Source organism: Diabrotica undecimpunctata, chromosome 1 (assembly GCF_040954645.1).
Source record: "Diabrotica undecimpunctata isolate CICGRU chromosome 1, icDiaUnde3, whole genome shotgun sequence".
Taxonomy (NCBI): Eukaryota; Metazoa; Arthropoda; class Insecta; order Coleoptera; family Chrysomelidae; genus Diabrotica; species Diabrotica undecimpunctata.
The window spans coordinates 160911234-161055412 of record NC_092803.1 but is presented as its reverse complement, the minus strand read 5'-3'; the positions used below and the strand labels follow the sequence as shown (position 1 = coordinate 161055412).

General features: G+C 33.2%; 3 protein-coding genes across 3 annotated transcripts; 1 reads left to right on the top strand and 2 right to left on the bottom strand.

Moving 5' to 3' along the window:
• Window positions 1-17353: 17353 nt before the first annotated feature.
• Window positions 17354-19314, bottom strand: LOC140436156 (uncharacterized). The gene is made up of 2 exons (XM_072524867.1): window positions 17774-19314; window positions 17354-17378 (listed from the first exon to the last, which is right to left on the bottom strand). The coding sequence occupies exons 1-2, from the start codon at window positions 19312-19314 to the stop codon at window positions 17354-17356; spliced, it is 1566 nt and encodes a 521-aa protein (XP_072380968.1).
• Window positions 19273-22076, top strand: LOC140441136 (uncharacterized). Its single transcript, XM_072531601.1, has 3 exons — window positions 19273-21272; window positions 21481-21953; window positions 22012-22076. The coding sequence occupies exons 1-2, from the start codon at window positions 21178-21180 to the stop codon at window positions 21947-21949; spliced, it is 564 nt and encodes a 187-aa protein (XP_072387702.1). The 5' UTR covers window positions 19273-21177; the 3' UTR covers window positions 21950-21953; window positions 22012-22076.
• Window positions 22077-68728: 46652 nt separating this feature from the next.
• LOC140432438 (putative glucosylceramidase 3) lies at window positions 68729-143448 on the bottom strand. The gene is made up of 10 exons (XM_072520342.1): window positions 143260-143448; window positions 121866-122163; window positions 112010-112174; window positions 107035-107206; window positions 98972-99253; window positions 94228-94341; window positions 92066-92210; window positions 85174-85247; window positions 79628-79905; window positions 68729-68868 (listed from the first exon to the last, which is right to left on the bottom strand). Exons 1-10 carry the CDS (start codon window positions 143312-143314, stop codon window positions 68769-68771), a joined length of 1683 nt encoding a protein of 560 aa, XP_072376443.1. The 5' UTR covers window positions 143315-143448; the 3' UTR covers window positions 68729-68768.
• Window positions 143449-144179: the final 731 nt, after the last annotated feature.

Here is a 144179-nt window from a genome sequence, read left to right as displayed (position 1 = left end):
TGGGGTTTTTTCTTAAAGAATGTATTCATTGCATATAGTTGCTTCTCCTCCAAGTAATACATCAATGTGTGTCTATCATTTCTTTTGCCGTATCCATGGTGTCCTACTTTGTCTTCTTCTTTATGTAGTTGATCTCCTATTTTGACATTGAAGTTCCCGATTATTAGCGTTAATTTTGATTTTCTTCCATAGCTGTTGTTATGTCTTCGTAGAAATATGTGGTTACTTTGCTGAACTATTGGGATATATATTCATATAGATATATATACATATAAGATATGTATATATATATATATATATATAAGAAATACAGGATATTATATTAGTGACTGTCGATATAAACAAAACCACCAGTTTATTAGGGATGCAGTCAGAAGGTTGGCCGAAATGTTAGAGAAACACTCTTTTGACTTTTTGTCGAGCTTTCGGAAAGGTTTTATTCCTTTTTCAATACACTGTAATATATATAAAAAAAATGTGTAAATATTTACAAAACATCACAAATTGTCAGTGCAACTTACTAGTCGTTGAGATTCTTTAAAATAAATTTTGACACTCAACATTAAAAACACAAATATAAAGTATAATAATGGACAATACCTTCTAAAAATTTTGGTCAGGATAGTAAAACTATCCTCCCTGGAGCAGAGGAGTTTAGCAGGAGTATTCTGGAGAAACTGAAAGGTACGAGCAAGGTGGACAAGGTACAATCAAAGGAGAGAGAGGTGAAGTCATCAATTTTGGGAACAAAAGGTTAGTTTCGTCATTTTTAAAAACAGAGACTTTCAATCACGACCACCTATTTAAATTAGAGTTATTCGTTTTTTTTGTTGGTTTTATTGAGAATTATAATACATGACAATTTATCGGGAGTCACTAAAATTAAGATATTTTAGATTTGCATATAAGCTTAATTAATTTGTATTGATAATTGTGGATGTATGATTTGATGGATGTTTGAGATTTTTATTCTAATCATTGTATATGGTATATTTATGTTTATACAAAATTTTTACTTTTAATATTTGATTGGTTTTTTATAACATTTGCTTTGTAAGTCATAATTGTGCTGTAATTTTATTTTTCTATTGTCTATCCTTTTTTCCTCAAAGGCAACTAGCAAAAAAATACTTTGAAGCCACGTTTTGTTTTTAATAAGTAAAAGAGCCCTGAGATATATTAATTTGTTAAAAAATAAATATTATAAACATAGAGTTTGAGCAAATCACAATATATATATATATATATATATATATATATATATATATATATATATATATATATATATATATATATACATATATATATAAATTTAGTATGAAAGTATAATATATAAAATGAAACTCTGAAATTGCGCATTTCTATGGCATTTAATAAATAGGTTTTGTTTTTACTTTTTTATTCGTAGATTTGGCATAAATAAAAAATATGTTAACGTATTATTCACTTGGAATTTTTATTATTAATTTTATATTTCTTACAGATTTTCCTAAAAATTTGTGTTTGGGCTTGTTTTCTTTCATTTATCATCAAAAATAATGTAGACCAAAACACGACCCCAACTGAAGCATCGCCGTAGATTCCCTTCCTCTTTATATTCGCGGTTTTCCCCAATTACCACACTAATCTTGATATTCATGTTCAGTGCATTTATTGGTTCAATTAACATCTTGAAAGTTTGCCACATTCACAAATTGCTCAGTGAAAACTTCGCCTAGTATCAATGATTGTTTGAATAGAAACGCCACAACAAACTTTGAGAACACAACCCAGTTTGGGTTGTTTGAAAATTCACAGGGAATTTACTACACGCAGGATTTAACTCGGGTTAATTTTTTGTTTTAATATGAAAATAGTATACAGTGTTATGTGTATTTCCTTTGAAGTTTGTCAAATACTTGTAGGTACTTTATAACTAGATTAACGAATGGAGCCGGCGGTGTAAATGATTGTTAATTCGCATTTTTTAAATAATGTTTTTTGTTTATATTTTTATATTAAAAGCTTTAAGATAAAATTGATTTATTAAAAAAAGAATAGCAGGAAATACAAAACAACTACGTAGCAAAATTCTTATTTTCAAACTACTATTTAACTAGACAACTGATAAAACGTCATAGCCACGCTACGTTTCCTAATGACAAAATTCTTTCCTGCCCGTGATTTCTCAGCGACAAAATTATAGCAGATCCGTCACGAAGGTGTCTGGTAATTCTATTGTTGTCAGTTTGATAAACGTCATTGAGGCGTAATCATTTTTGGACAGAGATAACGAATCCAGACTTTCGTCTGGATTCGTTATATCATCAATCAAGACTTGGATGCCAGGTGAAGAAATAAAAAAATTGGTTTGGGAAAATGTATTGAACACGCAGAGGTCCAGAAATTCTATTTGGACCCAATTTTCGGGTACTACCATAACAGAACTAGCAAAACTTATCGAGGATTATGCCTTTAACATGAAAAAAGGCAATGACGAAGACATTAAAAAAAGATAAAGGGTCGTCTGTAAAGTCAACGTGGAATACTACAGCAAAAATGGTACAAGAAAAATATTTTACGGATTACGGCATAAAAATCGACCCTTTCACCGATATATCTTTCAAATTTGCAAGATTGGCCAGAGATACCAATCGAAGGCATCTTCAAAGTGTTCAAGAGAAAACAAAACTCAGTTTAAAAGCATTATTCACCAAAAAACTATTAAAAATCATCCAAAGCTACGACGAAAAAACCCCCGATGGAGCACAAAAAAAGTTTTTTCACCTTTGCTCATTTGAACTTGCTTGGAGGGGCCACGAGGCGGTAAACTGCAATATTCACTTTTCCCAGAAGGACGTTATGGGAGAATTTACGGGCCGAATTGAATACAATAGCATTTTTCTAAAACAAATCAAGGCGGTTCGAAAAGTTTGGCAATCAGCAAATGGCTGGTAAGAAATTCATCAGTCTAAAATTTATGCCCAGTTAGATTATTTTTGAAATTAATGGGAAAAGAGGGACCAAAGATTTTATCAGACAGACTCTTTCTTATCGTTTACCCCAACTGAAGGATGAATCTTAGTTCAAAAATTGTCCACTTGGAATCAACACCGTATCTAAGTGGACAAAAATGTCAGCTGAAAAATTGGAATACACACAAAAAACCGTAAAATATCAAACCATTCTCATCGATCTTCAGCTGTGTCAGTCTTGTTTAAACAAGGTATTGCTGAACAGGAGTTAATTAAATTAACGGGTCACTCAAAAGCAAGCTCTCTAAAACCATATCTACAGCTGGATTTCAGTGACCACCAGAAGTTGATCAAAAATCTCAGAACAACAAATGAAGTAAAATCATGCTTTGGCAGAAACGAATGGACAAACTACTATAGCTTATAATAATTGAGTGGCTCAGAACCAGAGGTGACTATACAACAAATTCACTCTTTTGAGATAATTGAGGGTAAAGATAATCGGTTATATAAAGTTTTAAATAAAGTAACATAACTACATTTTGGGGTTTTTGTATAGGAGAAACTATAATAATTCAGGTAGAATAAAGCAAAAAAAATAATTATTCCAAAATTAGCTTTATTTTTAAAGAAAAAAGGAAAAAAATGTTGTATAGGCTTTTTTCGCACTAACAAAACTGAAAAATATTTTGAACTGGAAAAAAAGTATTACTTCGTCTCTTCTTCTTCCTCTTGAATCTGTGCTAGACCTGTATCCATCTCATTGGTACACTTGAGAGTTTTTAAATAGTCGTGGTGGATAGGAGGCACGTACTTTACCAATAATATTAGATCTTTCTTTTTCTCTACTGTTATCCCTCTTCCTTCGGGAAATAATAAATCCAACTTCATGTATAGATTTGTTGAAGGACGGCCACGTATCTTTTTCATGAAGTCTACTTCAGAAAAATAACTAATTTTTGGGTACTGCAAAAATCATTTTTTTCCATTTTACGATTACAAAATTTAGGCTCCTTTTTCTTTGAGATATTTATTAAGTTTATCCAGTTGTCTGGCACAAATATATTTTCGTGATATTTTTTTCCTTGTCAATGGCACCAAAATTTTGATCACAAATTGAAAAAATGTGTCCAGACACAAAAATTTTAAATTTATTTCCTTTACATTGCTTCTTTGCAATTCATAAAGGAGACCTAAAACGACTTTTATATTCCTATTCTGCCCATCACAACTATCAGAATATAAATTTAGGATGGATGTTGTTTCAGGCAAAAAAGAAATATACTTGATCAAACATGACACAATCTCTTGAGCACCACGCGAAGCAACACTTTCGTTCCATACAAGCATATGCCCAATGTTTTTAACTTCATTATGTACACACAAATTGAAAACCCACATCTGTCGTTTGTAATAAGCTACAGATGTAGACAGAACTGGCACTGGCAAGGTTCTCTGTAGATCAAAAACTGCAACATTTTTTTCTTTTCCTGCTGCTTCAGTTTCTTTCTTCTTTAATTGCTGCACAGAATTGCTTTTTTTTTGGTGTAGGTTCCTTTCTACTTCAATCTTAGTTTTCTCTTCCCCTTCATTTAATGTTTTGAGCAGAGTTTTAAAATAATCGCATTTTTGACATATGACCTGTGAAACGATAGATTAAAAGAATAATTAAAAGTATCTCTAAAGACAAAAAGGGACAATGGCTTCTTTTCCACAACTTCACAAGATTTTTATATTCATTATAGATTAAGGACATGTTTAAATTTGGTGGCAAATATTTTTTACTTGTGTGATGCATACAATAATGTGATTCATATACTGGAAATTTGTTAATAAACTCTATTAGGTACTCTGCATCATCTCTATTTCTCTTATTATGTGGTGCATGTTTACCACGTTCATCCGAAATGGGAGTTCCCGTACATACTTTTCTGTTTAGAGCATTTGTTATTTTGCCATCGCTAACATCTAAGACGTTTTTAAAAAATTTTTTACATACTTTGTAGTCATTTCCATTTTCATCTTGTAATCTGTAACTCCTCGTCTTTTGTTTTCTTGATGTTTCCTTCTTCGTATATTTTCTTTTTGCAGGTTCAGCAGTAATTTGACCAGAAAGAAAAGCATCTTACATGGCAAGTACTACAGCAACTTTCTGGTTTGCATACTTTTGAACGAACAGTCTTACCTTTATCTGAAACATGTTGTTTTCCCTTCATAACTTTTTGCTTTCTTACGAACTTTTTGGACAACTTAGGATTTGACTTACGTTTTCGAGTGTTGGACGGCGTTTTAGATGTCACATGGTCGTTGTCATTATCTGAAATAAAATAAAATAAAAAAATGGTATACAAAAATTAACATTAATAATTAAATTAAAGCCTATCGTAAACCATCTAATTTCTTCAAAAAATTCATGATAACGTAGAGCCAGAATAGCCTATACAACAATATATTATCATACAGTTTTTTAAAGAAATATCATTAAAAAATCATATTGTCTTATCGCGAATAATACAAAGTACATAGGTACCTGTTGTCTCACTATTACTTTCACTAGGCTTATACTCCTCTTCTTCTTCATGAAAATCGGAAAAAGAATCAACACCACTGAACAGCTCGGCCATCTTAAATGCTGTATAGGTACGTCTGGCAGTTAACAAAAGTAACATTCGTGTTTTGCAATATTTTTAATAGATGGCAATATGGGTTCTAAAGTTATTTGAAGTATAGGCATGTGTGGCTTTTGTTTAGAAAAAAATATAATTTGCAGAGGTGCACCGAACTTAAAAATTACAACTATGTTGGATAGGCACATCTGGCTCTGAGCCACTCAATTGTGCATTTAATATTGTTAACAAATAAATAAAGATTATAGTGAAATAGCCTTGTCGAATATCATACGAGAGAAAATTATTTACCAGCAAAATTTTCTTCTGCCTTTATTCAAACTTGTTGCCTTTTGGCAATTTTCGCTTATGAAATTTTCACAAAATCACTCGACTGAGTCTCGTAATTTAACTATCAAATTTTAATTCGCGAAAATTGCGAGGCAACAAACTTTCATACCAGTCGAAAATATTACTGGTAAAATTTTCTCTCTCATGATATTATATACGAAAAAAAAGTGTTTCCACGCGTTACACACAAGTCCTTTTAATTGTAGTTGTGTAGGAATTAGGAAACCCACATAGACTTGCGTGACTACCCAATTCGTAACTGCACAACTTTCTTAGTAATTTGCAAAATGGGTGCTGGATTTTTCCATAAAAGCACCAAAGAGCTCGGTACGGTTGGTACCGTCGTGCCACTATCACGGAAGTTAAAGCTATCAACTGTGTCGTAGTCCTTTCTAAGACATTCCAAGTTTGCTTATTGAGCAGGGCCTTTTGATTATGTAAGTATGATAATAAGGCAGTATACTGAACACAATCCAGTGCAATGCATTGCCTATCTAAAAAAGATATTCATTCAAGCAATAAAACACAGAAAACTTTTGTTTTCAACACTTTTACAAATTTTTAATATAATTAATTATCACTACAGCTATTTCGGCAGAGTACCTTTCTCAGGTGAGTTATTTTTGTTATGCGTTCAACCATTTTTCTTTTTTTTAGGTATCGTCTCCTCTAAGGAGGTTGGTAATCATTACAGCTATTTTCACTTATAAGATTGCAGCTCTGAACAAGTCGACGGAACTGCAATTATACCACTTTCTCAGATTGTTGAGCCAGGAGATGCATCTTCTTCCAATACCTCGTTTTCTCTGTATTTTTCCCTGCATTATGGTTTGTAGCAACAGATATTTATCCCCTCTCATAACGTGGCCGAGATATTGTAACTTTCTTATCTTAGTCGTATTCATGATTTCCATTTCCTTTGTCATCTTTCTGAGGACCTCAACATTTGTTATTCGGTCTACCCAACTTATTTTTAATATTCTTCGGTAGGTCCACATCTCGAATGCTTTAAGTCGATCGTTCACCTCTTTCCTTAAGGTCCAGGCCTCCACCCCATACAGCAGCACCGAAAACACATATAAACGTAATATACTTATTTTGAGTTGCAAACTAAGGTCTATACTGCATAATACTTTTCTCATATTATTAAATGTTGCTCTAGCTTGTCCAATTCTCATTTTTATTTCTTCTGTATACTCGTTATTTTCATTAATATTTGTACCGTATCTGTATTTTTTTACTTTTTCTATTGGAACCCCTCTTATGTTTAAAATGTCTTGTTGTTGTGTTTTGGAAATTGTCATAAATTTTGTTTTATTAGCATTAAGCGTTAGTCCGCTTTCCTCACTAGCATTTACTACAATATCTAAAAGTATCTGTATATCTTGTATATTCTCTGCAATTAGTATAGTATCATCGGCATGTCTGATATTGTTGATGGGTCTGCCGTTGACTTTTATTCCAATTGTTATATTTTCGAGTGATTTTTTAATTAGTTCTTCCGAATATAGATTGAACAATAAGGGGGAGAGTATGCAACCTTACCTTACGCCTCTTTTTATCTCTACTTCATCCGAAAGTTCTTTGCCTACTCTGACTTCTGCTGTTTGGTTAAAGTAGAGATGAGTTATAATTCTTAAGTTATTTTGTCAATGTGTTTATCTTTAAGTAACAGTATAAGATGGTTGTGTCGGACCTTATCGAACGCCTTATTGTAATCAATAAAACAAACATAGAGTGATTGGTTTACATCCATACATATTTGCATAAGGACGTTAAATCTGAATAATGCCTCTCGTGTACCCATGGCATTCCTAAATCCAAATTGGGTTTCAGTGATGTCTTGTTCCACTTTTCTGAAAATGCTTAAATGGATAATTTTTAAGAATATTTTTAGTGTGTGACTCATTAGACTAATTATACGGTGGTCATTACATTTTTTTGCATTAGGTTTTTTTAGTAATGTAATAAATGTTGATTTGAGCCAATCTCTCGAAATAATATCCGTATTATATATAGTATTATATAAGTCTACTAATACATTGATCTGATCTTCTGATATTAATTTAACTATTTCAGTTGGAATTGTGTCAGGCCCCGCAGTTTTATTAGATTTTGCCAGATGTATTGCATATATTATTTCTTCCTTAGTTATATTTGGACCTATATAATGTTCCTCGCAATCGTTTATGCTATCTTGTTGTGTCCTGTCATCCTCAAACAATTCTTGTACGTATTCTCTCCATCTGTTTAGTTTGCCTTTGATATCAGATATTAGTTTACCATTCGTATCAACCAGGGTGTTACTATTGTTGGACCGTCTTATACCTGCTAATTCTTAAATTTTTTTGTGCAATTTAAAACTGTCATGATTTCTCTGGAGTTCTTCTATCTCTAAACATTTGTCGTTGTACCACTTCTCTTTAGCTGCCCGTATTTTTATCCTGATCTCCTTGTGTGTGGCTTTGTATTCGTTTACATTTTTGTTTTTGTATGATCTTCTTTTGCCCATTAGTTGCCGGGTCTTAACTGTCATCCATGGAGTCTTAGCTTCATCGATTTTCTGACTACTCAGCATATCTTTAATTGGCATCATTAATGTGTTCTTAAATGTTTCCCATTTTTCGTTGGAATCTTCATTATCATTGATTATTGTTTTGCTTAACTCTTCGTTAATTTTCAACGTTAGTTCTGCTTTTATATTCGGGTGTTTTAGCAGAGTGCTTATTTGTTGTGTCTTTTGTTGATTTTTTATTTTTCTTAACTCTTAACCTTAACAATTTATAGTCTTTAATTAATAAGTTGTGCAGGGGAGAACTGTTTGTCTCAAGTTGGTCATTCCGAAGATATTAATTGTCTATAAGTTTTGGCAATTCCTGGCTAAGGTCATGTTTTAGTTCAAACTGGGTTCTGGTTTTTGCATCCATTTTATTAAGGAGCATGTTAAATAGCAGAAAATCCCAATAACCTATGGGTAACTTTATTACCCTGAGAGTATCAATAGATAGTTTTCACTAAACTCTACCTTTCGTTATCAACCACCAAAAAAAAAGCGGCTGTACTGACTTATTTATTATATTATTATTTAAACATATTTTAAATACATGAATGGAAACAACATTTATTATTTTTTATTAATTATTTTGTTTCGTTGACTATGCAGCATTATGATAAAATGTATGTATAGCTTAAATTTCATAAAATAAATTTTGATTGGTATCTGTTGCTAGATAAATTAATTTTCCGTGTAATCATATTTTATTAATTAGTTCGTTTAATTACTTTTGTTTAATTCAAGGCTATTTTCGAACTAATGAAAACAACAAATTCGATATACGCAATATTAAATGAGGTAGGAATAAGCTTTTTGCCTATGCAATTATACTCTACAATCATAATATTGGGTTATATTAAAATAATATATATATATATATATATATATATATATATATATATATATATATATATATATATATATATATATATATATATATATATATATATATATATTGTTATGTTTCTTCTTTCCCAACCAAAGAAAAATAAATAAAAAAATCCATCGAAATAAAATTTTAAGATATCAATAGAAACAAATTGTATATAGTAATTTAAGATAAGATTTAGTGTAGATAAGAATAGAAATTTGTTTGGCAAACGACCTTTTTCCGTTTCAAACAAAATTATCAAAAAACCTTTGTTTAGAATTAGAAGACATTTTACCTGTAAGTTAATCTTTTCATTGTTTGTATAGTCGAGTATTAAATGACCATATTCTAATCTTTTGAAATATGTATAAATGATGTATTGAAAAAACCAATTTTAAAGTAAGCTATTTAGTTTTCTCTGAAACCGAAATTAGGCTTTTCCAAAATCATGGTAAACACAATTTGAGCTTTTTGATTGGACGGTCATTTTTAAATGGGAATTTGGGAGTCGATCATGAGACAGGAGAAGTTAGTCATATTTTGGTAATCGAAAGGAAACAGTCGTTTTGTCTCAAGATAGGGTGTAGTTCGTGAGTTTGGATACCGGCGTAACGAAAAGAAGTGAATAATTTGAAGAAGGAGATAACAAGTAGATTAAAAGAGGTCCTTGTATCTACCGTGGGCATTTTATAAAGATATGTGAAAGTATTCTTACGGCATCAAGTTGACAAAAGGAGGTCCTGGTGTCATAAATAAGTAGCTGAGTTTGGAGAAGTAAATCAGGTGTTTTTTGTGTAGTCTGCAGGAGGTTTGCAGAGACGTTAAGAAAGAGCCGAGGTGCCAAAAAGGAGAGATCACATCGTTGAGGAGACTGGACTTTTCTGGGTATTTTCCAACATACAACTCAAGAAGAAAATAAGCTGTAAGTGTTTGTACAATTGAATTTTATATCTGTGAAGGATCGTTTCGACATCATGGTCATTAGCATTCAAATTTAAGAACTGAGGTTTTGTTAGGCTAATCAAAAGTTTAAAGTTCTGTTGTTTCTTGTTTCAAGTAAAGAAAAATTTAAGTAAAATTGGTTTTTCACGTAATATAAATGTATGTAGCTTTATAATCTTATTATTATAAAAGTTTGATTTATTTTCTTGTATGCTGATTGATAAGAGAACGACAGAATTTAATAATTAATTTATTCGTTGATATAAAATAAAGAAACGTAAATCTTTGTAATATAATATATTTGTATTCTTATCCTTTTTTTCTCCTCCTATAAGGAATATTTTACTTTTGATAACAAATAAATTATATTTCTTTTTTATTGGCTCAATAAACTAAGATTAAAGTCAAAATAAACAATCATAACAATATATATAATATATATATATATATATATATATATATATATATATATATATATATATATATATATATATATATATATATATATAATTGTACAAAAAAAAAACAGTAGATTCTACACTTTATTACAAATATTACGATTTAATGTATTAAAGTGTTAAAGTAGAAATTAAAATTTTATTTTTCGCTATAACTTTTGTTTGTAAACATTGACATATAAAAATTTACAACTGGGTGCTCATGAATATAAAAAATTATAATTTAATACACATCTATTTTTGTTAAAAAATTAAAAAATATTAAAGATATATTACGTTAACACAAAAAAGGTATACTTATTATTAACTTCATAACTCAATAGTTTTCGAGATAATTGCATTTTTTAAATTAACGGCATGATAGTTCTTGCAGTTGTAGTATTTCTGCGATAAATCACTGAATACCTGTGGATAAGCATAATTAATAGTTTACTCTTATAAAAGCCACTTAAAAAATGGTAATCTAACATCACAAAATTCTTTGTTATGGCTGCTAAATGTCTTATTGGAGAAAAGCTTCTGTCTTTTTCTTTAGGTGCCGTGTCCATATTCAGACGTTGGCTGTCATCATGTTAGAATTTCCTGAAACTTTTCTTTATCGCATCTATAAGCTTCTATACTGACGTATAATTTTTTCTCTATAGGAAAATGCTGAGGCGAGCGTCACGGAAGAAGCGCCACCAGACGGAGTCGCGAGTAGCGTCACAAAATAACGGTTTTCACAAGGATCCTTTAATTCATTTCTAGTCATCATATATTTTTTACGTATACGTATTTCGACCCCTTTAGATCTCTTCAGAGCGGTATAGCCACTGCTCTGAATCCAAACAACAATCTTTCCCGTCCTAGACAATAGTTATTAAAATAACTATATACGGACGTAACTACGCCATCTAAAAACAAAAAGAGAAATCAAACGATTTCTACCTGGCGAAACCGAATTTAAATTTTTACCATTGTGCCTTCTAAAACTTGCAAAGCAAACAGCTAGATAAATTACTCGGCAAGGTAATCTAAAATTTGCATTCCACATGCTGTTCATCATGATCAAAATTCGTAGTAAATTCAGTTTCTGGTACTCCAGAATTTATCATATATAAAGACTTATCTTATATAAAGACTATCAGTCTTTTTCTTCTTCCTACCATATAAATAGGCTTAATACCTGTTTTACTTCGGTTTTTAGCCTCAATTGACGTTGTCTGACCATCTTTTCCTCGGTCGTCTCAATGATCTTCCATTTGGCGATTTGTCTCTTGCTATTCGTGCTATTCTATTTTCTGTCATTCTTTCGATGTGTTGATTCCATTCCACTTTTCTTCTTTTGGTCCACGCGTTTATTTCCTCTATACCACATCTCGCTCGTATTTCCTCACTTCTTACTCTGTCTCTTAGAGTTTGGTTTGTTATTTTTCGTAAGACTTTCGTTTCTCTTGTTTCCAGTAGTCTTTGTGTTTTCGCCGTATCTGCTCTTGTTTCCGCTGTGTACGTCATTATCGGTCTTATTGTTGATTTATATATCCCGGTTTTCGTTTCCGTTGTGAGGTATTTGTTTCTCCAGATTGTGTTGTTAAGACATCCTGCTGCTGTGTTTGCCATGTTCACTTGTTTTTGTACTTCTTCTTCCACTTTTACGTAGCTTGACATTCCCAAGTATTCAGTTTCCATCACTTGTTCTATTATTTTGTTATTTACGACTAGTTTAAATAGTCTCGGTTCCGCTGATATCACTATCATTTTAGTTTTCTCTGTTGAGATCTTCATGTTGTATATGAGCGCCGTATCTTCGAATTCTTTAATTAATCTTTGTAGGTCATCTTCATTTTCATCTGTTATTATGGCGTCGTCGGCGTAGCATATTATCCTTATTTCCTTTTCTCCCATTCTATATCCTCTTCTTTTTTCAACTTTCTTTATGATTTCATCCATTATCAGATTAAATATTAATGGGCTAAGCGAATCTCCTTGTCTAATGCCAGTTTCATATTTGATAGGTTGCGATAGTTTTCCTTTACATCTTACCATAGCTATGTTATCTTTATATATATTCTTAATGGTTTTTACTAAATCCAGTGATATTCCCTTTTCATATAATAAATATATCGCGTCCCGAATTCTCACTCTATCAAACGCTTTCGTCAAATCTATCAGACACATATATGCTGGTTTGTTGTAGTCCAGCAACTTTTCTTTTATTTGTCTTATTACAAAAACTGCATCCGTGCATGATCTTCCTGTCCGAAATCCTTGCTGTTCCTCTTGCAGAGATATTCGTTTGTTTATTTTTGTCACTATTATTCTTGTTGTCAATTTGAGTGTAGTATTTAATAGATTTATTGCTCGATAATTATTGGGGTCTTTCTTATCTCCTTTTTTGAAGAACATCACTATGATCGCTCTCCTCCATTCATCTGGTATTCTGTTCGTGGTGATTATTTTATTAATAAGAAGTTGCAGATATTGTACAAGGCGATCACCTCCATATTTTAAGAGTTCATTTGGTATTTGATCTTCTCCTGGTGACTTTCTGTTTTTTAATTTGTTTATTCCTTCTTTCACATCGTTTTGGGAGATTTCGGTCTTTTCCTTAGTTATTATATTTTTCGTTTCTGGTAAAGGTTCTTCGTTTTCTTTTTTAAACATTTGTGTCAGGAAGGCCACCCTTGTATCCTCTTGTATGTGTTCTATTTCAACTAGTTCTTTCACTTCGCTTCTTTGTTGTCTTATGAAGCGCCATACTTGTTTCTGTTGTCCATAGAAATCCATCTCTAGTCCTTTTGTGAATCTTTCTCAGTAATCTATTTTTGTTTGTCTTACCAATTGATGAATTTCAATTCTTATTCTTTTATATTCTTCATATGATTCATTAGTTTTTTCTGACTTATATTTTAGGAAAGCTTTCTTTTTTTGGTGACATTTTTGTTTAACCTCTAGTGTAAACCATGATATTTTCGTTGACCACTTTTTGTTTAATATTTTCGTTCCAAGGGCTTCTCGGGCAGCATCCAGAATATTTTTCTTAAGTTTTCTCCAGCTAGTCTCTACATTGCTTTCATTTTTGATATTCTCCATTTGTATTTTCTGTTCTAGCCTTTTTTGATATAATGATTTTATGAAGTCATCTCTTAAATTTTCTATTTTTATTATTTCCTCTGCATTGCTTTGTTTAAGCTTCTCTTTCCATCTTTCATTGAATCTAATTTTACCAAGTACCAAATAGTGATCGCTTCCCACATTGGGTGACGTCAAACTTCTCACATCCACTATCTGTTTATGGTGAATATTTCTGTTTGTGACCACATTTTCTATCATTGATCTATGTTCTCTTGTATTTTCAAACGTGTATTTGTGTTGAATTTTATGATCAAAAAATGTGTTGGTTATTCTTAGTTCGTTTGATGTGCAGAATTCTACCATTCTTATTCCGTTTTCATTGATAACTCTTTCATTAAACCTTTGTTTTATTCCTGGTATTACTTCGTTTCCTATTCTGGCACTGAAATCTCCCAATAATATAAGTAATTCATTTTGCTTCACTTCTCTTTCCACTAATGTTTGTAGCTCATCATAGAATTCTTCTTTACCGCTGTCAGGTTTGCAGTCTTCTGGTGCATATATCCCTATTATGTTAATAATTTTGCTGTTCGCCCTAATTTTTACTAAAAGTATTCTCTGAGATATGTACTGGCACTCTTTAATTTGATCTTTATATTTTGTTTTGATCAATATTGCTAACCTTCCTTTGCTCTTTCTTGTTTTGGAACCCCACTATATATTAGTAAATATTCTCCAAGCCGCGTCTGTCCTTTACCTTTCCTTTTTGTTTCCTATAGGGCGCAGATATCTATTTAATATTCTATATAATCAGTCATAATACTAAATAACTAATTAAATAACACTTTTCTATGTAGCTTAAATAATTTTCTAGAACAACTGACCTACTTTGAACTTTTATTGTTATTTAAGGCGGTATTCTTAATGAATCCCTTAAGTAATGAACCACCTTTACATAATTCCGGTGTTATTATTTGCCTACACTTAAATTAAGTTTTCTTCCTTCCACCGCCTTCTTACCGCAAACAATATTTAATACCTTATATGAGAACGGAACAAGAACAGAGCAATAACCAACTACCTATTATTTTCCCGTGGTAAATTAACTTGCTAAAATAAATGGGTATTTGAATTGCACGACAGTGTAGATATAAATTCTTATTATGCAGGTCCGCAAGAGTTTATAACGTTCGGAACAGGGATTTAGAATGTAGCTGGAAGAACCTGTAGCTGGTGCAGTATTTGTTAAATTTAGTTATTAAGTGGTATACAGAAGAATAATATGAATATAAACAATTTATAAAAATACAAGAATAATGTATGCAAATCATAGATAAATCGTAATCATCGGTTTTATTTCAAGGACACATATATATAGTAATACAAAACTGTGGCGCTGATTTGCAAGAGTTGCCCTTTGTCCACTCAAAAATATGGAATATGCCCTTACTATATATATATATATATATATATATATATATATATATATATATATATATATATATATATATATATATATATATATATATAAGTAGATAAGGAAGCGGGGTCCTGAATCACTTTGGTAACCTGTCCATCAGGGTCTCCGATGCGAAGGTATCGATGCCATGATTTGACCTTGGGGGTGTACAAGAAGTACAAGAAGTGATCGACAATGACCAGAGGGTTGTAGGAACTGGTCGCTTATCGCTTGATCTCTTCTTCTTCTCTCCCGAAGAAGTGATCAACAATGACCAGAGGGTCGTAAGAACTAGTCGCTTATCTCTAGATCTCTTCTTCTCAGCCGAAGAATTGTCACCTACGTTACCTGTATGTTTTTACACTTGTCTCTTCTTTGTCTTACCTGTCCTGAAGAAGTAAAAGAATCGGTCGACAATGACCAGAGGGGGTGTCTTTGAGTGGAACGAACCACCTTGTATGTCGAGTGCAAAACTCATCGCTTATCGCTTCATCTCCTCTTCTTTTCGTTAAATTTGTACAGGGTGATCGAAAAAATAAATTTTGTATTGAGACTTGGAAATATTTTAGGTGTTGTTGCGTCAAAAATTTTTTTTGTGTACGATGCTTAGATATATCTGTATAGCCTGCCTAGCCTAGCCTGCCTAGTCTTATCTTTACAAACTTGTAGGAAAAGGAAAAATAACTATGTATCACATAAATGCTTTATTGTGTATATATATATATTTTAATGATATATGTGGGTAGATGTAAATAAAACAATATTGGATTGATACTATAAATTTTTTATTTGTTTTGAAACAAGTTATTTATCTGATTAAAAATATACACTCTACTGTTATAATGTATATTTTTCTTAACCTGTCGATAATAGTCCCTCGTCACAGAATCCATGTAACTCGCTCTCACCAAGTTATCATGATGTGAAGAATGACCCCGTAATATTTGGGAATCGTACCGGTCCTTGTACCTGACCACTTCATTGGATACGATTCCATCCCTGATCTTCTGGAGGGATTCGCGGTTCTTTGGAATTACATGGTCTAAAGGCTGAAACATAAAAATAATTAATTAAGAAATATTTGTTTTACAAATACTACTACCTTTGTGTGTTATGATTTAGGCATGGTTTCGAAACAATACAAGTCAGGTAATATGGCTCCATGCATCTCTAAAGAAGTTTGACAAAAACAAAAGAATTTTTTACAGTTTTCACACCATAACGTTCCATACATTTTGATGATAGAAGTAGTAGGTTGGGTGTATGGTATTATTTTTCTTCTTGTATTCGATTGTAATTTTATAAATCTTTTTTGGTCGGTAAAAACTTTTTCCCATGACAATTTACTTTTCTAAAGAAAAAAAAACAGCTTTAATTACCGATATATTTTTTAAGTTATATGTGAAATAACTTACCACACCATAGAGGACTCATTTTAATTTGTAGATTAATCGGTTAAAGAAAACCTGATGTACAAAAATAGAAAGATAATTTAAAAAACAAACTTTTATTTATTACCAAAATAATAAATAAAGAATAAGGAACTTTTTTACTATCAAACGTATTTAAGAATTATTTATCATTGAAACCCCATGGTAAAGTGTCAGTGCTTAAAAAATTAACCATTCTTTTATCATCATATGGACTAAGTGCAACTTTTCTTTGAGTTATTGTATAGACGTCATGTTTTTTGGAGACAATAGAATTTTGGGAAACCTCTACAATTGTTTTTTTAAATAAACTTTTATAATAATCTTCATAAGTTAGTTCCTTTAAAGCTGATTTCTTAATTCCTTTTGCTTTTTTAATTTCCTGATCCTGATTTAAAGTTTTTATCGTGTACATTTTTGAGCGCAATCCTATAAAATGTGTCATAATTTGACCTTTGTTTTCATCTTTCATCAAGCCCAATACTTTTTTATTCCTTAAGGGAATGTTATAGACATTATTTTCAGTGTACTCTGATGTGTCAAACTTATGAATATCCTCTTTAATATGAGCATATATATCATCAACAAAAAACTGATATATTAAACTATCTGTGTCCGTGTATAATAACTTGGCTTTATCTTGAAATTTTTTTTTAATATAATTATAATGGAAGTCATACAAAATTGTTTTCGAAATATCTAAAATACACATCCCAATGTAAATAGGTTTGTTAAAATTAATTTTCTGTTTTTGCATTTCAATTATTACCATATTTTCATCAAATATGGTACAACTATGAAAATTCGGTTGGGAAATGTAATAGTTAGCACCGTATGTACCACCCAGTTTGTTTACAATTTTTATATCCTTATATTTACGTACATTCTCTATACTTTTGCCATACGGAGCGTTTATAAAAAGTTTGAATAAATTTTTTTCAAATTCATTTTTGCTCTCCTTTCTCAATTCAATGTTTAAGTCAATATATTTCTTTAACCAAGGTGATTGTTTAAATTTTAGGCATCGATGAATCTTAGCAAGCTTCAGTCCCAAGCTAATAACTTGTTTTAAATACATATAATGAATAACATACTTCTTTTTATCATACAATGTCGTTAAGAGTTTTTTAATGGTAGAATTAGAAGTTGGTGGAGTTATGTGTTCTGGACACAATGGCAAATCTTTGTGTGAATTAAAAAGTTCTTTTGGATACTCAAGGTCCACTTCCAGCATGTATCCGTATTCACTATCATTGGGACAATTTAATATATTGTAATTGTAAATATCATTTAAGGGTATCCATTCAAATCCTCCATAAGGAAGGAAATAACTCATAGCTGAACCATATAGATTGTTCACATCAAAGTACATTGTATAAGAGGTCTCTTTACCAGGATTATATTTATCACCCATGTACTTATTGTTCGCTTCTGCATATCTGTTACTACATTGTGACACTCCCCCTCGTTTTGCTTTTTCAAAGAACAAAACCATTTCGATATCTGTTAAAAGCTCTAATTCTACATTTGTTACTTTTAACATGGCATCAAATGCTAACCCTGGTAAAGTAAAATAATGCAAACTATCTAAACCGTATGTTTTTAAACACATCAGTCTAAAGTTTTCAAAAATATCACTTAAAAGTAATACGTCAGTTTTTAAATATAATTCCGCGTACTCTTGCAAGTTTTTTATCTCAAACGTGTTCCAAACAGTGCATGCGTGTTGATAATCCTCATGAGTTATTCCTTCATTATTAATTTTACTAAAGAAACTATCAATAGGTGGCAAGCAAGTATCTTGCAACTTTTCCCAATTATCGAGGTATTCATATGGGAAAACACCTTTTCGTTTAACTAAATTAAATTTAAAATCATCTTCAAAGTACCTTCTCGTTATTTGTTTTTGATCATCATCTAGATTACAGGAAAGTTTATCTAATGAATCAGACATAAATCGAAACGAATCTATAAACCTAAAATTAATATTTGTATTTTGAATGTATTTGGTAAATGATATATACCTCTCTTTGTTTAGAGGAAGTAGTGATATATTACCTTTAACGTTATTATTAAGGCTTTTAATTAAAAAATGTGCGTCATAGCCAGAGAGATTATGAAATGCAATCGGAATTGTATGTGTATTTTGATAATTAGCATTACAAGATCTATGAGCAGCTCCTCGAAATTTTCCTGTAATATGACAATGATCTCTAACTTTATCCAATGGATCGACTATAGGTTTAGTGCAAATATGACAAACAAAACTCAAATTAAAATCATGTCTTTCTTTATCAGTTAATGGACCTAACTTGTTGAATTTTTGCAATAAATTTTCTCTAGTTATTCTCTTTGCTATCTTTTCAAGTTCTCTTACAAACCACACAAGACAGTCGTGACCGGTAAATGATTTATAGTATGATAAGGAATCATTATAAGAAGATTTAAAATAATAAGCTATACTAAAAGCTTCATGCTTTTCAGACAAATAAGTTTTTATATTAGGATCATTGTTATTGTCAATGCATTTTATAAGAATACTTTCTAGATCAGCATAAATAACAAAAGGAACAAGTTCTTTATGTTTAAAATTTTTAAATTTCATAATATTATTCTTTTCTGTTGGTAAAACCATCTTAACTGAATTTGAATTAATACAGTCCTCTAAATGATTTTGTAAGAGTGCATCATTACTAAAATGATTAAAACATCTTTCACAAAACCATTTTTTGTTTCTAACATTTTTAACTTGTTGATTTACTAATCTTGAAAAATTTTTAATATAAGCAAAATGAAATAGATCTTTTCTACACAAAGGACCATCATCCTCATCACTACTATTATTATTTGTACTATTATCTTGAGAATGAATTAAAAGTAAATTAATACGAGGAGAAAAACTAGTCTTACTTAATAGCAAAGGTAAAATTTCCTTTCCTGTTCCTTTTGTTGTAAAAACATTTATTGAAAGTTTATTTAAATTTTCAAATTTAGGGATATCTTTTATGTCAATGGGAAAACTGATATTATGATACTTTAATATCTTACTAAAATGAGGATAAGATGAGGTTCGTGTAACATTGATTTTAGCAGGATGTAACGCTGCAACAATTGACCAGAGAAAACAATAAGGATCAGAATTTTTAATGTTAATTACACTCTTTGTATTGCTTATATATTTAGGTAATTTAACATAGGTGGAAATACCACTCAGTATTGGATTATACCTATTTATATTAACTTTTAAATGTAGAATCTGTGATAGTGCCCAACCACTATCTCTTTCTTGAAATTCCTCAAATTTTTTTAAAATCACATTAATACAATTAATTTTATACCAATCCTTGAGGTCTGTATTTTGGTCAATTGTTACATTTTTGGTTGAAAAATGTTTAATAGAGGTTTCACCATTTTGTGGTTTGATAAAAACACCATATAAAATCAAATTAACTTTTAAAAGACACGACAACAAACTTTTTCTAATTTGAATTGAAAAACTCCTAAAAGCTTTTTCCAAAAATATTTTGGGTTCTTTATATTTTAAATTGACTATTAGCCCTGTTTTTATTCTACTATTAAAACAAGATTCCACATCCTGCCACAATAAACACCTTTTAAGAGTTTTTCTAGCATTTAGTCTGTTCTTAAAGTTTTCAAGATATGTTTTAAGAATAGTTAAATTTGCTTCTATACAGTGAAAATTTTTAACACAAGAAACCCTATTCTTTAAACATTTATTCAAAATAAAAATTTGTTTTTTCAAATATCTTATTACGTTTCGTAAATCAGATTTTCTCTTAATTAATCTACTTACCGATTCCATCTTCTCTACAATCTGGTTGGAAAGTTCATCGACTACTTGCTGACTCATTTTTTTTTTCACTAGTAACTGGTTCAACTTAACTTGGTAACTTTCGAATGCACAAATAAAACCCAAATATTAGGATGCTCTCCAATTTATACTTATCCAGTAAAAAAAAATCAATTGACGTATTTCTGTAACTTGTTATTCAACGTGATTATATTTTAGGATCAAAAAGTTTAAATTTATCAATAATTCTGCAAACTAGTTGTTATTAAACGTGATTGTATTTTTAGAGGTCAGAAAGATCAAATCTGATGCAGATAAGTTGTTATTCAATGTGACTGCATTTTTATGGGTCAAAAGATTAAATCTGACGCAAATAAGATGTTGTTCAACGTGACTGCATTTTTATGGGTCAAAAGGGTTAACTCTGATGTAAATAAGTTATTTGCAATGTATTAAAATTACAAAGTCAGGCAGATAAGCACATTTTATTTAGATAATGATAAATTAATTTTGGAATAATAAACGTTTTAATGATAAACATGTTTTGTACTATTTTCTGCATTGCAATAAAGATCAAATAGGTCAGTCAATTACGTTAATATATATTTTTTTATTCTTACTATTTAAATTCGGTTAATTTTAAATTGATCTATCAGTTAGTCAGTGAACAGTCAGTGAACTATCGAAATGGCCAATGTACCATGCCAGTTGGTTATTGTATCTGAGGATCCAATTAACCTACCAATAAAGGACGCCTTTGTAATTGTGAAGCAGTTATTTATGTAAGTATTTTACTTATTTTTGGTTGTTTTTCCATTTTCCTTTTTTGATTTGTTCTACATGATTTTATTTCGCTCTTACTGGTTTATTTTTTTTTTATTATAAATATTTCATGGGATTATTATAAGTTTTTCGAATCGGTCTTTTTTTATTTTGTTTTCTTTGTTTGATTCATGCTGCTGTTGGTTCATTATATTTTTTCTATTAAAGGTATGGCGTAAAGGACGTTTCCCTTAAGGGAGACAGAATATTTGTCCATCTTACATACTCGCCGAATAACAAAACATTAAAAAAAAAATTTGGATACCTTCCATTAAGATACATGAGAGTTAAAGTGGAAAATGATAAAGAGTTCCAGGTGCTGGAAAATATATGTAAGAAATACCGTTTTAACCTCCTAGATGATGAGGTGGAGGAGTTTGAAAAGTACCAACAACAAAGACAGTTGGTGGGGACAAAAAGGCCATATCTTCCTCCCCCTCCCCCTCATTTTGGCCACTCGTCTAAGTATTCAAATCCAACTTCTCCACCTGCCACATCAAATGACGACGACGACGACGATCCTCAGCCATCCCCAACAAAAAAAAGAAAGGTGACGACGAAGACGACAACGACTCAAAACCAAGACATAGTGGATCTGGAAGAGCTGAACATGGAAGATTTTCTTAGTCAGAAATAGAAAAGTAAGTGATTTATTTTTGTGTTTCGATATAATTCTAAATTTTACTATTTTTGTTTCAGATGCTTTAGGGAAATAAAAGTATGTACATAATTATATCTTATTATTTTATTAAATAAACTAATTTTCTAATTATTATCTCTGTATTTTATTTCATTTACACCTTTTACTTGATTAAAAAATATTGATCAATCTTTTTGCGATATCGACCATTATTTATGTCGCTATCTTTGAAAATGGATAAGAATCCATAATTCTCTTTCCAGCATATCGAACATATTTTTTTTAAATCTTCAAAAGTCATATCTGTTCCGACGTGGTCATTGTAAATGTGTTTTAGGTTTAAATCGTCTTGTTTGAATACAATTAAAATATTTGCATTGTCTCTTATAAGGTGTTTAGGTATTTTTGCATAACTCTGACTCAAATAAAATGGATCCACCTGAGAATGCCGAGACATGCTAAAGTATTCTCGAATAACATCTTGGTTGTCACAAGCAACATCATCAAAGATAAAAATTGAATTGGGCTTCGCTTCAGATGGGTGCATTATATCCGTACTTCCACTGTAAGTATAATATCCTATTCCTTTAATTGGTTCTAGCAAAGTTTCTAAATATTTGTACTTTGGTTGCATTAATGATTTTGAGTAAATATACACATTTTCAAATTTTAATCCATTAGCATGTTCCAATAGACTTATCATCACATTGGTCTTACCACAATTTGAAGGGCCAACTATAAGACATCGAATAGTTGAAGGGAACAAAACTCCATGCTTTTTAAACTTATTCTCAATTGGTTCCAATAAATTATTCTCCACATCAAGCGTAGTCTTTTGTTTTACAAGCTTCATGTCTGGTATCAATTTAAAAATAAATGTCTTGTGTGTATCTATTAATAAAAGACTATTTTTAATTTTTATTTTTTTATTGTCAACACTTTCTGCAATATTTATACCAATAATGAATATTAAATACATTGTTTAGAGCACATTGTAAATTTTCATTGTTATGTTGAAAACATGGATGTGATTTAAAAATATGATTCATAGTCGCATCGGAAAGTATATTAGGTTCATCTTCTACACAATCAATGCGATTTTCCATGAATTTTTCCAAATATTTTTTTGTTTCATGATTTCTTACCAATATTGTTTCGTCTAATACGTTGTCGTGTAAAAATTTTGAAATTTCTTCATATTTTAGATGAGTATCACAAAAATGCCAAGATTGCCAATTTAAACCATGGTTTTGAACACATTGTTGTTCGATACATTTTATATATGACTTATTTATCATTGCTTCTGTTACTGGTAAAACAACCATTCTGTGTATAATGTTTTCGGTAGTAGGATCTAAAATAGCAATTTCCCTACAAAGAAATACATCTTCCCCAGGAAAAGAGAAACCTTGGATATCCACAATGAACATGTTTTCACTCTCTCGATATTCTCTAACAACAAACAAAATCTTGCAAGTGGAACGTCTTTTACATATTTTTCTATCCCCTCTTTATTATATTGCGTCACTTTTATCTATCCATGAGTTGTGAGAACTATCAAAACCTAACCACTTGACAAAAATTTTATTTTTCTTTCTCTTTAATACCTTTTCAACTAAATAACTGTCTTTATGTTTAACTTTTTGTAACTGGTCCTTATAAAATCCCCCAAGAATTTCTTCACCTTTATAGTCTTTTAAATAATATGTAATAGGGTTTCCCAGTTTTATTTTATAAACAGTGAAAATTTCATTAGACCAATTTGGATTGTATTTTTTGTCAAAAACTCCTCGATGTTTTGAAATGCGTACATGATCACCAATATGAAATTTTTGACTTTCCAAATCGACAATTTTAATGTGATTGTATACGGTGTTTAACAATAGTTTTTCATGCTTCTTCTTAACATCCACTGGTTTCATTCCTATTGTTCTGTGAACTTTATTGTTGTATTCATTAACAACTTGTTGTAAATTATCAATCCATTTGTAGGTACCGTTGAAACTAAACTGTTTCCAAATCATTGATTTAATCGTGCGAATAACTCGCTCAGCAATCGCAGCCTTTTTCTCACTGTATACATTGTAATGATTAATATTATATTTTTTCATCAATTTTTTCATATGTGGATTAAAAAATTCAGTTCCCATATCTGTTTGAAGATTATTTGGTTTTTGCTGTTTAAACACATACTCCATACATTTGGCTACTTCAACACCTGATTTATTTTTTAGTGGTAAAGCCCATAAAAATTTTGAAAAACAATTTATTACAACCAAAATATATTTGAAATTTCTGTTTGTATTTGAATATTTTTGCATATCAATCAAGTCGGCTTGGAACAAATCATTAAGAGATTTTATAATAATTCTTCGTCTTTTAAAGTTAATTCTTGCAGGTTTGTGTAACTCATTAACGATATCTCTTTTAACATACATGATATTTATTCTATAATGTTTGCCTCTTTTAGTTCTTCAATAATTGAATTTATTTCATTTGTATGTCCTGTATGACCAGCTAGCTGTGAAGATAGTAATAAACGTAATCGCTCTACAAGTTCATTTGGATCATCCCAGTGGACGTAATCGATTTTATTGTTGTTTACTTTCATAACCAATCCTTTACCTTCTGTTATTGGTGCAATTATTTTTTTATATTTTTCTAATCTACTACCATCTATCTGTTTACTTGATCTGTAATGCCTTCTGTGAGCATTCGTCGCTACAACTATCTTTTTATAGTTATTCTCATCTTCATCTGTAAAACTAGCTGGATATTTCTTAAACAAAAGCTCATATAAACCTGGTGTTCCTCTGTACCTTTTCTTTTTTAAAAGAATATCAGCACCATCTAAATCTATTTCAGAATTCCCAATCAGTAGCTTTTCAGATGTTTCATCAAATCGAATTCCATATTTATGATCAAATTCTTTGTTTAGAACATCAGCGTGCATATTTGTAATATATTTCCTAGGCAATGGATCATATTGATCCCAGTAGTCTACACGCGCCTGGTTAGCAATATCTTCAAATCGATTTTCAGAGTGTTTATCATTTTTAATCTGTTCTTTTATATCATCCACTTCAATGTTGTCCAATATCGATTGTTTGATTTCACTTGTTTCAAAGTCAGTAGTTTCATTATCGTCATCATCGTTTTTAATGTACCTTAAAGGTTCATCGTTTTTTGTTTCATTTTCTGGACTGGAATTTTGTGAACTATTTAACTTGTTCTCGATATTTTTCAAGTGTTTTGTAATTGGATTAAATAAATCTTCTTGGATTATTTGTCCTTGTTTTAATTGTCTTAATTTACTTTGGATGTTTCTCCGTTTAGTTATAAGTTGTCTTTTCAAATCTTTATTCATCGTAAAATGTAGGTATTCGCTTAACTTCTGAACAGGTCTTGAACAGGTCTCGAACAGCTTTGAACAGGTCTCGAACAGGTCTCGAACAGGTCTTGAACAGGTCTTGAACAGGTCTTGAACAGCTTTGAACAGGTCTTGAACAGGTCTAGAACAGGTCTCGAACAGGTCTTGAACAGCTTTGAACAGGTCTTGAACAGGTCTAGAACAGGTCTCGAACAGGTCTTGAACAGCTTTGAACAGGTCTTGAACAGGTCTAGAACAGGTCTCGAACAGGTCTTGAACAGGTCTCGAACAGGTCTTGAACAGCTTTCAGATTTGGTACTAGTCTAGCCCCCAATTAGACACTTATGTCAACAAGGTTATGAAAATATTTATTGTGTACAGGGTGTTAAATAAGAGTAAACTTTTTTTTAACTTTTTATTTATACTTAAAAACCCAAAGATTTGCTTCATTAGATGAACTACAGTTAAAACATTTGAACTACATTGGTTAGAGGATTATATTTAACAATACGGTCATGTATAATTATACAATAAGCAGTTGTGTTAGCTGGTATATTCTTATTAGTTTCTATTTCTATTCTCATATCGACACTTCCTGATTTAATTGATTCATTTTGTCTGCTGCAATCAATAACAAATATCGGAGCAACAGCACAGAATTGTAACATAGTAAGGCATGGATCTCCTATGGATTTGTAATAGTACGACGGTTGAAATTGTGCATACATTTCATATGCAAGGGCATAATGTCTTTTACTAAAGTTCAAGTTCAAATTGTCATACGGGTACATTTCAGAATTTAGAAATAGCTTTAAGTTTGTAAGATTACAGTGATCAAAATAGCTGTTCTCTTCTTTTATTGCATTCTTTTTGGCAGTTTGTAATGCAAACAAAACAAATCGTGGTCTCTCCAATAGACTGGTAGTTTTTACATTCCAGTTAAATTTCATTGTCTGAGGCAGTAGAGGAATTTCATGATATTCCCAGCTTCTATATGCAAGCTCCAAACTGGACCCATTTTCAATAAATTTATATAAACGTAACTTTTCTGAATCGGACACTTGAATATGAGGCATTTTCCATATTAATTTAAATATTTCCACTTTTGGTTTCAGTTCAGTTTCTACTGTAGACATTACTGCATTTAAATCAGTTGAACTTCTTATCAATACGAGTTCTTGGCGTATGTTAATAAGAATTTTTGTAAAATCTTCAAAAAATCCAAGTACAAGTTTGAGTGGAATACAAACATTAAAATTTCCTGCTTTATCAGCAACTGTTGGTGTGTCATTAATACTCCAACCTATACAGTTGTATCGATTAGATTCAGTTTGTGTGAACGAAGCATAGTTTTTCATTGTCGTTGTTATACCTAAATTTCTCACTCTATCTATTACACAGCCTCCAATTTCATATCGTATTTCATCAAATAAATGCATCAAACCATTATTAATAAAGCGCAAAGTATTGCTTTCTTTCCCATCATTCGTTAAACGTCCTTCAATATACAGATAACTCTCAGAAGGTAGGGTGTATATATCTTGAGTCTGAATTGGTATTCTTATTTCATCACAATGATTAAAAGTTGCATTGGCATAGGGTAAATGACTGTGCATTTCTCGACTCACAACTGAATTGTCAACCAATACACGATCTCCAATATTTAAAATGTTAAAACTCATATTCACTCTTCTTACAAGTACACCTCAAGAAAATCCCTAGTATTCTAGTATTAATAAAAAACTTTATTCTACACCAAGTATTTCTTTTCTTTTTCCCTGTCACTGTCGTAGTTGTTGTGTTTTATTTTAAATCCTAGTGAGGTTAAAAAGACTTTGTTTTCTGTTGTCAACGGTTTGAGAGTCTGCTTGTCACTAATGTTTTTATCAACACTCTTAATATTATATACACTGTCCACACCTGGATTAAATTTGCTACAGTTGTAAATTAAAACCATTATTTATACTTTTTTTAAATGTAGTCTTAACGTAATAACTTCTCGTGTGAAATTAACAAGATTACCGTCCTGGTCAACTATTTTAATGAAAATTTCATCAATATATCTATTTGTGACAGGTAAATAAATTACCTTTTTTGGAATTTCCACAATTTTGTAACCCGGTAAGACATTTGGATAAAACATGTGGATGATATGACCTTGGTTTTCATTGACGTATGAATTAGTGATTAGATTACATTCCACACAAATAGAATTAACCTTTGTGATATGCACAGGATTCTCAGCTACATGAGTCTTTAAAGGTGAGAGCCGTTTTGGTGTAAATCCCAATAAGGGAGCAATGGTATTTGGTTTTTCAAAATGGATTACTTTGTTGCTTTTTATTTCACATTTGAGTGTATTGTTATTAATTCTCAATATCAAACTTGTAGGTTGATCTATATTATGATTTTTTCTAGGCACACCTTTACCAATTGTATTATTTTTTTCTTGACTCTTTCCTTTATTAATTTCTGTATCATCTTTATCTGGTGTTTGATCTACTTTTAATTCTAATTCAGTTATTTTTTCAGTTAAATAATTTGAAAGATCTTCGACTTCATAAGAACCATGTGGAATCGTTATATCGTAACCATCTATATAAAACTTGTTGTTTGTTTGGTCTACATTTGGAATTGTATTGTATGACATGAAATCTATTAAACCTAGTACATACTGTTCATTTTCGTTTAAAATAATTGGTGGGTAAATTTTTGTTGATAACACCGATTCTCTTCCAGATAACACAAAAGTGTACGACATGTTCAAACGATAATCATAGAGTAAATAAAAGAATATTCTTTTAAAAAGGGTATTTATTTAAAAAATCTAAACACAATTGTCCACAATTTACAGTGTTATAAGTTTGATAAATTTTATGATTATAAACAATTTGAGAATAACCATTTGAATTAAAGTATGATATAGCTTCCAACGGTGGTCTCAGATTACCAAAACTATCAAAATATACGACTTTGGATTTATTCTTCTTGTAAGCTGTCCAATGAGTTCCAGGACCGTCTTTATTGTCTAAATTAATAATTCCACTCTCATGTTGCCAAATTTTTTTCGGAAACCCATTTCTCATCATTACACCTCTAAAATGTGGGATTTTCATTAATTTTGCATATTTTTGTAACTCTACATTTGTCAAAGCATGTTTTGGAATTTTTATTTGATCCATTTTCTTATTCATAAAAAAATACCCATTCCACTTTTATATGGTTTCAAGTATAAACCTTTTCCAATTGCCAGTGCTTCCATTTTACGATTATGACGTTGTTTTTCGAGTAAATCTTCTTTAGCTGCTTTTGCTTCGTTAATAGTTTTAACGATAGCTGATGTACCCCCAGCAATAGTGCCCAATGCGCTCAACCCAGCAAATATCGGTATTAGAGGTAATATACCCCCAGTTTTTGGAACTTGGATTACTCGACCACGTGGTTTTTTAATGTTTTTGTAGGATTTCACAATTCGTAATGCTTGTTGAATAGCTTCCCTTAACGTTCTTGGTTTGCTTTCCAATAGTTTCTTTCTAATGTCTCGAATTACTCTCAATAAACTAAATGACTTTTGCTTTGAAATTTTTCTTTTAGAAGATGAGGAGGATGTGACCTTTCTTTTAGTGCTGTTTCTTGTCTTTTTCTTATTACCAACCATCTTGACTGTTTCCAACCAACTACCCATAATACACACAACAACAAGTCTTTATTAAAAAAAAAAAAAACGACAATAGAAAATGTAGCATATATTAATTATTATTAATTACATAAAAATTTTTTAAAATTACTGTCTTCGAACGTGGTTGATTCCTTCGATTGGAAATGGTAGCGGTCTCCTTCCCAATGGGTAATCGGCATCTCTATGGGGTTCTAAATGGTTAAGCCTCCCTAGTTGTTGTGCTTGAACACCCTCATCTCTTTGCCGATACCTACTAAATTCTCTCGTGAAGAGTCTTGTCCTGGCATTGTCTCTTTGCTTACCATGGAATTCAACAACACAACTCTTAACTCCCATTTCACTGTTATCTTTACTTTTTTTCTCTGTTGAACTGTTAACACACAGCTTATTAACAACGATACAGATCAGACTGAATTAGTTATTGGTATATGTGTGTATATATATAGTATCTACATATTTTTTTTATATTTTTTAATTTAATACAATTTACTTATTATATCTTAACTTTTTTCTTAACTGGATCATCATCATCCTCATCTTCATTGTTTATGTCTCGTTTTCTTTTTTGGGTATTGTTTAATAAGTAATTTAAGTTGATTTTTGCTTTTTTGACACCAACTACATTGTCATCAATTATTTTTCGTTTTTCTCTTCTTTTGGAAAGAAGGTCATCATCATCATCAACAAAATCATCTGTAATGTCCACATCCATATTATTTTCTAATTGTTTTGCTCTTTTATGATTTAAAAGCTTTTGTTGTATTTTTTGTTTATTTTTTTTTACATTTTGTTTGCGTTTACTTGATTTGGAAATAGTTAATCCTTGGAGTAATAAAGTACAATGGTCTATATTTTCAGTTAGTTTTTCTAAATTATTTTTAGCTTTGTTCAATTCTTTATTACAACTTTTTGTTACAGCTTTATATTTAGTAGAACCTAGACCCATACCTAATTTCACTTTTGCTTTCATTGCACCAGCTACACCAAGTGCTGCCAATTTTTCAGAAAATGCTGTATTTTTCGATCGAAACTGTTCAAGAGCTTTTTCACCTAGAATCTTATCAGCCTTATGTCGTTCGGATAGATCTTTATTTTGAGAATATGCAATATCATGTTCACGACACGCCTCGTCTAATCCATTTATTCCCCTATCTCCTCGTGCTAGTCGTTTCTGTAATTTGGTGCCGGGTCCACAAAACCTATAACCTCCAGGGATGTGCATTTCGAAAGGTAATTTATTAATGACAGCGTTTAACATATTGGTAGCGTACTCGTAGACGATTTACAAATTAATACATAGTTATTCTAAATATAAGTCTTTATATATTTTTTCTCTTCTTCAGACAACTGACCTCACATTTCACCAAACATACTACTTGGTATATTTTTAGCACCAGATCTGGATCTCAAATATTCTATGTAGTCACAGTTTATACAATTCCTATTAGATATTTCAGTCTCCCCACCACACTTTGGACATTTATACTTTACTGGTACAGGCATACTTATTTTTGGATAAATAGATGACTTGGGTTATTTTTGTCACCACCAAATTGTCTAAATATACTTTTTAAGTAACAATTTACACAAAGTGTATTTGGAATCTCAGTTTCACCACCACACTTTGTACATTTATATGTCACAGGTACAGGCATATTCAAAGGGCAAAATAAAAATGAGCTTTATGTTATATTTACAGCTATTTTATTATTCTAATTTTTTATCATGCGATTACATTATTTTTTATTGTTGCGGTCTCTGTCTCTTTACATACATTCTACTAGGTATATTTTTAGCACCACTCTCTTCCTTGTACACCTCTTCCAATTCACAATTTATACACAGGTCATTTCGTTCTTCAGTGTCACCCCCACACTTTGGACATTTATGTTTCACAGGAACAGGCATATTTATTGTTCTCACTCACAATTTATTTGTTGTTGTCGTTGATTCTCTGAAAAATGGGATAAACTCTTTCTACAAAGGCACAATCGGGACTAAATTTTTTGTGATCTTCGATTATATTGTCATTTGATTCCCATTTGTAAATCTCTACGCCACACTTGAAACACTTTACTATATCTTCCACTTGGAGAAAGTAAAATCCACAAGCAGCTAACTCTATTTCAGATTTATTCCCCTTCCAATTGTTAAAAGTTGAGAGCCTTGAATAAAACTCGTCTAGCATGTACACCTCAAGACACATCTTGATTACTGACAAAATTTTGCTGGATACATTTATTTAAAATAAATAACTTGTTTCAAAACAAATAAAATTTATAGTATCAATCCAATATTGTTTTATTTACATCTACCCACATATATCATTAAAATATATATATATACACAATAAAGCATTTATGTGATACATAGTTATTTTTCCTTTTCCTACAAGTTTGTAAAGATAAGACTAGGCAGGCTAGGCTAGGCAGGCTATACAGATATATCTAAGCATCGTACACAAAAAAAATTTTTGACGCAACAACACCTAAAATATTTCCAAGTCTCAATACAAAATTTATTTTTTCGATCACCCTGTACAAATTTAACGAAAAGAAGAGGAGATGAAGCGATAAGCGATGAGTTTTGCACTCGACATACAAGGTGGTTCGTTCCACTCAAAGACACCCCCTCTGGTCATTGTCGACCGATTCTTTTACTTCTTCAGGACAGGTAAGACAAAGAAGAGACAAGTGTAAAAACATACAGGTAACGTAGGTGACAATTCTTCGGCTGAGAAGAAGAGATCTAGAGATAAGCGACTAGTTCTTACGACCCTCTGGTCATTGTTGATCACTTCTTCGGGAGAGAAGAAGAAGAGATCAAGCGATAAGCGACCAGTTCCTACAACCCTCTGGTCATTGTCGATCACTTCTTGTACTTCTTGTACACCCCCAAGGTCAAATCATGGCATCGATACCTTCGCATCGGAGACCCTGATGGACAGGTTACCAAAGTGATTCAGGACCCCGCTTCCTTATCTACTTATATATATATATATATATATATATATATATATATATATATATATATATATATATATATACGTGTATTTGTTGGTCCAACTTGGAGATTCGCGATAGCCAATTCCGACAGGGGGCGCTCAAGATTTCAAAGATGGACGATAACTTCGGGAAAACAAATCATTTTGTCATTTGATCTCGCAGCTATAAAACGTTTAATATAAATCATTTACACGTGTGTTTTGCCAAAGTAAAAGTTGGAGTACGTTCTTCAAAGTTTATTTGTTTGTGATTCGAGTTTATACATGCGGTAATTGACTCCCAAACCTGAATAAAAATAAAATTATATGTTTGTTTTTTTACAGTATGTTTGAAACACGGAAATTAAAATTTACAATTATCTCAATTATTTTTGTGGTTGCAAGGTGGGCAGAGATATTTAGTTGAGGGCGAGGCAGTTTTTGGAGCTGGCCACGTTATATTTTGTAAATTACGTCTTACGTTTTCTACTAATAACTTCATGAGACTTTTGGGGCAATTTAGCTGATACATCATTTTTCACAATAGATATATTGATAGAAACTAATAGAAAGAGAGAGAAAATTGATAGAGCTGATAGAAACAATTCTAAATAAACTTAAATTTTAAAGTCTACCGAGTCTTAAAAGTGTTACAATATAATTGAGTAGGTATACTAAATCCATAAAATTTTCCATAAAATATTTTTATCGCATATTAACACAAAAATACTACAATTTGCAGATGACGTGGTACTCTATTCATCAGACAAATCAATTGATGTTTCTAAAAATAATTTAACAACAGCTATTTCAACAATACATGCATATTATGAATCAAATGGATTAACGTTATCAGAATCCAAAACAGAAATCTGCTTCTTTTCTAGAAAACATGGAATTCCAGAAGGGTATATAAACTGTGGTCAATTCAAATTTCCAATTAAAAACTGTATCAGATACCTGAAAACTTATTTAGACAAAAAACTTTTGTGGAAAGATCATATTTAATATATCATTAAAAAACCGAAAAAGCTATGAATATTGTTAGAGCTGTCTGTAAAACAAACGGGTGCAGATCCCAACATTAGTTTAATGTTTTATCGATCTATGATACGATCAGTTTTCGATTATAGTTGTTACTTGTATGGAAACGCATCAAACACCCATTTAACAAAAATTGAGGTACAGAAAAATAAGTGCCTACGCTTGTGCCTTTGGTATCTGAAATCTACACCAATTAATGTAATGGAAATTGAAGCTGTTGAACCGCCATTGAATTTACGGAGGTAGTGTTTTACAGACAAATATATAGCTCGTACCATTAGCAGAGACCAAGTATTTCTCAAAGATATACATAATCTGGCTGTTTTAGATTTGACTAAAAGGTATTGGTTTAAGAAAAAATCTTCACTCGTGGAGGTAAGCTACAGAAATCTGTCTAAATTCAAAGAGATACTTTATAAGGGTCATCTTCCACCAGTTTATACTAAAAAGACTCATGTGATGCTCTCAATAAAAACCAAGACAGAATTTCTCAATGATGTCCAAGGCCCCATGTTTAATGCAGAAATTCAAAAGAGATGGCCTAATTATTATTATATGTTTACTGATGGTTCAAAAAAAGGAAATAACACTGCTTGCGCAGTATACCAACATAATTCTGGACAGCAGCATAAATATAAGTTACCTGATAAAGCCACCATCTACACCTCCGAAATGCTGGGTTTAAAGTTTGCTTTTTCACGCTTTGACAAAGGAAATGAAGAACTGTGTAATATTTACAGACAGTAAAAGTGCAGAAGAAAGATTATGTGTAACAAATAAATCCAAACAATTTTTTTTAATGGCATAGACATTAGTCATTCAGCCAGACTCCAAGAAATTGACTCACCTTGATATAGAGATTTTAAAATTGTACTACGAGGTTTCAAACCTCGGAGGAGAAGTTATTATTGCATGGATCAAAGGCCATTCTGGGATAAAGGGTAATATAAAAGCGGATGCTTTGGCAAAAGCAGCATTATCAAGCGGAGAAACCATAGACAACAATATTCTACCGGTGTCAGATATAGATGTATGTAGTAAACATCGGGTTAAATTAAAATGGCAAGCCAATTATACGGAATCCGAAAGACAGTCATCCTTTAAATATAGGCAACCCACACTTCTTAAAAAAGTTGGTTTCATTTAGAGTCCAGCAGAAGTTTTATTAAAACTATTAATAGGCTAAGGTCAAATCATGCTCTACCACCTTCAAGAATGTACAAAATGAATCTAGCAGACACTCCAAACTGTAGTTGTGGTAAATATGGAGATTTAACACATATCCTATTAGAATGTGTAAATCAACAAGGAAATATTACATGTTTTTATGAAAACTTACGAAACCAAATGTCTGTTTCCCTTTTCACATAAATGAATTAATTTTCTCTGGAAACGTAGAAATCTTTAATTGTATTTATCAGTTAATAAGAAATTGTAAATATAAACTTTAAACAATATAATGTACTAACCATAGAATTAAGATGAAACTTGTAAGCAATTTGCGAACACACCAATCATGTAATAAACCTTTTAATACGAAAAAATGAAAAAAAAATAAATAAAAAAAATATATAAAACGAAATTATTATAAAAGATGACCAAAACAAAATAAACAATATATATACATATTACATAAAATATCAAAAAGTAATATAAGGAAATAAAAAAAAATAAAAAAAAATAAATAAAAATAAAAATAAAAAAAAATAAATAAAAATTAAAATTATAACACAAAATCAATTCTTTAATTTACTTTTAAACTACATTTAGTACTAACTCGAACTCTGATTGTTGATCAGTGAATACTAATTACAAAATATTCTGGTCAATTGGCTATGCCAAGGCCATTAAAAATATATATATATATATATATATATATATATATATATATATATATATATATATATATATATATATATATATATATATATATATATATATATATATATATATATATCGCATGTATAAAGAAAGTAAGTAAAAAGTATATTTTATAAAAAAAAATTATAATAATTTCCAGTCGTTGTGTTGCGCCAAATGTAGGCAGGTTCTAAGCAATGTAGAAAGCTGAGATATCATTTCACTTAATATTTTCTTAAAGTAAAGAATAAAATTCAATATTAATCAATATTAATATCTCAAATTCAAAGTAATGATTTTAAACGAATTTGATTATTTACTGAAAATCGAGCAACACTTTTTTATAATCGAACAACATTATAAAATTTCAAAAATATAAACATTAAACCTTTGATTTATTGTTTCACGCAATTTTATTTTGCATGTGATAGTAGTGAATAATTGGTAGTTTACAAGCAGGCAGGCATTACAGATTTTTTCTCTATATACGGATGAAATAAATGCATACTTACCACAATCAACAACATTTCTGTAATTTTGTTTAGACCAAACATAAATTAATAGTAAGTTTCTTTCCGGCTATACTAAAAATTTACTTGAATCATCGCAATTTTGGCAGCAAAATGTTGATGTTAACAAAATCAACTTCCAGATTCAAACGTTGTAACCAGGTGATCTGGTATCTTTTAAATCAATCGACAGTACTGTTAATGAAGACGAAATCGTAAATTATCCATAAGAATTTTTAAATTCTCTGGATATACCCGGGATGCCATCACGGGTTTCATGATATTTACTTAACTCTCTTAAAAAAATTAAACCATAATATTAGTCGTATAATAAAAAAGCCACAACGAAATATATATATATATATATATATATATATATATATATATATATATATATAAATATATATATATATATAAATATATATATATATAAATATATATATATATATATATATATATATATATATATATAAATATATATAGAAAAGAAATTTAATCTTTGCAGATTAGTTAAATAGTAAACTCTTAAATATTGGGGAAATCTGCAAGAAAGACTCTAATGTGTATCAATTGTTTCGCCGAACGTTTTCGCCAAAGAGAATTAATTTGGCTTCTTCAGGGCTGAAAGAGAATAAATTATAATTAGCTACCATATATTATCTATTAAAACATTATTGATCTTACCGTAACTTAGAATTGTAGAGTTAGAATATTAAAAAACTTTGCTAGTAACATAGTGGTGTTTTTTGTTACTATGTGCAAAAAAAGTTTTTTTAAGGTTTGAAATGTATGGTAACTTTGAACTTGACACGTAAAGGCTTACCCAAGGTTAATCGAAAAACCCAATGTAACTACATTTAAAAGGAGGTAATTCTTTGAATTGTCGGCAATAACTAAATTTTTGATTTTTAGAAAGTTTAAAAGTGAGGTTCTGTTTTAGCCAGAACGCAAGCGCTGACAACTTCAGTAGTTCTGAAAAACGAATGAAATTAAATCCCAGTATAAGGAAGTATTATTTTGATTTTCTTTATTTAATTATATTCTATTGTTCATGTATTATTGCATCTTATTGAGATGTATCTAAGAAAAGCAAGGGAATGTTATATATTTTTTTGTTAATTTAATTTCATTCGTTTTTACCAATGAACCTTAACGACATAAAGATTCATAAGAACTACTGAAGTTATCAGCGCTTGCGTTCTGGCTAAAACAGAACCTCACTTTTAAACTTTCTAAAAATCAAAAATTTAGTTATTGCCGACAATTCAAAAAATTACCTCCTTTTAAATGTAGTTACATTGGGTTTTTCGATTAACCTTGGGTAAGCCTTTACGTGTCAAGTTCAAAGCTACCATACATTTCAAACCTTAAAAAAACTTTTTTTGCACATAGTAACAAAAAACACCACTATGTTACTAGCAAAGTTTTTTAATATTCTAACTCTACAATTCTAAGTTACGGTAAGATCAATAATGTTTTAATAGATAATATATGGTAGCTAATTATAATTTATTCTCTTTCAGCCCTGAAGAAGCCAAATTAATTCTCTTTGGCGAAAACGTTCGGCGAAACAATTGATACACATTAGAGTCTTTCTTGCAGATTTCCCCAATATTTAAGAGTTTACTAAATATATATATATATATTACGTTGTTTTGGATTAGATATTGCAAACTATACATAAAGCGTTAAACCGGCAACAATGCCTCGTACGAGGTAATGGTGATTCTCCGATCCCCTCTGACACCTTAGACTCCTAGATAGAAAACAAGAAAAACAACGTCGAAAACCATTTAGTAACACATAAGGCAAGAAATATGTATCTCCGTTCGTCGATTTTTGTTGTGCTTACGTATACCCGGTTCATTTCTTATAATATAAACTTGATTAAAATACACTGACCATTATAACTGAACCAAACTTTCTTCACATTTACATCAGGAAGATTGATCATAGCGAAAAGAACATAATTCTGTAACAAATTGAAGTATACTCTACTATTAAAGTTGCCCTCAATAAAAAATGGATCTATTATGTGGTCTTTTAAAATGCCAGCCCAGACGTTCACTTTTTGAGGATGTTGAGTTCGGTAAACAACACTTCTGTGCTGATTTTCTCACGCCCAATACCTCGTAATGGAAGAATTGTGTCTCCCTACTAACGAAACAGAAGATTCGTCAGTAAATAAAATGTTTTTAATAAAATTGGGTTCATCATTAGCCTTCGTTATTAGAATAATATAAAACCCCATTCTTCGAAAGTAGTCGTCTGGATAAAGCTGCTGTGTTTTCGAATATTTAAAATTCTTGTAAACGTGCTTTTTCCATACTTTCGTTACAGTAACATTGCTAACATCTAACTCTTCATCAACACTTCCACTTGAACGCGTTGAATCCACCTCGATTTTTGCACAAATTTGTGTGTCCCGGTATTCTCTTTCCTCAACTTTTTCTGGTGACACTTTTTGAGCTAGACTTTTTCTGCATTTTTTGAGGCAATAACAATTCTAAAAATGTTTAACAATATTATGAACTGACAATACGCAAGGAATTGGTCTCCCCTCAAAAAACACAGAAAATAAATCTACTGTTGTCCAGAGTTACCAGCATAAAACTATTTTATTATTTGAACCTTTTCGTAGGCGTATAAACAGACGTGTTGTTTCTTCTTCTTCTTCTGGTTCCTATCCGTTTCGCATGTTGGAAATCATATTGGCAATCATGACTTTGCTCGCTGCGGCTCGAAACAGCTCCGTTGAGGTTTTCTTAAACCATGTTCTTAAATTCCGCAGCCATGATATTCTCCTTCTACCGGGTCCTAGCTTACCTTTGACTTTACCTTGCAATATAGACTGCAGCAGGGAGTAACGGTGCTGATTTCTCATAACGTGTCTCAGATATTGCAATTTTATGCGTTTGATCGTAAACACAATCTCTGGTTCCTGCTTCATTGTTCCTTCACGTGTTGTTTACAAAAATAAATTAAAAATCTACGCTCCTATTGCTTTAAATAACCACTGTATAATGAGGAATTATTGGCAATGGAGCGACGGGGCAACGGAGGTTCGTGGAGAGTCGACGGCGCACAGTGTTGCCATTTATAGTAGTGTGTATATCTAATTTAAAACTTAACGTACTATATATATATATATAATATATATATATATATATATATATATATATATATATACATATATAAGAAAAAAGAAGTACTTGTGACTCGTTTGGAACATATATATATATATATATATATATATATATATATATATATATTCTTACATCAACGTTTTTTGTTCACAAGGTCATTTCACATGGCTAAAATAATTCGTAAAGTTTTGTACTGATGTTTTGAAATGTATCGCCATATTTTTCAATCCAACATCTTTTACCTGCATTTTTTCATACTCTAAAGAAAAATTCAATAACTGGAAAACATTTTCACGCGTATTTCATATCTACTTAAATTTTTAGATCCGCAGATATTAAACATATGCGAATACATATTTCTTTCTCGCTAACGAAGTAGGTAGGAGATTGCTGTATGGCTTGAGTATACTGGTATATACCGGCAAAATCAATATCATAACGTTTGCGTGCATGAAAACGTTATTTGCTAGATAATAAGCTTTTAGATCTACAGGTAGCTTGTTACGATTTCCATAATTTAAGTATTTAGTCACCTTTTTGTAAGTTTGTAATTTATTACTGTAATTTTAAAGATTAATTATATTTGAGTTATTAGACGAAGAAAAGCGTAAGTCTAGTATAGCGAGATTTATTTGTAAAAACACTTTTATTAAAAATGCGGGAAGAGAAAATGGCAACTTAAAAATTTAATATTGTTCTGAAACTGTTTTCTGGTAGAATCTTATTAGATATTTATTAAATATCTCCTTCATAGAGGAGACTTGCCCAGTACCGGATACCTAAAGCTTTTTGAAAATATTTTTTTTGGAAACACAATATAAAAAATAAAATTAATATTCGCAAAATTCCGTGGTTAAAAATATTAACCCTACAGTGCATGATTTTTTAAAATTATCTGGAAAAAAATACCAAACGTCAATTTTTGTGTAGAATACTATAAAAATATCGAAAAAAATTTTGTACTTTGTAAATATTATTTTTATAAGAAAAAAAATTTGAGTCATATATGGGACACTGTGTACGTAGTACGGATATAAAATAATACACCAAAAAATATTTATTTTAGTTTATTATACAAAAACTAACAAATAAACGACCATTAAACAAACTATGATACTTAATGTTTATGAAAATGTAGAAAACAAGTGACCAAATACCAAGTTCCGCTGAGAGGTACGCTAGCAATGGTAAGCTGGTATAATAATTATCCAAATATACCTTATGATTAACATGCTGTGGAATATCTCTGCACAATCTTACCACCACATTACTACTGGCTCCTAAGTCACATTCATTTGGTAGGCGTTTAATATCGTTACTTTCACTTCCACTATATATTTCAATTTTATATGCGAAATTCCACACAAAACAAAAATTTTAAATCCCCACTTGTGTGGCTTTAAAGGCATATATTGCTTCAAATGATGCCGAGTCTTGGTGGCACATATTTGTTCGTCATTTGACAAACATTCTTTCATGGGTATAGTTTGAAATCTTTCTTGCAAAGAATTATAAAACTGACGAATTTTATGTAACTTGTCAAATTCCGGGGATTTTTTATCCAACACATGTTTTTCATTATTATTAAAATGAAGATATTGTCTGAGTTCGACTCGAGCGGTCAAACAGTACGGGTCTCGCGACGGCCAGCGTTGAGAGAGGTACAGACGAGAAGTAGCTAAAGCGAAAATCGTCCCGTGTATTATCGATACGTAGATGAATAGTAAATCAGAATATAACTAAACCGAGGGGTGTTATTTTTACCGACTCCTCTCGGAGGTTAGACCTCTGAGGAACCGTTAAAGAAAAAAATCGGGTTAAACACAGCGTCCGTTCAGGGATGACACTGTGAACGTTGAATAATTGCATTTAACGTTGGCAGAAACGGCCCCTGTGCCTGTGTTTAGAGAACAGCAAGAGGAACCCTGCCTTAATAGGGTAGTGAACAACCGTGTAAGGACCTGGGAGACACCCAGAATCCAATCGACAGCGGTCGATTGAAAAAACAAAAAACAGAGTCCTTTAAATAGTAAATCCAAAATTTCCGTCGATTGCAACATGCAATCACCAAGCGCTTCCGCTTACGAAGTCGAAAGCCTTCCACCCCTTTTCCCCGATCCACCAACGGATTCAGAGCTAGTGTCCTTAGATGATACGGCTTTTGACTCCGCTCCCTGCAGTCCAGAGCCCACATCTGAATCGGAGGCAGATGCGGGCGAACAACAATACCCTGACGTCACGGAATCTTTCGTAAAGCGTCAACAAGACAATAAAACCGAACCGCTAACGGTAATTTATTCCGGATTACAGGCCTCTCAGGCAATAGAAACAAATTTTAACACAAGTAGAAATGAAAAACAGACCCCTCAGGTACTAGAAAATAACTATAACATTAAAATAAATTCCCTTCAGGATAACGAAATATTTATAACTCCGATTGTAAACACTTTGACTAACTTAAAAGAAAATGTAACGTACCAAGCAATTATAAATGTCCCTCAGGCACTTAATTTTGTAGAGAAAATTAACCATAATGACAATCTAGGAACTGCTCAGGACGCCGTAGATGAGTTTGTTACAAATAAGCAAAGAAACAAAAGGCAGCACGCTATAAGAGATATCTACTCCGAGGAAGGAAAAACCAAAAAATCGAAAGAAATGGAAGATAATGCAATGGCACAGTCGATTAAAACGCTAACAAAAGAAATAGAACAACTAAGAAAAGAAATACAATATCTCCACACATCCTACGGAGACCAAATACGGGGATTAAGTGGTCAGATAAATCAGTTACAAAAAACCATTGACTTCAAAGACAAACAAAATAGCGAATTAACAACGCAGATACTAAAAATATCTAGTGACATAAACTCCAAACACGATAAAAAACAGCCAAGCCAAAAGCAAACAGCCACCCGTAGTGAGGAGCCTGAAGACCAGGGAAAAGACTCTGAAATAGAGACAATAATGGACATAGAAGAAAACCAACCAAGCTCAGATTGGAAAATACAACAAAACAGAAAATCAAAAAAGGCGAAAAAAGCCGATAAACCTGTCGAAAAGACAGACGAAACCGTAAAAACAAAAACAGTGAAGAACAACAGCACTAAAAAAGTAGAAAAAACTGACAAAGTCACTCCAAAAAACAACTGCGAACCAGCAGAAATAACAAAAGAAAATAAGTCAACTGAAACAGGGACAAAACCAAAACCAAAGCCCAAAAAAATCGAAAAGCCGGAAACTGTTTCTGAAACAGAAACAGTACAAGAGACTGAAATACCAAAAAAAGCAGAGCCTAAACCTCCAGCTATAATCCTTAAGTCTGTGGATTACAGCCAGCAAATCTTGAAAGTAGCAGCAAACAGAGGTATCGGTTCCTCAAACAAATTTGCGAAATCAGGAAGAAGCATTATTATGCAAACGAAGGATAGAGTTAACTACCTGAAAATGGTCAAAATTCTGGAAGAATTTGACGAAGAACTAAAAAGAAAAGAAAATAAAAATATAGAATACATCGCGTATCCTATAGACCTGGAAAGGACAAAAAGGGTAGTGCTCAGAGGTTTAGGAGCCAAAACTGACGTCGAAACCATCCACCAAGCATTGGAGGATCAAGATATAGACGTCATAAGAGTGACTAGCATGATCTCGAAAAGAGACAAAAAGCCAGTGCCGATGTTCTACGTCACGATCAAAGAATCAGATGACCAGAAAATAAAGAACATAAACAACCTATGTTACATGAAAGTGTACATAGAAGACGAGTATAAAAACAAAAAAGAGATCATGCAGTGCTACAACTGCCAGGGTTTCTTCCATGGTTCGAAGGCTTGTCACTGCGGTTCGAAATGTGTAAAATGTGGAGAAAACCACAAGTCAGGAGACTGCGAAAAGGATAGAAACACTCCCCCAAAGTGCGCTAATTGCAACGAGGCTCACACGGCAAACTACAGAGGGTGCAAAAAAGTACCTAAAAGAAAGCCAACACAACAACAACAGGCAACAAATAGGAATACACAAAGTATTCCTACAAAACAAAACGTAAGTTACGCCCAAATGGCCAAAAAGAATAATAATGTGGAACAGGAGGCAAATATAAACACAAACGTGCTGAATGAAAAACTAATTGCTACCTTCCAGGAGCAAATAAACCACGTCTCAACAATGTTTGAGAAATTAACAACCGTTATGAGCGCCTTGAGCAGTTTCGGGACAAACCAATAATGCCAGTACAATTGGACGATCTACAAATAGGATCATGGAATTCTGGCGGATTGAGACAAAAAATTAACGATCTGGATGAGTTTACCAACAGACTCAATCTAGACGTTGTAGCCTTACAAGAGACTCATCTTACGGAAAGGGTGAAAACCAAATTTCCGGGTTACAGCGTCTACAGGAATGACCATAGATCACGTTCTGGAGGCACGGCCATTATGGTGAAAAAAGGAATAGAACACCAATCAATACCTACACCAGGTGGTCTGGTCACTATGGAAGCCACCATAGTTCGGATCATTACGGCCAACGACACGCTGAAGATTGTCTCAGCTTATGTCCAACCGAATGAACCGATCCAGGGCGAGGATCTGGACGCCATTCTTGATACAGAAGAACCAACCGTCATAATTGGTGACCTAAATGCGAGATCGCCCAATTGGTTTGACAGAACTAGTAATAGAAACGGGAGACTCTTGTGTGAATATCTGGAAAACCAAATAAATACAGTTGTCACAGGTCCTATGGAGCCCACATGCTTCCATGGAGGGGACAGACTACCTACCTATTTGGACATTGCAATTCTTCACAACGTGGGACAACAACACGATATAATCTCACTCAATGAAGGAGACTCCAACCACAACCTAATCGTGCTAACTCTAGGCGCCGTAGAAACAAACTACGTGCAGCCATACAAGAAAAAGAGGACAAGCTGGCCCAACTTCAAACGTATCGTCTCTGAAACAATAGGAATAGTTCCTGACATCAACAACAAACGGGAACTAGAAGAGTATGTGTTGAAATTCGAAAGAACCATACAAAATGCGCTGGAAACCAGCACAAAAGAAGAAACCTCAACAACACCCAGAGGAAGGTTCAGAGACATCAGCAACGAATTAAAAACTCTTATAAGAGAGAAAAACAGACAGCGAAGAAGGGCAAACAGGACTAGGAACATAGAAGATAAAAGAATTGCCAATGAACTAAATAGGGAGGTTAAAAAACAGCTGGAAATCCACAGAAATAACAGCTGGGACGACTTCCAGCTAGACCCTAATAAATCAGATTTCTGGAAGCTTTCTAAAGTCTTGCGAAAGGATAAAAAGCCAATACCCACCTTACATGGGGAAAACGGCCTAGTTTATTCTGAACAAGACAAAGCGGAGGTCATGAAAGATACACTAGAAAGAGGATGCAGAAACAACTACCATCCCGATGAAGATCCAGACTTCGAAGACGAAGTAGAAAGAAGGAGCAGACGTCTAAAGAGAAGTAGAGGCGACATAGCTCTCAGGCATACCACCCCCGAGGAAATCCAGCAGTTTATCAAAATGACCAACGCTAAGAAGGCTCCAGGCCCAGATAACATCACAAACAGGGCCTTAAAAAATCTGCCACTGAAAGCAATCGTTCATCTAACGAACATAATCAATCATATCATAAGATTAAGATACTTTCCTGACAGGTGGAAGGAGGCCCATGTTATAATGATAGAGAAACCGGGTAAAGACGGAACTTTTCCACAGAACTACCGACCCATTAGCCTACTATCATCAGTAAGCAAAATTGCTGAGCGAGTCATCTTGGCAAGATTAAGAGAAGAATCTGAGGCAACGGATGCAATCCCTGAAGCGCAGTTTGGATTTAGGAGCAATCACTCCTGCGAACTGCAAATACTAAGATTGACAGAGTACATCACTAAGGGGTATAATGAAAGAAAATATACAGCAACCGCCTTCTTAGATGTCAGTAAAGCCTTTGACAGAGTATGGCACGACGGATTGCTGTATAAAATGAACGAAATGGGGTACAGTGAAGCGATGACATGTCTCCTCTCCTCGTACCTAGCCAACAGAAGATTCAGAGTTCGAATAGGGCCCACCCTATCCGAAGTCGGAATCATGGAGGCTGGAGTGCCACAGGGAGCCGTGCTGTCGCCTTACCTGTACACCATATACACTTCAGATACCCCTGGTGGTGATCAACATACTATGCTCAGCCTTTACGCCGATGACACTGCTATAGCTGCTAGCAGCATAAATCCTGATCTGGCCACTAGATACTTGCAAACAGCACTAGACCATTTGCAATCTTGGTGTGTTACGTGGAAAATTTCCGTCAACCCGGACAAAACTCAGGCAGTCATGTACAAAAGACGGCACGGAATCCCCAACAGGGAACTATCTATCTTCGATACTCCGGTCGAATGGCAAGACGACGCCAAATATCTCGGAGTAACGCTAGATAAACGTCTCACCTTTACTAAACACATAAACAGAACAGTTCAAAAGGCAAAAATCCTTAAAAGTCAACTCTCCTCGCTTATAGGGAGGAAAAGTAATCTGAGGTTCAAAACGAAAATAAGAATGGCAAATGCCATCATTCTGCCAACCCTCACATACGCCTCAGCAGCGTGGGGGCATGCATGTGAAACAAACAGAAAGAAAATCCAAACTGTACAGAACTACATGATCAGAGAGGCTCTTAAAATTCCTAAATATGTGCCACTAAGGTACGTATATAGGGATTCGCAGCAAAAGAGCGTCCTGAAAATGATGGTCGAACATGCATATGAGCTTTTTGAAAACCTCAGAAACCATCCGAACCGTTCGCTAAGAGAGTTGACAAACTACGATCCTAATATAAGGACAGTACATAGACGGCCAAAACAACAGCTGGCTGGATACAGGGGAAACCCTAATTGAACGTAAAGAAAGATATTCACATGAGAAGCCCTAATCTATGGCTTAGCAGATTTGGCCCATAAAAACACAAAAACACCCAAAAAAAAAAAAAAAAAAAATCAAAAAACAAAAAAGAGCTTAGCTCACCAAAAAAAAAACCCTAAATCCCATCCCAATCCCCCAAATTTTTCTTTTTTTTTTTTTATTTCAGTTATATTTATTTCACTAACCAGTTAAAAACAAAACCAAAAAACCCAAAAACATATACACGGGATGTGTGAGAGCATTATACACTTGGGAATGCACATCCCACCCACCCATTAAAACCCCTACCCCTATTATTATTTCACCCAAAAACCCACTAACAAAAATCTGTATAGGCCAATAAAGTAAAATCAATAAACAGGACAAAATCCTAATAAGTAAAGCCACAAGGCTGAGGCCCCTCAGGCACGCCCCTAAGGAAAAAGACCCTTCAGGAATAGCCCTTCAGGACTAAGTTGCCACAGGCAACTCGCGAAAACTGAGCATCGAGGTCGTGTGCGACAAGCACGGGTTCGATGGCCAGGCCTATCGATCGCCCAGTCGGCAAGGAGACCAAAACTTGTTTTGCCAAATTGACGACTGTGTGACCGAGCACACAACAACCGAACAGGGGGCCGACAGTTTGCTGTCGACCCCCTGATCGGACACACATTTTTTTTTAGGGTCACAGAGCCCAAAGTAAAGCCATAGTAAACTCAGTAAAGTAAATAGGGAGAAAAGCTACACTAAGCTACCCCTACAGATAGGTGGCCTAACCACAAGTCATGGAAAACGGAGGGTGTTTCTTTTCCCAAATCGCCCGACGTAACAGTTCAAGCCTCCTCTGCGTATGTCAGACGTAGAGGAGGGGTGGTGGAAAAACCTGGGGGTCAGATAGGTACCGAGCCAAAATGACTTGCTCTTTTGGAACGAGACCGGTCTGATCTTCGGACATGGGGGTCCCACTGTCTAGCAGTGGTACACTCATGTTCCATAGGGGTTGGGATGAACTCATGTGTGTGTGTGTGTGATATTGTCTAATTTTTCCGAACTTATTCAAGGGCATTGTGTCTCTAACAGTTTTATTTCTTGTAACGCTTTTTCAAAGCATTCTTATATTTGGAACGTTAATAATTAAGGAAAATGTCAAGATATTTCTAAATGTCAACAGAAGTGACAGTAAATAACTGATTAGGATTCGAAAATCTAATAAAAAGATTTGTTTCATCTACAATGTTCTTTATCATAGCGTCTGTAATAAAATACTTGAAAAACTGGTAAGGCGTTTCCAGCTTACAAGCATTCGGTAATTTTTCCTGTCCTAGAAATTGGGTACTTACTGAAGGTAATTTATTTTTTCTTCAATACCACTTTTCGTACATCATCTCTGTAATTAACGGTAGCAATATGTTGATTGACATGTGAATCCTCCTCTTCAAATTGGTCGTCGTTTTGTCCTAAATTCTCAACATTCACTTCAATAAGTTCTTCCTCTCCAAGAAGGGCACCAATAGTACTATATGTGACAGGTACACATTTACCTTCAGCCATTCTTATCGTTGAAGTGGACTGTACATCCTCGTCTTCATCTGAATTGCTTTCACTAATTTCACTATCTGACAGTATTTCGTCCAGAATAGCCATGACTTCATCCGCCGTAGATACTTCCCTTTTGCGCCCGGTATCATCGCAAAACATAAATGATGATGACATCTAAAAAATTACAGCTTTGAATTACAAATATTTAACCACTAAAGACGTTTAAATATTTTTGGACATAATGTTGACAAATACTATTACTATATATTATTTTTCATTTATATAATAACAAAACACGTGATTTATACATACCTTGTTATAAAATAAATTTTATAACTGTTAAAAATAATGATGAGGATGAATCAAAATTAAGGAATTCAAGACCGGTATGTCCCAGATCTGTTACAAGCCTTAAAATAACTATCCGTCAGAACAAATGTATATTTAATAGAATTTTAATGGTTTGTATCATTTATGGTACAGTATGCACTGTAGGGTTAAATTAGCAAATAAAAAAAGTTTATTTAATTATAAATACATAAAAACACGTTAATTGCATGGGTAGCATAATGAGTTATATAAATATTTTTGAATTTTATTTTGCTTACAAATGTTCATGTTGCGCAACTTTCACACCTATAAAAAAATAGATTCTTTTGATCCGTGCACATCACGTCCGCCCACCCCTTGTAGGTAGCGTACTGTACCCAATCTTCATTTTTTGTAGTTTTTCCGTAGATCCGGTCAAAATCTCACTCTTTTCACTTCGTCTCTTTCTTTGAATAAATTTCTTCCTTGGTCTCGTTTGTTACAGGTGAAACTTTGTCCGACATAATTTGAACTAAGGAAGGCTTCGGGCTCTTAGTATATCGCAGAATTTAGAAGTGCTGGAAGTAGCTAAATGTACAGCTGACACAGTAGAGCTACTTGATACTGGAGATGTGCAGAGCGGAAAAATTGCAACTATGGCATACGATTTTCAGAAGAAGTAGATAAAGCTGCATCAATCCTGTCTGTTACATATAATGATAGTCCAGATAAAGGCGTCGTTGTGTAGGAGACTGTCACTATGGGCTTCATTCTATTGAGAACATAAACGTGAGCAAGATAGTCTAGATTTGTGAAAATGGTCTTCTGCAATGGATACAAACCAGTACAGACCCCAAACTTTGTTCCATCCTACAAATAGTTTGGAAAGCTATTTTAACTAATCTCGCAATGTCTTTTTGTGTTATTAATAGCGGACGATATTGGTTCATTCACTTTGCGCAATCCTTATTGTACGCAGCCTTAAAGGGTCTCATTATTGCTCGGTCAAGTTGCTAAAGATTGTAAGAGGGGGTCGACTGTGAACATTGTGGTGTTTCGCATATATAATAACTCGTAGTTTCTTGTGAGAACTGTGGCCATCAAGTATCAAAAGAGCCGGACTTTCCTTAGTAAGACTCACTCAAGCAATAAACATTTTTAGCCAAAGCAAAAATGAATTGGCAGTAATCCACCGACTTTTTTCCCAAGCAAAAATACTTCCCTTCAGAGCATCCTTCTTCAACTCTTCTACAAATAATACAGGTAAACACACATCACCTGTCGCGTTGATAGATAGTAGCACAGCTACACTTTTGCCTCTCTCACCCGACGTGACTTTACTAACTTGCTTTTTTCCTTTCTGTCACAGAACTATTAAGCCATTATCATGGACGACATGAACTCCCATCTCATCACAGTTAAAGACCTTTGAGGAAGGAATATTAAATTTTGAGAGCAGTGCTTTAAATTTGTTGAAGAAAAAGTCCACTTGTCACACAAAGAAAGTCAGGGATATTGAGGATTCAATTTTTTTCCTTTATTAACACTTTAAACCCCACATGTAATAAATGAGATACACAAAAACACTTCATATGAACAAGTGCGTATATACCTGATACACACTAATATCCAACGTTTGAAAATCTGTGTTCGTCAGCTAAGCGCGCTAACTGTGCATTTATATGGATGTTTTAGTAGACTTGGGCTGTGGCGAATACAAGTTCAGTTCAAAATTTGGGGAAATAATTTGTCAACAGTGATAAATAATTTGAATTTGAAGACGATGACGATTCTATCAATGATTTCTAGTATTCGGAGAGTTCAGATAATTCTGATGAACAAGTATATAAAAAACGAAAACTTTTAGATCGTGAAACGTCAAATTATTTTGGGGTGTGTCAGATACTACATATTTTTCTTATGATTTTTATCCGAAGAAATAAACAATCAAAATGTGAAAGGACATAATTCTACAAGTTGAGAGGTATGCTGAATTTGAAGTTTAAGAAAAAATTAAAATTGAGCTTTGGACTTTTTTAGGTCAGTGGAAAGGCAGATTTAGATTCTGAAGAAGTCATTGACCAAATTAAGCAATTGACAAGAAATTTACAGACACGTATTGTATGGGATGATGTTGTTGGTAATGGGAATGCTTTTCCGCTTCAGCAAAATAGTTCTCCAACTTTGAATGTTATACATCGACAAGGTGATAGTCCACTCTCATTTTATAAACTTCTACTGACGGAAGATATGCTACATTTTTTGGTAACCGAAACCAACATTTATGCCGAACAATAAATTATTAATGGTATCATCAATGAATCAGTAACACAAAATTGTTTTCTAACTAATTCTTCCTCTTTATGTACCATGTCCTTGCAGAACGTTGGTTACCATCATAGCTATCTTAATTTTATTCATTGCCACCCTAAATAGCATGCTTTTATCAATACCATACCAATCTCGTAAGTTCTTCAATCATGAGGTTCTTCTTCGTCCTGGACTACGTTTGCCTGCTATATTTCCTTGCATGATATTTTGTAGCAACCTATATTTGGGACCTCTCATTACATGTCCGAAATACTCCAGCTTTCTCTGCTTGATGCTTTTTATAATCTCAGTAGTCTTGCTGAGACGTTCTAGTATTGTGGAGTTTCGAATCTTCTTCACCCAGGAAACTTTTAAAATTCTTCTATAGCACCACATTTCGAAAGTCTCAAGGCGATTTAGATCGATTTTATTCACCGTCCAGGACTCGACACCATAAAGTTAGACAGAGAACACGTAGCAGCGAAGTAGGCGGATCCTCAATGCTAATTTTAGGTCTTTGTTACATAACACCTTGGACATCCTTCTAAACGCCACTCTAGCCTGCTCTATCCTAGTATAAGTGTATACCTATATTTTATTCTTCCTTTCTGTATTTTTGTATACTCCTTATTCTGGTCACTTTAACTAGATTTATATTTATTGCTAATGTTTGCTTTTATTATTACTATAACTAAATTTAATCCTATTACTATTGTTCATATTACTTATTCGACCTATATCTACTTCGAAGATGTTTTCTTCCTCTGTTGCTACACCATGGTTCTTCCATACTCCTTCTTTAAAGATTATTTTATGGTCATTACTTCATGTGTTCAGGTCTTTGCATTGTGTTTTTTGCTTCTTTGTTTCTCTTTTTTTGGTTTGATTCGGAACTCGTGATGACACATGGTCATCGAATAGACGCGTTTTCAAAATAAAAACACGTAATTAGTGCGGGGGTACTTTAATATACATTTTGGAGAATGTATAGGCAGGCAGAGGAATCATTGAATGGCCTGCATGGTCATGTGACCTGACATCTGTGATTTCTTCCTGTTGAGCTTTCTCAAGCGCCGAGTTTTTGCAAGAGTTGCCTCCGAACTGCAGTTGAAGAAAAATTTTAAAATCTTCGCGGACAGCTTGACGTGCTTCGCGGACCTGCCATTGCGAAACGATGCAGTAAGTGCATTAATCAAGATTGATTAAATTTGAACACTTACAGTAACTTTGGAATCCGTTTTGTAATTTTTTTGAATAAATTTATTGTGACGCTGCATATTTTCTCTTAATGCAAATTTGTTGCCTGATTTATACCGACCCCATCAATTTCCAAAGCTCTTGGTTTATCATCAGTTTGTTGAATTTGATTATTACATCATTTTCTTTGTCTTTTTCGGCTCTTGCTAGCTGTCTTACTTTAGATTGTATTTTAAGTATTCTTTAATGAGATCGTGGTTGATAAATATTTGGTGTTACTTTTACTGATTTTAGTTTATATCTATCTTATACCAGTCTTGTACCATTTCTGTCTTGTTTATTCTTTAGTTTTACTAGGCACGGTTTATTACCTAGTTTTATGTCATCCCCTATTCTCCTTAACTCTAACTTCTTTTCTATGAAGTTTTCCATACCTTCTTTCATGACCTTTGGGTCACTTACCCCATTAGCTGCTCCTTGACCATCCCAAGGAGCTGCACACGATTTTTTCAATAAAAACTTTCTGTAACGATTTTACCCATTTGATGTATTTGTATTATAAGTATACTAAGGTGTCAATGTCATAAATGATAGTTTTTATAACAAACGCCAAAAGACGTCCTACGCACATACTGTAATGTTTGTGGAATTGTGCGTATGACGCTAAATGGCGTTGCGTTAAATAAATTCCGTTTTTAGCTAAAAATGAGTGATAGACCAATAAAAAAGCACTAAACCAACATTTTATTTTTTTACTGCGTAATTCACAAAAAATTACGAACAGTAAGTAACACAGAAAACCATATTTAAAATAAGCAAAAATTAAACAATGTTCTCATGAAATAAACTAAAGCAAGGATCGTTGCACAATCCAGGCTTATCTTGACAAGCTTGGCATTCTCAAACCGTATCCTTCCTTAATTTGTTTTCACTGCATACACGACATCTCTTTCGATGTCTTCGGCTTCCAGTGTCATTTGTTTTTATTTTGGTTGGGATGTGCTTTGTTACTTGTCGTTTGTTAGAGTCTTCAGAAAGCACCGGTAATAATTTTTCAATAACTGCTAACCGAAAATCATAAAAGTTCTGTTTTGAGCCAGAGTACTTTTGATGCAATATATATGAGTTGAATAGGAGGAGTTGAAATACATGAACAGCTAACCTTTTATACCAAAATAGTGTCTTCCCAAGGGATGAGTAATAGGATATCATTTGGTCTTGCTTGTCTATCCCACCCATGGTCTTGTTATACTTATCAATTGGTAAAGGTTTCACCTTTATCACGGAAAATCCACACGAAGTTGTTTCTCGAAAATAAAAAGAAAATGACCTGGTGAGTGCTTATAATAATAAAGGGATATGTGTGTGTAAATGGAAAAATCAGCGAGATATTTTAATAATCTCTTCCGAATTTGGTCATAAAATGATTCCAACAATATCTAGGAAAGGAATTAATAAAGAAAAGCTCCATTTAGTCGCTGAATATAACAAAAACAAAGGTGGCATTGGGTTAGGCGACCAGATGTTAAATTATTATAGTTGCGAACACAAAACTATGAGGCGGTACAAAAAAATAGGCATACATATTTTTCAAATTATTCTAATCAACGCATACTATTTCTATAATAATTCTAATACAAAAATTTCATTGTACGACTTTCGACTGTTGGTGATTGATTGTCTTTTGGGACCAAACCCAAAAATCCCCCAAGTCAAGAAAAATTTTACGTTTCATTTGCCAGTCCAGGGTCCTAAATCAGCTAATGGTATTACAAAACTACGACGGTGTAAATATTTCTGGCAAACTAAAAAAGAAACAAAGGACTCATTGTTTTATTGTGCAGAGTGCCCTGAATATCCGAGATTGTGCTTAGAAAATTGTTTTAGACGTTTTCATGAAGAAATTAAAAATTAGTTTGTTTTCTTAACGTTGTTGCCATTTAATAATTACTTATATTAGTTATGTAGGTTCATATTTATTTTTTTTTCAATCAGATTATTATTTCTTTTAAGTTCAGCCGACACATTTTCTTCCCTGTGGCCACCAACGCGACTCACGCGGTGAGTTTTTGAAAGTGTACCTTAAAAATTAATTAGTTTACACGAATACATCAATGACCCCAAGTTTTTTCTTAAAAAAAGTGATGGAGCTGAATGTGTTAATATTAGCGACAATATTTGACGTATTCGCCAAATATTTGCTTACTCCCAAATAATTCACCTTTTTTACTAGTAGTATTCTTTCTCCTTCAAGCGTGAAGAAAATTCCCTGTCCTTCGAACTTTTAAGTATGACTGCCTTTATTTTTTGTAAATGTAATTTTAAATATCTATTTTCGAGCCAATTTTTAAATCTTTTTAGTGAAGTATTTCAAAAAATTACAAGACAATGTGGTAGGAAGATATGGTGAAGACAAAATAAACAACAACGGAGAGCGACTCATTGATCTTTGTGAAACATTACAGCTTAAAATAATGAATGGATTTTATCAGCACAAAGATATACATAAATTTACCTGGGAACAACCAAAGAAAAAGATAAAATCTATAATCGACTATCTCATCCAACCAGAAAACAAAAGGCTCCAAACAAATGACGTAAGGGTGTATCGTGGTGCCGAATGCGGATCTGACCACTATATGGTGGTCGCAAAAATAACCATACACTACAGGAAAGTAAACAAGAACAAAATTGAACAGGAGAAGGTAGCAGCTTGCACAAAGATAAGATATAATATTGATAGCCTCAAACAAGAATCAGTACAATTCCTCTACAAACTTAGACTAGCCTCAAAACTAACTCACTTAACTCGAAGAGAAACAGCCGAAAAAGAATATCAAGATATAAAAAATTGCATTCATCAGGCGGCCAAAGAGGCATTGGGGTACGAAGAAGCTGACAAAAGAAAAAATCCTGAGTGGTGGAACGAAGAAGTAGGAAAATTAATTAAAGACAAAAAAAAAGCTTATCAAACATGGCTATCCACGGAAGACTCAGAAGACCACAGAATTTACAGCAGACTCAACAGGGAAGCAAAGAGGGAAGTCACTAAAAGAAAAAACGAAATGTGGGAAGAGAAATGCGAAGAGATGGACCGATGCTTAGGAGGAACCAAAGTGACACAAGCTTGGAAATTCATAAAAAGTATTAGAAAAGAAAGAAAAGATGAGGGAAATATAAACCTGATTCAAAATAAAAAGTGGGAAAAATATTACGAAACGCTATTAACAGAAAGTAGGCACGAATTTATGGAAAGACCTGACCATATCTCAATGACAGAAAACTCAGAGGTGCATAAGATAAACAAAGAAGAACTGAAAAAAGAATTGAAACAAATGAAAAATGGAAAAACACGCGGGCCTGGAGACATTCCCATCGAGTTGGTGAAACATGGACCAGATGCTCTTTTGGAAAGCTTAGTGAATATTTTTAATAAATGCTTAATTGAAGGCCAAACGATTCCAGACGATTGGAATTTGGCCCACATTAGCCCCATTTATAAAAAGGGAGACAGAAAAGAATGCGGAAATTATAGAGGCATTAGCGTAACTAGCTTGCTGGGAAGGTTATATAATCGTATATTGAAAAGAAGAATAGAAGAGGAGTATAAAGAAATTGAAGAACAAAGCGGCTTCAGAGCAGGAAGATCGTGCGTGGACAACACATTTACCCTTCAACAAGTAATTGAAAAACGAACAGCTCGAAACCTCCCTACGCATCTGGTATTTATAGATCTGGAGAAGGCTTATGATACAGTTCCTTTAAAACTCTTATTTAGTGTCTTGACGAAAACGGACCTTAGTAAAACATATCTAAAAGCAATACTGAACATCTATAAATGTCCTCAAAGCACTGTAAAAACAGGAAATACTTTCTCAAGGGTATTTACAGTAACGAAAGGCTTGAGACAAGGATGTTGTCTTTCCCCCACCCTATTCAAAATATATATCCAAGAAGCACTGCACCAGTGGAGACAAAAATGTGCGGGAATGGGGTTGAAGCTTAACAACCATTATCTGACAACGCTGTTCTTTGCAGATGATCAAGTACTAATTGCAAGCTGTGAAGAAGATGCAGATTATATGCTTAGAAAGCTCAAAGATGAATACGAAAAATGGGGGATGAGTATGAATATGTCTAAAACAGAATATATGCGAATAGGCAGTGAAGACGAAGACCCGGATTTGGAAATTAGACAAATGAAAAGGTGCTACGAATACAAATATTTGGGAAGTATTATCTGCAGTAAAGGAACAATGAAACGAGATATAGACTATAGAGTGCAACAAGGCAGGAAGAGTGTTCAAATTCTGAATTCGATACTTTGGTCCAACAAAGCTACTATGAAAACTAAAATGACTATCTACAAAGTAATTGTAGAGCCCATTCTTACATATGGAGCAGAATGTTGGCAAATGACAGTAAAAGGAAAGAAAAAAGTTGACACGGTTGAAATGGACTACCTAAGAAGAGCTTGCCGTATATCAAGAGTAGAACGTATACCTAATTCTGAAATTAGAAGAAAAACAGATATAGTACATACAACTTCTGAAAGAATAGAAACTAGACAGTTAATATGGTATGGACACGTACAGAGGATGGACGACAACAGATGGCCAAAAAGAGCTATGGAATACAATCCAAGTAATAGAAGGAAACGAGGAAGACCAGCCAAGTCTTGGATACAAGGTGTTATGGAAACCATGAAAGACAGAGCCATTGATGAAGACACCTGGAGAGATAGAAAAAGATGGCGATCGAAATGCGGGAAGCGGCAGAAGCTGTAGGATCCCCGCTTATATATATATATATATATATATATATATATATATATATATATATATATATATATATATATATATATATATATATATTTGCCGAGTCCATAATCAACCAATTTTATTATTGTGTTCTACAAGTACTACTAAGTACTACTAAGAGAAAAAGTTCGCTAGCCATTCATTGATTATATGTAATGTAAATGGACTCATATAACTCTTAATTCTTTTGTTTGCTTTGAAACCTACTTCATTGTTGCCAGTACTTCCTTTACCGCAATCTTTGTACCGCAATGCGTTTTCTGATTTTGATTTTTTTTAAAGATTTTTGCCTAAAAGATTTTTTATCACAGTATAAATTTTCTTCAGATACTTTATTAAGCCGTAGTCTTCTTAAAAGCTCTTTCTGTTATCATTTTCAGACATTTATTCTTTTTTCTGATGAATTTCGTTTAATTACTTTCTTCTTCTTGCGTTCAGCGTCTTCCTCCTGTGAAGGTTACTGATCAATATGGCAATTTTCACTTTAAGAAACTGCTTCATCCAACATTGTTTCTTTGAATTATAAGCTTTAATAACGCATATTATATTGTGCCTCTAGAGATGTTGCTAAGAAACTCAAATTTTCTCGTCTTTATAGCAAGTATAATTTCAGGTTCAATATTCAGTCCAGCACTGCCCGAGCTCTATTTATCCAGGAGGCTCCGAGAACGCGCCTGTAGTGCCACATTTAAAAAATCTCTATATTTTTACGCAGTTCATTATTTAGTGTCGTATTCACTATCTTGTGGGGGCGAAATTGCGGCAGAAAATCGCGACAGTGGCAAAAGGGAAATATGGCCAAATTGAAAAATGGAATGTCGAAGGATTTAATTATTAAAACCAAAAGGCAAAGAAATGCGGAATTATATGATTATGAATGCAGAACTGCAGTAGGAACTGCAGTATGAACTGCATTAGGAACTGCAGTAGAACTGCAGAGGAAAAAAGGAAAGCTAGGCTTAACCAGCTTCAAAGAAACACAAGAAATAGCAAAGAAATTTATAACGAAAAGAGAATACAAGCGACTAGATTATGCAGAAGAAAAAAAGAAATGCTTTGAAAAAACAAGTACAAGAAATCCTAGAACATAACAACAGACACGAGAACAGAAGATTATATAAAAGAATAAAAGAAAGCAGACAGTCATTTAGACCAAAATTGACAATACGCAAAGACAAGGACGGAGAACTACTCACAAAGAAAAAAATTAAAATGAGATGGAAAGAATACTTTGAAAAAACCTAAATGCACACAATGGAAATGATCAAAACGAGACAATATATTTTACGGCGGAGGAGCACATTGAAAACCCGAGTTAAGAAGAAGTAGTTAAAATAATAAAGAAACTAAAAAACAGTAAAGCGCCAGAAACGGACGGAGTTTCGGCAGAATTGTTGAAATATGGAAGACACGAACTCTGGGAAAAATTCATTGCCTGATAAAGTTAGTATGGACCAAGGAGCAAATGCCGGAGGAATATGCAGTTGGTCTTATATAGCCAATATATAAAAAAGGAGATAAGAGGGAATGCCAGAATTACAGACCAATTACATTGCTAAAAGTAATATACAAAATCCTTTCTGGCATTATCTACACTAGATTGTCAGAATAGCCCGAAAATATAATTGGAGATTATCAAAATGGATTGAGACCAAATATAACCACTACAGACAACATATTCATACTTAGAACAATACAAGCGAAATATGAATACGACATATAACGATATAATATGTATATAGACTTTAAATAAGCATTTAATAGTGTGAAAAGAAACAAAATGCCGGAAGACCTCCGAAATCTAGGTGTACCAAAAAACTATATCAGCCTCATAAAAATGACGTTGCAGGGTTCAAAATCCGCAGTTAGAGTAGAAAGAAATGTCTCCCCTGTTTGACATCAACATGGGGATGAGACAGGGAGACACTTTCAACCATGCTGTTCAACCTAGTTCTCGAAGCAGTCATCCGACAACCAATGTAACCGGCCATATAAACACCAAAACAGTACAAATTAATGCATATGCAGACGATGTCACCAGTATTAGTAGAAGCAAGACACGCCTGGTGGAAACGTTCAAGAAAATTGATCCTGAAGCACAACAAAAAGGGCTTAAAATAAACGAAACAAAAACTAAGTACATGTCCATCAAAAGAACACCTAAATAAAAATAATATAGCAATAGACAACTATACTATTGAAAGTGTGGATGCCTTCACATATCTGGCGACAGAAATCAATCAGAAGAATTCCGTAAGTAGCGAAATTAATGCACGTATTTTCAGTGTAAATCGTACATACTATGCTAATAAAAGATTGATGGACATTCGAGAGAAAGATGCTGAGAAAAGTATATGGCCCGGTGCAAGAGGAAGACGGCACATGGAGAATCAGGAGAAATGAAGAGGTTAATGAACTGAATGATAGGTATGACATTGTAAGATTTGTGAAAATTCAAAGACTGTCATGGCTGGGACATGTTCAGCGACAAGAAGACACGAAAACGACAAAGAAAATCTTGCAGTGGAAGCCGGTAGGAAGGCGGAAAAAAGGAAGTCCCAGGACGAGATGATTGGATGACGTAGAAGACGACCTGAAAACCATGAATATAAGACAATTGAGAAGAAGGGCCAAAGAGAGATCTGAATGGAAGGACATGGCCAGACAAGCAAAGACCTATCCAGGTTTATGATGCCAAAAGAAGAAGCAGAAGATTATTTAGTGTCCAGCTTTAAACACTGTATGAGAGAATGAAAAACACAGAACACCTAAACATTCTAATTCTTAGAGCCATAAAAGGTGCTGTCAACAGTTTTTTCATTTTTAAAACTCAGCTTATGCTTGTTCAATGCGTGAACGAATTTCTTCTAAATAATGGTTAGTCTTGTTAATAATAGTTCCAAGATAATTGTACCGCGAAACACGCTCAGTCCATTAAAAACCAATTGTCTACAATTGTTGTTAATTTTTTTTAACGACCATCATTTTGGTTTTCTTTATATTGATATATAACCTGTGCGCCATACCAACTCGAGATATTTGATGAAAGAGTATCTAGAGGAAATACTTCCCTGTCGTACACCTCTTAAATACTTTTACAATACATTTTCTCTGACGTGGAGTCTTAGAGTTTTATTTTTGCCGTTTAATCACAGTATAATCTTGATAATATGTGAACATCCTAATAATCAACGTTTAATTTTGGCAAGATTTCTACTAGCTTCTCATGCTTAACATTATCAAAGGCCTAAGTATAGTCAATGAAGCAGAGATACATATCTTGCATCTGTGCATCTCTGTGCCAGTACATTCAAGGCAAACAGGTTTTCTCTGGTTCCCAAACCATTGCGGATTCCCATTTCACAGTTCGATGTAATGTTTCACTATCACATTTATTTCTGGGATGTATAATTCGTAGAAATATTTTTAAAACATGACTCATTATGGTAATCATCACAGTTGGTAGGATGGTACTTCTTTGGAATAGTGACAAAGGTCAAGATGAGCTAGTCTTTTGGAATTATTCCATTTTTATACACCAAAACAGATATAGATTTGTCTTTCAGTATTCTTCAGAGTTCACAATCAATCTCGTCTGGTCGTACTGCTTTGCAACTTTTTGCTATTTTTATGACTTGTTTTACCTCATCAGATGTTATTGGAGGTGCATCTTACGAAAGGGTTAAGACGCAATTCCTTCATCTATTATCATTGAAGAACTGAGAGGCCTACTCATTTTTTTTAAGTTCGTGATTATTGTACCGTGTTTATTTCTCAATAGATTTGTTTCTTGACTGAATCCAAAACCGAAAAATTTCTGAATTTTTTTGTAAACATTAAAGCTGTCGTATTAACTATCTAGTTCTTGCCCTTTCCTTTGCTTCCTTTATTCCTTTTGTTTCTAATGAAATTGTGAATTTTCTTATATTCTACACCATTCTTGTGTTTATGATTCCTACTTTTATCCATCAGTGTCACACGTCTAATGAGTCATACATTTTTGTTTTGTCTGGTAATCATTTTTATTTAAAGTTTTGTTTTGAGTGTTTACTATTATTTCTTTAAGTTTTGACCATTGAAATTATTACTTTGTGCTTCAATTATTGTCTTTTGTAAACAAAATTCTTCGAAGTTTATCTTCGAAGTTTGTTAATTAAACTACCATGACTACTGTTCTATGTCTTTTTTCACCGTTATAATAATTTTACTGTAAGTTACTTGATTTTTATGTGCTCTTCTCACTGACAGTTTCAAAAGTTTGAAATTTATAATTTTTAAGAATTATTTTATATCATATTAATGCTGAAAGATTTTTATACATTTAAAATATGTTTATAACAGCTTTAAAAAAGCACTTCTTATAACACTAGTCAAAACGTTACTTCAGACATACAAAAGTTCACTAATTTGTTTGTAACGAAGTCGCCTTCAGAGCTTACTAACAAATGACCCTCTCTCTTTGTGTACTTGCACTCCCACCAACAACCTTCCAGTACCATCGATGCGCCCTGGAGATGAAACACCGCTAAAAATATAAAACACCGTGGACAATTGACAGAGAATTGAATGGGTAAGAGCTTCTACTTCCGGGTCTCTGAGTATATTAGAGGCCAATGTCCTCTGTCCACTGCGATTACGTGATTCGGTTAATTGTACGTCTCTACTTCTCGTCCGTATCGAATATTGATCCCATCCCACCTCTAGCCTAGGTTGAGTACCGATCAGTTAGCCTACGATTTTTGGGTATTGACCAAAGATCGTCTCTTGCCTCACCCATCAGAGTGCCGCTTATATTTATTTTTCATCGGTATCTACGCCAGACCTCAGCCACAGCGATTTTATTTACGTATTTTTTATTATGTCTTTTTAATTTTATTGCACATATATAGAAATTAATTTTATTTTTATTATTTATCTGAATATATTTTTATTTACATTCAACTTGCCTTTTACTGAGTCTGCTGTTTTATAGAGCCACCCGTCATAAATTTTATACTTTTTTTTTCCAAAACCCCGTACAACCACTACTGACCCGATATTGTTTCCACTTACTTTCTCCCGCTTGCTATTGATTTTCTTTAGGAATATTCTCCGTCACGGGACGGGATAATCATTAATTGAGTCTTTTTTGGTAAAGTTTTTTGAATAAATAATTTTTTCGCTGTTTTAAAACTCGTTTTCTTGATAAAAATCCTATTGAGGCCTGTCTCTGAATAATCAACACCGTGGCCCTAAGACAACGGGGCTTATATTAAGCTTATAATGAAAACAATTTTTGTTGTGTTAGTAAAATATAATGAAAGAAAGCAGAACAAATGCAATGATAAATTTGAAGAAGGCTCTTTTTAGTTGTAGGAGATAGAGGAATTATAATTTTTTGGTAGGACACTCGGAAAATGCAACAACTTTAATAGATTTATTAAAAAATGTAACTAGAGTAGGCTGTAGAATTAAATAACTTCTTCTTCTTCTCCCTCAGATTTTCTTTTTTTTTCAGGAGTCTCTATTCTTTATTCTACTTTGCCACTCATTTCTGTCCATCGTTTCTTAATCACCTAAACTTTTCTCTAACCCTCCTCTGCCACACAGTCCTTTAATTTTTTCCTCGGTTTTCCTCTACTTCTCTTTCCATCAACTTCTAACAGCTCTATCGTTCGTCCTACATAGTTTTTATTTCTACACTTGACATGACCAGATCATTGCAATCGTTGTTTTTGGATATATTTTGAGATTATAGTGAACCCGGCTCTTTCTCTAATTAAGTCGTTTCTGTTCCTATCTCTTCTAGTCTTACTTAACATCCACCGCAAAATTTTCATTTCAGCTACCTTCATCTTCTTTTTTTGAAATGTCTTTATATGCCACACTTCACCACCGTACACCAACGTAGGCCTCACCAAACTCTTATATATCTTTCCTTTCAGCCCTTCTCCGATTTTTGCCCCAATCAGCCTATATTCTGTGGGAAATTTCTCGATCCAGTGTCCCATTTTCTGTAATATAGGAGCCAAGGTATTTAAATTCTTCTACTCAGCCTAGTTTTTCTCCAAGCAATTTGACCTTCCCAATTATTTCTGCTCCTACGAACCACATATACTCTGTATTCGAAATGCTAACATTAAGTCCTTCCTCTTTAATAGCGTTTCTCCACCTCTCCAACTTCTCCTCCAACATTTCTTTGCTCTTCTTTACTAACACGATATCATCAGCAAAGAACATTGACCAATGAGCCCTCTCTCTTACCTTCACTTCCAGTACATCCATAACAAGATTAACCAGGTAGGGACTTACTAAATAACTTACTACTACTTAAATACTCCTTAAATTCCTAAATACCTTATACTACTACTTAAATAAATGCTCTGATTACAGAATTATAAGCTTAATAAGCCATGCACTCAAGATCCTGTTCTGTTATTTACTCTCGCGTATATAGAAAACTTGAAGAAAACATTAACAATGTTCAGTTTGGGCTTAGACGCGGACTGAAAACGCGAGGGGCCCTATTATCAATACAAGTATCGATACAAAGAGCTCGAGACGTAAATTGCGAAGTCTACGCATGCTTTATAGACTTAGAAAAACCATTTGACAAGGTGCAACATCAAAAATTATTTCAGATACTGAAAGAATCTAGTATTGATGACAAAGATTTACGCCTAATTTAAAATTTATACTTACAGCAAAGGGCAACTGTACAAGTAGACAACGAATCCTCATAAGAATTCACGATAAAACGGCTAGTACGTCAGGGCTGCATTTTATCTCCGACGTTGTTCAATACTTACTTTTAAATGCTGTTCAGGGAAGCTATTGATGGTTTAAGAGAATGTATAAAAATCAATGGTGAAATCATAAACAATTTAAGATATGAGGACGATACGCTTTTGATTGTTGATAATACATTAATAGACCGTGTAGTGGAAGCCTGTGATAGATACGGCATGAAAATAAACTGTAAGAAGACCAAAATTCTTGTAGTAAGTAAAAACGACGTAATACAGCACAAATTCACAGCTAATAATAAACCCTTGAAAATAATCGACAAAATTACATACCTTGGATGCAGCCTAAATAAGGAATGGGACTACTTACAGGAAATAAGATGTCGTATAGAAAAGGCGAGAGCTGTCTTTAATCGCCTCAGGAAGATTTTATGTAATATGCACCTGAACATTGATACAAGAACACGAGTCTTGAGATGCTATGAATTTTCTACCCTTTTGTATGGACTCGAAGCCTGGACCTTGACAAAGGCAACATCCAACCGATAAGAAGCCTTCGAAATGTGGTGCTACCGCCGCCTGCTCAGAATTTCGTATATCCATCATGTTACAAACAACATCGTGATCCAACGTATGAATAAAGATCTGGAAATTATGCGTATCGTGAAAATCAGAAAGATGACATACTTAGGGCATGTGATGCAAATGATAGAAGGCAAAAGATCTCAAGGGGACAGAAGGATATCGTGGTTGAAGAACATCAGACAGTGGTCAGGAATGACTACCATAAATCTATTTAGAGGTTAACAAAGTTGTATGGACCAACGTGATTGTCAACATCCACAGAGGATAGGCACCAAAAGAAGAGAATTGACTTACAAGTTGATCATTTACACGATTGTCTGGCCGTATCATAAGTAGGCTAGAGACCAATGTAATCACTCTTAATATCTTTTGAAAGTATTACAGTTGCAGATTTTCTTTTTATTTCTTGCAAACATTTCTCAATGTTTTGATCAGAATTTCATTCTCGTTTCGTTAAAAAAAAAATAGTACCTTTAAGCTAAGTAAAAAATATTTTATTTTGAAGTACACAACATTTTCTACAGAGAAGACAACTGTTGATAATAGTCTTATCTAAGAGGTGATAATATAATCATCGATATCATTTTTTAGTCCGAATCTTTATCTTATAACGACCAACTTACCTCACATCATCATGATCATCATCATCATCAATGGCGCTACAGCTCGTCGTGAGTCTTTGCCGCGTTTACTATTGCCTTCCATGTTTGTCGGTCCTGTGCCAGTAATTCCCACTGTCATGTCGCACTACCATTTCTCTAAATGTTCTTTTAATTGAATTGATAAATTGGTAGTTAACCTTAACTACAGGTGAAGAAATGGTTGACGCAGATTCGTCCAGGATTAAGTAATATGATTATAATATTATTCGCCCAGATAATTAAAAGTAATATGATTACGATAACTTACAATCAATCTCGATGACTGTTGTACTATTTCACTGATTTTACTATACTTTACTAGTATCAAGCACTAAAGTTAATCAAAACGAAGGTACTTTATAACAATATTTAATCTAATATGGTATTATATTAAGATATTTCAGATATTTAAGTGTATACACACTTAAAGAAAAAATTCACAGAGAACGGTAAGATAAGCAAACGTTTTTACTCGAAGACTGTCCTGCCCAGAGTCCTTTATCTTTCTCTCAAAATTCAACAAGCTTCAAAAAAAAAGTGGGATATCTCCCACTCAAAAATGACAACATGCCTAAAAGAACGTCAGGTTGTTTCCATCTCTAGGAAGATACTCGAACATAGAACGGTTCTAGGTAAGTAACGGGACTCTTGTAGTTGGAAACCGTGAGAAAAAATAGGACCTTTTGAATTAGGTTCTTTCAGAAAGATACTATAAAGAACGTTTACCACTGTGTTTACCAAAATTATCAAAAAGGACCCGGACCTGAAACCGAGAAAGGTTAACAAAGTTCTACCATAAAATATTCTACTTCGTCTTCTTTTGATGAGTACGACCATCCGTACTTTGAGAACTCCGTGATAGTCGGTATGTTCCAATAAAATTTGCTAAGGATGAGCGAACTCCACACGCATATCTATTTGCGCATACGGCCATGGAAGTACCAGCAACAGGGGTAAAGGTATAAAAAATTATTTACTATTTTAATTATAAAAAAAATGTTACAAGAACAAGCTGAATTTTGTTGAGAATGTCAATTTTGGGACCCAAAAAATATGCACAAAAGTTTACCTTTTCTACTCCCTCTTCTCCCTAACACACCACCTCGTATGGAAAGAAAAAATCGAGTTACCAATAATCTGTACGTCGTAGAAACAATGTTTCAAAAAAAATTTAGGGTAGATAATTTTGAACAATAATAATTATTACCACTTTTGTGTAGAATGAATAATTTTCTCAGAAACAACGCTTAAAGCGACGGGCGATTTTGAATCTCAGTTACACGAGAGAAATCAATATAAAAAAATTGTATCAATACGATGATGGTAAAAATTTGATATTTTTGATCAGAGGGCACTATCGACAAAAATCAAAATACGTTTAGAAAGCGAAGAGTGCAGATTTTGTAAGAAATTGTTGTATTTTGCTGCAAATAAAGTCAGTTTTTGTAAAGGTGTTAAATAAATAAATGTTGCGTGATTTTCGCCATATTTTGCGATTTTCATAAGATAATAAAATTTATTACTTTCACTGATCGGCCACTATAAAATTTCCGTTGTTAGATCCTAATCTTTAAAACATTGAACGTGAAATTTCGGTCTTTAGTTTTGGCAACAAATGTGAGGCATTCGAAATGTGCCCAAAAAACACTGAATTTAAACTTACAGATTACAATCGATCTAAAACACTTAGAACGATTTCTTTTCGATTACACAATTAAGTTTTTTGAAACTACACAATACAAATTTCATCCAATACCGCCTTCGTGAAGGCATTTGTTCGCACACGTGCGAACCTTTCGGTTGCAGAGTTGCATCCAAAAGTTCTATTTTAAAGTCGCCGAAACAGTACAAGCGATATATTATTTAACGCACCCTGGCACGACGTGAACAAATATTTACTTCCGCTTTTTATATCACTTCCGGTTAAAAAGTTCTGACCAGATATTTAGAAAAAATGACTCTAAATTAGTTAAATCGTATACCAATCGACACAATACACGAAAAGTTTAAAATTTTGAAAGTCGAAATTTTAAACTCTTCTATTTGCAGTTACGTTGACTGAAAACCAAGGCTTAAAAATTCCAATTGCTTGTTATTATTAGAATCTTAGCATAAATATTAAACAAAATTTGTAGTTGTAACTATAAAATTATACTAGAAATATGCTATGATGTACATTTGTATTCACCTCGTCAAACTGCAGTCCTTTTCCATTAATTCCGTCGCTTAGTTTTCCACTTTAAACTCAACTCAACTCGTAAGCCCAACTCGGTTTCATTTATTTCGATCCGCACGCTCAACGTTGCACATCGGTGTCCTAAAAGTCGTTAGGTTTCCTTAATTTCTAGCAGGATCACGTACTACATCGATCTTCCCACATGCTTCCTACTTTATTTCAGAAAAATGTGGTATGTGTTACCTTTTTTCGCCTCTAGTTACGGGTTATTTATGACGAGAATGTATAAAATATTTGTTTGAAAAATTCTTAATCTCCAGATACGAGGTCTCTGAAAGTATTAATCATATTATGCAACAAAACTATTTAAAACTTGAGAATTTGAAAACGTGTATTGAAACAGCCGCTTATGAAATCGTCGGTAAAAAAAAGAAAATAAGGAGTAGAAACGGATACTCACTTGGTATTCGTAATGACACACGAGCAGTTCTACCAAAAATAATATATAAAATTTAATATTATCGCTTCCTACACTTCGTATTCCATCGTTTTTGTTTTGTTTGAGTCACGTTCTTTAGCTCTACTTTTCATTTACATGTGAATGTTTAAGATCAACCTATTCATGAATTTCTTGCTCTATTTCTTTATATTTGTTTCCCGTTCGCAACTTTTTATTGTATTAATTCTTTTTTCATTTACTGTAGGTGTACGTATCATTTTAACTCTTTTTCGTACATTTGTATTGAGTATTTTTTTATCAAATTATTGCAAGTAATTGTTTATACTCTAGACCATGGGTGGCCAATATTTTCAGCAGGCGGGCCAAATTTTAGTGACGAGATTTACTAGCGGAAAATAAACGAACGTCCTATGGAGTTCTATAAAAGTGGCGTGAAGATCCATTCCAATAACCTTACTGATATATCAAATTAGGTACACAATTTTTAACGAAACAATAAACATTACCTATTGTTTAAAAACAGAGGCAGAGGTCGATCACCCGTTCGATGGTGAAATAAAGTGCAGAAAGTCAGTGGAAAGATATTCTCTGAGTCCATAAGAGCAGCTCAGGTTATAAGCCGATGGTAAGAGATAGTTGCTCGTATGGTAGACAATCACGACACTTTCTTTCTTCTTCAAAGTTCATTTGATGTACATCCGTACCACTCTCTCAGGTTACGCAGTCATGACATTCTATACCTCCTATGCTTCTCTTTACTTGGATCTTTCCCTGCATAATCAGTTGGAGCAAAGTGTATTTTTCTCCACGTTTAATATGTCGAACATATTCCAATTTTCTTGTTTAAATTGTATTTAAAATTTCTATTTCTTTATTCATCTTTCTCAGAACCTCTTTTATAGAAACAAATAATATACCGATTGCGAGAGGGGTCAGGCAAGGATGCGTCTTGTCTCCGACGCTTTTCAACGTGTACTCACAGGTCATATTCAGAAAAGCCTTATGGGAAAGAAAAGAGGGAATAAGAATTGGTGGAAAAATCGTAAACACCATGAGATTTGTAGATGATACGCTAATTATGGCTGAGAGTATAGAAGAACTACAAACTTTACTATATGCAATAAATAGTAAATGCATTCAAATGGAACTTGACATCAACACAGATAAGACCAAATTTATGATAGTCTCAAGGAGTCCAATAAATAATGAACAACTAACCCTTGGTGGACAGCAAATAGAGAGAGTAACAAAATATAAATATCTGGGACCTTACATCAAGACAGAATTAAATCCAGACCAAGAGATCAGGGTACGAATAGAAATGACAAAAATCTGAATACTGCGCTGAGACTAAGGTTTGTTGAATGTTACGTCTGGTCCCAACTATTGTACGGAGTAGAAACATGGGCGTTAACAGCGCAAATAGTTAAGAAGATTAAATCCTTTGAACTTTGGATATACCGGAGAATGTTGAGAATTCCATGGACTGCCAGGGTCACCAACAAGTAAGTGCTTAGAAGGATGGGTCGAGACAAAAAATTGTTGAGAACAATAAAAGCAGGCAAGACTGCATACCTTGGACACATACTGAGGAATGATAAATAATATAGTCTTTTGCAGGTCATCATGCAGGGTAGAGCCGATAGCAAAAAGGTGAATAGGTAGAAAGAGGAAGTCATGGCTGCGGAATATTCTAAATTAGACAAACATGACTGTAGACGAATTATTCCACGTTGCAAAAGACAGAGAAACTTTAAGAAATGTGGTCGCCAACCTCCGTTAATGGAGACAACATAGGAAGAAAAAGAAGAACCTATTTGCGACGTGTTCTGTTCACGATATTTTCAGAAATCTTCTATACACCCAGAGCTCGAATTTTTCCAGCTTTTTCATTGATGTCGCATTCAAGGTCCAAGTCGAAAAAATATAGCACCTCGCCAACCTAACTCTTAGTTCCAATTTTAAATCCCTTGTAAATAGCAATCTTCTCATTTTGTTGAAATTTGCTCTAGCCTTTTCTATTCTGATTTTGATCTCCTGAATGTAATCATTTGTGGAGATAATCATTGTTCCCAGATATGCTTATTTGTTCACTTGTTCGACGTTGGTTCCGTTTATTAGAAGATTCTCGTTATTTCTTTGAGTTTTTTATATTCTCATTAATTATGTCTTCTTAACGTTCATTGTTAGACCGTACTCTTGTCCATACTCCGCTATTCTGGTTACCAGTCTCTGAAGATCTTCAATATTTTCGGCTAAGATCACAGTGTCGTCCGCATATCTAATGTTGTTAATGGGAACTCCATTTACCTTTATTCCAGCTGTTTCACCATCAAGAGCGTTTTTCAAGATCTCTTCGGAGTAGGCATTAAAAAGAATTGGCGACAATACGCATCCGTCTCACTCCACGTCTAATTTCAATTTTTTCTGACAGCTGTTTGTTAACATATACTTTTTCTCGACACTTAGTAATGATGAAATGACTAGAGAGAAATATATTCTTAACAAAACTTTAATAAATATAACTATTTACATTATTTGTACAAAAATGTAGTTATTGAACGAGGTGACAAATTCAATACTAGTTCTCCTTTGATTGTGTCATAAAAGCTTCTTTGTTGGGTACTGTTTGTCCTAAAACAAAACAAATTAAAACGTATTACTATTATATATTCACAGAAACATTTTCTAAATAATAAGAGAATCAAATCAATTTGATGTCATCCAATTAAAAGTATCTGAATCAAAATCGATAGATTTAAATGGCATCAAATATAGAACATTACCAATTAATGACTACAGAGGCTTTATTATGCATCTTAAAAAATCAGCATTAAAAAATAGTAGAAGCACACTGTTAAAAACTTACGAACGTGAGTGTAGAAATTTATACGATTATAAATCAGACAACAAACGACAGAATTTAATTTACAGAAAGGTGTTTGTAGAGCATTGTGTTTGTATTTGCAAAACCGTACTATGTTTAGATAGTTCTTGCGTTTTGGATCTATTCCGTGATATATCAGTGATGGATAAACTTTTTCAGAATCTGTCCAAAAACTAAAAGAAAAGTTATTGATAGACTATAATAATTTTTCTATTTAAAAAATAAAATACATGAGTATTTTTGTAATGGCATAAACGTTAGTCATTTAACCAGTTGCAATAGATTCTCTAACTAAACAAATACACAATTCTATCTTCAATATAAAATTGACGAATAATTAATAGAATAAAATACAATAAGGCGAAAGATGAAATAGAAACAGAAATTTGTGTCCGTAAAATCATTGGTTTGACGATGAATGTAAGAATGCAACTAAAGAAAAAAATAAGGCCTACAGAAAGATGCTTACCCGATAAACTAGAATAACTGTAAAAAATTATCAGACAAAGAAAAGAAAAGAAGATACATAAAAGAAAAAACCAAACCAGTTAAATAAGAAACATAAATATATAAAAAAAACCTCAGCAGAAAAAAAGTATTCAAGGCACACACAAGTCAATGCCGAAGTCAGAATGACGACCTATTACCAACAAGGAAAGATGTATTGAATATATGAGTGAAATACTTTAACCAGACACAAGAAGAAAATCTGGAAGACAAAAGAGATGAGGTAAGGGGAACATACGAGAAGAAGGATAAACCACCAATGATTCTTGAAGTTAAAGATGCAGTTAAAAAACTAGCCAGAAACAAATCACTCGGAATAGATAATCTCCCAGTTGAACTATATAAAGAAGACCATAACATTATGAAATTACGGCAGCTTATAAAAGAAATATAAACACAAAAATCCCTCCCGGATATTCGAATACTTTGCACTATACACAAAAAAGGAGGTATCTTTGAATGTTCTAACCACAAAGGAATTACGCTTCTAAATGCAGCGTATAAAATATTTTCCACAGTACTATGTCACCGTATGGCACTATATGCAGAACGGGTAGAAGAAAAATACCAGGCTCTGTTCAGAGATGGTAAATCGACAACTCATCAGACTGCAACCCTGAGACACATTTAAGAAAAAACACTGGAATAAGGCATGAATACCCATCACATATTTATAGACTACAAAACAGCCTACGACTTTGTAAATAAAAGGAAAATGTTCAAAGGAATGAAAGAGCTAGGAATACCTAATCAGTTGGTAATTTTAACAAAACTAACTCTTGAAAAAGTTGAATGTAGAGTACGAATTCAAGGGGAACTGTCTGAGCCTTTTAAAACAAATACCGGGCTGCGCTAGGGAGACCATCTCTTTTGTATACCGTTTTACCTGGCTCTGGAAAAAGTAATACGTATGTCACAAATCACAGCCATTGGTTCAATATAAAATAAATCAGAGTAAATCCTTGCCTATGCTGATGAAATCAATATTGTTGGGAAAATAAAAAACGCTGCACGAGAGGCATTAAAAGAATCAACTACAAATATGGGTTTAATACTAAACACCAACAAAACGAAGTATATAAAAATAAGCACATAACCACAAATCCTACGGCCACTTATTATAGAAAACGACGTCATCAAAACAGTGAACGAATTTGTATACCTGGGAGCGCTCCTTAACATTGAAAATAATACTACCGCAAAGATAAACCGCAGAATTTGCACGGCCAACAGATGCTATTTTGGGCTCAATCTCTAAATCCACAATTCAAAATACTCAAATATTGAAAAATACAATGAAACTGTACAAAACAATAATACGCACAGTCCTAACATATGGGTCAGAGATCTGGATTCTAACAAAAAGTAATGAAAACATGTTAGGATGTTTCGAAAGAAAAGTACTAAGGCGAATCTATGGAGCAGTGAATGACACAAGAATGACAATGTAGTGTAGAGAAAAAGATACAACTTCGAACTTTATAGAATATTTCCGGAAACAAGATATCTTAAAATATATTAGAATAGGTCGTTTGAGGTAAATAGGGCATGTAATGCGGATGGAACAAAATGATCCAGCTAGAAAACCGCTCCTTGATAGACCCATTGGTCGGAGAAGAAGAGGAAGACTTAGAACAAGGTTCCTTAACAAGATCTATAAAAACCTGAGAAATATGGGATTACGTGCTTGACAGAGGAAGGCGATGAATAGGGACGACTGGAGAGAAATTCTTGGGAAGACTAGGACCCAGGGTTGTATAGCCAGAATGTTGATGATGAAATATAATAAATATCACACGGAGTCACTTAATTCTCGTATAGGGGCCATAAAAAAATTTTTAGTAGACAAACAAAACAGAACCACGGATAAGGTGTTCTAACATTTAGGTTAAACGAAGAATTCAAATTTAAACTTCTGCATGGTCAGGCAAAATTCCATGTTTCTGACAAGCAATCTATATGATATTTTATTTTATTATGAGCCTGTAGCCAGCATAGATTGAATATTAAATGGTGCATACATATTAAATTTATTTAAATTTTTAATTTGAAATATGATTGAAATTGAAATTTGAAACATAGGACATTCAAAAAAGATATTATAAAGATCACCCAGTTTCTTACAATACTTGCGATTATGGTCGTCAATCACATTTATTTTAAATAAACGACTTGGTTAGTACGCATGTTCAAAGTGTAGTCGATTTAACGATTAACGATTCCATTGACCTTTCCATGTCAATAGATTGTTTTTTTTAAATTGTAACGGAATCCGATACACATAAAGAATATGACAATTAAGTGCCTGATGTTACACTGGTCTTAGCTAAGTAGTCTACATATATTCATCATCTATGAGTCCAATATGTACCTTAACCTAAATAAATTTTGTGTTAAAGCCAGATGCTTTAACTAATCCTTTATTAAAAATATAGAAGGATTACTAAATGTTTTGCGCAAAACAGTATTTTTTATCTTCTTTGGACTGAAAGAACTAACGTTTTTTTAATATAAGGATTTTTAACATATTACAACGCCTCGAGCATGGCCAATCCTTCCGCCGATAACATTAAAACTCGTTGGAAAGTTTCTTGAAGGTTCGGAACCTATTAAGGGTAAAAATAAGCACAGACAGTCCCTTCTATCAATTTAGATGCATCTGTGTATATAAATTCATTCACTCATTCATAAAGATGTCTTTTAATGAACCATGCGTCGCCTATGCAATGCGTTCTTATTATTATAACATACGGAGTATGTCATAATAATGTCATCACTCTCATAAAAACAACAGCACTAAAAATGCGAGTGGTACAAAGGCGCATGGAAAGATTAATTCTCGGCGTGACAAAAAAGATAAAATAAGGAACCAAGACCTACGGAAAAGAACCGGTACCACTGATGTAGTCGAACGTATAGCCAAGCTGAAATGTAATTGGGAGGTCACATAGCGAGACTAAAAGACTCAAGATGAACCAGAAAACTAATTGACTCGCACCCAAGAGAACACAAACGCAGCAGAGGACGACCATTAACACGCTGGATGGACGCCATTAGACGAATATCCTAGAAATGGCAACAAGACGCACAGAACCGTAAAGTGACGAAAAATGGGAGAGACCTATGTCCAGCAGTCGACAGAAGAGGTAGCATGACGATGTGTATATAAATGTGGCATCACTGTAGCAGTTCAAAACAGATCTAATAATATTGTTGCTGATTTTGTTGTTATAAATATATATGGGTATTATTACTTTAGTTTTATGAGAGTTAAGTAGTCTAAGTTTTTGTCTACTGCAGTCAATTTACATATTTATATAAACATCTCACAAAGGCATCTGTCCATTTTTTCTGTTTCACAGTTCATTGTTTAACTTTCACAGCCATAAATCAAGACCGAGAAAACGTAACATATGCTCATTTAGATTCTGATCTTCAGAATAAGGTCTAGTTTTGTAAAAAAATGTTTTCATGTTCATGCTTGTTCAATTCTCAATAGAATTTCATTTTTTAGGTTACATGGGCTGTTGATATTTGCTCTCAATTATTTAGAAGTTACTTGTTCCAATAGTTGTCTCTTGGCATTCAAATGTATTTTTATTGGTTTGTTTGAAAATACTAAAATCTTAGATATATTAGAAATATTTAAATTGAAATATTTTGATATTATATCTTTTTGCAGTTTTTGTGCGTTGCTTAATATTAGGCCGGTATATTAGTATATATATTAGTGGTGATAAAATGCATCTCTGTCGCGCTCCCCGTCTGATCCGTATATCTTCGGATGTTGTTTGCTCTATTTTGATCGTTGCCGTTTAGTGCCAATATATTTTTGATATAATTGGCAGGTCTTGTTCGCCAACTATATTTGTTCGTAGAATTTCAAACATTTTTTGGTGGTTAACGTAGTCAAATGCTTTTCGATAATTTATAAAACATGCATATACATCTACAATTATGTCTGTGTCTGCATACTTGTGCTAACACGTTTATGGAAAACGAGCTACTCATGTTGCCAGTCTGTTTTGAAATCCAAATTCAGTGACAATCATCTGAAACTCAAGCTTCTTGTGAATTAGTTTATGGATGATTCTGAGAATCATTTTCAAGACATGAGATATGAAGCTAAATATTTGTTATTTATGTCACTGTTAGGAATTGGTTTTTTTGGTATTGCTACGATTGTTGATTTTATTAAGTCTGATGATATTTTACCTGTGTCCTATATCTTATTGAATAGGAATCAAATCTAGCCCTGGGTCTCTGCAATTAATTTAAGTACTTCGACATTGATATTGTCTAGACTGGTGGCTTTTGCCTTTTTCTAAGTATTTACTGCATAAATAACTTCCTCTTTGATTAATTCTGTACCTTCTTAATTTAATAATATCTGTGGATGGTAGATCATAAGGTCTATCGTCCTAAAAAAGTATTTGGATAAATTCATTGCATCTCGCCAGCTTGTCTTCTGTACATGTAATTATTTCGTTATTATTATTTCTTTATATAGTGTCTTGCCACTTTCTGTGTCTGCCTGTAATTTTTTTCACAGGTGCAAAGGTGTTGTATCTTTCTTGACTTTATTTTATTTCTTGGCATTTCGTTGGCATCCAGTTTTCTTTAGTTTCTCTGCACTTTTCTAATGAGTATATAGATTCGTTAGTATTCTATTTTGTTTGTTTTATGTTTTCATCTTAGAGTTATGAAAAAACTTATAAAACTTAACAAACAACAATTAGGAAACAAAAATTAAAAGCAGAAATGACTGACTTTGCCAATATTTATAACATTAAGGTTTAAGGTAGAAAAAACCCCACAATATCTTAATATATAACAGGAATATTTAATTATTAGTTCCTAGTTGGCTTCTTTACAGTTTAGAAGTCTAAAACATTACAAATTTAGATATTTATAAAATCACAAGAGTACAGGAAATCATATAAAGGCAAAAGTATATTTATAGATCGAAACAAATAACTGAATAAAAAAGACGACAGAAAGATATTAAAGAGGAACTAGTGAAATTTAAATGGAAATTTAAAAAAAGAAGTAGAAAAAATAATGATTGCCATGAGAACTAGAAAGATAAAAGAAGATTTTAAATAAGACTAAGAAATAGCAAGAAAAGAACTAAAGCGAAAACGGATAGAATAAATATAATATTGGAAGAAAAAAAGACGCAAGGATTAGTTTGCGGATAAGGAATGTGGTTGAAAAAATCCAACACTGGATGGTCTTAGGCATAAAAACATTTATAAAAAAGAGTGAAAACTAAAAAAAATTAACATAATTACACTGGATGGTCTTATTCATAAAAACATTTATAAAGAAGAGTGAAAACTAAAACAAAATTAACATAATTTTGTCGATTTTTAACAAAAAGTTTAAAAGAAAAACACTAAAATGGGACAATTAAAAAACGCTTAATTTGGACCAGAACTTTATCAGCATAATGCTAGAAGTATTTATTTTGGACTCCATATACCTAATTTGTTTGCAATAAGAAATCTCTTACATTTTATGTTCAAAATTATTCAAAAATATATAATGGTAAATATACTACACTTTTTAGTTGAAATAAATCAGTGAATCAAAATAAATCTTTGATGTAAAACATGTATTCAAACTTCAAGTCTTTTTACGGCAACACTTGAAAAAATATTAAATTTCAAAATGTAATATCGGCACTCTTACGAAATGCTCACAAAATTCCGAAGAAAAAATTATACCCTTACTGCGGTAGAGAAAAGGAATCTTATATAAGCTGTAGAGTTTAGGGATTTGTCAAGTAGATTGAAAACGACTTTGTAATCGAGAAAGAGACAATCTAAAGGGGATTTCTAACTCGAACGGTTCTAAAATTAGGTAAGTATTATTATTTCAGGAGTAATGATGAAAGAGAAAAAATATAAACTCAAATAACTTGCTATTGTGCGGATGATGCTGTTCGTGTATTATAATCAGGTAAAGGCAGACCGAACTTGAGTCATAAAAACATTTAATGAAGCCCTAGATAGAGGTATATAATAGTTTACACATATTATATATAAAAGAGGAAAAAATTTAATGTCATACATACGGATGAGAATGTTTCCGTATGAAGCGTCATCTTTAAGAACCAAAAAAGTTGTTTTTTAAGTGGTTTGGGGGTTTTGCCAACTTTAAAACACCCACAAACCATGTTTTTCACGGTTTTTAAGGGGTTTGGCGGGGGTAAACATATTTTTTTAACCTCGACACAACCTGAATCAATTTTAAAATAATTTTACTTTTTGTGTGATTAAAAAATAAGACTCACCGCAGTTTGTCTGTTTCTATAGACCATTAGGTTATGTGTTTTTCTTTATGTGCCGTCTTCTACCGAAGGTTGGCGACCATCAAACGATAGGTTTCTCTGTTTTGTGCCGCATGTATTATGTTCGCAGCTTCTGGTATTTGAAACCATTCTCTCAAGTTTCTCAGCCAGGATTTCTTCTTTCTGCCCAAACCTCTTCTACCTTCAATCTTGCCTTCCACGATAAGCTGTAGCAGACTGTACTTATCATTACGGAACACATGGCTCAGGTATGACGCTTTCCTCCTTTTAACAGTTGTTATGTTACCTTCCTTGTATACCGTAGGCCCTAGATATAGCAGACTACCCTGCTATACTCCCAAAGCCGCGACAGCAGTATAAAACGGGAGACTATTATATTATATATATAAAACTATCGTGTCTTCGTTTTAGCTCTTCTATCTCTTGACATTTTTCTTGTAACCATTTCTCTTTGGATTCTTTTATCTTTCTGCTGACAGTTCTGTCCAGTTCTTTATATTGTTCGGGATTATTCTTATTTTCCCTTCGTCTGTCCATAAGGTGTAATATTTCATCTGTCATCCATTCGTTCTTCTTCTTCCGCTCGTAGTCACCAATGACTTCTTTCGCACCGTTGCATATAGCGTCCCTTAAGTTGATCCAGTCTCTTTCAATATCATCAGTATTGGTTGTTAAATCAACATTACTATTAATGCTATTTGTAAGCTTAAGTTTTATCTTGGGATTTCTAAGTTGATGCATATCTAATGTTGAGTGTACATAACCTAAAAATACATTTATTTTTCGAAAAAAGCGTATAACTTTTTTTTCGAGGTGGATATGCAATTCTTCGCGGTCCATATTTTTTTATTTTGTGCCATCTTCAAAAATTCAAAACACTGTTTTTAAGAGAGCTTCTTTAGGGCGTGCGCATTTTAAAATTTTTTTAAATTAATTGCAACCTATTTAAAAACAAAAAAAAAACGAAAAAATTACCTTTCTGGGGTAGGATGAATAGGTGGCAGGCTTAAATTTTGTAGTTCTATTTTTTAATTACATAAAACGTAAAAAATGAAAAAATGATATAGGTTGTATATCGATCTCAAAAAATATTAACTAGTATTTTATTTTTATTTTACATTTTACTCTAGTAGGGAGTATTAGAAATCGTTTGTACGAAGGGAGTTCTGCTTAGATGAATTGGCATGACGTAGATGCAAATTATTAATCCTCATTCCAGTGCATTCGTCGTCTGCTTGTTTTGCAACGTTTAAAAAATACAGATTTGGGCCAAATCCCGAATTCGATTTCCAATTTATAAAATAAGATTAGTTCAAGAGTTGTCATTTCGATAGACGTAAGGAGTTTGCAGACAAAATGATAAAAAATGTTACGATTAAAACAATCCATATTTTTTAGGTATTGTTTTGCGATAGGGCCACTTTTTTAATTTATGAAGAACTGGTCACACACAGTATCCAGAAAAACTTAATGTATGGACTGGAATATTAGGCGACAAAATAAGTGGTTTTTTTTCATTGAGGGAAGCTTAAATATTTAGATTTATTGTAAAATAGTATTACACCTGAGTTGCCTTGGTTATTTTCAAATCCAAGTAAGTCAATTACATTTTAACATAGAAATTTAATTATTGGAAACCTTCAGACAATAACAATATCTCAAACGACAATATTTGGCTGCAACAAGATGGTGATCCTTTTCACTATGCGCAGGAGTCAATACCTAAATAATATGTTTCCCAGAAGAAGGATTGGCAGGCGTAATTTTATCGAATGGCCCCTGCGATCACTAGGCATGAATATTTTGACTATTTCCTGTGGAGTGAATTAAAAAACATCGTTTATAAAACAGAACCTGCCAATATTCAGGAATTAAAAGATATGATTACCACAAAAAATAGAACAATTGAAAAGTCATGAATGTTGCCAAATGCATTGGAAATTTTTAAAAATAGCATAGATTGGTGCATTCAGATAAACAGTAATCATTTTTAAAATACGTAGAAATCGTCTTTTCTGGTATTTTAAAATTCCTAACTTTTCTACTAATCAAATATTACACAATGATGAAAGTTTGATAGACGACTATATTATAGAAACTATGGAGGATATATACTCGGAAGGGGGTTTCAAAATAAACAAAACTCACCTATTCCTGAAGAAATGTTAGTCGAACAAGCTGCAAGATGGAACTACCAGGTGGTGAAAATATCCTGAATAAGCACAAAATGTTCGAAAACGCGCTGAAAATATTGTCACTCATTTACTTGGACCTCAGCGAGATTTAAGACATAAAAATAAAGCATTAGAAATATGAGAATAATTTTTTTCTCCAGAGATATTGAAAAGAATTGTTACTTACACCAACAAATTTATATAAATGCAAGCCTATGACATTTTGCAAAATCGTGTTTGTTTAGATCGACTGATTTATTAGAAATAAAAGCAATATTGGGACTTTTATATATTTCTGGTGCTAGTAAAGATAACCGGAGAAACGCTGAGGATTAGTTTAGACGATAAAGCTACCAGGCAAAAAAGTATGTTACCAAATTAGCTCCAATTAGGGAAATTTACGACGAGTTTGTATCCAATTTGTCCCAACATTACAATATGTTTCATAGATTCATCAAGATTGACGAAAAACTTAAAGTATTTTGAGGTACCTAAGTGAGCTTTCAAAATTTATATACCTAAAAAACCGAATCGCCACGGAATAAAAATATATGCCTTAGTGGATGCCAAAATATTTTATACTGCAAATTTGAAAGTGTACATAAAATATTTTATACTGCAAATTTGAAAGTGTACATAAGAAAACAGCCTGCCGCATCCTTACAACAGGATACTTCGAATTTGGCATTAGTGCCTCATCTTTGTTCACCTACCTTGGGATCAAATACTAATGTCACGCTTAACAACTTTTTTATCAGCTTCCCTATGACGAAAATACTAAGGTAACACCGTCTTTCTACAGTTGGGACATTACGTCCAAATAAACGTGACATACCTCCCCAAATTTTATGAGCAAGACCAGAAAAATCCATTCTGTTCACTTTTAGAGATAAGTGTACGCTCGTTTCGTATTCTCCAAAACGAAAAAGAAATGTCCTGTTAGTATCGACCATGCATTACCATGATGCTCTTGATGAGAAAACTGGCAAACCAGAAATAAACATGGACTACAACAAAACAAAAGAAGGTATTGACGTTGTTGACAAAATAAGCGAAGCCTAAAATTGCGCTCGTGCAACTCATCTTTGGCCAATGATAATTTTTTATAGTGTCATGAACATTGCTAGAGTAAATACTTACGTCATTTACACCTTAAATACTCAAATAAAAATCGATAGAAAAAAATTCTTCTATCGATTAATAACGAATAACCCACATATTCATCGACGAGCACAACAGCAAACTATTTTCAGGATAATACCTTTGCGTCTTTTTAAAATATGTGGAAAAGAAACTGAGAAAGTTGCTCCCTATGGAGCTACTCATGGGCGATGTAACTATTGCAGCACTAAAAAAAGTCGAAGAGTAAGATATCCTTGCACAAACTGTAAAAAATATTTATGTCTAGAGCATCTGATTAGATTAAATGGGCATTGTTATAATAATTATGATGCTCAAAATTTGGAATAATAATTTTAGTAATTTTTTGAGTTACATTTTTATACTTACGGATTCATAACAACAACTACAACTGCATTATCTAGTCGTTTAAAAGCAACCACTTTCACATCTTCGTCACACTGACTGGAATATATTCTGGCTGAATACCTGGGAACAAATTTCGAGAAATGTCCAAGAGCATAATACATGGGCTGTTTATAAAATTCTTGACCTGTTGCATTGACGATGATTGGGGAATCAACAAAGTTGTCGATGTACGTTGGTCCGCCCCTCAAGTCAAGAGCCATATTCCAATCGATCCAGCCGATAACCCATCGGTTGATCACCTTAAAATTTTCAATAATACACAATATTAATATGATTTGCATAGGTAGAACAATGGTTAGCTGTTTTACAATATATGTTTTATATTCATTATTAAAACAAAATTCATAAATTTCAAAACTACCAATATATTGCCTTTCCTCTCATATATATAAATTGTTTATAAACTAACAAGACCGTCTTTCCAATTAGATTCCAGTGATCCTTAAAAGCAAGTTTAAGACCGGATATGCTAAAACGGTCACTTAGTATATAGGTAAGAAAATGTTATTGAATACAACACACTAATGTAGCCTACGAGATTTAGCCAGAGAGGACTAGATAATTCCTGTAATAGTTGATTCTTAAGTAGACCACATATTATTCTTTTCTTCTTCTTATGATGCCCTATCCAATTAGTGGATGTTGGCGACAATTCTGGCAAACTTCTCTCGGTCTTGTGTGGCTAAATAGTGCATGCATCGAGGTTTGTCCAATCCCTTATGTTTGTAAGCCATGAGTATTTCTTTTTTCCGATGCCCCGTTTTCCTTCTACCTTCCCTTCCATAATAAGCTTTAAGAACTGGTACTTGGAATTTCAAAATATATGACCCAGATAAGCAGTTTTTCTTCTTTTTATAATTGGCAGCAATTCTCGTTCTCTGCCCATTCGATTTAATATTTCGACATTTGTTGTGTGATCTGTCCAAGGAATTTTAAGTAGTCTTCTAAATACCCACATTTCAAAGGCCTCCAATCTGTTCATCACATTGGCCTTTAAGGTCCAGGTTTCTACACCATATAGCAGTATGGAGTAAATGTAGCATTTTACAAAGCGATATCGAAGCGTTAAGTTAAGGCTGCTGTTGCTTAGCAAGGTTCTCATATTAGTAAATGCTATTCTGGCTTGCTTAATCCTGCTACGTATCTGTATGTCTGGATCTAGATCTTCAGTTATCCAACTACCGAGATATCTGAACTTGGGGACTTTTGGATGTTCTTATTTTTTACTCTTATATTTAATTGCATATTTCGTGTTCTGCTAACCACCATTATCTTTGTCTTGTCTATATTAATCTTCAGGCCCAGTCGTTCTCCTTCAGTGTTTATTCTATCTATTAGTCGTTGTAGCGCTTTTTGGCTATCAGCTACTATGGCTGTATCATCAGCATAGCGAAGATTACTAATAGTCTATCTGTTGATTTTGATTCCATTTTCAGTGTTACTTAAGGCTCTATCGAAAATCGTTTCAGAGTAAAAATTAAAAAGGAGGGATGAACACAACTCTATCATACACCTTTTTCGATTGAGAAATATGATGTAGATTTCAGTCCTACTCTCACAGGTGCCACTTGATTCATATAAAGGTTCTTTATGATTTTAAGATCATTCTCATCTATCGAACGTTCCTGGAGCAATCTTACTAATTCTCAATGACTAACACAATCGAACGCTTTCTGGTAATCTATAAAGCATAGGAAGGCATCTTTTTGCTGATCTCTGCATTTTTGAAGTAGGACAGTTAAGCAATAAATTGCTTCTCTTGTGCCACATCCTTGTCTGAAACCGAACTGTGTGGGGCTAATGTCTCTTTCACATCTGTTATACATTCTTATGTGAATTATCTTCAAGAAGAGTTTTAGGACCTGGCTCAATAAGCTGATCATTCGAAATTAGTCGCAACTATTAGCGTTTGGATTTTTTGGGATTGGTATAAAGGTTGATTGAAGCCAATCCTGTGGTATTTGACGGACCCTTTTCCCCATTTGCTCTGGTTGATTTCCCTTACAACTTCTGACTTTAATTTTTTATGGGAGAGTTCACTTTTATATTCACTTTCAGAATTTCTTCTAGTGTTGTCTGAGTATAGTTGCTGTGTGTAGCTTCCCCAATGTTGAAGTAGATCCTTGGGATCAGTAATTAATTTATTGCCCTTTACAATACTGTTAAAACTGCAGGGTTTTGTATGACCTGCCACTTCTTTAACGAGTTTATGTAAGTTAAAGTGGTCATGTTTTTCTTCCAATTCCTCCATTTCTGCACACCTGTCTTCTAGCAGCCACTGCTCTTTAGCTTTGCGACACTCTTTTCGTATTTGTTGGTTAATCTGCTGATGTTTGGTTCGGTCTTTGTTTTTAAATGATCTGCGGTCGTCAATCATTGATAATATTTCGTCAGTCATCCAATTCTTCTTTTTGTACTTTTGGGAAGCGATCAGAGACTAGGTGGTGGTTACGATAGCTTTTTTAATACAATTCTATTTGTCTTCTATACTGGCCGGTTGTTTAGATCTTGCCGTGATATCCGCTATTGCCTCATTTAATTTTTCTGTGACTTTTAGTTTAACGTTAGGTTGTTTAAAGCTGTTTATATCAATTTTCTTTATGAATTTTCTTTTAATTTTCTTAAGCTTAATTTTCAATTTTTCTACTACGGGATTGTGATCAGATCCGATATCTGTTCCAGGGTACATTTTTACTCCTTGCAATCCATTTCTGTATCTCTGATTAATCAATAACAAATCAATTTGATTTCTTACGATGTTGTCATGCGTATGTCGTGGAGACTGGCAGATGTAGAGTCTCCGAGGTGGCAGTTTGTACCAGGTATTCGCAATGACTAATTTTTCTTCTTGACAGAACTGGATTAGCATATTACCTCTCTCGTTTCGATCTCCTAAGCCAAAGTCACCCACGAAATCTTTAACACGTCCTTGCCCTACCTTCGCATTGAAATCTCCCATGATTATAAGTGTCTGGTTCTTCTTGATCTCTCCTTAACTCCTTAATCTCTCTGTACAATTGTTTCACTTCATTTTTAGGCTTGTCTGAGGTTAGTGTATAGATTTGTATAATGTTAAGGTCAACAGGATCGGCTTTGACTTGTAGTAGTGCTGCCCTATCTGAGTATGCCATGAAGTTCCTTATTGATTTGTTTGAGGCTATGTTAACTAGAAATTGCAACTCCGTTATAATGATGGGGTAGGTTATTTCCTGAGTAATATAGTGTCGCTTTTTCTTTAGTACATTTTCCACTGTTAGGCCTTCTGATTTCGCTAAGTCATATGATGTCTAGATCGCATCGTTTCATTTCTTGTATTATGTTGTCTAGTTTATCGGCGGTGAAAAGACTTTTAACGTTACAAGTACCCAGTTGTAGCTTTGGGGTTTTTTCCACTTTCGGGTGGTGCCTAGCATTGTTTTTCTTCGCGGAGATTCTTAGCACCTCTTGGCCACTTAAGGCCTGCCATGGACTAGGGGCCGTTGCCTTCAATGTCTTTTCCATCCTTGTCTTTCTTGGGATATCATTGGGGACCTTTAATACGGTGGTTTCCCATTGCCTTCCGTATTCTTATGCCGTTGACATCCTTTGTTCATCTGCCTTTTGGAGACAGTTTCCCACCCTAAAGACAAAAGAGTGCTCATCTCACGTATGCTCATCCACCCTATATCCAGAGACCGTTGGCAAGGTGAGTGGAATCGCTTATACCGGCGATCGTTCGGTCAAAATTGACTTTATACTAGCCCTAAAATCTGGGGTCGCTACTTCCGCCATTCTCGTCGTACCGAAGGTATCCTTCTCCGCCGTGATTGCCGTTGTGGTCTTTATCCGTAACCCTGGACAAGGAACCCTAAACAGGTACTAGTTCCTTGGGTCAGAAACCACCTGGAATCTGTGGAGGGATTCATTTTCCCTGATAGGACTGTCCAAGGTAATCCAAGGAGTTCCTACCCACTACCCATATTACTCTTTTACATACTTATTTTTATAAGCCCGCTATTTAGTGAAAATGGTCATCATTCTGTCTCCGGCTTCTGTACGCAGTGTAGCTATTCTTCAATAATTTTAAAGTGTTTGTTTGTCCTTTTGTAGTATAGTGTGTTGTACAATTATATGTTTATAACATTTTATTCTTGTCGGATAGGCCGCAATTGACGAAATGCCCCTGAAGATGATCTAGGGATCGAAAGTACTTGGGCAAGATTAAATTAAACTGTGCTCGATATATGTCTTTTATTTGATCAAAGTTCATTTATTAGAGCATTCAACCTTATATTTATTTAAATTAAATTCATTTGAAATGTGGATGTACCGCCGAATGCTAAGAATAAGCTGGACCAGCAGAACTTCGAATGAAGAAGTACTGAGAGCAATGAACACACGCCCTCATCTGGTCAATACTATTAAAATTAGAAAGACGTCATATCTAGGACACATAATGCGCCATAGGGAATTTGAGCAGCTCCAAGTAATATTAGAAGGCAAGATTGAAGGTAAAAGGGGCATAGGACGAAAGAAACAATCTTGGCTACGAAACATCAGAGATTAGACCCACACAAAAGGAAATGAATTGATTCATCAAGCCCAGAACAGAGAGAAATTTGCCATATTGATCGCCAACCTCAACAGAGGAGGCACTTAGGAGGAGGAGGATAACTTCATCTAAAATGCACAAGACCTAGTATGTATGTAATTTTTAACACAAACAGTGAATATTTTAAACAATTTTATTATCTCTTACTCTGACTAGAATTACTAGAATTTTAAGGAATTATAGTATTACAATATCAAAACAGTCTACAAAAATTCTTCATACACTCGTATTTGCTCAAATTTCTTTTTGTGCTTTCACGTTAAAAATATCTCGATCAATTTATATTGCCCACCTAACCCAACTTGGAAACTCAAATAAAAAATACATTAAGCTATCCTATCAGGCCATATCTTATTTAATAATAACTGAGGTAAATTGGTGTAAATCTCAGGTAAATCTGAGTTTGAAATTAAATAGAACTTGAGCCTCTACAACTCCATTTTTGGCTGCCAATATAGTCATATTACGAAGGTCAATTTCGGATGAATTTTTAACGTAACACGATTGACTTAATTGTTATTCCAAATTTTAACAATCACGGGAAAATGTCGTCAGTAACTTATAATTGCTAAATTTCTTTAAAATATTATTCTGTTTGTCTTTGGAATTTTAATTTTCCTTTAAAATTTTTACTATATCTACCTCAAATTTGGCTATAAAAAAATAAATAAAGTAAATTTAAAAGTTTCTTTGCTAATTAAAAATAAATTAGTTGTATTTCTGATTTACTGTATTTAGCCGTGACATTTAGTTTTTATCCAATTAAAACTTCTTATATTACGTATAAACTTGAAATACAACAAGAATAAAACTGACATTTTCTTTGAAAGTTCAATTTCTGTGGAAATTTTTATGATAACAGAGCACATCTAAATCTTGCTTGAATGCGGAGATTTTATCAAAAGAGTTTACTAACCTGAATTATATTATTTGCATAAGCTTCTCCCCTCTCCCACGAACCAAGCAACACATTAAACTCCTCTTCGACACCTAAAATCAATAATATATTACACATCTACAGTACGAGTCTAAAGTCTCAATTATTTTCTAAACTATAAAACATAAATGAATAAGTTTTTGGATAAATATAGACAAAATAGCAAGCGGATGATATTTTGTAAACATATTTTAAATGGGATCGTATAGCAAGACATATGTGATTTGAAGATTCATATATCATTCGGTATGTTTCTAGATTTTTGTACAATCTGTTGTGCTGTTTTAATAAGACGACTGTTTAATATTTATTGGCGATTAGGTCAAATAAAAATACTGACTAATCTTAATAAAAACGTAGTTCTCAGCTTTTAAGTAAAACACAATTATTGTTTTTAATGTTCTACATACTAAATTCATTTTATGTATTATTAACATGCGTCAATAAATAACTACAATATCTATTACACTGGAGGAGACAAAACTGATCATCGATACGAAGTAGCTTTCACCATAAGCAACACTATTAGAAAATCAGTGCTAGGTGTGATTCAAATCTCAGAAAGAATAATAATGCTAAAAATTCAACACACACACACGCAGTGATCAACCCTGCCCCTAGGAACATGTGTATACCAATCTAAGAATGGGATCCACATGTCCGAAGATCAAACCGGTCACACTTCGCTAGTCGAAGTGGTACCTATCTGACCCCCAGGTTTTTCCTCCACCCCTCCTCATCGTGTGACTTACGTAAGGAGGCTTATGATCTGAAAGTTACTTAAGGTGTCCTGGGTAATGGAACACCCTCTGTTTTTAATGACTGTGGTTATGCCACCTAACTGTAGGGGTAGCCACATCTAGGCTTTTCTCCCTATTTACATTACTGACTCTATTGAAGTTACTCTATCATGACTTCGGGACTTGAGTCCCTAAAACAAAAGAAAAAAGCGTGTGTTCCGACCATAGAGCCCCCAGCCTTGGCTGACGACTCTATGTTCGGAAAAGAGTGTGTGCTCGGTCACTCGGCTGCCGATTTGGCAAAATAAATTTTGTTCTCCTCGCCGGCCGAGCACCCGAGCAGGGTCCGTCCACTGAGCCCTTGTATGCCGCACAAGACCTCAGTGCTCGGATTTCGCGAGAATATCAGTATTCAAGCACGGAACTGTAATATTAATATGATCCAAGTCTATGCTCCCACAGCTGATAAGTCCGAAGATGAGATCAAAAAGTTTTATTCAGAAATGCACAATACAATCAAGTTAACAAAACCTAGAGATATTACTTACATCTTAGGAGACTGTAATGCAAAAATTAAAGTAGGTACAGTTGAAAATATAGTTGGATAGTTCGGGTTAGGAACTAGAAACGAAAGAGGAGAAAGGCTCATAGAATTCTGCCAAGAAAAGAATATGGTAATTGCCAATACTTGATTTTATCTTTCAAAGAGAAGACTATATACATGGACGTCTCCTTCACATACTGAAAACCACATCGTCAGAAACCAGATAGACTTTATACTCGTAAATAGCAGATATAAAAACTCTATAACCTCAGATAAAACTTATCCTGGAGCAGATGTTAACTCAGACCACAATCCGTTAGTTGCTGACGTAAAAATAAAATTAAAAATAATTGAAATTAGAAAATAGCAACCAAAAATTAATGTAAAAAATGCTAAAACACGAAGAAATAAAAAAACGAATTAAAAAATACTGTGAATGTTAATATGCAAAAAACACTAACTGACAACAAACAAATTATGGACGTAAATAAAAAGTGGTATAATATAAAAAACACATTACTGACACTAGCACATAAGAAAGTTTGATACAACATAGGTCAGAGGCTAAAAAACAGTGGATGGCAGAAGAAATACTATTACATATGGAAGAAAGAAGGAAATATAAAGGAAAATATCTACAGAAGTATGAAGAAATACAACGAATAATTAAGGAAATAATCAAAACAGCTAATCAAATCTATTTAATGAAACAATGTAAAGAGATAGAAGAACTAGAGCAAGCAAGGACACATAAAAGACAAAAAAAGAGAATATTAATAGATTAACCAGAGAAATTAAGATGATGGGAGGAGTACGTTACAGTACAGAAAATACAAGAATTAGATCCTTTAGAGAGACAGAAGATTACGATAGATGAAATCAAATATGCTATCAAAAACTCTAAAGACAATAAGGGAGCTGGATTAGATGAAATACCAGTAGAACTGTTAAAACTGGTGGAAGAGGATAACTTGGAAGTACTCACAGATTTATTCAACACGATGACACGGAATAATACCACAACAGTGGCTGAAGTCAGAATTTATAACCTTTCCTAAAAAACAAGCAGCAAAAGACTGCTCTAATTATCGAACACTGAACTTCATAAGTATATATATATATCGGTTTCAAAACGTCTTGCGTCGTTGTCCGATGCCTAATTTCCACGAATTTCTATCATTCCATTGTTCTTCGGTCAAGTCTCGGGAGCTCATTGCCTTTGTTATTCCCTCCTTCCATGTTCTTTTTGGTCTTCCTCGTTTCTTACGATTTGGTGGTATCCATTTCATGGCGATTTTCGGTAGTCTTGTTTCTGGCATTCTTTGAACATGGCCATACCATATAAGTTGTTTCCTTTCTATGTCTGTTGCCAGTGATCCATCTACCCCCATCCTATTTCTTATTTCATCGTTTCTAATTCTGTCTGCTCTAGATATTCGAAGTGATCGTCTAAATACATCCATTTCTGTTGCTTCGAGTTTTCTTTTATTGCTTTCTGTTAGTCTCCATGTCTCTGTACCATAGGTTAAGCTGGTTTTTATGAGAGATTCATAAATATTGTATTTTCGTCTTTTACCAATTTCTGAGCTCCAAAGAACTCCGTTAAGGCATCCAATTGTTCTACGGGCCTGGGTTATTCGTTTTCTAATTTCCCTATTGTCTGTGCCTGTGGTGTCGAAATCAATTCCTAGGTAGGTATATTCAGTGCAGAATGCAATTTCGGTTGTGTCCATCTGAATGTTGGATAGTTCTGCGCCTATTGGGAGATATTTTGTTTTTTGTGTATTGAGTTCTAAACCCCACTTCTTGTATTCTTCCTGTAGTTTTCTGGCCATATATGTCAGGTCTTCTTTATCGTTGGCTATAAGGACTTGATCGTCTGCAAACTGTAGGGTATATAGGCAAGTTTCTCCCAGATCAATGCCCATTCCTCTACACTTTCTTTTCCACTGATACAGTGCTTTCGCCACGTAGATTTTAAACAATGTGGGGGATATGCAACACCCCTGCCGGAGTCCCTTGTTTACAGGAAATTTTTTTGAAAGTCTATTTCCAATTTTTATTCCCGACGTTGATCCTTCATAAAGCTGTTTAAGGGCGTTAATTACTGTGTGGTTAATGTTTGTTTCCTGCAAAACTTTCCATAGCTTTTTAGCGGGTACAGTATCATAGGCCTTCTGAAGGTCTATAAACATAAGGTGGGTTTCTTGATTGGTACTTGATCTTTTTTCTATTATTTGTTTCAAAACAAACACATTATCGGTGCAGCTCCTTCCCGCTCTAAAGCCAGATTGTTCCTCTTCTTCTTGTTCCTTATATTCTTGTTCGATAATGTCTCGAAGTATCCTTCCATATAGGCGACTTAAGGTACTGGTTACTGATATACCTCGATAGTTTGAGCAGTCCAGTTTACTTCCCTTCTTATGTATAGATGATATGAAGGATACTTTCCACTCATGCGGGACTGGTGCACCGTTTAGATATTGGTTTATACACCAGGTTAATCGTTCAAACAGTTTGTTAGTACCGCATTTGATTAGTTCTGCTGGAATTCCCTCCGGACCTGCAGCTCGACCATTTTTTAGTAGTTGTATCGTTTTTATGACTTCATAAGTCATACTTTAAATAGCTTATCTAGCGAGATGCAGTTCGGGTTCCGAAATGGAATGGGTACTCGAGACGGACTATTTGCTATCACCATATTGATTCAGCGATGTCGGGATGTAAACCTTGATCTACACTTGTGCTTTGTTGACTATGAAAAAGCTTTCGATAAAGTAAGACATGAAAAACTAATATCAATATTTATGAACAAGCGCATTGACAGTAAAATTATAAATATAGTGCAAACATTATATAGGAACTTAAGTGATATAGTTCTAATTGATGGGCAATACTCAGAAGAAATGACGATCTGTAGAGGAGTTAGACAGTGCCCCATCCCTAAGGACATTGGCGATCATCATGGCCCATTTGACTCTATCTGCAGCCGTTCTGAAAAGTTATATTGACGTTTTCGCACTCCATTGTCTCAGATTCTTCAGCCAGAGCGCTCTTCTTCTCCCCGGTGCTCTTTTGCCTTCCACCTTCCTTTGTATGACGCGTCAATTCGTATTCCTCGTATTTCTTAAAATCGGTATACGTAAAAAAATGTATTTTCTCGGCTTTCAATGAAGCAATTTTTATCATTTTTATTTCAATATAACTTGAATACAGCCTCTAAAAAACATATAACCAAATGCCTAAGATGCTTTAGTTTTGTTATAAATAACGAACCCTAGACGCCATGAGCACTAAAACCCATAAACAGGAACAAACCTACGACTTTATATATTGATTTTAGCAAAAAAAAAAAAAGAAGGAAAGCAAAATTGTATAAACTATAATTCTCTTCATTTTTGCTTACCTACATTTATGTCGTTAAGTCAATAATTAACGAGATAATTCGGTAATTATTATTTCTCCGCCCCTAATTTTTTTCCTTACTAGGAAAATATCGAACTCATGAAAAAAATTCTGAAAAAAAATTGTAAGAAATCGCATTTACAATAATTTCAGTGCTTGCCATTTTTGTTGGAAAGTGGAAAATATACAGTAGAGATATTGATCAAAAACTATCCTCCTTTAAAATCAAGATGACTTCTAACGCAACGGCGGAATTCATTCGCGATTTTAAATTTACACTACTATGACCTATTGCCTATTTTATTGTATGAGACCAGCTCATAAATTTACTTATATAGGGAAACTGAGTGTGAGCCTCTTACGAAATATTCGGTGTAAAAAATTTTAACAATATCTTTGACTTATTGTGAAAAATTAAATAAGTCCGAGAAACCTATTGACCAGCTGGGTACTAAATTCTTGGAATTTGTAGAAGAAAGACTTAGTTAACAACACTTGGCCCATTTCTAGAACAATCAACTTGATATTTTTCGTCAATTCATAATTACGGATAAGACAAAAAACTACGGAGTAGATTAATTTAAGCTGTTTAACTGTAAAGCAATCGAAGTAGTTTAGGAGAAATATGGCATTAATTTTTTAATAGATTTAAATAAATTACTTTTAATTTAATATTACTTTCCAGCAATATAAATAATGGTCAAATAATAACAGCTGAATATTATAGTAACTTTGTACCCACCGATTCACAAGTCTGGTAAAAAAATAGCTGGACCAGGAAAAAAAACCAAAAAAACAGAACCAAAGAGAAAATAGTTTACCGCCATAATACTCGTAAAGAACTGCGATATAGTAAAGGATACATTTGTCGAACTAAAGAATGAACGTTAGAAAAATCCATCCTATTTACCAAATCTGCAGTCCCCAGTCTTTTATCTGTTTCCAAACTTTAATAAATGACTGGGTGGAAATCGTTTTTCATCAAATAAAGAATTCACTGCAGCTGTAGATGAGTATTTTAAAGAAGTTCTCGAGAATCACGCATTTATATATGGAACGGATAAATTCGGGAATCTCTCTGAAACAAGCGTATTGAACTTAATGGAAGTATACCGAAAAATAAAATAGGTTTTTGAACCATAAATTTGAATCACGAATGTGTTGCTTGTGTGAGTCCATTTCAAAATTTCATAAATTTGAAATTTGTTGTAATTTATATTTAAAATAAATATAAGGCAAACAATAAAAAAGTTCTTTCGTGGAATTTCTCATAGTTTTGTTCCTTGATACAGGGTGAAAAAAATGGTTAATAAAACCCAGGAATTATAAATGTAACCAAAATAAAAGTATGCCGTACAACACTGAACTTATTCGGGTATAAAAATTCGTAAAAATGCGTTTTTGAGTTTTAACCACATAACACCTGCTGGTTTGCTAATTAACAATAGGTAAGTACAAATATATCTTTACAGATTTTCACAACAGTTCTCGACTATGCTTTTAAAAGACTCAATTGGCACAAGACCGGAATAATCATCTAAGGAAAAACGTAACAACCTTCAACTTGCCGACGATATTGTCCTCATTGCTGATGATTTATACAAAGCCTAAGTAAAGCTTAATGAACTTTGACAGGCACCCAAAGAATTGAGATTATAGTCAGAAGCACAACCAAAAAAAAAACAATATAGGATTGGCTGAAATGGATAAAACACAACCACTAGTACGAACAAATGATCTCAAACATTCGAAGGCTTTTATATAGAATACAAAATACTAATATGTTTTGTACCCACTTATAACAAAGAAATGAATTGAAAGAAAAGTATTTTAAAAGTGTGTAAAGTATTCAATTAAATAAACAATGTTACAATGTTTAGCTTACGTCAAAATTTAAAAAGGGCCATTACGAAAGAGGGATTCCATTGGTCAAAAAATAACAAATTTTCTTTTCAAAACTTAAAAAAATTCGAAAGTTTCCAAAAAAAAACCAACAAAAAGACATTAAATTAAAAGAATCCACAAAAACATATTTAAAATTTTCTTTTAAGTAAAACTCTTTTTTGATGTCTGTATTTTGATTTTGTTGGATTTATTCCGCCGAACCGTTAATAAAAAAATGTATATATTTACTTATTTGTTATACGTGATAACATATAGAATAAAAATAAACCATACGTACCAAGGCAAGCTTCAGTATAGAGCATATACTTCTCTGGATATTCCTCATTTATTTCATTTAACATATAGGCATTTGTCTCGTTGTCAAAATACCAGTGTATTGCAATACCGTCAATAAATTCCCTGTTTTCTGGTTCTGCCATAATCTATAAATGTATTATAATTAGTCATTTATTGCAAATTATTAACTAACTTTTTTTATTCTTTTTTGAGTACTTATTATTTAATTGCTAATTTTGTTTAATGTGCATACACAGTTAATCCATCGAAAAGGGGACACTTAAATTAGTTCTCATGTTTTCTTATAACATATGATAACTTAAATGATATGTGATTTATTTAAAAATATATTTTATCTGTTTATTTTATTTTTTAGTATAGTTATGATAACGTAATCCAATAAACTTTCCCAAGAAACAATCATGATAATGGTTGATAAATACAATGGCCCTGAGTACGGAGCAGAAGTGCTAAGTATTTCCCCAAATATGTAGAAGCATGAATATATTTTCTGTTAAAAGAAAAATAACTACATAGAATGTAAGAGGCATGTACGAACCAGGAAAGGTTCACAGCACCATAAAAGAAATGAAGCGCTTAAATATCAGTATACTTGGAATATATAAAATGAGCTGGCCAAGGTCTGGTAAAGGATAAACTGTAGACGATTACATCCTCAGACAGGACAATAATGCTACAAATACAAACAAAAAAAAAATAAATGTGAATATATTACAAGCATATAAATCCACACAAGACTACGAAGAAGAAGAAATGAAAAAATTCTATGATAATTTCGAAAAAGGAGAACAGGAAGATATCATAAGAATATAATGGTCTGGGAGTACGAACTAAAAGAGGAAATATGTTGGCATCTTTTTGCGTAGAAAAGCAACTAGTAATAACGAACATAATTTTTAGATGCAACTGAAAGTGTGGTTTGTAACAGATCACGACATTCTGGTAGGAAAAATAAGAATAAGATTGAAAAGAGTTACAAGAAGTAATAAGTAAACAGTTACCATTGATAGAGAAAAGATGTCAAATAATGTCGTAAAACGAGAAATAACCAATGTATTAGAGCAACTAATAAAATTAACATAAAGTAAAGATGAAAGTACTTTGGAAAACTGGATAAGAAATAAAGATATAATAAAAACCGTTAAGGAAACAAAATTAAGTGCAGCAAAAATAAGAAAAACACAAGGGTGGATGACAGAAGGAATACTGGGACTCATGGACTAAAGAAGATAAATGAGAAATAAAGATAAATCGAATACAAGAGGATCTACGAAATAATCAGGCAAAAGATAAGACATGCGAAAATAATATTTTAGTAGTAAAGAATGTAATGAAATTGAACACTATAAAAAGAAACACGAGACATTTCATTTGTACAAGAAATTAAAAGAGATGACCGGAATCAAATGGAAACAACTATCCCAATGTTTAGAAGACAAAAACGAACAAAAAATATTAGATATCAATGAACAATTAAAAGAATGAAAAAACTACATTTCTGAATTATTTTAAGATGAAATAGTAGAACACTGTACACCGATTGCTATAACAGGTTCATCTATAACAGAAAGTGGTGTTACACGGGCAATACCAACGGCAAAAAGTAAAAAAACACTTGGACCCGATGAAGTAAATGTTGAAATACTAAAGTTTTTGCGAAACAATGGAATTAAAGTACTGTGTGGTCTCTTTAGAGAATTTATGACACTAAGATCTTACCAACTGATTGGTTTAAGTCAACATTTGTCATCAACATTCATAATGCAAAGACATGTAGTGATTATCGGACAATAAGTCTGATTTGAAGGGAGTCACGTTTTGAAGATCTTCCTGCGAGTAATACATGGCAGAATATACACGATATTATAGGAGATAACTAGCAATTTCAATCCAAGGAGTACTCAAGCCACTACTTAATTCGGGTTAAGGCCTATTGTGTACCGGTATTTTAAGATTAATTTTTTATAATTTAGATCACTAGGTATGGTATACTACAAAATCTAAGATCTCAGAAAAAACTTTATGTACAAATATAATTTATTAGTTTAAAAAATAAGCAGTTATTCAAAATTGTAAACATTATAAATTGATATAATGTATACTAGAAAAGGCAGTTTTTCATATTAAAACGATTTCTCTTACCTCACGAACCGCATGTGTCAAAAATGGTCTAACATCATCAATGGCTAGAATGTTTATGTCGCTATACTGTGAATTTCTTAGTGTGGGTCCCAGGTAATTTTTAATCCATATTGACTACAAAAGAATTTATGTGTTTATAGAGACAAAAGTGATCAAGAACAAAAAAAAAAATAATAATTTAGTAATAGTTGAAATATACATTTATCTATAAAGTGGGTGACTATATGCTGACTTTTACAAAAATCCAAATAGCCAGTATGAGTTGATCAATTTTAATAATATATACATAAAATTTTTATTCAATAAAAAAGACCTCGCTATAAATTTAGTAATTCTTAGATACATGTTTAAAATTAAATGATTTGGGATATTAGGTTTTTTTGTTAATTAGAATATTTTAGATTTACATTGCTTTATCAAATTAAAAAGTGATCGATCGACTTTTTCTAGAAAGATATAGTAAAAGTCATAGAATAATAAAGTACAATTGATGCTCTGAAATTTTCTTCTCACAAATTTTTCAAAAATTCGGATAAAGAAATAGCAAAAGCTACTTTCAATAAAATTATGGATTTCTTTCAATATTGTGTAGCTAGAATCTTATGATCTATTTTCGTTTATCAAGATCGAAAAATCATTTCTTTACAAACACATTAACACGCTAATGCAGCGTTTCTTAACCTGTGGGGTGCCATAACTCTATTTATTAACTAATTTACTATTTAATTATAATAATAATGATCGAATATAAAATGTAAAAATAATAATGGTCAAAAAATGCAACAGTTTGTATACGGTTATTTATTTGGATTAAAAGTATTTCTTTTTAAGGCTTATCTAAAAATATATATGTAATTAAGTTTTTACCTCGCTATCTTTTCTTTGACTAAACTTTTTTTTTCGTAGTTTATTTTTAATTTTTATAGACCGCTGTTGGATATCGGGAAATTTCACGAAGAGTTAAAACTAATCCATCAATGGTGTTAAAAGTTTAGAGGAGATGGTCCAATGATGAGACTTATCTGCATCGTGGAGGGTCTAGTATTCCAAGGCCGTGATTTGATCCATCTTAGACTTTTTGCTCTCAGAAATAGACGGGACAGTGTAATTACTTGGTATGGGACTGAGAGTTCACCGTCCGCTTTTGGTGTTACCTTTGACACCACAGCATAAGGCTCGACACTTAGAATGGTACAGAACTCGGCACAACTGGAATGTCTAATGGAATTTTGTTGGCTTCAGTGATGAATCTAGGTTTTGTTTAGGTTGGCGCCTTAGGGTAAGACATTTTTGAGGTAAGAAACAAAACATAGACTTGGCTATTAAACGTCATACAGCAAGACAACGAAGCATTATAGTATGGGGTTCTGACAGCTCGACGATATATTGGTCAAGTACTGCAACCAGTTCTATATCCCTACATTAAACCATTTTAAATGCGATCTTTCAACAGGAAAACGTAAGACCTCATATTGCCCGTGGATCCATGACGTTGATAGAAAAATTTAATCTAGAGACATTAAAGTGGCCATCAAGATCAGCTGATTTGTCACCCATCGAACATGTGTGGGATATGGTAGATCGAAACCTTAATCGATTACCACGCTTTCCAGCAAACTAAGAAAACCTGTGGTAAGTCATAAGAAGAATCTGAATGAGTATTCTACAATATGATTTAGGCCACTTAATTCGATCAATGTCCCATAGAGTAACTGAGTGTATAGAAAATCAAGAAGAATCCATTCCTTGATTTTCTATACACAAAAATGTACATATATTAGAAGAGACTTCTTGTATCTGATATATAAGTTTATTTTTTCATTCTTTTTTCACATAATTTGTTTAAATTTTTACAATCTGACCACAATTCTTTAGTGGGCGTGTATAGAACCAAGTTAAAGAAAACACGCTGACAAACTGTAAAAAAACGTGACATGAGAGAAATGAAATGTAGTAAAGTAAAAGAAATAGTCAGCAAAACAATAAATAGAAAATTTGAAGAAATCGATAATACAACGGAAAGCACAGAAGAGAAGATAGAATCCCTTAATAAAACGATAGACCACATTAAAGACAATTTTACGAAGAACGAAGAAGGTAAGAATAAGACATGGATAACGACAGAGATTGTGCAGCTGATGGAAGAAAGAAGGAAAAACAAGAACAATGACTCTATGTATAAAACATTACAACGAGATATACAGAAAAATATCAGAGAAGCCAAACAAAGAGAACTGGAGAAAAAATGCCAAGAAATCGAAATTTTACAAAGTAAATACGACGACTTCAACGTGCATAAAAAGGTAAGAGAAATTACAGGCAAATGTAAAAACAGAAGAGTAAGTAAACTTGTTATGACAACGGAGAGATAATCGTGGACAAAGAGAGTATTGATAATACCTGGAAAAATTACATACAAAATTTATTTTTTTATACCTACGAAAACAGGACCACCTATACTAATGGCAGAAATAAAAGCAGCCGTAATATCACTAAAAGAAGAGAGAGCTCCAGGACCAGATGGAGTACATTCTCAATTTCTTAAACTTCTTGATGGTGAATCTTTATGAATGCTATCTAAAATCTTCAATAATATCCATGACATGGGCAATATTCCAAAAGATTGTCTAATTTCAGAATTTATTACGTTACCAAAGAAACAGGGAGCGAAAACGTGCGGAGAATATAGGCTAATAAGTCTAATGAACCATACACTAAAATTTTTTCTTATAATTATACATCGCAGAATATACAAGCTATGCTAAGAGAGAATACAAGACACACAGTTTGGATTCATAAAAGGCGTAGGTACGAGAGATGCACTGTTTAGTCTACAGGTAATATTCCAAAGATGCAGAGATATGACTTGCGATATCTACACCTGCTTTTTAGATTACCAAAAAGCATTTAACACAGTTCAACAACGAAAAATCATGGATGTTCTAACAAAAGCCCAAATAGATGATAAAGACTGGCGTATAATACAAAATTATACTGGAACCAATCAGCCACAATAAGATCAAATCTTGGAGATGAACCGACGGAAGCAATCCAGATTTTGCGAGGCGTTAGACAAGGATGTATACTTTCACCTATATTATTTAACCTGTATTCAGAGGAAATATTTAGTGAAGCCTTGGAAAATTACAAACATGGGATCCTTTTAAATGGAGAACGCCTAAACAACATCCGCTATGTAGACGACACCGTTATTTTTGCAGACAGTTTAAACAGTTTACAGCAACTAATAAACAAAATAAATGAAGTAAGTGAAAGATTTGGACTACAAGTAAACATATTAAAAACTAAATTTATGGTCATCAGCAAAAATAAAATTAGAGACGTCCAACTGCTTATCAAGAATACACCAGTGAACTGAGTAAAACAGTTTACCTATCTTGTAACAATAGTAAACGAACAATGGGATCACGCACAATAAGTAAAATGTAGAATAGAGAAAGCTAGGAGTGCATTCAACAACATCACCAAACTCTTTAAAACCCACAACCCAAATCTGGAGATAAAAGTAGGGCTCCTACAATGTTATATTTTCTCGATATTATACTACGGAGTTGAATCCTGGACACTCACTAAAGCAATAAAGAAAAAACTTTTAGCCTTTGAATGTGGCTATACAGAAGAATCCTAAGGATATCATGGACGGACAAGATAACCAACGAGACTGTACTACGAAAAAAGAGGAAAGACAGATAATTAGTATATACGATTAAGAGGAGAAAGTTAGAATATCTCGGACACATAATGAGAAACGACACTAAGTACAGATTACTGAAAATAATCCTTCAAGGCAAAGTATTCGAAAAGCGAGGAATTGGGAGAAGAAGAATATGGTTAAAAAAACCTGAGAAAATGGTTCTCCACAACAACAACTAATCTATATAAAGCATCAGTTAATAAAATAATTATAGCCAGAATTATCGCCAGTACTCGAAACGAATAGGCAACAAAAGAAGAAGAACTTTGTACATATGAGTTCCAATTTAAGATACATACCCTATAATAATTAAATGACTATATTGTACAGTTTCCATCAAACTGGTTGTTACCAATACCATAAATGTCTTAATGTATTGTATAGTACGTCAATCCTTTCACCAAATCAATTTTTACAGTTATTATCTAATTAAAATTATATATAGTACCAATTCTCTTACTTAAATTAGGTTATAGTTGTTTGCTTGATTGATTCAATTTAATTTTAATATATGTGTTAAGTATTTGTTCTTTTAGTTTTTGTTAAAAACAACGACCTATATACTGTGGCCTGATGATGAGGCACAGGCATATTGTAAGCTTCAAAACCGGTGGCTTAGAAATTCTACTATAATAAAAACTTACTTAAGATTGTAAAGATTGACTTATTTCCTATATATTAGTAACATAAAAAAATTAAAACCTCCAGACAAAACAAAAATTTACAACGTGTTTAAAAAAATTGTTCTAACAGTTTTAGACCATCATTTTTTCTTTGCAACATGCACTTTTGTTATAAGGGAGCTTTTTTAAAATAAGATTTGAAAAATTTAGAATGAGAATATTTTTTCTAGCCAGTGTGCCGATACTACCCGGACTAATAAAGATTTCAATATTTTTTTTCCACCGAAATAAGTTTATAGTCAAGCTAAACTTATAATAACGATTACCTTTTTAAATTAAATGTTTAAATTGAATATTTCTTTTTATTACCGATTTTTTCTGTTTTCGTAACTTATATGAAACTTACCATTTCCCCAGGCGTCCACAAGATCCCAGGAAGTAGTCTCTGAGCCGCATTGAAATAGACTTCATTTCCTGTAGTTATTCCCCAGAACGTTATATTATTATTAAGATAGTTATCCAAAAATTTCACAAAGTAATTGGCCCAAGGCTTGTACATGCTTTTCTTTAAGAAACCGAACATTCCCTGGTACTGCAGAGTTTCTTTCATCCATTTCGGTGGCATCCATGCAGCTGCCACAAGTAATAAGTTATTGTTGAGGGCTTTTGCTTCTTTTATTATGGGTATCTAAAGAAGAGGACAATTTTAATAAAAAGAAGCTTATAGAAAATTTGCACAGGAGTATTGAAACTACAAATCATTTGTAAATTGACTACTGCTGGTTTTGTGGAACAAGATGTGAAAATAATAGAGTAATAATAAAACAAATACATAAAATAAAACAATGGCATGAATATTATTAAATACGTCTACATTAAAAAAAATTGTTGGACGCTTTCAGCCTCTGATGTATCGACTCTCCGATTACACATGCTATCCACACGCTACATTAGACGCCTGATATGGGAATATCATTATCCTCTGTGAAATTAAAAAAAAACGAGAGATTCTCAGTAATAAATTATAAAGTAATAAATTACGGTGCATTTCCAACCAAAAGATAGTTCCAATTCTGCTCTTATTTTAAAGACTCATAGGTTTGGTGTATTATTTTTCGCATCCTAGACATTGCCGTTTTATTCCATTTTTGGTAGATTATATTTATTTCTTTTGCTTTTGATATTTTGCACCTTTTTTTATCTTTATTTAATTGTTGTTTGTAGTAAGAACAACTGTTTTTAGAATCTTGTTATTGTTTAAAGAAATAGACCTTAATTTACAAAGCGCACTAAATTTTACGCATTAATAATATACAAATCATAGTAACACCAGACTTTGATATGAATACCCGTAGTACCTTTAGGTCTACTCTAGAGGATAATTCTCCACATAGAGCGACTGAAAAGAAGGTAAACTGGATCGAATTTTGCACATCCAAGATCTCTTAGCGATATGTTACCCAACAAAAATTTGACACGAGGATCCATCATCCAGAAAGACCTACCCCCAAAAGTTTCATGAAATGGCGCCAGATGGAACTTACATGTATTAGACATCTTTAGCATAAGGACTAGGAAAAACAAAGAAACCGAAAAGACCATAGCGGGACTACTGCTCGGATACAGATCTAGATGAGACGAGGGGATCAAATAAAAACGAAAAGAGGTAAACAATGTGGCCAGGAGACACGAATAAGTTAAAAAAGCAGAAGGTTTTACCCTCGAAATGTATTCCCGATCAACCCAAACGTCCCGCAAGAAGATACATTCTTAGTGAGTAAGTCCTGGTACGCAATCATGTTCGATGAGACTTGATAACCAGGACATCAAGAAAGACATTCATGTGAACAATATGAGATTTACTCTACCAACCAGACACGAAACTGCTCAATCATGAATATGTATTTTTCTTTCTATTTTGTCTACTTGTACATTGATAATAAATCTAACAGCAGCTAAAAGATTCGAGATGTGAGCTGGAAATCTCGTAAGACGCTGTCAATATTAGTTACAACGTCTCTGACTAGTTAGTCTTAGCTTTAGGTCACTCCTAGTTTAAGCTACGTCTTGACGAAGCGCACTATATTTCCTGGTAGTTTTCCAATTAAATAAAACCTTCCTCTAAAGATCTAGATTTCGATATGGATATCTGTTGTCCGTCAGGTCTACCCCACCAGTAGGAATGGGACAATTAAGAACTGATTTATGGTGGGAAGAGCTGAATGCGCTACCCCTGCTACTGGCAGGCTGCGACTTAATTAAACCAAAGTTTGCCTTTGACAAACCCTACCAAATCGAAAAACAAGACAGAATAGTGAGACAAACGTGGCAAATGCGTATTGATTTATACAGTGATGCCTACAAAATGGTAGAAGGCTCAGGATGCGAAATATACTCCAGATCAGTGAACCTAAGAATACAGTGAAATATGGGCAAAAGTACTAGCGTAATTTAGACAGAACTGGCTGGTATCTCTATAGCCGCAAAAGAGATATACCAAAAAGGTATAGCCGGGAAAACTATAATAATCTGCACAGATTGCAGACAAGCGCTATTAACCTTGAATAGATCCTGTGTTATATCAGGGTTAGTAATGGAGTGTCACGAGCCAGTAACTTAAGCTTTGGATGGTAATACCATTATCCTGAGATGGGTAAAAGGACACAATAGGAATAAAGGTAACCGCATTGCTGGCCAATTGGCTAGGAAGGTAGCATTTCTAAGAATTTTAGGATCTGGGGTTCTTTTTGGTGGGTTAACTACAACAATCGCAAAAATTGTCAAATGTCACACACATACGCAAACCGTAAAAAGGTGGAAAGAAGGGCAACGATGTAGACTTGCTAAGAGTAATACTAACTAACCTTCAAAAGTCAGCATTAAAGAAGTACTTGGGAATAACCAGAAAAAACTTACGCTTAACAGTTGGTTTTTCAACTGGTAATTGTCAACTAAGCACCCCCACATACTGGGGCTAGTAAACACACCTCTATGTAGAAAGTAGAAACAAGAAAACGAAACTAGGGAGCATGTCCTATGTGAATTTTCGGAGTTATCGTTAATACGAGAGTACGCGTTAGGTGAGTCCTGGCCCACACCTCTCGACATAAGGGAGATAACTCCTGATGACTTGTCCCCTTCCTAGAAATGGCAGGATGGACAATAAGCTAAGAAAAACAGCTCCCTGGGAGGATGCACAGTGGGTCAATTGTGGCCTAAGTGCTGTCGAACTTAACTCGCCCTCCCTATTATACAGATACAGAAACCGCGATATGTAGCCACGATAAACATAAAAAAAATTTTGATTCATTATTTTGTAAGACTTATTTCTGATTCTTGTGACTGTTTGGTTAAGATCATATACTGTTTGCGAGTTATTTTTGAAGAACCACCCAAAAACATGCATGTTTTGGTAGGAAATCAACAATTTGGAGCGTTCACAACTTGTATATTAATAACTTACCAAGAAGTCCGTATCACATATTTTGCTATAAATTGAATCCTCTAACAATTTCGGGGGACTTAAAGAATAATTTTTTTTTAAATCCGAGAAGAGGTAGCGCTCAACCCTAGGATAAAAGCGCAATCAGCAATACGACATTTTTTTCTTTTACATGTTTCCTATGCGCATTTCAAAGTTTAGCGGTTTTTTAAAATTTTTAAAATAAGCGTTTAATCGAAGCGGTTCTTTAACATTTTAAGCAGAAAACATAAAAAATGAACTAATGATATTTAACTTGGCCCATTCATGCCTAGCGTTGCGTTTTTGTAACGCTCATAGCACATTCATAAAATGACCCATATATTTTTTCCTGATAGTCAAATTCTGTAAGTAGTTACAGTTTCCACCTTCAAAAAGATGCATTCACTACAGGGTATTGTATACAGATCAAAAACTTACGTTTTTAACAGGTTGCTGCTGATAGTTAAAGTGTCGAATTTTTGTATGTTCAAACAGCGTACTATTAAAGGTTTTGATGAATTGTTTGGAAATTTCTAAAAGAAACTTGTCAAAAAAATTTTGAAGAATCTTTCAGTGAAATTGTCTTTACTTGCCTAAAAAAATATGTCCGATAGTCTTCTTCCAAAAAAAAACACACTACCGTTAAATCTAGTTATAGATCAAGAACCCATAGAATACTAGCTCTTCTAGAGAATTAGAATGTCATGGGAAAACCAAATAGTGTGGATGTCTATTTGACTCTTTCCAAACTACAAATTCTAACTAACGAAGATGGCGGCGAAGGAGATACTGAAGGACTATTGATGATGTTAACCACAATCAGTTGTGTCCAGAAGCTAAAATTGTTTTGGATCAAAGGGGAAGTGAAATAAGAATCGATGTAGATTCCATTATAGAATTTGTCGTAAACGAAGTTTCTTCTGATATTGCGGTAGGTGATTTTACAGCTCAAGATGAGTCTTCTAAGTCTGATGTTCAAAAATATGAGACTGAAGAAGATGAATCCACTAAACTATTAAAAAATCTCTACGTGGTCATCACGAGGCATATGATAACGAAACCAATGAATCATTTTTGTGTCGATGATATGACAATAGTGTGATCACTGTTGCTTTAAATTGTCAAGGTATCAGTCCGATTGGTACAGGACAAGGCATTTTTTAAGTAAGAAACTAAAAATTCCACAGCAAAAAATATAACCAGAACATGAGAGGCACCGGCAGGATGGATCAAATTATCTCATATTATAGACCAAGCATAAGATCTAAGAAATGTTACTGACCACTCTTTATATAAGGCTTGGACGTATCTATTTAGAATGCTTGGCTTCTATATAGAAAACTGAGGAAAACTATTGAAGGCCAACGAGAATTAGATTTGTTGGAATTTTGTCGAAATAAAGCAGCAGCTTTGCTTCCTAGCTATGGTACTCCGCGTTCTAAATCAGGACCTTTACACTCAACAGTAAAACGGACTGTGGTTGACACCATATTTGATAATATTGGATATCTTATGGGATCGCAAGCAAAACCAACTCGTTGTGGTTTATGCCACTCAACAATAATAAAAAAATGTATCAAATATAATATTGTGCTCCACGAATAATGTTTTATAAAATTTCATGATAAATTAGATTCAGCGTCCTTTTTCTGTGATATTTTTAAATATTTTAATTCTGGTCCTGTACTCTTGTAAAAATATATTTTTTTTTATTTGTGCATTTATTTTATAAAGTAAGTCCCCCATGTTGTGTTTTTCACATCACTTTAAAAAAAATGATGGGGGTATTGGCGATAAAAGCTTAATTTTTACCAATTTGGGATTGTTTTTATTAACATATTGACCACATTTGGAGATCCTAAAAAAATGTTTTGAGCACGAATGCGTTACATGCTATACAACAGAGTTTCCCAAACTTATCTAAACCGCGACCCCTTTTTGCTAAAGAATTTGTTCGCGACCCCCAATTTCCTCCCACTCATTTATTCAATATTATTTGACAGAAATAGCGTGCCTAATTTACAATTATCTGATGGTTTCTCAAATTTAATTTTACTTTACTGTTTAAGTTTAAATCAAAAACAATTATTTTATTTTAATACAATTATTTTAATGATTGCAATCTGTCCCACTAGTAAGATAATTCTGCCAGAAGAGCATTTACAATAAAAATAAATAAGAAGTCGACTGCACATTGTACACCGCGACATATTAGCTTGTGTCTACATCGAAAAACTCTTCCATGATAATTGCGACAGCGCTCGCTACTAGATGGCACTCTGGAAAGTTCTTGTAGCCTCGTTTTGGCTTTATATAAGCGGCGATGCGCAACGAAACCTCAGTTCGAATCCAAACAGCGTATGGTGGCGAACGCGGTGTTGAGTAATGAGTAAATATTTTACGACTTACGTATTAATGTTTACGTGTTTACGTCTACGATAAATTATAAATTATGGATAAGTTTTTAAAAAGAAGTGCAGAACCATCTACGTCTGAAAGTGGCAGTAGCAGCAATAAAAAGAAAAACAGATTCTACATTGATGAATATCTTAAATATGGTTTTACCGTTATTTCCAATAAACCACAATGTGTTATTTGTGGACAAGTCTTGTCAAAAGAAAGCATGAAGCCATCAAAGTTACTTCGACATTTAAATAGCAAACATCCAGATAAAAAAGACAAGCCCGTAGAATTCTTTGAAAGAAAGCTGAACGTCCTTCACAAACAGCAAGACAATTTTCCCTTAACAACCACTACTAATGAAAAAGCATTATTAGCAAGTTATAAAGTTGCTTATGGTGTTGCCAAAACTAGTAATCCGCACACAATTGCTGAAAATCTTATTTTTCCAGCAGCTGTTGAAATGGTACATATAATGTGTGGGGAAAGAGAGGCTGCAAAATTAAATACAATACCTCTGTCAAATAATACTATCCAAAGAAGAATTAGTGATATGGCAGAAGATATTTAAGCGCAATTTGTGGAAAATCTTAATAAATGCACGTACTTCTCTCTTCAAATGGACGAATCCACAGATATATCTAACTGTGCCCAATTCATTACGTTTGTAAGATATGATACAAATAATGGCATTCAAGAAGATATTTTATTGTGTTCCCCATTGGAGACCAATACCACTGGAAAATGTTTACTCGACACTTCTGTGAAACGTACAAGTAAATATGATATTGACTGGGGTAAATGTATTGCTATATGCACAGATAGCGCTAAAGCTATGACAGGACATAAATCTGGTCTTGTCGTCAAATTACAAGAAATAATGCCTAATGCCAAATGGAGACATTGTTTTTTACATCGAGAAGCTCTTGCGTCCAAAGCTTTACCTCCTGAAATGGACTGTGTTATGAAAACCATCATTAAAGTTGTAAATTTTATTAAAGGAAAAGCTTTGCAGACTCGTATTTTTAGAAAAATTTGCGAAGACATGGGTGCTTTATTTGAAAATCTTCTCTATTACACCGAAGTAAGGTGGCTTTCAAGGGGCAACGTCTTAAAAAGAGTATTTCACTTAAGAGCAGAGCTTTTATTGTATTTGAAAGATGAGAAGTCCCCATATGAAAATCAATTTTCCGATCCTATTTGGCTTCTGAAACTAGGTTTCCTTGCTGATATTTTCGAGCAATTAAATATTTTGAACAGTAATTTACAAGGTCGCGAGATTAATATAATTACAGCCACAGATAAAATTAAGGCGTTTCTAAGTAAAATCGATTTATGGTCGACCTCACTTGGCAAAAAACAACTCGATTCATTCCAGTGCCTTCAGGAAATTATGGAAAATGTATCCAATTACAGTGCTCAAAATTTTGAAGAAGTTTTTGCTGACGTGCATGTTACTTTACTCAATTTAAAACAACAGCTCTGTGATTATTTCCCCGAAGAAATTCAAAACAGTTACGACAGTTGCAGATGGATACTTAATCCGTTTTTAGCCGATTCCTTTCAGCATGTTGAAATACCAATAAACATGAAAGAAAAACTTATTGAAATATCAAGTGATGGAATGTTGAAGCTCCAATTTTTTTCCCAGAACTAGGACCAATTTTGGACCGAAAAGATGCAGTAATACCCCCAGTTGGCGAGTGAAGCTGTAAAATGTTTGGTTCCATTTGTAACATCATATTTGTGTGAGTTAAGTTTCTCGTCTATGACTGCCATTAAAACAAGAGTTAGAAATCGTCTTGTACTTGAAAATGATATAATTGTGTGTGTCTCAAATACACAGCCTAGATTTGAAAGATTAGTTTCACAGAAACAGGCGCATAGCTCTCATTAAGATTATATTATTAGACTTTGTTTTACTCTTTTATTTTTACGGACTTTAATATTTAGTTTTACATTTCGTCTGATAATTAATTGTTAATTTCTATTTACGGCGTTGTTAAAATAAAAATACACGATCTAACAAAGTGGTGCTTTTGTCTTATTTTGGAAATGTTCGGCGACCCCCCTAGTACCTCATGGCGACCCCCACTTTGAGAAACACTGCTATACAAAAACAGTTTCAGAACCTAAAATTGTTATTAAGAATCAATCTACTTTGCTGTGTTCTTGGTTGATATGTTCTTGGTCTTACTTTATGGTAATGAGTCTTGGACTGTGAATAAAAGAGTCTTAAACGTCTTAAGGCTGTCAAGATGTGGTGCTATAAAAGAAATATAAAAGTTTCTTGAGTGGAGAAGATTTTAAACTTCCACTAGAATGTTTTAGTAAGACAAATCGCCAAAATGATAAAAATCATTAAGAAGAAAAATCTGGAGAACTTCGGATATGTATTGAAAGGTACCAAATATAGGGTACCAAACTCAGTCTAGAATAAAGAAAGACTTCATGGTTAAAGAATTTGCGGGTTTGGTGTGGTATTGATACAAAGATGGTATTTATGGTGGCAGTAAATAAGATTAAAATAGCTATGATGGTAATCAACGTTCTGAAAGGACAAAGTACATGAAGAAGATATCCGATATAATAATAAAAATACTTGCCTTATATGCATAGTCTTCTTTTGCTAGTTTAAATTTAGTTAGTAAGGGATCTTCACAGTAATTACCATCAAACTCTGTATCCATATATGTATATCCATGTGTTGAAAAGTCAGTACCACCGATTGGAACTCTGCCCAAACTGTATTCAATTCCGTCTTTAGAAAAATAGGATCTTAAAAAAAATATTAATGAGTTATAGTCCAGTCGTCAGAGATTTGACCTCTGAAACTCATACAAACAAGCTAAATTTTATCACGAAAAAGATACAAAAAAGTTTCCCACTCCTACCCCCGAGCTTTCCCCTAAAACCCCTCCCCCGTAGTGGGGGAATACGGGAAACATCAATTTATAATTATTGTAAGTTACAAAAAAAATGTTTCAAGCAAAAAATGTAGCTGAGACAATTTTGAACAAAAATAGGATCACTTTTTGGGTAAAATGAACCGTTCTCTCACAAACAACCTTGAGATGACCTGAGATTTTAAGCGTGTTATCTATACTCGATATTTTTTGATCAGAGGATTTAAAGGTGAAGAGTGCAGCTTTTTTTACTTAATTTTTGCATTTGTCGAAACTGAAGTCAGTTTCTACAAAGCTGTTATATAAATAAACTAATAATTATTTATTGTAAATAAATAATTTTTGCCATTTTTTTACGATTCTCGATTTTTTAGGCGATTCTCGATTTTTTTTTATCAATAAAATCTATTAGTTCCATTGATCGGTCGCGATAAAATTTTCATTGTTAGAGCAAAATCTTCAAAATTTATGACATAAAATTTCGATTTTAAGTTTTGGCAACAAATTTGAAATTATGAAATTGCATTTGAAATATGCCTAAGAAACGATGAATTTAAACTTTCACATTACAAACATTCTTATGTCATATGCAATGCTTCCACGAAGACAGTATTAGGTGGAATTTGTAGCTAAAATTATGATATTTAAAAAAAAATGTACTTGTACAATCACAAAGAAGGATTCTTTAAGGTTTTAAATCGTTGGCTATGTGAAAGTTTAAATTCAGCGATTTTTAGGCATATTTCAAAGGCCTCATATTTCTTGCCACAACTCAAAATCCAAATTCCATGTTATAGGTTTTGAAGATTAGGCTTTGACAATGTAAATTCCATATTCAATGGAAGTAATAAATTTTATTCATCTCATGAGAATCGCAACAAATGGCAAAATCGTGTAACATTTATTTATTCAACCGCTTTATAGAAACTGAGTTCATTTGCGGTGCAAGATGCAAAAATTGAATATAAAAGTCGCACTGTTCACCTTTAAAATGCATTTTGATCTTTGTCGATAAGACACTGTGATCAGAATATGTCAAATTTTTACAGCAGAGTTGATACAAATTTTAAATAACAAATTGATTCACACGCGTAACTGACATTCAAAATCATCGGTCGAAGTGTTGTTTTGGAGAGAACGGTTTATTCTACACAAAAATTGCAAACTTTTTTTTTCAAAATTATCAGATACATTTGTTGTTTAAAATATTTTGTATATGGTTTACAGATTCTTAATAAATCGAGGTTTTCAGTAGGTAATCGAGGTTATTGCATCTATTTTGTGGTTCCAAAATTGTCAATCTTAGGAAAATTCAGCTTGTTTATATAATTTTGAAGGTTCAGTGGCATTTTGGTTTCTCAAAACTAGAATATTTATAGGTAAAGAGACATAAAACAGACCAATATAATTATAAAAATGGTTTGAAATATTGAATATAATTAATATTATAAAATTTATTACAATTATTGTTCTGGAAGATACTTAAAAAAATAACCCATAATAAAAATTCAATTACAAATAATCTATTAAAAGTCTTATGATTACGACTAATTTATTCTACTATATACCATTACTACTACCATTATATACCATTATAAATTAAAAAAAAATCTTGGTAAAAAATCAAATGTATTTAAAATGTAAGGTAAAAGCGAAAATTGTATGTAAAAAAGAAAAAAACTTATGTAAGATACGTCCCTAGACAAAATAGATATACATCTCCAGAGTTGATAATGGTAGAAAATGGGGCAAATAAAAAACATTGAGAACAGACGATAAACTAGTAAACTGCGGATGACAAGGCTAAGAAATATCACAAAATGAGCTGGCTTAGACTTCCACTCAAAATGAGAAAGACCAAAGAAAGGCAAAAGTTTCCAGAATTCATCGCCAGCTTTCATCAAGATATGTGAGCCGTAGCCTGCTAGCAGAGATCTCATGTTAGCGGCCGAGAAAACTGAAGCTATGATTCTCAAGGGTCCGAGGGCCAGAGACCATATAGTTTTTGTCCTGGAGGGAGAAAGGATCGTACCTGCCAAAAAAGTGAAGTACTTGGGAGTAGTCCTAGATACGAGGCGAACTTTTGGCGAGCACGTGAAATATGTCGTTAGCAAGGCAGAGGTGAGGACTGCGGCGCTGACAAGGATTATGCCCAATGTGGGGGGTCCGGGGACCGCCAAAAGGAGAATTCTAATGGAAGTGGTCCACTCTACTATACTTTACGCGGCACCGGTATGGCAACAAGTGCTTAACATCAAGAAATATAGACGAATGCTAGAGAACGCCCAAAGGAAAGCACTACTAAGGGTAGCACGTGCATACAGAACATCAACGGTGGCCATACAAGTGATCGCGGGTGTGTTACCCATCCACTTGATGGTGAAAGAAAGGGCAGAAACCTACGGGAAGGATGAGCAGGAGAAAATAATAGCCAGGAATAGGAGCATAACGGAATGGCAGGAAGAATGGACAAATGAGCATAGAGCGGCCTGGACGAGGGTATTAATTCCAAATATCGCAGACTGGATGAAGTGCTAGGACAGAGACACCAATTACTTTTTCACCCAGTTCCTAACAGGGCACGGCTCCTTCAGGGCCTATCTAGAAAGGATAGGGAAGGTTGCGGATGGAAATTGCACAGACTGTGGAGTGGCTGACACGGCCGAGCACTGTGTATTCGAGTGCAGAAGATTTAATGAGGACAGAAACGAATTGTACAGAAAGCTAGGTAGGGTAAGTACAAATACCATAATGCAGGTAGCAATGAGAGGAGAGACTGAGTACAAGGCAATATTGGAGGCAGTAACTCAAATTGTCAGAAAGAAGGAGATATTGGAGAGGAATCTACAGCAATGGTAGGTAAGAGAGTGAGAGAGAGGGCGAAAGAGAGAGAGAGAGAGAGGGGATGGGCTATTCATGCGATGCACCGGTCTGAAGAGGACCTACCGCATGAGTAGCCTGTATAAAAGGGGGTGGACTTTAGTTGGCAGGCAGGGAGCTATGGGTGTATCTGTGAGCACGACTCCTCTGGGGGGACTGCGTGCGGATGGATCCTTCCACCCTGAATCCAACTCACGCCAGGTCATCCTTAACGGGGACACGGCCTGGTACGGTCTTTAGAAGATTTACCACCAAAAAAAAAAAAAAAAAAGCTTGCTAGCTATGATATTGGCATATCAAGCCAAAATGCACGAGCTCGATCCTCGGCACTGACAACAAACCTTTTATTGTCGTCAGAGCGGCCAATCACAGCAAAGATTGTTACTTTGGCCAGTCAATAATAAACAGTTTTAATAACTACGTTTTTTTTCCGTCTTCTGACGGAAGATCGCTACGGATTTGCAATCAAAAAATGTATAAAAAGGCAGAGGGATCAAGTCGGTCGGCATAGGGTCTCCAGCTAGACCTTGTTGGCCGAATGACTTTTTCAACTATTCTGCGTTTTAATATTACCTGAGTGAACATTTCGTCGATTTAAGAAGACTTCGCTTTGAAGACGAAACCAAAAGCTCTTTAGTGTTTAAATAAATACGAAGCCTTACGGCTATAATATTATTCAAGCCAACAAGAAGTATATGTTGGTCTATCTTTTGTCAAGGTAGAGAAAAGTCTGGTAACGGACTTGGAATTACCTCGCGAAACCAACTAATAGCCCGGAGAGAACGCTCCCTGGTCAGATAAAAATCGATCTTTAAAATAGGGAAAGACAGGTTGTCTTAAAGCTATTTCATATCGTGTTGAACTGATATAGCGTTTCACTAGACCATCGATGGTTAGAAGTCCACCCAGGTGGACTTATAATTACTCCTCAATCGGTGGCCGAGCTGAAGTAGCACTTCGTCGTCAAACCATTCTGCAGAAATAAATAAAAGTCCCCACGGGACTTGAGAATATTTTACGAGAAATAGCGGTACGGAGCGAGGGGCCGTTGAAGAGTCAACACTCTATCGACGTTTCTACATCTCGAGGAGTGTGAACTTGGCCACACGTTGAGGCGTGAAGGACTGCATCTCTGGGAGATTCAAGGCATCTACAGCGCTCAGAATACTAGACAAATTATTCATGTAAGACAAATACATATTATTCACTTGAGAAAACTCGAACTGTTAATGTTTTCTGAATTGCTGGTGGCACCCTGCTGACCACAGAGCCTCCATAGGCTTCTCGCTGAGTGAAAGTCAAGAACAGTTAAACTCCACGAGCATGAGGATGGAGGCGAAAAACCTTCGCTCCTCCTCCAGAACGGCGGTCGAAACTCATCATGAATCCCCGAATACATCGGAGGATGAAAAAACCATACGACATCATTTCTAAAAATTATAAGAGTTTTGGACGGCACATAAAGCTATCTGTTCCGGCTACGTACGTTGTTCTAAGTCATGTTAGGTGCGCTTGAGTGACTGAAAACTCTAACGTAAACCTTAGAAAGAAAGTCACATAAACTTTTACTTTTATCATCAAGATAAAGAATTTTAAAAGAACAGAAAATTGACATAGAAAAAAAACCCAAAATACAGTTGTGTGCTAAACTCCAAGAACCCATGGTAAAATATAAAAAAAGAAGAATTTTTTTCACTACAAACTCGGATATTGATTTTTATGTTCAAACTTCTATTAATAAAAATAACAATCAAAACATCTTTATAATAATTTAAAACCTTTTTTTAATACCCACCTTATCAGTTTCTCCTGTAAATTCTTGCTTAAGCTTTTTATATTAATTCCCGTGGAATCAGTGAAAGCTCCTCCCCAGCCAATAATTCTCTGGAAAATCCTATTTTGGTCGATCACGATCCTCTTAATCTCATTTTTGTTAATTTCTGCTGATTTATTCAGTTCGCTGAAAAATGGATGGGCGAATAATTTGTTAAATGTAGTGAACGGATTTTATTGGCAGATTATGCTAAAAAATGGCGGCAATATATTTTCCCGACCGGTAAATATGGCTGAATTGGCAGCAAATATGGTAGGTGCTTAATGCAAATTCGTTCCACAAATGTATTAGTAAAACATATGTGCATATCTATTTATGGGTGGCTGGTGGTTATGGGGTAAAGGAAACAGGTATAGCGTTAAGGGTTTGTTTATTTTAATGTATTGTTGCACAAATAACTTAATTTAACTTATCTATCTCTTTATCTATTTTTGTTTGTCTTTACTACATCTAATAACTAGATAGTAAAGGTTTACGTTTCAGGTCCTCTTTGCTTCCCTTAGATTCCCTTCTTGGTTCTTACCAGTGTTGAAGGACCTGATAGTTGAGAAAAACAAAAGTCACAAAAAATATCGTTAATCTAAATCACTTCTGGATTATCGCACTTTTTCTCAGGTGAGGGCCAACAGTAAATTGTTAAAAGCTAAAGGCTACAGAAATCATATTTATTTAACGGAATTATCACAAGGAAATAATTTGAAGGGCTTTTGGTCGTTTGTGAATTCACAGAGGGGAAAGCCTTTCATGCCCGCTGTGTTGAGTTATGGTGGTGTTGAATCCAGTCACGGACCAGATATTGTAAATCTTTTTGCAAAATATTTTTCTAGTCTATTCCACTCAAATATGTGACATACCCAGTGATTCACCTTCACTTGGTCTTACTAACTTAAATGGTTTCATCATAACGATATCTGATATTTATTTAAAATTGACAGAACTGGATGTGAATAAGGGTCCTGGTCCTGATGGATTGCCTCCCAGCTTTCTCAAGAATTGTTGTTTTATATTATCCAGACCTCTTTTTCACATTTTTAATATATCCTTAAATAAAAGTAAATTTCCAGAATTCTGGAAAAAATAGTTTTTTACCACCTATTTTTAAAGCGGGAGATAATTAATTGGTGAATAATTACAGGCCCATTAGTATAATTAGTGTAATACCAAAGATATTTGAATGTTTTGCATGTGACTTAAAGCTCCACTTAAAGACAGCTAGTAGACCAACAATTTGGATTTCGAAATAGCAGATCAACTGAATATAATATACTAGTGTTTGTGGACTTTCTGAGGAAGGCTATGGAGAAGGCTGTAGGGTACATACACTGTACACTGATTTCTCCAAGGCTTTTGATCGGGTCAACCATAATATTTTAATAGATAAACTTAAAAAATGGGTGTTGATGGACCACTTTTTAGATGGCTAAGAACATTGGAATCCTTTATGGAAGCTTCCATAAAGTCCTCGTAGACACACCGTCTCAGGACTAGCAACTTCAACGTGGAGTCATATGTCGCTATGTTACCTAATCGAACGGTAACTTTAACATCTTAATATTTTATAAGAAATACTGTCAACCAAATGTAACTAATTATTTGTTAACGGGTTTTTACCCATATATTTAGTGGCTACATTTATGTACTCCTAGACACTGATGATGGAATGATGGATTCCGAAAACGTTTTGTCTAACATAGCCCGTTTGAGTTTTTAAATATATACCTGTTACAAAGGATTTTAATTAATTTTTTAAATATTTCTGAGTTACAGGGGTTCAAAGTACCAGGTTTTTAGTTTCATTAAATAATAGATATATAAATAATATACAGGGTGTTCGTAAATAAGTGCAACAAACTTCAGGGAGTGATTTTGCATAAAACAATAATGACAGTTTGCTACATAACAGTATGTCCGCAAATGCTTCGTTTTCCCAGATACGGGGGTTGAAATAATTTTTATTTCAAACTGATAATTTGTTTATTGCTTTGAAATAGGTTAGAATATGCAAATTAAATTTAGTGAGTTTTAAGAGGTAGTTATTGCGCATTTTTTTCCATACAATTAAGAATTTCATATTCATCATTGGCGCGTGTACGGGAAATGGTCACAATTTTGTTAAAAAATAATGCCAGCTACTAGTCCTGAAGATCGATACTACGTAGCTAAATTAGCTTTTGGCAAAAAATTCAACCTTTCTCATTTTATAGCGGGGTTGCAGGATCCATTAAAAGTATTACAGAAAATTATATTAATAACAGTATTGATGACATTGATGAAAATAATGTTAGAGAAGATATTATTTTAAACAAAAATGAAACAGCTAATCAACAAGAATTTTTCTTTGCAGATTTTAATAATAGGCTACAAAATAAAAATGTTACATTTGGAACTGATTCATCAATGTTAAAATTATTGCACGAAAAATTATCCTGTATTAAAACAGAAATGGCTTGGGAAAGTTTTTTAAAGACAGGCAGAAAGTTCTTCGGCAAAGACACAAGGCCAATATAAGGCCTAAAGACAAACCGTCTACAAAAGGTTTAAAAGGCGTCATCATAACCTTTCCTTCAACATTGCAGCAAATCAATCAAATGTAACTAAACATGGTGAAGGACCTTGGATTTCGCATTGTTTGCACTGTTTTATTTCCTATTGCATTGTTTTAGTTTTCTTTAATCATACATTACAAATAATTTAGAATCAGTCTCCTTTTGACTGATTTTAATAAAAAGTCCTCTTTTTTAGCCTACCAATATTCCGCATATAAATATTGTACCAAAGTAACATTCCATATACATTTTTTTCACTTCCCCACATATTTGTTTAAACATGACCGCGTTCCTCAACGGAAAAATTGAATAGTTCTAGATGCTAAATACATATACGGAATGTTTAGATGCATCCCGTATTTGGAAAGAAGCATTTGAGGACATACGTTTATATAGCCAACTGTCATTCTTTTAATGCAAAATTACTTCCTAAAGTTTGTCGCACTTATTTACTGACACCCTGTCTATGAGCAGATTAAAATATACTTCAGATACTTTTGAATCAAAGCAATGAATGGAGTAGGAACGACTACAAAATTACCAAAAATTAAACAACACAGTAAAAAAATATTCAAATGGCATGAAAATATATAAATATTAAACGAGGAATCCATTAACATTAGTAATAATTTATTTGTTAGACTAACAGCCCCTTTCTAATTTAAGAGCTATAAATATTTGAATAACACTAACACTAAAATGTCGCTGCCTGTTTTTTTGATCGTAAAATGTGTTTGCTAAAAAATATCTGAAAATATCGAGTGCTAATTAAAATAATTGGTTAAAAAAAAATCAGAAATATTAAGTCATAAAAGACGTAAAAGTAACAAAAGGTAAAAGTCAATTAACCAAAGGTACGAATGACAAAAGGGTGAGTAAAATCATTTAACATGATGCTTGTAAAGGCATAATAGATTATCAAAAGATGGAAATGGAATGGATGGAATAGATTATGACAAAAGGAAAAAAACTGATAAGATTAAAAAAACTTTAAAAACCTACAGAAGTATTTTAATAATTAGTTTGGGAGATTAACAACCTTTGCATCAATAATTAAGACTATCAAACCTCATTTACAGTGAATGTGAATATATCAGAAAAAATCGTTTTCAGAAAGTTAAATTACATATATTTTTTAGTTATTCTAACGTTACTTTTATGGTAGGGATCAATGGAATAAGACAGGTAACACTGAGCTGTAAGATTCCTTAAGAAATTATGTTGCAAATGGTCGCCATATTGAATTTTAAAATGAAAAAAAAACCATTTTTGCTCAATGTCTCTGCCATTTTCAACTTTTCGACAAAAATGGTAGAGACTAAAGTTGCTGCAAATGCGGTTTCTTACAATTTTTGTTTGAAAATTTTTTCGTGCGGTCAATATTTTCCAAGTTAAGGGGAAAATAGTGGAATAGAGGAAGGGAAGCATAATTTTCGAATTATCTCGTTTATTACTTAACTTTATGACAAGAATGTAAATAAATAAAAATGGAGAGAATTATATTTTTACAATTTTGATCTTCTTCATATTTTTGCTGAAATCAATCTTTAAGGTCATAAGTCTAACGATTTCTAGACGGTGACTTCATTAGCAGCAAGCCATAAACTGGAACGAACCTACCACTTTAAATATTGACTTGTGCAAAAAATGAAAGAGATTACAATTTTATATAATATAATTCTCTTCATTTTTGCTTATGTATATTCATGTCGTAAAGTTAATAATAAACGAGATAATTCGATAATTATGCTTCGCCCCCTTCCACTACCTTTTCCTTAACTCGGAAAATATCGACCGCACGAAAAAATTAAAAAAAAAAAAGAAATTTTAGGAAATCGCGTTTGCAACAATTTGAGTTATTAGCGTTTTTGTCGAAAAGTGGAAAATGGCGGAGATATTGAACAAAATGGTTCTCCTTTAAAACCAAGATGGCGGCTGACGCAACTCTGGAATTCAGTCGCGTTTTTAAGTTTACACTACTATTGGCCACCTAAAGGTTAGAATAATAAAATTTGGGGCAGCTTGCCACGTAAGGTCAAATGTTATCCTGACTGCACTAACAATTGATTTTTGAAACTATCACCAGCTGTACATGATTACTGTGTATCAACTATGCAATACAACCGAATTATTATATAAAAAAAATTTCAATATTTTTTATTATTTTGTGGAATATTTTCTGATTACTATAAATATTATAACCAAGACAAAAAAAAGCTCAAACAAACCAATCCAAAGGAAATAATAAAAATAGAAAATTTAAGAGATGACTCCATAAAATCATTATATCAAAAAAGGCTAGAACAGAAAATACAAATGGAGAATATCGAAAATGAAAGCAATGTAGAGACTAGCTGGAGAAAACTTAAGAAAAACATTCTGGATGCTGCCCGAGAAGCACTTGGACCAAAAATAACAAACAAAAAGTGGTCAACGAAAACAATGGTTTACACTAGAGGGTAAACAAAAATGTCACCAAAAAAGAAAGCTTTCCTAAAACATAAGTCAGAAAAAACGAATAAATCATATGACGAATATAAAAGAATAAGAACTGAAACTCATCAAATGGTAAGAAAAACAAAAACAGACTTCTGGGAAAGATTCACAAAAGGACCAGAGATGGATTTCTATGGACAACAGAAACAAGTATGGCGCTTCATAAGACAACAAAGAAGCGAAGTGAAAGAACTAGTTGAAATAGAACACATACAAGAGGATACATGGGTGGCCTTCCTGACAGAAATGTTTAAAAAACAAAACGAAGAACCTTTACCAGAAACGCCAAATATAATAACTGAGGAAAAGACAGAAATCTCCCAAAACGATGTAAAAGAAGGAATAAACAAATTGAAAAGGAGAAAGTCACCAGGAGAAGATCAAATACCAAATGAACTCTTAAAATATGGATGTGATCACCTTGTACAATATCTGCAACTTCTTATTAATAAAATAATCACCACGAACAGAATACCAGATGAATGGAGGAGAGCGATCATGGTGATGTTCTTCAAAAAAGGAGATAAGAAAGACCCCAATAATTATCGAGCAATAAGTCTATTAAATACAACACTTAAATTGACAACAAGAATAATAGCGACAAAAATAAACAAACGAATATTTCTGCAAGAGGAACAGCAAGGATTTCGGACAGGAAGATCATGCACGGATGCAGTTTTTGTAATAAGACAAATAAAAGAAAAGTCGCTGGAATACAACAAACCAGCATATATGTGTCTGATAGATTTGAAGAAAGCGTTTGATAGAGTGAGAATTCGGGACGCGATACATTTATTATATGAAAAGGGAATATCACTGGATTTAGTAAAAACCATTGAAAATATATATAAAGATAACATAGCTATGATAAGATGTAAAGGAAAACCATCGCAACTTATCAAATATGAAACTGGCATTAGACAAGGAGATTCGCTGAGCCCATTAATATTTAATCTGATAATGGACGAAATCATAAAGAAAGTTAAAAAAAGAAGAGGATATAGAATGGGAGAAAAGGAAATAAGGATAATATGCTATGCCGACGACGCCATAATAACAGCCGAAAATAAAGATGACCTACAAAGATTAATTAAAGAATTCGAAGATACGGCGCTCATATACAACATGGAGATCTCAGCAGAGAAAACTAAAGCGATAGTGATATCAGCGGAACCGAGAAGATGTAAACTAGTCGTAAATAACAAAATAATAGAACAAGTGATGGAAACTGAATACTTGGGAATAAAACTGTCAAGCTACGGAAAAGTGGAAGAAGAAGTACAAAAACAAGTGAACATGGCAAACAGAGCAGCAAGATGTCTCAACAACACAATCTGGAGAAACAAATACCTCACAACGGAAACGGAAACCAGGATATATAAATCAACAATAAGACCGATAATGACGTACACAGCGGAAACAAGAGCAGATACGGCGAAAACACAAACACTACTGGAAACAACAGAAATGAAAGTCTTACGAAAAATAACAAACCAAACTCTAAGAGACAGAGTAAGAAGTGAGGAAATACGAGCGAGATGTGGTATAGAGGAAATAAACACGTGGACCAAAAGAAGAAACGTGGAATGAAATCAACACATCGAAAGAATGACAAAAAATAGAATAGTACGAATATCAAGAGACAAATCGCCAAATGGAAGAAGATCATTGGGACGACCGAGGAAAAGATGGTCAGACAACGTCACTTGAGGCTAAAAACCGAAGTAAAACAGGCATTTTGCCTGTTTATAAAGTAGGAAGAAAGAAGAAGAAGAAGATAAAAAATAACTGACGTAAGACTTTATTAATAATCAAAACCAATACTTAATACTTCATTTATGTTGGCAAAAATGCAGTAATAAATAACAAGCCCAAGGTTAACAAACTGTAAGGTAAATTTGGACGTCAGGTTGTTATTCCATACATGCATTAATTTATTTTCATTATCAAATGTCATTATCACCCATTAGCAGACGAAATTATAAACTATGTAAATTTTATCGACAGAAAAGTAAAAGCACTTTAAATAAGTAAAAACGCGAATAAAAAATTTCATTAAATTAATTAAATCGTTTTCATAGGAAAATTGTTGCATTTTGTATATGATTTCTTTATATGACCACGTCATAACCTGCCAAATTTCCTAACCTATTCAAAGAACCTTCTACCAATACGCAAAGACCAGCGTAGCAGAGAAACGGTCAGCTATTCCCGTAAAATAAGAAATAAAAAAAACGCAAGGCTTTTAGTCTCTGAAATTCATTTAAACCAGTAGCAGTCTCGAAAGTAGAGGGACAGACGGTGCTAAAAATCACCGTAGTTGACCAGGCTACTTTCACAAACGGCAAAGAATATGGTTTATAACAACATATAATAGAAGAACATTAATAAAGGACGAAAAACTTGTAGAACTTAAAAATGAGCTGAAGCACATAAACAAATACAACAAATGGTAGGTAAAAGCAAATGGTACTTTTGTCGAGAAACCCATTCCAGTATAGAGGAGAGTCTTTTAATAGTGGCATCAGATTTTTGGTAAATAAAAAACACACAAAGCATATACTTGCATTTAAAAGCATAAGTGATAGAGCTATATAATCTGCTCTAAAAAGTAAACAAACACATTCGATTAAAGATAATTTAGGCATACGAAGAAATTGACTTTATAATTACTAACAAAAAAGAAGCGGTTCAAGAAATAACTATATTAAATCAATTTTCAACCAGATGTACCCATTGTAATCAAAAATAGTTAGAGCAAAGGTAGTCTTAAACGAAAAGAAGGAAAGAAGAGGTATATTAACAAAAACTAAAAATGTCACACACTCCGATTCCAACACAAAGATAGAACCCACCATATCAGGGAAAAATAGAATGTAACCTAAAGAAAGACGTACAAGATGAAATCAAAAGAAAATAAGTTTTTAATTTAATAAGTTTTAACAACGAAAAGCCTTGTAGTTGACATTGTTTGTACATCTACAGCGTTGCGAAAAAGTCTGGCAACAAGACTTTTTTGGTATACTAAATGGCAGTATACTAAATAGCATTAAATTTTGCATGTTTTACAGAATAAACAAGTGTTTATAACGCCATTGCTTCAAGTATCGCCGCCATCCTATTTTTTTTTAAATAGCAACGTAGGGTGAGTGATACGTCACAGAAAAGTTTATTTCACCTCAATCATTCAACCTCAAGGTCTATTCAACCTCAAAGAGTTGTCGATTTGTTTGTTGATAATGATGCAATCTACCGTAAAAGCTGCAAATAAAATTGTTAATCATTTATACAATAATTAACTGCATTTCACGACGTATGCGATCTTTCACATAATTTAGATTAGGGGGTTTGTTAAAATATAAACGCGGATTTTTAAGTAACCCTACAGAAATAATCAAGTGCTGTCAAATCGGGTGATCTTGCCAGTCATGATACCTCTATGATACCTCTTCGATCAATCCATCTCTGAGGTAAAATTGTATTTAAATATTGCCTAACATCATGTAACAACATTAAAAATATACATTCATGTTTGAAAACAAACGGTTAATTTCAGCTACAATTTGATTTTGGAGAAGGTCGAGATATTTGGCTCCGGTCATCGTACCTTAAATAAAAAAAGGACCAAATAAATGGTTTTTTATCAAATCAGACATCAATTTTTTTTGAATTTTATGTATAAATCTCCTCCATCCAGTGCGGATTACAATCTGATCAATATCGAGAAATATGCCTATTCACATAATCATTTAAACAGAATGTGACTTCATCACTAAATACAACAAAATCTAAAAAATTGTGTTGCGTCTTAATTTTCTCTGTTACCGTTTCACAAAGTTCTAATCGGCGATCAAAATCATCTTCAGATAATTTTTGGTGGGTCTGAACTTTGTATGGATGAAATTTGTGTGCATGTAAAATGGACCGTAAAGACTTTCTACTAATTTCATAATTTTTGCCAGTACATTCGTAGACACTTTAGAATTCTCTTGAACGTTTAATAGGATATCTAATACGATCGATGGATAGAAATGAGAAGCGACGAGGAGTAAAGAACTTCGACCTGTAAAAAGGGAAAAGCTGAGGAGGAAGAAAAAAAAATGTGGTTTTGCTCTAAACAGATAATTAAAGCCTTCTTAATTTTTTGTAATTAAATTAACATTATGAAACGTTTTCTTCTCTAACTTACTTTTCTCAGGGTTTTGGTAATTTTACCAATATCACTTACGACCTCAAAATTATTTTTTTTAATATATGTTTTCCATAGCTTTTATATTATTTAAGGGAACCTGTCAGTTATACAAAAGATTATTTTTACTCTATCGAATGTTTTATTTAAGTTAATCTGATATAAAACGCTGGTCTATTATACTCTAAAGATTTTTCCGTAATTTTCTTTATGACGAATATTGCATCTGTTTACCATTCTAGTACGAAAACCATGCTGTTCCTCTGCTACACTTCCATTCGTCATTTAATTTATTCATTCCCTCCAAGTATAAGGATGGCATTTAATAAATTGATACCTTTATAGTTTACTGACAGTTTTTTATTGTCTTTTTTAATAGCAGGATCAATTTGTTAGTTCTTCATTCTCCTGATATTTTATTGTATTTTATGATTTTATTAATTATTCCTGTTAGTCAGCCCATCATGACTGCTCCAAAATATTTAAACAGTTTATTTGGTATACTGTCTTTTCCTGCAGCTCTTCTATTCCTTAGCTTTTTAAAATATATGATTAAGTATTAATACAACGAATATAAAAAACTCACCTATATTCCTTTCCGCCCGATTTACGATGTCTTATACAAGCTCCAAACTCCTTTTCGTAGTTACGTTTACAAACCTCCTCTCCAATCGTCTCTTTGGGCCGAGATCCAGCTCTAAACGTTCCGTAACTTTCTGCAAATCTCTTTCCATTTTTATTTGACGTGTATATCGTTACACGAGAAGAGGATGGCTCCTTGATGGTCGGTGTCGTGTCGCAGTGCTGTTCGTTGCATACACAAACTATGTTTCCCTCTCCGTAATTTCTTTTCAAACATTCGCTTGCCGTCGTGTAGGAGTATTCTGGAAAATAAACAAAGAAATTGTCTTAGAACAAGGGTTTTTGTAAAAGGTGCAACAGATTGAATGATGGTATTTTATAACGAGGGTTTCTTTAGATGTTTGATGTAAAAATTAACGCACCTTTATAAAAACTAACAAGGCATTTTATAAAAATTAGAACATTTTATACACGGTGAGTCAAACCTGTGGTTTGCTTTTGTTACAGCTAATACACAAAAACTTTATAACAAAAATAATGTAATAAACGATGTATGAGTGTATTAAATAAACATTATGTATATGAATGTAAAATTATTTTAGATTATACAAGGTCAATCCAAACAACGGAATAAATTAAAGTTGTGTTTTTTTTAAACGGAAAATCCTGTACCTATATTAAAGCATTTTTAAATATTGTTTTGAACAGTACTTGTAGAAAGTTTTATAGGTATAAAATTATTATTCTTTTTAACGTTTCAATTTTTGTCAAAATTTTTTATTGAGAAAATATTAGAGTCGTCAGAGATTTGACCCCTAAAAATTATGCAAAGAATCTAAATTTTGCTGAAAATATCAATTTTGTGACCATAAAAAAGATGCAAAAAAGTTAACCACTTTAAACCCCAGGCTTCTCCCTAAAATCCTCCTCGTAGGGGAAAAAATCGATTTACCAAGAATCTGCACGGCCTAGGAAAAAATGTTTTAAATAAAAAATGTAGCTGATATAATATTGAACAAAAATATTTATTAGCACTTTTTGGGTAGAATAAACCGTTCTCTCAGAAACAACGTTTGAAGCGACCGACGATTTTGAATGTCATGCGCGAAATCCATGTTAAATAAAATTTGTATCAACTCTACGGTATAAAATCGATATCTTTTAATCAGACTGTCTTATTCACAAAAATAAAAATGCGTTGTAAAGGTGAAGAGAACTTAAGTAAAATATATTAGGCTTTCACGGCCATCGTCTAACTTGTTAAACTGTCTGTTTGGGCTGTTAGGCCGCTGTCTTCTGAGATTAGTTCTCGACGTTTCCAACACTAGGGGTTGGCATCTTCTGGAGATGTTACTGTTTCGCTTGTACAGTTTCAGCGTACAGTTTAACATGTTAGAACTTAAGTTCTTTTGAAAAACGTACTAGTGTAATTAAAAAAGAGTAGTTTTAAGTGTATTAGATTGTTTGTAATGTGAAAGTTTAAATTCAGAGTCTTTTAAAAATATTTTAGATGACTCACATTTGTTGCCAAAACTCAAAACTAAAACGTCTTGCTATAGGTTTTGAAGATTAGGTTCTAGTTATGGAAACTCCATAGTGGCCGGTCAATGAAAGGGATACGTTGTATTGATCTCATGAGAATAATAAAAAATCGCGCCACGTTTACTTATTACCACCTTTATAAAAACTGAGTTAATTTGCGGCAAAATACAAAAATTACATACGACAGCTGCACTCTTTACCTTTAAAACGCATCTTGATTTTTGTTGATAGGCCACTTTTGGGTCAAAAGATATAGAAATTTTACCGTCGAGCTGATCAAGAGCATTGATTTCGAGCGCGTAACTGACATTCAAAATCGCCGATCGCTTCAATCGTTGTTTCTAAGGGTACCATTTATTCTACTCAAAAAAATTCTGATAATGACTTTTTTTTAAATTATCTTCGCTACATTTTTATTTAAAACACTTTTTAAATGGATGGAAAATCCGGAAGTGAAAGTGGTAAACTTTTTTGCATCTTTTTTAGAGTCCTAAAATTGACATTTTCGGCAAAATTTAGCTTGCTCGTATTATTTTAAGGGGTTCAGTGGCATTTTCGTCTCTGACGAATGGAGTAGTAATATTTAAAGGGCTGTGGATTAGGTTACTAAGGTAATAACAATGTAAATGACATGTCAAAATTTTTCTTAGGTAGTGTTATTTTTTATAATTTAATATCTTTGACATCTAGGCATATAATATACAGTGTGATCACTATTTTCAAAAACAAAATTTTATCTTTTTTTTTTAAATAGAATACTCTCTATATTAGTATTCCATTTTGTAGACAATGTTGACTAGTATGTTTTGTTTTGTAGATATTTAGAGAAGAACTATAAATTTCATGTTTTTGCAAAATTTTATGAATAAATTTCGCAAACCTAATATTTATCCTTTACATTAACCCAAAATAATATTAACCCTATCGATAATCTATATTTATAAATGCATTATTAACTCTGTTAATAAATGTTTAAAATATTACCCATTGCGTTTAAGATACAGTCATATATGGTTATAAAAGACTGTTGAACGTCTTTTATTTCAGGTTCAACACTGGCAAAGGCATTTTGTACACGAATTTTTGTATACAAAAACGGCATCGTACAATAAATGTTAGGCATGTGCTAAATAATAACTACAGCGACGGTTAGATCGAATATGTTACTATGAAATAGCCCTCAAGATAATATACATTACTTTTTCCACTGGACTATTTTTTTTTTGGGTAAATCAAAAATATATTATGAAATTGATAATACAGTCCATCTAGAAAGTATCCGGAAAAAAGAAAGCAGAATTATAATTTTACGGTATTTATTTCTATCACTTGAAATATCAAATTTCAACAAATAGTTTATCTCATTGACTTATACAACCTCCATTTAAATCTAAACACTTAACTAAATGTCCAGGTACACCCGAAACTAGGTCAAGACCATAATTTTCGGTAATGGTGTTCCAGGCCTGTAAAACTGACCGAATCAAACCCTTTATCTCTTGGCGCTGCTCGTTCCACTTTAATCTTCATCAGTCTTCATATGTTTTCAATGGGGCTAAAATCTGGAGATGCTGCTGGTCACGTAATTATTGCCAATTCGTGTTCTTGCATCCAAGCTTGAGTATAAGCAGAAGTATGGCGTCTTGCATTATCTTGCTGAAAACGCCACCCCTTTGGATATAAAACATGAGCCGTTTCAAGAAGAAAACCATTTAGGATGTCACAATATTTCGACCTATCAACAGTACCATTAACTATACAAAGAAGTGTAGCACCACGCTGAGATATTGCTCCCCAAACCATTATTTTAGTGGGAAATTTGGAAATTTGAACGGTAACATTTTCTCTTGATAGAACTTTTAGACGATTTGCAACAAGCTGGAAACAACTTTCATCAGATATAAAGACATTATTAAAATTATCTTCTCGAAAACGTTGACAAAAATCTATTCTTCGTTGCCTTGGCAGAGGGATTTTTTTTTGGATTCCTTGATATGTAGCCTTACTTTTTCAGTGACATGCGGATAGTTTCTTCGTTGATTTTTAAATCTGTTCGCTAATTCTCAAAATCCTAGGCGCGGATTTTGTCGTCCTAACGCCACTAAAGCATTTAAATTGTTTCCGCGAATCTTACTCGGTCTACCCGAAACTGGTCTGTCTCATATCTATGCCATTTTTTATCCTCTTTATTGTCTCATACACTGCACTTTTTCCGAGTTCAGTAAATTGCGCTAATTTTTTAAAGTTTCGGACACCCTTTCTATATAAATATTCTACCACTTTTCTTTTTTCTACTTGCGACATTCATAAAAGACATGCTTTACAGTTTCGTCTTCTCGTTTACAGTTGCTGCATAGAGGTGTGTCTACTAGTCCCAGTATCTGAAGGTGTTTGCTTAGTTGACAATGACCACTTAAAAAACCAATTGTCAAGCGTAGGTTTTTCCTGTTCATTCCCAAGTACTTCTTTGATGCTAATTTTTTAAGGTTACTTAGGGTTATCCTAGCAAGTCTACATCCTTGCCCATCTTTCCATCCTTTTAAGGTTTGCCTATGTGAGTGACATTTGACAATTTCCACGACTGTTTTAGTTGACCTACCAAAAAGATCCGTAGATCCTAAGAGTCTTAGCCTGGTGTCTTCCTGGCCAATTGGTCAGCAATTCAGTTGCCTTTATCCCTATTGTGTCCTTTAACCCACCCACTTCAGGATGAAGGTATTACCATCCAAAGCTTAAGTTAGTTACTAGTGACACCTAATTACTAACTCTGATATGACACGTAGTCTATTCAAGGTTAGTATCCCTTGTCTGCTATCTGATACCTATGGAGATACCAGCCAGTTCTGTCTGAACTACGCTGGTATTTTTGCAAAAACTCCACTTAATTTTTAGGTTCAGTAATCTGGAGTATATCCCGCATCCTGAGCCTTTTTCTATTTTAGAGCCATCGGTGTATATGTAATACGCATTTGCCACGTTTGTCTCACTATACTTGTTTGTCTTGTTTCGATTTTTAGGGTTTGTCAAAGACAAACTTTGGTTTAATTGAATCGCAGCCTGTCTGCAGCAGGGGTAGCGCATCCAACTCTTCCCGCCAGGAACGAGTTCTCAATCACCCTAGGCGAAAGGCCCCAGGTGCGTCCGACCGTTCGTCGACATTGCTCATAGGCAATATATGCTCTTTTAGCTTTACCATCTAAGTGTGAGTTCCATGTTAACTTCCTGTCAAGGGTAATATCAAGTAAATACCAGATAAAAATTTGACATGCTATTTACATTTTTGTTACCTTGGAAACCTAATCCACAATCCTTTAAACATAACGATTTTTCTGAATAAAAGTAAAAGAATATTTTGAAAATAATAAACTTTAGACCTATAAAACCTGATACAAATACTTAATGTTTTAAAAACGTATATACAACAATGCTATAATATACAGGGTGTTCTACTAAAAAAACGCAACTTTCATTGGATCATTCCGTTCCATTCATTAGTTTTGTTATTAACATTTTTTATACTTCACAATTTAGTCGTGATAAAAGAAAACCGGAGGTTGGCGCACCCTGTATAACACTAAAAAATTTTAATTTTTAAAAAAATTGTTTCTGTAAAATACTTTAACGATTATGTAGCCCTAATATTATTATAAAACCAAAGTATATAGGAGTATACGAAATTACCCACATCAATAAATATTTAACAATGTCACCGCCGAGCTGGTGTTAAATTATTGTACACTTTTTAGTTACGACCGTGTAACAATAATGTGCATTGTCATTCATTTAGTAAAAATTGGAATGTATATTGCTGTTATATTTTACATTGCTGTTTAACGGATTATATTCTTTTAGTCTATCAATACAATCTATTCTATCGAATTTTGACCTACGAATCAGTGCGTAAATGAGTGTTTCACAACATAATATTTTCATTGCATAAAACAGTTGACTGTAAATAAAACCTATCAAAAATAACAGAGCAAATAATATTACAGAGTCTTTTATTAAAGCAAACTTTACAATGAGGATTATTTTCATATGTAGCCCAAATATTCCATACTACCGATATGCAAAATAAAACAGCGTGAAACTATAAATCAAGGGTTTGATGTTTATATTTTTAAAATTATGTAATCGTCTATAGATTTGTATTTATAAATAGAAAGATTACTATTTACAAAACAGCTTTTGGGCCATCACCATTTGTACCGCCAACCAAAATTTATTTATTTACATCATATTATGTATTGGATCAAAGGAACAAATAATATTATACATAAAACAGTGTTGCTCGATTTTAAATAAACAATGAAATTGATTTCAAATCACTACTTTGAATTTGAGATATTAATATTGAATAATATTGAATTTTATTGGTTACTTAAGGAAATATTAAGTGGAATGATTTCTCAGCTGAGAAAGAAAAGAATGAAGAATGGGAAGAAATATGTGCACAAATTGAACAATACATAGGAGGAACAAGGAATCTGGAATCCTGAAAAATACTGAAATCTTTAAGGAAGAATAACAACGAAAAGGTCCAAATACAATACATATCAGAAAAAGAGTGGGAAGACTACTATAAAGAACTACTTACAGAAAACCGCCCAGATTTCATAGAGACAGACACGGAACAGAAACAACAACAAAATCAGAATGAAGAACAGATTGAGATAACATTAATCGAGGTAAAGAATGCCATACAGACTTTAAAGAACAAAAAATCAGGAGGACCAGGACGAATCGTTATTGAACTAATTAAGTACGGAACGGACAAACTACACAGAATTATACACGAAATGTTCAGTAACGCTATAAACCTGAACGAAATACCAGATGAATGGTCCAAAGCATATATAACCTCGATACATAAAAAGGGAGATAAGAAGAAATGCGGGAACTTCAGAGGAATCAGTGTGATAGCATGTATGGGCAGGTTATATGGAAAAATACTGAAAGAAAAACTGGTAAAATCTATCTCAAATAAAATCGGAGAAGATCAGGCGGGGTTCACGGCCTTGCATAGACCACATATATACACTACAACAATTAATTGAAAAAAAAAATGGCAAAAAATAGACCAGTACACATGGCATTCATGGATTTAAAAAAGGCATATGACACGGTCCCCAGAAAACAACTATAGAACACGATGAAGGAAGTCGGAATAACTCAGAGGTTACTAGAAGCCGTAAAAAAGCTTTACAACAACAACAAGGTAAGAGTTAAAAGCGGCAATAAATACTCCAACGAATTTAAGACCACAAAAGGCTTATTGCGGGGATGCTCTACATCTCCGACACTGTTCAAGATATTCCTCGAACAAATATTAAAACCATGAAAAAGAAAATGTGAAGGGATGGGAATACCAATCCGGAGCAACTTCTTGTACACATTAAGCTTTGCAGATGACCAAGTGGTAACGGCTCAAGATGAAGAAGATCTGTGCTATATGCTCCGAAAATTAGAAAAGGAATACACAAAAAATGGACTGGAAATAAATCTAGAAAAGACTTATAACAACAGAGCAAGAACCAGTGAGAAACATGGAAATGGACGATAATAGGGAAATTAACGGCACTGACAAATTCAAATATTTAGGATTCATATTCTCAAAAAATGGAACCACCGAGCAAAAGATAACCAGAAGATTAGCACAGACAAGAACATGTATTAAACAAATGAACGGGGTACTGTGGGATAGACAGATTACCAGAAATACAAAGAAGAGAATTTATAAGACCTTGGTACGCAGTATAATGACCTATGGAGCAGAGAATTGGGTAATAAATAAACGAAACAGCTCCAAAATCACAGCAACTGAAATGGAGTTTATGAGAAGAAGCTGCAGAGTGACAAAAATGGATCGCATCAGAAATGAGGAGACAAAACGAAGAATGGCAGTAGAACAAGACATACTCAGCTACATCGAAGAAAAACGTTTAATTTGGTATGGACATGTGAGAAGAACAGATCATACAAGGTGGATAGCAAAGATTTCGGATTGGAACCCAATAGGAAGGAGGAAAAGAGGTAGACCCCAAAAGATCATAGAGGGATGAAGTGGACGAGGCCATCGAAAGACGAGACCTTAGAGATGGAGAATGGCAGAACAGAAAGGACTGGACACATTGGCTGAAAGAAGGAAGGCGGCGACAGCTGTGAAAATCCTTATATAGATAGATAGATTTCTGAGCTTTTAAACGTCACTTTCTGTTTAAATGAACTACTGTAGAGGTACATCATATTAAACATTTTATATAAGAGTATTTATGTAACTGTTTGTATGAGAAAATAAAGCCGTCGCTTTTACTATTTTCCTTATAATTTCATTATATTTTCTCAACTATTAGACCTTCCTAGGATTTATTTCAAATATTTCAAAATCAAAATTGGCCAAATCGATTTTGATATTCTCGATTTATTATAAAAAAAGTTATAAAAAGATAAAATGATGTTTGTTAAATGTCATTTTATAATATTTTAAAATACATGGATTAAATGAATTAAAACTGCAGACGTGAAATCGTATAAAATATTTTAAATTTACAAATAAAAAAATAATGGTCATTCATCGGGATAAAAAACATCTTATCCTAAGTTGGACCAACATATACACAAAATTTTATTGCAATAGTCTCGGGGGTTTGGAAAGGCTTCCGGGGTTAGCGCGGTTAGTACAATTAAACCTAAAACTAAGATCAATATTATTATAAAAATTAATAATAAACTCACCAGGCTTCCAGCTTGAACCGCGTAGACATTCTCTCTGGTGTGTTCTTCAGGGTTTTCGGAGTTTCAGTCTTCTGAGCCCCCAGACACTATTACCCTGTTTACAAGTCACTGAAATATTACTACTGTGCACAGCGGATAGATCATTAGCAGTAGGGGAGTGATTAGTTATCTTTGGAGTCTCATAAGACAAAAAGCTTTGAAGAAGACGTCAGAGATCATGTCGAAAGCTCGGCGCAGTAATAATAGACACGGTTCATCCCGAAAGCCTGGTGAATTTAATAATAATTTTTATAATAATTTGTAATAATGATTCTAGTATTCTACAAATATTCACCATCAAATTTCTCAGGTAATTCTAAATTAACGTCAGCGATCCACACTTTTATTAACTTGATATTGGGTGCGTGTTATAACAATATCGTGCCTCACTTTATAAGTGTTCTGAGATTGTAAATGATTTTCTTTGCCTTCGCATGTAAAAAAAAGAGTCTTATTATTATGTAAAAATTGTATCACATCAAAAAAATAATTTTTATGTTGTGAATGATTAACTTTCAAGTAGGTATAGATTGTAATAAAAGTGTGTGGACGAAAAGAAGATCAGCTTCTGAATCAGTTAACATTTTGAAAAATAAAATAATCTTCCAAAGTTACAAAATTTGATTGGAAAAATTTGTGGTAGCGGAAAAAAATGATATTAAAAAGTTAACACAAGTAAGTTTAAACAGTGATGTTAAGCAACCAATTTTTAATGCTACCACAAAAAGACAAGATATGCCGCTTCTACTTATCTTTCACTCATGACTCGTCTGATTATTTTAATTATGTACGTCTTTATAAAAATAATTAAAAATATCTTTTGTTTTAACTAAATTGTAAGTATTATTAGTATTGAATTAATGTTTAAAAATTCAAACAAAGATTTTTACGCGCGAGGTGCCTGTATTGCCATTACCGCTATATACATTTAGTGGTAGAGTACTCGAAAGGCTTAATCGAAAAATTGGGTCGATGTTTTCAGCAAGATAGAAACCATTTATCCTTGTTAAAATATTTTTACCTACACTCAAAGGTTTAAAGATTGTAAAGCTTGTTGTAAAATTGCAATTAATCTAGTAGTTTATTGGAAAAAAATCCCAAAAATTACTAATTTCTTTTTTTTAACGAAAAATTCCAAATAATCCGAAAAGGAAGCATTTTTCGAAAAATTACCAGGAAAAAAAAAGTGTTTATGTCGATGAGATACGCTTAAAACCTTCGTCGTGAAACGATTTGGTGAATTTTTTTATAAGATATTTGTTAATACCAATAATTGCTGGTCCACTTGAAAAAATAAAAATAAATAAGTTTGAGAAAATTTTTTACAATCAAGTAAAAAAGGTTTGGTGCATTAGAAAAGCAAAACAAGTTTAGTTTAGGTTATATTTCGTTTGTAAGAGTCTTTTAAAGGTAAACGCCTTGTCAATTTTAAATGAGGTACGCCTTGATACCTAACACCGTTTGAAAAAATTAATTGGTATCTCCACTAGAGAAAAGGTTATTTATTACATTAGCGCTAAAAAGTGTCCCCTTAAGTTAAAAGTTGACATGTTTCGGCATTTCTTTCTAACATGTTACATTTCTGAAATATTAGGTTCTTTTCAAATGACAGTGTACATTATGTATATAATTATAAAAAATGTATGTATGTACAAACAGTGTCAACGTTTTATTTACGTATTTTGAAGCAGGAACTGCTGAAATAATAATATTGCCACACAAATTATTTTTCATTTTCAAGATAATATTGCACAATTAACTAAAGTTAACAAGTAATTAGTTTTCTAAAACATATAAAAAAGACAAAATAACATTGACCCCAATAACTTCCTCATATTTGTAATCGTCTATAATAACAATAAAAATAAGTATATTATTATAAATGTCTGTATTATCTTGTGTAACTTATTCAAGAACAAATGTTTAATTGTATTTTGAAAGTCACGCATAATTTAAATATTTAATGTGAGATATTGACAAAATAAACGTATCGCACGTACATATTTATTTTTATGGGTTGAAAATATGCTTATAAAAGTAACTGATATATTTAAATCAACCAATAAAGTTTAAAAATAAAAATAATAACAATTAACATGATACACCGCTACATAAAAAATCACATAATTTCATATATTTGTAACTATAACTGCAGTAATGAAATCCAATGGTAAACAAGACTAATTTTTTTCATCGTACATGGAGATAAAAGTTCGAATTCTGGCATGGTTGAATAGTCCAGTCGTCAGAGACAAAAATACCACTCAATTTTTAAAAATCATACAAAAAAGCTGAATTTGGCTGAGAATTCAATTTTGTGACCCTAAAAAAAGGTTTATTACTCTTACCCCCGGGTTTCCCCCTAAAATACCCTCGCTTAGAGAAGAAAACGGAAAATATCGATTTACCAATACAATAAAATACAAGATATTTATAAAAATTAGCAATTGTGATATCGTCGATTTTCACAATTATCTAGTGGATGTTGTTCTTATTAGAAGTGAAAGTTAAAGCTTCATTTTTTATGTTCAATCAATGCCTTTTAATTTCTCTTAAAAAACGTACAATACAATATTCTCTTTTAGCGACATTTTTTCTCCTTGGCACATGCCATCAGAAGCATTGGTAAACAAATATTATTCTCTAATATACAAAAAATTACACTAAGGCTCATTCTATCTAACAAGGTCATTAAAATTATTAAAATATAAATTAAATAACTATTCATATAAATGTTATAGTAATACATTAATGTGTATATCCTACCGAGTAAGACTTCGCACTAGACTAAACAATAATAACAATGTATAACAGTAAGGTATAACTTGCATTTGAAATGAGTGAGTTTGTCCCTTAGAATAACAAGATAGTCAAGATAGACAAGACAGATATAAAGATAATAGCTATAAGCAAACAAATTATTAATGCTAATTTTAATATTTTCATCCTATTAAAGTAACACCATGCTAATAGATTTAGTAATTAAATAGGCTCACTAACTCATACCTATACGGCCATGCCTCCCTACAACAACATGCGAACTCAGCCCGTCTCTGTCTCATCATAGTAACTACTTTCGCTCTACTAAGTTCATTTCTACCCAATCACTTTAACCTTATCTGTCTCAATACCATTTTCCCAAAAAATGTATCACATCTTCCCTTTACTTCGTGTTACACATTGAGCAAAACCTTCCTTCATCATTTCTTCCAGGGAGATCAGTTAAATATAAAACTCCACATCTTAATTTGAACAGCCATCGAATGTTCCCAAAATTTTCTATTTTTAGTAGATAATGCATGTTTACTCTTTCTCTTTGCAGTTCTTTGTAATGTCCACAAAAATTTGATTCGAGTGCCCTGTTCTCAGTCTGACGCTGTATCTCCTCCTTGTTTTTTACTATCATACTCTTGATTATACTAGGCCATCTATCTCCATTCCCATTCACACCTTGCCTTAATACCAAATTTTTCTCCCATGCTCATCCAATCTTTCCACCAGCCACACCTTGCTCTCATCATTTCTTTCCAAAGGAAATTTTAGCAACCTATCATTTGAATATCTTAGTATTTTTTTAACATATTTTTCAGGTAAATTCATCGTATATAGGCTGACTCTAGCAATACCTGTCTCAAAATCTAACATAAAGTTTGGACAATATCTTGGACAAGAAAACATTTTTTTATATAAAATCTTCTGATTATTTCCATCTCATCGTACTCAAAAAGACCCTATACCTGAGACCCATAAGTCAAGTTAATCTTACGACCGACTGTTACTTTAGTCAAAAACATTTTCTATGTTTGTGCGTACATAGTTTGCTACACTGTGGGCTCTATCGTAAGTGGCACCAAGTAGATCAAAGCCTGGGATTTTTCGTGTTGAACTCTATTGAACTTTGTTTTCTGTATGCGTTTCTTGTATTACTATCAGGTCAATATCGTTTTCTTTTGATAATCTGTGCAGAATTTGGCATTTTGCTCTACTTATGCCTTTTATATTAAGTTGTCAAATTTGTTCACTGTGTTCGAGATCTTTGTCAATTGGTACTTTGGTAAGAAGTATTGGTTTACGATGGAAAATCCATTTGTTGGCAGTGTCATCTTTAATAACTTTAAAAACTGGGATTTCTTTCTTCTAGCTGATCTTGTGAAAAATTGTCTGGTGCCTCTTGTGCTAGTTCATTTGGATTAGCCAGGGTGCACGTGCACTATTCTACTGCGGGCGCAAGTACTGAGCAACTAGTTTTACATGTAGTTTGGTTTATATTGAAAACAAAAAATTTCATTAGTTTCATAGTTTCATAGTAATTTCATAGTTTTGTATGAAGTGAACCAGTTTTTCTTCTAAAATCCCTGTGCCCAGGGAAGGAAAAACGGAAAAAATTAAATTACCAAGATAATAAGTGAATTGGTATCTCGTAAATGGTACTTGTACAGGCGTAAAAATGAGATAAATAGAAAAAATGGGAAGATATCGATTATAATACGATAATCGATATCTTCCTAATCGGTATCGATAAACGTACATTTGATTAATGCGTCTTAAAGTAATACCCCCTCCCCATAAAGTTGCTTCTCGAAACGAAAAAGAAATTGTACGAAGTAATAGTTATATACTAGTAATAATACTATGGGCGACAACAATAACCATTATAGCATTCATTTCAAAACGGTCTTTATTCAATATACAAAGTTGGCATATTCGTGGCTTTCGTCGTACACATTCTCATTTAATGATTTTTTATCATTTAATCAATGTCGTCGCCGCCATCATCGTTTTATTCTCTCTGGCACTAGAAGTGCAAGATTATCGCACACTGTTGTGTATTGCATATCTCACAAGACCCGCAAACTGCAGAGCATTTAAATCCTTCTTCACTGTGGTCAATGTAAAAAGTTCTCTTTGTGGAGGGCCACTTTTTATAACAAAATGATAATTTTTCCTAAGAGTGTACTTTGAGTGAATCGTCATGGAATTAAAATTTCGAATTATGCTGTGAATGTTATTTTTTTGTTGTATACTCACAGACCTCAGAGTTTCTATCCCTCGTCTTACAGTCACTAATAAGCCCCTTTGGGAATCTGCCTTGCAAATGATGCAGATGTTACTAATTGGGAGAGCTGCCATTGACAAAAGAATAAAACATGTTAATTATTTTATGTATTTGCTTCATGTGTAAGTTGACATTATTTTGGAAAAATTCTATGCAGGATGACTTTTGATCACTGATTTTTTCCCCATTATAAATGAAAAAAATATTACAATAAACGTATCATTAATATAGCCTCAAACGACACGTGCTTTCAGAGTTATATGAAATATTACATTTTTTAAGTAAATGTCAAATTATTTTAATGATAAAAAAACCTATGAAGTAAATATCATGACATTGCATAGATATCATAAATACTTACCAAATTTACTAATTTTTTCTCACACTTATTGATACGATGAAGCACTGAAAAATCCGTTAACTTCACACAACCGGCACAACTCTATAGCTAATAGACCAGGAAACTAACGATTTCCCCATGACACTCATTGATACAGATATCTATACTGCTTTTGATATATTTGGTGATAAAGTTATGTAATAAATTTTTTACTTATAAATAATATTTTTTATAAACAATATAAGATCGCTATTTGATTTTAAATAGTAAAGACTGATAAATTATATGAAAAAGTGAAACAGTTTTCCTGAAAAAGCATAGATAATCCTTTAAAATGAGGGTTTACAAAGTTATTTTTGTTAATTTGATGCTTAATTATTACAAAAATAGCTTCAAAGCTTTGATGTCATGCACAAAAAACTTTGATATCGTGTGATAACGTGAAATATTTTGTGAGACATATTGTTATTACCAAATTTATCAAAAGCAGTTCTTTCAGTAATTCTCTGGTGTATAAAGCATACACACCAACGCAGGCCCGATAGTGTATGTACCTGTTTTCGAAGGTCTCCCTTGAAATTCCAAGACTCGACTGCATAAAACGACTAATATTTATGCAGTCAATCGTTGAAATATTCAGCTTCAATTTTCAGTTTCAAACGTCTCGAAATATGGTCGAAATCGAAAGTTATTTATGTTTTTGTGAAAAATGAAAGAAAACGTTATATTTGGCTTATACTTCAAATATAACATTTAAACCTACTTATTTTCGATTGCACAAGTACTTACTTAAAAACTAGATATTTTCTGCTATAAATTCCACTCAATACCATCCTCGTGGAATTGTTTGCTCTGACGTGAGATTGTCTGTATTGTGAAAGTTTAAATTCAGAGTTTTTTATGCATAATTTAAATGTCTCATATCTGTTGCCAAAACACAACATCAAAATTTTATGTTATAGGTTTTGAAGAGTAGATTAGAATAGATTAACGTGATATATTTTATTGATTTCATGACAATTGTAAAAATGGTAAAAATCGCAATGTTTATTTATTTCAGGACTTAATATAAACTAAATAAAAATGCAAATAATGCATACAAAAGCTGCATTCTTCACCTTTAAAATACATTTTGATTCTTGTCGGAAACTCTAAACAAAAGATACCTATCGAATTTTTACTGTCGAGTTGACAAAAAAAAAAGAAATTTTTTTGATACGAATATCTGAAAACTTAGAAGATGCTGAAGTAGAGAATGGAATAGAAGCTCCAACCATAGAGGAAGTTCTCGAAGCTATTAAGGCCTAGAAAAGCAATAAGGCCCCGGGAGTTGGCGAAATACCAGCTGAATTGTATAAGGTAGCATTCAGGGTCCTGAAAGAAACATCCAAAAGCAAACTCGACACATTAGGAAGGAAAGTACCAAGGAGAATACTAGGACCTGTGAGGAAAAACGGAATTTTCAGAAATCGATACAACAACGAGCTTTATAGAGCTTATAAGAAAGCACCACTGTCAGACTTCATTAGAATACAAAGATTACAGTGGGCCGCACATGTGATAAGAATGGAAGAGAATAAGCTACCAAAAAAAGCACGAAAGGCTAGAATGCAGGAAAAGAGACCGGTTGGAAAGCCAAAAAAGCGCTGGGAAGACACAGTAAACAGCGACACACAAGCCCTTTTAGGAGTCCGTGTATGGAGAAGATTAGCCATCGACAAGCAAGGGTTTAGGCAAAAAATAAAGGAGGCTAAGGGTCAATTTGGGCTGTAGTGCCGTAGAAGAAGAAGAATATTAGAAAAATCAATTTTTTGCACTTATGTTAGTTTGGTCTCATAGCCATGATATGCAGTTTTGACACCAAGCAAAAAAAATTAAGCTACTGAACCAGATTTAAAAGACAGAGAATGTCTGAAATTACATTTAAATGACAATATAAAAAACTCACTGTACTATTCGATCACATATATAATATAATCGGTTTACTGATCCTAGTGCCAACTACTTATTCAATTTAGTAATTAAATTTTTACACGTTGGACACATTTGGATCTCAACTGAAACTGACTGGAGTTTACTGTAAAACCAAGCACACGTACTCATAGCCAGTAATTCTTGTACCTTAAACAATTTTATTATTCACGTGTAGTTTATCAAAAAAATAAAACTGCATCAATTAAAACAAATGTTTAAATGTTTATTTATGATTTTTTTAATCATTTGTAGATTAGTAATTACAATTAAAAAGTTGTAATTTTGTATTATAATTAATGAATATACACTTCAATAATCATAATTATTCTTCTTTTTTCAATTAAAGAAGTAATTAAGTCTTCAATAGTAAGTTTATATTAGCTATTAATGAGGTGTAGTAGAACTGTTTGTGTGGTATGTTTCTAACATTGATCCTGTTAAATTTTCTCAAGCTTAGTCACCCAACCACACCAGTGACATTTTCTCGGACTGGATAAAATGGTATTTATTTCTCTCTCTGCCGATATAAGTAATTAACCATTTACTGGCGACCGGTGGATCAAAGAAAGACTGAGAAATTGGTCTCGAAGGCAAAAGAACTAAGAAAGTGGTTAACGACATCAGAATGCAGAAGACAACCAGAAACCACTGCATTAAAGATCCCTGATGACATCTCTAGTATAAATTATAATAGATAGCACTAGTTACGTAAGAGGCACTATTGATTATGGTAATCAGAAACCATCAGACCCGGCAGAGGAGGACAACCATCAGAAAGCAAGGCCTCCTCGGTCGTTAATATGCGAAGCCCTTGCACATAAAAGCCATAAATACTCAGCCCACTTATATAAAAATGGCTACCTTGAATGCAAGAAGTATGTATATGCCTGGAAAACTATATAATGTTATCAGAGAAAGAGGGGCTAAATATAGATAAATTTGGTGTTAGTGATATAAAATGGTCAGGGAATGAAGAGATATCAATAAATAATCACAATATGTCTTACACTAGAGCAAATAAAATTGATCATCGATACAGAGTAGCATTCATTATAAACAACACAATTAAAACATCAGGGCTAGGTGTGGTTCAAATTTCAGAAAAAATAATATTGCTAAAAATTAAAGCACAAAACTGCAATACAATGGCACAATATGCTGAAGTAAACTAAGTCTAGAGACATTACATATATTTTAGGAGAATTTATTACAAAAATTGGCGCAGGTATAGTTGAAAATACAGTAGGACAGTTCGGATTAGGAATTAGAAACGAGAGAGTAGAAGGGCTCCTAAAACTGTGCCAAGGGAAGAATATGGTAATTGTCAATACTTGGTTTCAGTTAGAAGACTATATATTACATTGTCAGAAATTAGATAGATTTTATACTCGTAAACTGCAGATATAAAATCAATCAATCATAATAATTAGTACAGATAACACTAATCCTGAGTAGACAGTTGTATCGAACATTGTTTATATGCTAACTAAATTTTATACAGATATGTAGCAGTACTATTCACTCTAATCAATATATTATAATTAGAAATAATATGGATCCAGTCTTCATGCCAAAAAATAAGAAAAAAACTGATTGTTCTAAAAGATGCCTGTCAAAAGAATACAGTTACATCAAGACCTAAAATATGACTTTCATCAATCTGTATTGAGAAATAATAGGATAACCAGTCAGAACTAGACAAGTCATCTGTTCATCTGAACATTTCATTAACACACGCTTTTTTATACAGCTTGTACTACTTAAGACCAGTAATATCAGTCTCATCCAACGTCAGTATAATATTAGTTGTACCCTAAGTGACATTATGAATTTACCGACCTTAAAGAGAATGTAGCTTTGAAAAACAAAAAAACCAATGGTGACATGGATTTTGATTCCTTGTTAATGAGCATTGTGACCCATTAGTATCAAGAGTCACACGAAATTAAATCCATTAAGAAACTTGCTCTTAAACAATGGCAAATACAACAGGAAAAAGAACTGAAAGAAATTAAACAATGGTACAACTCAACTTCCATTACCAGGTCAAGAAATCCGCACTTAAAAATTAATTGTCTAAGAATAGGATACAACCGACTAACTCATAGTGACCTCATGCAGGCAGAGCAGAAACCGAGATGTCCCAACCATAATCTAAATCTCTGATAGATTCAATATTACACGAACAGAAGGAAGCCTTATAGATTTCAATCCTATTAAGCTCTGGGAATGGACAGTGGTTAAATTTTACCTTAGTTAAGGACGGCTACAAACAGCGTCTGACCGAGAATGGGCGGCTGATAACTAACTCACGAACCCGCCTGGCAAGCGTGGTGTTTTAACTGCCATTCCCCCCCACCACTTTTATCATGGCGAATAATAAAATAAAAGGAAATGGTCCCCAAGTGGCTAAGAAAATTTCTAAATCCCACACCTCAAAGGTCTGCCTCGCGGTATCTGGGGGAGGCAATAATTCGCTTTTGATACATAAAAACAAAAACCCACTAAGACGAACACAACATAAATCCAAAAAATCCGTCAACCTGTCAATAGGGATATATAATATTAGATCAATGTCTACGGATGAAAAAGTACATGAACTGGAAGAAGAATTAACAAACATAAAATGGGATATCATAGGCCTATCAGAAACTCGACGAAAAGAAGAAAACCGAATACAGCTAAAATCCGCTAATCTACTGTATTATAAAGGAAATGAAAAAAATAGTAAATTTGGAGTAGGATTTATAATAACTAAAGCTATAAGGAAGCATGTCCAAATTATCAAAGGAATATCAGATCGTGTAGCCTATGTCATACTTAAAATAAAAAGAACATCAATTAAAATTATCCAGGTATATGCCTCACGACAGCTTATGATGACGAAGATATCGAACTATTTTATGAAGATATATCAAAGGCTATGGAAAAACATAAAAATCGTCTTACACTAGTAATTGGAGATTTCAATGCCAAACTGGGTAGAAAACTAAACAAGGAAGAAACTAAAATAGGAGATTTCGGGTATGGTCAGAGAAATGATAGAGGTGCTACTTTGATCAACTACCTAGAAGAAAAGCATCTATACGCAATGAACTCCTTTTACAAAAAGAAGCCCCAACGAAAGTGGACATGGATCAGCCCTAATGGATCCACAAAAAATGAGATCGACTACATACTGTCCACGGAACGATATATCATTAAAGATGTAACAGTTCTTAACAGATTCACAACAGGTAGCGTTCACAGGATGGTCTGAGCAAAAATTAGTGTTGACGGTAACTATGAAATGAAAAGAAAAATAATTAAAAACTGGGATCTAGTAGATACAAACAAACTAGGGCAATATAAAGAGATATACAAAGACCTATTAAAAGAACAACTTACCCAAAAATTAGACAGTGATGACAAAGATATAGATGAAATAGACAACATACTTACAGCAACGATGATTACATCAGATAAAGAAATAGCAAAAAAGGATCTAAAAAAGAACAACTATATATCAACACAAACAAAGAAGATTATGGATAAAAGAAGGAAGCTGAACGAAGAAGGCAAAAGGAAATCTATAGAATATGTAGAAATCAATAAAACAATAAGCAGAATGATAAAAGAAAATAAGAGAAAAGAACAAGAAATAAAAATAGAAGAAGTAATACAGAACAAGAAATGCTTAAGACCGAAATTAGGTAAGTGTGAAATAAAGAAAATAAAAGATGAAAACGGACTAGAAACAAACATTAAAGATGACATCATAAATATTATCCACCATTTCTACTCAGAACTATATAAAACAAAAAAGGAACCACCAGAAACAATTAAAAACCAACTTAAGGCTTAAGTAAAAAATGTCAACTCAGAGCTACAGCCAGAAATAAGCAAATCAGAAATAAAGAAGGCATTGAAACAAATCGCCTGGGAAAGATGGAATAACTTCAGATGCTGAAATATGGTGGAAAAGTGGTAATTAACACTCTACATTCCCTTTTTAACAAGATATTAAAAGAAAAAAGAATCCTAAACAACTGGAAGGAATCCGTAACCATTATCCTACACAAGAAAGGGGATAAAGCACATATAAAAAACTACCGTCCTATAACACTCCTCAATGTAATGTATGAACAACATTACATTGAGGAGTGTTAACTCCTAACAAAAATTTTAACCAATAGATTGACGACAAAATTCGACGGATGCCAGTCAAAAGAACAAGCTGGTTTTAGAAAGGGATTCAGCACAAGTGACCATTTACTAAGTATGAAAATACGTATAGAACGAGCAAATGAATACCACATTCCTCTATATATAAAGTTCATAGATTTCGAAAAGGCTTTTGACAGTGTCGAACATTGGGCAGTAAAAAGTTCTTTGATTAACAGCAGAACTGACCACAGATATACGGAACTAATAGCCAATATATATAAGGAAGCCAAAACAACAATTAAAGTATATGAAGGAACAAAATCAATACAAATAAATAGAGGCGTGAGACAGGGTGACACAATATCACCGAAACTTTTTAATCAGACTCTGGAAGATATTTTTAAAAGATTAGAATGGGAAGAAAAAGGTATAAAAATTTGTGGACAACGCTTGAACTATCTAAGATACGCTGATGACATCGCATTGATAACATATAAATAAGAAAAATTATTTGAAATGATGAAAGAACTGGACGTAGAAGCTGGAAAGATAGGCCTTAATATGAATTACAGCAAGACCAAAATCATAACAAATACAGATGAAAACATCACAATGAGGATCGGATAAGATGAAGTTCAGGATTATATATATCTGGGTCAAACTATAAAACTTAAAAAAGAAAACCAAACAGCAGAGATAAAAAGACGAGTTAGACTGGCATGGGCGGCATTTGGCAAACTAAGCTACATTCTTAAAAACAAAAGATATCCACAGCATCTTAAGACCAAAGTATACAATCAATGCGTACTCCCTGTTCTAACTTATGGTTCCCAAACGTGGACATTTACAAAAGCAAACATGGACAAAATCATAAAAACCCAAACAGAAATGGAAAGACAAATGTTGCACATAAGACTAATGGATAAAAAAAAAACGAGTGGATAAGAGAGAAAACAAAAGTGAGGGATGTTAGACAAGAAGTTGCAAAATTGAAATGGAGATTTGCCGGACACAGTATAAGACAAAAAGAAGACTGATGGAACAAAATTCTTATAAGTTGGAGACCGTGGGAATATAAACGAAGCAGAGGAAGGCCCCAAATGAGATGAGCAGATGATATCAAGAAGCACGTGGGCTCTACGTGGATGACTATAGTGACAGACAGAGAAGAATGGCAAAGGATTGGGGAGGCTTATGTCCAAAGATGGACCTAAGAAGGCTAATTAGACAGATAGATAGATATAAACGAGGAATGCACTTTCTTATAGTTATAGTTCAAATGAAGAAAGATTTTTGATAAACGTGGATAAATAATAAATTATTGGTTTCTGGATATCTTCTGGATCCCTTTATATTGTGATCTTCATCTCTCATTTTGGGCAGTTATTTAAGATATTGAAGATAACACAATTACTAAGTGAAGTATCTAAATAATCAACAAAAAATTTAAAAAATAAACAAGGACTACGGGGCAAAAGACGTGAAAATAGCTTATATATAAACTCTACTGGCTACAAATTGGAGATTGGATTATTAATCATTAAAAACTATAATATCAATACTTACGCAGTAAAAGTGGAAAAATTAATATTAATCTCATGGCTGCTAACGATTGAGTCATTCGGAACGTGTGGTTACTACTCAATAAACTAACTGTCGTCTAAATTATTGCTAAACATTTATCTCATATTTATAGAGATATTTAAAATTCATATTTTGTGATTAACGACAAGATAGACATATACATATTTAACACTACGATTATATTACACGGGGTAATCGTAAGTGCGAAAATAAAATGCAAAAATGATTAAAACGTTTTTAACTGTTTTTAACTTTGGGTAATAATGCTTCACTTAGCTAATAGTGCTGTTATCAAAATACTTTACCATTAGATATAATTTTGTTTCTAAGTAACGAATGTTAGGTATAGGTTAAGCGAAAAACTCAAGATATACTAGATAGGAGAACCTAATTAGTAGTTAATAGAGCAACAATAATTACGGGTAATTTTTTAAAATAATTTTAAACAATAGTAGAACAATAAGTGTGCAATTTCTAACATCTAAAAGATGGGTACATTACATATATAAGGGAACGATAAAATTCTATAAAAAGTAATTAATTATTGGTTGACTTGAATATCATTACTGCTATCTTCATCTTTGATACTGTTGCTTTTAAAAGCTCAACAGACTTACAGTTGTATCATTCTGCCATATTATTTTGCCAGGATAAACGTCATCTTCCTATGCTTCTTCTACCTAGTATTTTTTCCTGTATAATAATCTGCAACAATACATAACTCTCTCCTGATATGGCCCAGATACTTCAATATTCTTTACTTTAATAATTGTATTAAAAACCTCTTGTTCTCTTTTCATTCTTGTTAAAATGTTGTTGTTCGTAAACTAATTCACATGGCTTATTTCCAAGATTTTCCTGCAAGTCTACATCTCACACAATTCTATTCTGTTGTTAGTGTC

Coding starts and splice junctions, on each gene's coding strand:
- LOC140436156 (XM_072524867.1), bottom strand. CDS start 19,314: ATGGTTTTACCAACAGAAAAGAATAATATTATGAAATTTAAAAATTTT. Junction 17,379..17,773: donor ACATTGTATGATAAAAAGAA/GTATGTTATTCA, acceptor TGTGTATTTTAG/ATATTTCGAAAACAATTTTG.
- LOC140441136 (XM_072531601.1), top strand. CDS start 21,178: ATGGCCAATGTACCATGCCAGTTGGTTATTGTATCTGAGGATCCAATT. Junction 21,273..21,480: donor ATTGTGAAGCAGTTATTTAT/GTAAGTATTTTA, acceptor TTTCTATTAAAG/GTATGGCGTAAAGGACGTTT.
- LOC140432438 (XM_072520342.1), bottom strand. CDS start 143,314: ATGACTCAATCGTTAGCAGCCATGAGATTAATATTAATTTTTCCACTT. Junction 85,248..92,065: donor CTATACTGAAGCTTGCCTTG/GTACGTATGGTT, acceptor TATTGATTTTAG/GTGTCGAAGAGGAGTTTAAT. Junction 79,906..85,173: donor ATGCAAATAATATAATTCAG/GTTAGTAAACTC, acceptor GAAAATTTTAAG/GTGATCAACCGATGGGTTAT.